General features: G+C 49.6%; 5 protein-coding genes across 20 annotated transcripts; 4 read left to right on the forward strand and 1 right to left on the reverse strand.

The window, feature by feature from the left end:
• Positions 1 to 6,179: 6,179 nt before the first annotated feature.
• On the forward strand, positions 6,180 to 14,704 carry ANGPTL4 (angiopoietin like 4). 2 transcript variants are annotated; one of them, XM_043911733.1, is made up of 8 exons: positions 6,180 to 6,218; positions 7,241 to 8,141; positions 8,777 to 8,887; positions 9,015 to 9,132; positions 12,086 to 12,199; positions 12,512 to 12,607; positions 12,699 to 12,980; positions 14,035 to 14,704. In XM_043911733.1, the coding sequence occupies exons 2-8, from the start codon at positions 7,803 to 7,805 to the stop codon at positions 14,214 to 14,216; spliced, it is 1,242 nt and encodes a 413-aa protein (XP_043767668.1). In that variant the 5' UTR covers positions 6,180 to 6,218; positions 7,241 to 7,802; the 3' UTR covers positions 14,217 to 14,704. The 2 variants fall into 2 exon arrangements, with proteins under 2 accessions (XP_043767668.1, XP_043767669.1); XM_043911734.1 differs by lacking the exon at positions 6,180 to 6,218 and having other exon boundaries at positions 7,261 to 7,438; positions 7,571 to 8,141.
• A 5,963-nt stretch (positions 14,705 to 20,667) lies between these two features.
• On the forward strand, positions 20,668 to 30,451 carry RAB11B (RAB11B, member RAS oncogene family). The gene is made up of 5 exons (XM_043911735.1): positions 20,668 to 20,849; positions 27,252 to 27,447; positions 28,248 to 28,441; positions 28,807 to 28,887; positions 29,464 to 30,451. Exons 1-5 carry the CDS (start codon positions 20,810 to 20,812, stop codon positions 29,607 to 29,609), a joined length of 657 nt encoding a protein of 218 aa, XP_043767670.1. The 5' UTR covers positions 20,668 to 20,809; the 3' UTR covers positions 29,610 to 30,451.
• A 9,238-nt stretch (positions 30,452 to 39,689) lies between these two features.
• MARCHF2 (membrane associated ring-CH-type finger 2) lies at positions 39,690 to 54,330 on the forward strand. Of its 2 annotated transcripts, none has more exons than XM_043911737.1 (5): positions 39,690 to 39,845; positions 44,656 to 44,883; positions 49,233 to 49,428; positions 51,125 to 51,378; positions 53,493 to 54,330. In XM_043911737.1, the coding sequence occupies exons 2-5, from the start codon at positions 44,708 to 44,710 to the stop codon at positions 53,557 to 53,559; spliced, it is 693 nt and encodes a 230-aa protein (XP_043767672.1). In that variant the 5' UTR covers positions 39,690 to 39,845; positions 44,656 to 44,707; the 3' UTR covers positions 53,560 to 54,330. The 2 variants fall into 2 exon arrangements, with proteins under 2 accessions (XP_043767672.1, XP_043767671.1); XM_043911736.1 differs by having other exon boundaries at positions 51,125 to 51,334.
• A 5,378-nt stretch (positions 54,331 to 59,708) lies between these two features.
• Positions 59,709 to 105,195, forward strand: HNRNPM (heterogeneous nuclear ribonucleoprotein M). Of its 13 annotated transcripts, XM_043911746.1 has the most exons (18): positions 59,709 to 59,898; positions 68,670 to 68,839; positions 75,968 to 76,020; positions 76,914 to 76,921; positions 77,007 to 77,100; positions 78,176 to 78,214; positions 78,332 to 78,367; positions 78,966 to 79,119; positions 80,281 to 80,330; positions 81,819 to 81,879; positions 84,075 to 84,176; positions 85,610 to 85,654; positions 86,115 to 86,192; positions 89,504 to 89,602; positions 92,849 to 92,902; positions 94,867 to 95,669; positions 96,336 to 96,387; positions 97,933 to 98,355. In XM_043911746.1, exons 1-18 carry the CDS (start codon positions 59,786 to 59,788, stop codon positions 98,094 to 98,096), a joined length of 2,175 nt encoding a protein of 724 aa, XP_043767681.1. In that variant the 5' UTR covers positions 59,709 to 59,785; the 3' UTR covers positions 98,097 to 98,355. The 13 variants fall into 13 exon arrangements, with proteins under 13 accessions (XP_043767681.1, XP_043767686.1, XP_043767687.1 ...); XM_043911751.1 differs by lacking the exon at positions 89,504 to 89,602; XM_043911745.1 differs by lacking the exon at positions 97,933 to 98,355 and adding an exon at positions 105,109 to 105,195 and having other exon boundaries at positions 59,729 to 59,898; positions 78,176 to 78,367.
• On the reverse strand, positions 99,550 to 107,959 carry PRAM1 (PML-RARA regulated adaptor molecule 1). Of its 2 annotated transcripts, XM_043911755.1 has the most exons (10): positions 107,015 to 107,959; positions 103,632 to 104,946; positions 103,492 to 103,537; positions 103,344 to 103,411; positions 100,605 to 100,662; positions 100,380 to 100,491; positions 100,106 to 100,268; positions 99,980 to 100,013; positions 99,854 to 99,888; positions 99,550 to 99,735 (listed from the first exon to the last, which is right to left on the reverse strand). In XM_043911755.1, the coding sequence occupies exons 1-10, from the start codon at positions 107,015 to 107,017 to the stop codon at positions 99,707 to 99,709; spliced, it is 1,863 nt and encodes a 620-aa protein (XP_043767690.1). In that variant the 5' UTR covers positions 107,018 to 107,959; the 3' UTR covers positions 99,550 to 99,706. The 2 variants fall into 2 exon arrangements, 1 of the variants encoding a protein (XP_043767690.1); XR_006342642.1 differs by lacking the exons at positions 99,550 to 99,735; positions 99,854 to 99,888; positions 99,980 to 100,013 and having other exon boundaries at positions 100,129 to 100,268; positions 100,380 to 100,469.
• Between the last annotated feature and the right edge of the window lie 2,858 nt (positions 107,960 to 110,817).

Here is a 110,817-nt window from a genome sequence, read left to right on the forward strand (position 1 = left end):
ATAATGGAAAAGACTATAAAGAAGAATGCATATATATATATATATATATATATATATATCTGAATCACTTTGCTGCTCAGCAGAAATTAACACATTGTAAATAAAATATACTTCAATTAAAAAAAACTTCTTGAAAGTTGTATGTGAATTGTCCATAGGAGCTGTATTTTTAAAAAAATTTTTGTTGTTGTGGACAATTTTTAAAGTCTCTACTGGATTTGTTACAATATTTTACAATACAAGTTGTTACAATTTCTATTTTATGTTTTGGTTTTTGGCCATGAAGCATGTGGGATCTTAGCTCCCCAACCAGGGATTGAACTCACACCGTCTGCATTGGAAGGTGAAGCCACTGAACCACTGAAGCACCAGGGGAGTCCCAGAAGCCTTTATTTTTAATAAGCAAAGACCGGAAACAACTCAAATGTCCTTCAACAGAAGAATGGATTTCATTTGTTGGTTTAATCCATATCGACATTAAAAATAAATAAACTATTGATACACACTGCAACAGGGATGACTTTCAAAATAATCGTGCTAGGTGAAGAAAAAAAGTGGACAAAAAAAAAAAGAGTTCATTCTATGTGATTCCGTTTATATAAAATTCTAGGAAATGCAAACTTATCTGCAGTGATGGAAAGCAAGATGTGGTTATCTGGGGAAGATGGGAGGAGCCAGTGGGAGCTTCCTAAGAGGGATAAGGAAGCTTTGGGGTGTGATAGAGATTTCTATTACCTTCATCAGGCTGATAGAGTCACAGGTGTTTACAGAGGTCAAAGTTGATTAGATCATGCACCTGAAGTATGTACAGATTGCTGTGCTATGCTAAGTCATATCTGACTCTTTGTGACTCCATGGACTGTAGCCCGCTGTCCATGGAATTCTCCAGGCAAGAATACTGGAGTGAGTGGCCATGCCCTCCTCCAGGGGATCTTCCCCACCCAGGGATCGAACCCGTGTCTGCCTGTGTCTCTTGCACTGCAGGCAGATTCTTTTACCCACTGAGCCACCTGGGAAGTCCCGTCATGACCTAACCACCTCCCAAAGGCCCCACCTCCAATTACCATTAGATTGGGGTTTTAGGGCTTCAATATATGAATTAAATTTTTTTAATATTTATATTTTATTGAAGTATAGTTGACTTACAATGTTTCAGGTACACAGCAAGGTGATTCAGTTATACATATACACATATTATTTTTGAAATTATCTTTCATTATAGTTTGTTACAAGATAACTATTGACTATAGTTCCTTGTGCTATACAGTAAACCTTTGTTGCTCATTGCATTCAACATATGAATTTTAAGAGAATCCAAACATTCAGTCCATAACAATTTTGAAGTTTTGAAAAGGAATATGTTTAGACCCACAAAGAATTTAAAAAATGATTATGAATAAACCTGAATAAACACTCTTGAACAAAGTTTCAGGTGAATACATGATTAGGGAAAGGGAGGTTTTCCAGCTATGGGTTTTTATTTTTTATTTTTAACAATATTTATTTGGCTGCACTGGGTCTCAGTTGCGGCACGTGACACTCAGGATCTTTTTATTATGGTTGTGGCAGGTGGGGTCTTTTAGCTGAGGCATGATGCGGGCTCTTAGCTGCAGCATGTGGGGTCTAATTCTCTGACCAGGGCTGGAACCCCGGCCCCCTGTATTGGGAGCACCGAGTCTTAGCCACGGGGCCACCAGAGAAGTCCTTCTGGCTACGGTTTTTAGACTTTGGGGGCTTGGCACGATGCTGACGCCTCACCCATTCAAAACTGTAACTTACAAAGTGAAAGTGAAAGTCATGTCCAACTCTTTGCGACCCCATGGACTATACAGTCCATGGAATTCTCCAGGCCAGAATACTGGAGTGAGTAGCCTTTCCCTTCTCCAGGGGATTTCCCAACCCAGGGATCCCGTACTGCAGGTGGATTCTTGACCAGTTGAGCCACCAGGGAACCCCAAGTATACTGGAGGGGGTAGCCTATCCCTTCTCCCGTGGATCTTCCCGACCCAGGAATCGAACCGGAGCCTCCAGCATTGGAGGCGGGTTCTTTACCAGCTGAGCTACCAGGGAAACCCGTTAACTTACAAAAACAGGCAAGATTTTTTTTTTTAAATAAAGATTCATTAGTTAGGAACTTGAGAGAACAAGTTTCAAACCTTGGCCTTTCCAAGCTGACTGTCTTCAGTCAAGTATGTGAACATTTCAGAACCTCACAACTTTCCGGTCAGTCCAAAAGGGAAAGGAACACTTTCATTTTCAGGGCTGAGTTGAGACTGACAAAAGACTGGACTATGCATGTGCCTAATGGGATCAAGATGAATGCTAAGTTAATGTACCCTGTTGCACTTATTATTCTTTCCTGAGGGAGGTCAGGGCTGTTTGCCCTGGGGTCCAAAGGTTGCAGGTTTACACGCACGCAAGCACCCCGGCTAGCAGGACTGGGTGGGAGGCAAGAGGAGGTGGGAAGAACGACTTGGGCAGAGTCCACCCCACTTCTTTCTGGAGGCTCAGCCCAGAATCTGAGTCATCCTTTCTGGTCTGAGCCTCCTGCCCTAAAGCTGACCTTCCTGGTGACCTGGATGTGACTAGAGTCTCACAGGAAAAGTGGTGAGGGGGCCATTCCTGGACAGAGACTCTGCAACTTCTCTTAGGATATCTACACACAAAGCCCCAGTGCCCCTCTGGCCTGGTCCGGGAAAAAACAGACACATATCCCAGGCTACAGTGCGTTATTCACTGTCTTCCCCAATCTGGGTCACTCACTCCAGACACTTTTCGTCTGGATAATCTTATGACTCTTCAGTCTCAGGCGCACCCCCCACCCCCCACCAAAAGCCTTTCCTGCTGGGGGTGGCCTCTTCTCTGCCATCTTCTGTGCTTCCCATTACAGCACCAATCACCCAACACTAAATTCAAGTGGTTAGGGGCTGCCTGGCAGGCCAGTGGTTAAGACTCCAAGCTTCCATTCAGGTGGCCTGGGTTTGATCCCTGGTCAGGAAACTAAGATCTCACATGCTGCATGACAAAAAAAAAAAAAAAGTTAAGTGGTTAAACATAGAGCAAAGATAACAGACTTGTGGTTGTCAAGGGGGAGTGGTGTGGGAGAGGGGTGAATTGGGCAGATGCAAACCGGTATATATAGGATGGATAAACAAGATCCTACTTTGGGGTCCCTTGGTGGCTCAGATGATAAAGAATCCATCTGTAGTGCAAGAGACCTGGGTTCAATCCCTGGGTTGCAAAGATCCTTTGGAGAAGGAAATGGCTACTTACTCCAGTACTCTTGGGGCTTCCTTGATGGCTCAGATGGTAAAGATTTCATCTTCAATGCAGGAGACTCGGGTTCAATCCCTGGAGATCCCCTGGAGAAGGGAATGGCTACCCACTCCAGTATTCTTGCCTGCAGAATCCCATGGACAGAGGAGCCTAGTGGGCTACAGTCCATGGGGTCGCACAAAATCAGACACGACAGAGGTGACTAATACTTAAGGAAACAAGGAAATTCACCATGTGATACTGGATGGAACTCCAGAGAGAAAGCATTTCTGTAAAGGACATGATGGGCACAGTTGATGAAACTGGAATCTGGACCATAGATTAGATAACAGCATTAGGTCAGGGTCAAACTTCCTCCAGTTGCTATCTGTGCTGCAGTTACATAAGCAAATGTCCTTGTTCTTAGTAAAAGCACTAATCAAGCCTGCAATAGAATCAAGTCTGCAACATATCCTGAAGTGGTTCCGAAAAAAAAAATTGCATGATTATCTTTTTTTTCCTCTGTGTGTATTTTATACACTGTGTGGATCACAACAAACTGAAAAATTCTTCAAGAGATGGGAATACCAGACCAACTTACCTGCCTCCTGAGAAATCTGTATGCAGGTCAAGAAGCAACTGTTAGAACTGGACATGGAACAACAGACTGGTTCCAAATTGGGGAAGGAGTATGTCAAGGATGTATATTGTCACCCTGCTTATTTGACTTATATGCAGAGACATCATGCGAAATGCTGGGAGTGATGAAGCACAAGCTGGAATCAAGATTGCCAGGAGAAATATCAATAAGCTCAGATATGCAGATGACACCACCTTTACAGCAGAAAGCAAAGAAGAACTAAAGAGCCTCTTGATAAAAGTGAAAGAGGAGAGTGAAAAAGCTGGTTTAAAACTCAACATTCAAAAAACAATGATCATGGCATCTGGTCACATCACTTCATGGCAAATAGATGGGGAAACAATGGAAACAGTGACTGACTTTATTTTTCTGGGCTCCAAAATCACTGCAGATGGTGACTACAGGAATGAAATTAAAAGATGCTTCCTCCTTGGAAAAAAAGCTATGACCAACCTAGACAGCATATTAAAAAGCAGAGACATTACTTTGCTGACAAAGGATTGTTTAGTCAAAGCTATGGTTTTTCCAGCAGTCATGTATGGATGTAAGAGTTGGACCATAAAGAAAGCTGAGCACCGAAGAATTGCTGCTTTTGATCTGTGGTGTTGGAGAAGACTCTTGAGAGTCCCTTGGATTGCAAGGAGGTCAAACCAGTCAATCCAAAAGGAAATCAGTCCTGAATAGCTATTGGAAGGACTGATGCTGAAGCTGAAACTCCAATACTTTGGCCACCTGATGCAAAGAACTGGCTCATTTGAAAAGACCCTGATGCTGGGAAAGATTAAAGGCAGAAAGGGACGACAGAGGGTGAGATGGTTGGATGGCATCACCAACTCGATGGACGTGAGTTTGAGCAAACTCTGGGAGATGGTGAAGGACAGGGAAGCCTGGCATGCTGCAGTCCCTGGGGTCTCAAAGAGTCGGACACAACTGAGCGACTGAACTGAACTAATTTGCTGCTGCTGCTAGTTGCTTCAGTTTATTTATTTCTTTATTTTTGGCTGTGCTGGTTCTTTGTTGCTCCATGTGGGTTTTTTCTAGCTATGGCGAGTGAGAGCTTCTCATCGTCTCCAGGGTGCACAGGCTTAGTGGTTGTGGCACAAGGGTCAGTTGCCCCACGGTATGTGGGATCTTCCCAGACCAGGGATCAGACCACTGTCTCTTGCATTGCAAGGCGGAATCTTAACCACTGGGCCACCAAGGAAGCCTTGAAATTACCTTTTTAAAAAGATCCTCATAGTGTATGCTCAGTGGTGTCCGACTCTTTGTGATCGCATGGACTATAACCCGCCAGGCTCCTCTGTCTGTGGGATTCTCCAAGCAAGAACACTGGAGTAGATAGCCATTCCCTTCTCTAGGGGATCTTTCAGACCCAGGGATAGAACCTGGTCTCTTGCATTGCAGGTAGATTCTTTACCATTTGAATGAGGGAAGCCCCAGCCAGAACAAAACAGGTGCCAAAGAAACAGTTCATCATGGTGATAAATTGTTGCTGGAACAAAGGCATATTCCACAGAGCAGTTTTTAGGATACAGTCCAGAGTCAGTTCCAGGCCCCTGGAGAAACTCTTTTGTAGCTTGTTCACTACAGGTGTCTCTAAGAGCCTTGGGTGTATTCTGTGCCCTCTGAAAGACAGCACAGAGATAGAAGCCCCTGAGAAGTGGATCAGGAAACGGCCATCAGGTTGAGAAAGTAACTGATCATATTTCTCAGCGCAAGAAGCCAGGGAGGTGGGCTTCCCTTGTGGCGCAGTGGTAAGGAATCCACCTGAGGTAAGGGTTCCATCCCTGGTCCGGGAAGATCCCACATGCCAAGGAGCAACTAAGCCCATGTGCCACAACTACTGCAACCCATGCTCCCCAAAAAGAGAAACCACTGAAGTGAGAAGCCTGTGCACCGCAACTGGAAAAGGCCCACAAAGACCCAGCACAGCCAAAAATTAAGTAAATAAATATATCTTTGACAAAAGAAGAAGAAGCCAGAGAGAAGAGCCCATTCTGGGAGACCAGTGACCCTCACTCAGAAAGAGGCCGAGACCTGGCAGCTGAACCAGCTGGCTGCCTGGGCAGAGATGGTGGCTGTCTAGATCTACTCCTTGCCAAGGTTTTGCTCCCCGCCCTTCCCATCTGCCTGTCACAGCTGCTGGGATCTGCCATCCTGAAGTCTGGCTCAGCCAAGTGTATGAGTGGTGTCCTGCACGTCAGCCCCGGGGCGGGGAGTTTCGGATTCCAGAGGCCCAGCTGGCTCCGAGCCCCGCTGAGTCAACTCTGTTCTTCTTGCGTGTGCTCTGTCTGTGCCAGTGTCCCTGGGTTTTTCCTGGCAGGTAGGTTTTCTATGCCAGCCTCAATTTTTGTACAGGGTATAGGGAAGTTGGTGGGGCTGGAGGAGGAGGGCTTCAGTAAAAGTTTGTTAAATAAGTGTTAAGCCTAGAGAAGGAAATGGTAACCCACTCCAGTATGTTTGCCGAGAAATCCCATGGACAGAGGAGCCTGGAGAGCTACAGTCCATAGGGTCGCAGAGTCAGACATAACTGAAGCAACTTAGCTTGCACGCAAGATGAGATTATAGAGGACTTCCCTACGGTCCATGGTGTCCCAAAGAGACGGACAAGACTGAGCAACTTAACAGTAGCAGACCAAATCGAACGTGGCCCAAATCATGGCCTCAATTCAACTCTTCCTCTGTCCCAGCTCTGCCCCTACCCCAGGCTCAGATGTTAGGGTTCTTCCACCAGCCTGGGGGCTCCATGTAGGAGAGCAGAGGGCCCTTTTTTTGAATTAGTGAATGTGGGAGGAGAGGGAGACTGAAGATGGAAGAACATTCTTCCAGGCAGTCCCTCTTCCCTCCTGAGTTTTCTGCTTCGGTGCAGGCAAACAGTCAAGACTCTGAAGACCCTGAGGGTGAGTGGGCAGTGGGGAGATGGGCCCCAGCTGGAGACTGAACAAGACAGACCTGGGCCCTGCCACCAGGGCACTAAGTTGTGAGGAGTGGGATGAGGGATGTTTAAGAATCAGGCAAACGGACTTCCTTGGTGGTCCAGTGGCTGGGACTCCAGCTCGCAATGCAGGGGACCCAGGTTTGATCCCTGGTCCGGGAACTAAAGACCCTGCCTGCCTCAACTAAGACCCAGCACACCCAAATACAAAAAGAAAAAGAAAGGAATCCCACAAACACATCTGCGATGACGAAGTCTTGAGCAGGAAGGACAGCGGAAGCCTGGGAGGTGCCTCCCCAGGGGGTCCAGCCTGGTCTTGATATGCTCTCCCGGAGGAGGGGATGTTTGCGTGCCTCCGGGCTTCCTGCCTGGTCCTGCTGGACTCAACATACCAGAACCCTCTTCTCTAGCTCATGACTTGGAGAGTGGGCGTCAGGAATGCTGACGGGCATGCCGTTCCTGCCGGCGCCGTTTCCCCACTGAACGTGGCTGGTGTGGAGTTGGGGGGCCTCGGAATTCCGTTGCCTGGAAGGGGACCGCGGGGAGAGGAAGTCACGTCTCCCATGGTCAGCAGAGAAGGCACGACGGAAAACGCACATCAGGGCCTGGTGAGAGAAGCCTGACTTGCGCACCTCCCACGGCGCCCCAGACCCCGCATAACTACCCTGCTTCCAGCGTACTGAACCCCAACCCCGGCCCCCACGCCCCACCCCCGGAACTTCACGCACCCCGCCTTCCAGGCTCCGCCTTCCTCGCGCAGCGCTTATAACAAGGGCGTCGCGCGCGGAGACACCAAGCCGAGGGCCAGTGGCTGTGATTCGAGTCTTTCGTCTGGCTTCTGCACCGAAGCGAGCCCTCCTCCAGGGCCCTCGGGTCTCCAGCCCTCGCATCTCGACCCCAGAGTCTCTCTGGCGCCCCCTCACTCCTGCCTCCCGGAATCTCCGCGTTCCGAAGCCTGGACCACCAGGAAGGATGCGCTGTGCGCCGACAGCCGGAGCAGCCCTGATGCTGTGCGCCGCCACCGCCGGGCTGCTGAGCGCGCAGGGCCGCCCGGAGCCTCCCGAGACGCCGCGCTTTGCCTCCTGGGACGAGGTGAACGTGCTGGCGCACGGGCTCCTGCAGCTCGGCCACGGGCTGCGCGAACACGTGGAGCGCACCCGTGGGCAGCTGGGCGAGCTGGAACGGCGTCTGGGCGCGTGCGGGGCCGCCTGCAAGGATCCTGAGGGGTCCGCCGCGCCTCCGCGCGCCCAGACCAATCTGGTCACTCCCGGCGGCGGCGATGCCTCCCCGGAAACCCTCCGCAGCTTGCAGGTACATACTCTACTGCCCTGGAAGGGAGTGAACAGGAAAGGGCGCATCCCGAATACCCTGGTCTCTCCGTTTTGCCTGCGTGCTCAGTCGTTCCGTGATATCCGGCTCTTTTGCGACCCCGTGGACTGTAACGAGCTTCCCTGGTGGTTCAGACGGTAAAGAATCCGCCTCAATGCAGGAGACCCTGGGTTCGATCCCTGGGTTGGAAGATACCTTGGAGGAGGGCATGACAACCCGCTCCATTATTCTTGCCTGGAGAATCCCCATGGTCAGAGAAGCCTGGCAGGCTACAGTCCATGGGGTCGTGAAGAGTGGGACACGAGTGAGCGACTATGCACAGCAAGGACTGTAGCCCTCCAGGCTCCCCTGTCCATAGGATTCTCCAAGCAAGAACACTGGAGTGGGTTGCCATTTCCTCCTCCAAGATAGCTTCCCAATCTCCAGGGATTGAACCCGCATCTCCTGCATCTCCTGCACGAACAGGCGAATTCTTTACCACTGAGCCACCAGGAAAGCCTGGGCTCTTCTGCCCCGGCCTCAAAGGATGGAGAGTTGGAAACAGGACCAGCAGATGAATGGAGAAAGTGGTGGCAGAAGACCAGATCCTCACCAGACTTTTTTTACACTCTCCTCAGACTCAGCTGGAGGCTCAGAACAGCAGGATCCAGCAACTCTTCCAGAAGGTGGCCCAGCAGCAGCGGCACTTGGAGAAGCAGCACCTGCGAATCCAGAATCTACAGAGCCAGGTGCCACTGCTTGCTCCAGATGGGGAGGGAGGTTCAAGGTGGACCCTGTGGGTCTGGTTGTGGAGCCAGGCAGGTTGAGCAGCCTGAGCCAGCCAGACCTGACATTCTCCTCCTGGTCCTGTTCCAGATGGATCACCTGGCCCCCAGGCACCTGGGCCACGAGATGGCCAAGACCACCAGGAGGAAGAGGCTGCCCAAGATGGCCCAGCTTGCCGGCCCAGCTCACAATATCAGCCGCCTGCACAGTGAGTGTCCAACCCTTTGCTGGTCTCTAGCACACTCCCCCCCCCCCCCACCCCCACTTACCATTCTTTCCCCTCTCCTTGTCGGGTCCACCTTACTGAGAAAGAGAGGCCCTGGCTGTGTGTCCTCCTGGGAGGACAGGTCTCTGGTGAAGGGGTGACCAGGACATCCCCCTCTTCAGCCCTACCCCTTCCTCTCTGGGCTCCCTACCCCAACCCTTCTTTCCAGAAAGTCAGTGGGATTTTCCCAAAGCCTCAAGAACCACTAACTGGGGCAGGGGTTGGGAACGCGGGTCCAAGAGGGGGTTGAGCTGCAAGAGTGTGGGGAAAGGGGTGGTATGGCTCAGGGCCACCTTCCTGGGGGTTGGACCCTTCCAGGAGGGCAGGATGGTGGACAAAAGGGTGCCAGTTGGGAGACTGGACCCCCCTTGGGTTAAAAGAGATCGGCTGCCTGGGAGGGGGTGTACTGATCTTTGGGGCCGCCAGGTGTTTATTGTTGGGTTTTTTTTTTTTTCCTGATTCACTTGGCATGTGGGATCCTAGTTCCCTGACCAGGGATTGAACTCACGCCCCATGCATTGGAAGCACAGAGTCTTAACCATGGGATGGCCAGGGAAGTCTGGCCCCTCATTTTAGAGTGTGGATCTGGGAAGGGAGACTAAGGCAGGGAACCCCCATCTCCCTGGCCAGTCACACCACTCACTTTTGCATCTCTTAACAAGTCTGGGGCCCTTGATCCACATGCTTTGCCTGGCTCTCACCCTTCTGTTGACCTGGAAGTTGCTGATCGCCCCTTCTCACCCTGCCCCGACTCCTACAAGTTCTAGATCCTTTATTGTGTGTGCCCCAGAGCACCCCAGATCTCCAAACCAGCATGTCTGTAGGTGTCTGACCCTGGCTCCCAGCTCCCCAGTGTCTCTGTCCCACCCTAAGTTCACAGCTCCAGACCTGGCTGGCTTCGGCGTGGTCCTCCTACCCCATCCCCCGCGCTGGCATCTGCGGCAGTCTGCAGCCAACTGGGTGAAAGTTCGAATCCCCCACTTCACACCCGCCCTCAGGCTGGTTGCTGGCTTCCAGCCCTCTGGTCTTGAGGACTCTCCCACCTCTCGGTCCCACCACCTCCCCCACTGGGAAGGGGAAGGGTCCGCTACACCCTCCCAAATGGTAGCCCTGCTATGAGGGGCTTCTGGGAGGGGCCGGCAGGCAAAGGTCCCACCTCAGGAATGTGATGGGGGAGGGGGGTCATGTGTAGGTTGGGGGACTCCAGGCTCAGCCCTGCCAAGCCGGAGAAAGGTCAGAGCTGGGGAGACAAACAGCTGGTGCTAATAGAAGCCACATTGGTGGTTTGGCCGGCTGCCTGTTGTGATTGGAAGAGAGGAAAGTAGGCGAAAGGGGAGCTGCCTGAGGGGCCGGAAAATGTCACCAGTCACTCTGGGCCCGCCCCAATCCCCACAGTCCCAACATGTTCACCCCACAACCTGAGCCTTCCCTTCCCCCTTCAACCTTTCCTCTACTTTTCCTGCTGGGGTGGGGGCCAGGGACTTCCCCAGTCTGCAGACATGCCTGAGCCATCCCTCAGTCCCTCCCTCCTTCACTCTTCAATCCTTCCTTCTCCCTCTCAGATGCCCGGGACCTGGGGTGGGGCCTCTGTGGTGCCCCCCAAACCCTATCCAGGCCTGATGCTCACCCGCGGCTGGAGGAAGCAGAGCCCCTTCCTGTTTCTCTGTTCTGGCCTCACCCCCACTCTGGTCCCCCTCCTTCAATCATTCCTTCATGGCATCTTTATTAAACATCTGCTGTGGGCTGGCATCAGCCTGTACCAGATGGTGGGCAGAGAGCCATTCCTCGTCCCTGACTTCAGGGACCTCATACAGTATGGGAAGTTGGGGAGAGATGACAGATGGCCCCAGTGTTGGGGAATAGGAAGTCCTCAGGGGCCCTTAGCCTGGTCTCCGGCTGTTGATGGTCAAAATCTTGGCCTTCTCTGCCCACTGAAGCCGAAGAAAAAAATACAGAGACAGAGTTTGGAGGAAATAGAAAGGTGGCTTTAATTCTCAGCCAAAGAAGAGGGAAACACAGTAAGCTCATGCCTCAAGAACTGTGCCCCCCTCCACCCCCATGAGGAGTCTCGGGCCTTATATAAGGCAAAGGCTCATAGTCAGGAGTCGGTGCTGAGGAACAAAGGTGATAGGATCTTGATTTCTTCCTCTTGCATTGTTTCTAAGACAGTCATAGACTGGTGTTAGTAACTCAGTAATTGAGTCTGGCCGTTCGGTGGCTCTGAGACTGGTGTTAGTAACTCAGTAATTGAGTCTGGCCGTTTGGTGGCTCTGTGGTCTTCTTTCCAATGTGTAACTACAAGGGGAAGGGTGTTGTAAGGGTAAACCCCAGGAAGGCAGAAGAGCAAGCTTCGTTACAGACATGCAGAGTTAGGAGCAGTTAAAGTGAGAAAAAGGAAACAACTAGGAATGTTCAGGCCTGACGACTGTTCTCTTTATCTTCTTTGTTCTCAGGAAAGGGAAAGAAAAAAAACTCATTCCGCTTTTTTCCCTTTTTATTGCAACGGGATGTGGGGGGAGAGGGGAGGTATGGGTGTCAGAGATATCATCCCTTACAGAAGCTGGGACCTTTAATATGAGGCAGAGAACTGCCTGAGGGAAGAGGCCCCAGGCAGAACACGAGCGTGTTCAAAGGCCCTGTGGTCAGAGCGCGTGTGCTACCAGGAAGGCTGTGTGGCCAGAGGATGGGTGTTCAGGGTGGGAGGAGGGGGGAGTGGGTCTGGCTGGTCCTGGGGAGTCATGGACAACTTTAGGCAAGTGGAAGGGGGCACGATGAGCTGAGGAGTGCCCCTCCTGCCCCTGTCACCCACTGCCTAGCCCCCAGACATGCCTGTTTCCTGAGACGCCCCTAGGATGGCTCTCCGTTTCAATCCCCCCTATCTTTGTCTGTCCTTCAGGACTGCCCAGGGACTGCCAGGAGCTGTTTGAAGATGGAGAGAGGGAAAGTGGATTGTTCCAGATCCAGCCCCAGGGATCCCCGCCTTTCCTGGTTAACTGCAAGATGACCTCAGGTAGGGCTAGGCTGGCCCCCAGGTACCCCGAATATCATGGGCCTGGTTGTCTTTCCATGAAGTGCAGCCACTTCTTATTCCCCACTTCCTCCTTCTCTGCTGGGTCCTGGGACAAAGATCTAGGCAGAACCCCTAGCTTACTGGCCAGCTCACTTTCTTTCTTTGCTGGTCTTCCTCCCATCCTGCTGGGGTGGGTGAGAGGAACCGCTCTCCCTGGGTTTAGAGGTGCTTTGGGGTTTAGGGAGCCAAATAGGGGAGGCAGGATCCCTCGTAAGAAGAATCCTCCTGATGACCTCACACTTTTCTGGGCAGACGGAGGCTGGACTGTAATTCAGAGGCGTCAGGATGGTTCCGTGGACTTTAACCAGCCCTGGGAAGCCTACAAAGATGGCTTTGGAGACCCCCACGGTAGGTGTTTCCTGCAGGCTGGAGGCACAGTGGGGAGGAGGGGGCTACAGATCTGGGGGTCCTCTTCATGGATTGGCCTCTCCCTTGGCAGGTGAGTTCTGGCTGGGCCTGGAGAAGGTACATCGCATCCTCGGGGACCGTGGCAGCCGCCTGGCTGTGCAGCTGCAGGACTGGGAGGGCAACGCCAAGTCCTTGCAGTTCCCCGTCCACCTTGGGGGTGAAGACACCGCCTACAGCCTGAAGCTCACGCCACCGGTGGCCAGCAAACTGGGCGCCACCACCTTCTCGCCCAGTGGCCTCTCCCTGCCCTTCTCCACTTGGGACCAGGACCATGACCTCCGCAGAGACAGGAACTGCGCCAGGAGCCTCTCTGGTAAGCAAGCCCTGTCCCTCCCCATCTTGCCCTTCGCCACACAGCTTTTCTGCATCCCTGCCCCGCCTTCAACCTCATCTGTTTCCACGCCACTGTTTTTTTGGCTGCACTGGGTCTTAGTTGAGGCATGTGGGATCCAGTTCCCTGACCAGAAATCAAACCCGTGCCCCCTGCATTGGGAGTGTAGAGTCTTAACCACTGGACCACCAGGGAAGTCCTTATTTCCATGCCCCCCTTCTCCTTACTTGCTGTGGACTCTTAGGCAACTGACAATGCCCCCCACCTACATTTTCCCCAGCTTTAAAATGGGTAGAGACTTCCCTGGTGGTCCAGTGGTTGGGGAATCTGAGCTTCCACTGTAGGTTCAATCCTTGGTCAGGGAACTAGGATCCTTCATGGTGAGGCCAGAAAAAAAGAAGGGGTATAACCATCCTGCCCACACCATAGGACTGCTACAGGATTAACACAGTGAGATGACTGCCACAGGCTAGCCACCAAGACAAATTGAAAGCAGAGCCCATGCCCTGTGAAGTGAAACAGATGAAACTGCCTTGTGGTGGGTCGAAGGATGGTTGTTTGTTGTTTAGTCACCGAGTCATGTCCGACTCTTTGTGACCCCGAGGACTGGAGCCCGCCAGGCTCCTCTGTCCATGGGATTTCCCAGGCAGGGACACTGGAGTGGGTTGCCATTTCCTTCTTGGGAAGAAGGATGGAAGAGTGATTAATTTCACATGGTTCAATGTGGTACAAACTAGTGAAACACAGGACAGTCATAGAAAGGCTTTAATAAATGTTCACCATGTGGCAAGTGTGGAGAAGTAACTCACCAGGGTCAGGGATGTAAAAGCCGCATTTACCAGAATGGGGTGGGAGGTGCCCTGAGCCCCCGAGGTGCCTTTGTCACAAGCTGGGGTTCCTCAGAACGCAGTCTGACAACCACTGCCAAAGTTCTCTCATCTAAAGCGGGTGATGGCCAACACGCAGCCCCCTCCCCGCCTTGGCCCCACTGGAGACCCACAGGCTTGACCGTGTTCCCTTTCTCTGACCCCGGCAGGTGGCTGGTGGTTCGGCACCTGCAGTCACTCCAACCTGAATGGCCAGTATTTCCACTCCATTCCGCGGCAGCGGCAGCAGCGCAAGAAGGGCATCTTCTGGAAGACCTGGCGGGGCCGCTACTACCCACTGCAGGCCACCACCATCCTGGTACAGCCCACAGCGGCCCAAGTGGCCTCCTAGCCTCCTCTCTGGGGCCAGGTCTCAGGTCCCCGGAGGACAGTGACTCTGGTCCACATGTGCCCACTCCCTGCCTGGGCAGGGGCTCTGGGCAAGGGCTGTCTGGAGCCTCGAGGACAGAGAAGATGCCCATGACTGAAGAGATCCCCTTGATGAGTAGGGGAGGCTGCAGGAAATGCCCTCTGAGGAGAACAGGGCTGTAGGGCTGCCGGGCACAGACCCCGAAAGCGTGGGACGGAGGAGCATTAAAGCCTGCTCTTCACTCGCCCAAGGAGCGGGGGATGCAGAGGGGACCACTCGGGGGTGGGGCAGCCAGGCCAGCCCTCAATGGCGGGCAAATTCAGTCACATTGACTGGCTGGAGGACCAGGGCTTCCCGTAGGCCTGGGCGCCCTCACCATCTTGTGGTGCCTGGGTGCTGTGAGTCAGCTGGCGCCAACAGCGTCCGGGTGGAGCCCACAGACTTCTCGGAATAAAAGCAACTTCAAGACATTTCGTTCTTTTATGTCCTTTGGTTTGTTTTTCAAAGTGGACAGTTTTCAGAGTCCACATAAACAGGCTCACAGGGTGGAGGGTGAACACTCCAGGGCTCTTGAGGACAATGCTAGTTATCCCCACCATCTCCAACATCTGCTTTCAACTTCCTTCACTCATGGTTTCATGATGGACATCTCATGTTCATTTGCAGAGGTACAAGGCAAAACCCTCATTTGGTCCTTCTGGAAGCAGGTAATAGAGAAAGTTAGATGCTCTTCATGACCATACTTAGGCACATGAATCTTGATAACCTTTTAATGTCTGGCCACATGAGAGAAATAGGGATGTGAGCTGCATATTTAATGTTATTATTATTATTATTTTTAGTGGTCACATTTTTAAAAAAGCAAAACAAAGAAAGGAAATAAAAACAGCTAAAGTTTAAAAAGAAACAAAAGTAGGGACTCCCCTGGTGGTCCAGTGGTTAAGACTCTGAGCTTCCACCACAGGGGGTTTGATCCATGGTCTGGAAATAAGAGACTACATGCCTTGTGGCATGGGCAAAAAATATATATATACATATATAAGAAAGAAAGTAAAAAAGTTTATTTAGGAATGTACTTGATTGAACCCGATATATCCAAAATACTGCAGTTTAAACATGTGGTCAATATAAAAGTTACTGAGATACTTGGCATGGCTTCTTGTACTGAGTCTTCTGAATCCAGTATAGATTTCACATTTATGGCACATTTCCATTTGGACCGACCATATCTAAGGGTTCAGCAGCCACAGTGGCCAATGGCCACCATCTTGCACAACCCAGTTCTACTGTGTTACTTTTTTTTTTTTTTGCCTTGCCTTGCAACTTGCAGGATCTTAGTTCTCCTACCAGGGATTGAACCCCACAACCTCGGCAGTGAGAGCTCAGAGTTCTAACCACTGAACTGCCAGGGAATTCCCTCTATTCTGTTACATTAACGCAGAGTTTTGCGTAAACTCTTCCCACTTTCGGCTATGTCTGCAAAAGTTTTCCTTTAAATTAGCTTTAAAATATATACATATAGGGGGGTGAGGAGGGGTGAATTAAAAGAAAATACATATGTGTGTGTGTATATAGTATATGTGTGTGTGTGTGTGTGTGTGTGTGTATATATATATATATGCTTCACAGGTGGCACTAGGGGTAAAGAACACGCCTGCCAGTGCAGGAGACATAAGAGACACAGGTTCTTCGATCCCTGGGTCGGGAAGATCCCCTGGAAGAGAGCATGGCAACCCACTTCAGTATTCTTGCCTGGAGAATCCCCCGGGAGAGAGGAGCCTGGCGGGCTACAGTCCATGCAGTTACAAAAGAGGCAGACATGACTAAAGTGATAGCGCGTGCGCGCACACCCACTCATATAAATTCAACTAATATTTCTTAAGCACCTACTAAAGGCCAAGCCCTGTCCCAAGTGCTTGGGACACTCTAGTCAATAGAAAGATTCCCATCTGGGGACTTCCCTGGCGGTCCGGTGGCTAAGACTCCACGCTCCCAATGCAGGGGACACAGGTTCCACCCTGGTCAGGGAGCCAGAAGTCACATGCCACAACAAAAGACCCTATATGCCACAGCAAAAGATCAGAGATCCCCCATTGCCACAACTAAGACCTGGCTTGGCCAAATGAATAAAAATAAATTAATTTTTAAAATAAATAAATACATTTTAAAAAGATTTGTCTCAGCACCATGCGTGTATTCCCATTACAGATAAGGGTCTAAATGGAAACACTGTTACAATTGATGGTCCAAGAGACACTGTTGAGAGTGAAAGGGGGGTGTGTTGTTAATAATTAAGCCAGACGACACTCCCAGGCATACAGGGACTTATTGACCCAGTTTTTTTAAAAAGTAGAGGCATATCTCCAGCATGTGGAAAACCCATATCACTTGCATAAATAGGTTAGGAAACACATAAATAGGTTAGGAAAACTAAAGTCAGTGAAAAAACAATGCCAATTCCAGTTAGAGGGACTTCCCTGACGGTCCAGCAGTTAGGACTCTGCTTTCACTCCCGAGGGTGCGGATTAAATTTCTGGTTTCAGGGAACTAAGATCCTGCAAGCTTCATGGATCGGCCAAAATTAAATAAATAGACTCTGAGCTCTCAGTGTTCTGGGCTCAGGTTCAATCCCTGGTCAGGGAACTAGATCGCACAGGCCACAACTAAAGATGCCGCAAAGAAGACTGAAGATCACTCCTGCCGCAACTAAGACCTGGCAAGACCTGGCACAACCAAATAAATAAAAATAGATATTTTCAAATTTCTGAAAAATGTCTCTCTATATAATTGAATATATTATATATACATATATGACTCACTCTACTATACATCTGAAATTAACACAACACTGTAAATCAACTATACTTCAATAAAGAATTAAAAAAAGAACTGAAAAAAAAGGTACAACTTTCTCAGTATGTGTGTGCATGTGTTAAGCTGCTTCAGTTCGTGTCTGACTCTCTGTGATCCCATGGACTGTAGCCCACTAGGCTCTTCTGTCCATGGGATTCATTCACCAGGCAAGAGAATGGAGTGGGTTGCCATTTCATCCTCCAGGGTATCTTCCCGACCCACGAACAAAACCCAGGGATCAAGCCTATGTCTCTTGCATCTCCTGCGTGGGCATGCGGGTTCTTTACCACTAGTGCCACCTGGGAAGCCCCATATACACACTGCTGCTGCTAAGTCACTTCAGTCGTGTCCGACTCTGCGCGACCCCATAGACGGCAGCCTACCAGGCTCCTCCGTCCCTGGGATTTGCCAGGCAAGAACACTGGAGTGGGTTGCCATTTCCTTCTCCAGTGCATGAAAGTAAAAAGTGAAAGTGAAGTTGCTCAGTTGTGTCCGACTCTTCTGGACCCCATGGACTGTTGACTACCAGGCTCCTCCGTCCATGGGATTCTCCAGGCAAGAGCACTGGAGTGGGTTGCCATTTCCTGCTCCAATATACACACTACTAAACATAAAATAGGTAACCAACAAGGGCCTATTGTACACTACAGGGAACTATATTCAATATTTTGCAATAGCCTATAATGGAAAATAATCTGAGATATATATATTTATGTGAATCACTTTGCTATATACCTGAAAGTAACAGAACACTGTAAATCAAATGAAAGTGAAAGTGCTAGTTCAATCGTGTCTGACTCTGCAACACCATGGACTGTAGCCCATCAGTCTCCTCCGCCCACGGGGATTTCCCAGGCAAGAATACTGGAGTGGATTGCCATTTTCTTCTCCAGGGGATCTTCTCGACCCAGGGATCAAACCCGGGTCTCCGGCATTGCAGGCGGATTCTTTACCATCTGAGCCACCAGGGAATCCCATTGTAAATCAACTATAATTCAATTTGAAAAGAAAGAAAGAAAGAAAGACTCTGTCTGACTCCTATGCAAAGGACAGACTGTGTGAGGTGAGCACAGAGCAGGGAGTTTGGGGAGCAGGAAACAACACAGGCCCAGGGAGTGATGACAGGGCCCGGATAAGGGCAGCAGCAGAGGAGAGGGTGATAAGTGGTCAGACATTTAGGAGGCAGGAGGGACAGAGGAAGGCAACTGAGGGAGGGGATGGGAGAGAGGGGCAGGGGAATAAAGGATGAGAAAAAGAGAGGAGTCCACAACCTCTGGCTTTGACGATGGGAGTGGGGGGATGGAGTCACAGGAGGAGGAGAGAATATGAGAAAAGAGGTCAAATTTGTGTTTGGGATGCCTGGTGAACATCCCAAGGATGAGGTCCAGGAGGCAATTATAATAATTACTATAATTAGCACATGAGCTCTATGTTTACACTGGTGCCTGCATGCTCAGTTGTGTCTGACTCATTGCAACACCATGGACTGCAGCCTGCCCACCAGGCTCCTCTGTCTATAAAATTTTCCAGGCAAGAATACTGGATTGGGTTGCCATTTCCTCCTCCAGGGATCTTCCTGACCCAGGGATCAAACCCGAGTCTCCTGCGTCTCCTGCATTGTAGGCAAATTCTTTACCACTGTGCCACCTGGAAGCTCCTATACTTACACTATCATTAATCAATCATTTATTGTGTACGAGCTGTGACAAAGCAGTGATGGCCACAGACACAGTCTCTGCCCTCACAGGGTAGATGCTCTGTTGGTGGGAGGCAGAAACTAAATATGTTCATAGATCTGTGAAAATTAAAAACAGGAAACCTCAACTAAAATTGGCATCAGAGGGACTTCCCTGGTGGTCCAGTGGTTAAGACCCCACACTCCCAATGCAGGGGGCCCAGGTTCTATCCCTGGTCAGGAAACTAGATTCCACATGATGCAACTAAGAGCCTCCATGACTCAACTAAAAGATCCTGCATGCGGCAACTGAGACCCAGTGCAGACAAATTAAATAAAAAAATGGAGTTAAAAAGGCTTGCAGAGAGAACTCTTATGACCTGTCACTCTTCAATTACCCCAAACAGGAAGACATCAGTTACAGACAGGAACCAGAAGAGACTCACCTTATGCTCCCAAACAGAAACTGCTACTACTTTACTAAAGTGGGAGAAAAGACTTTCTTCCTGCCCAGCCAATGGAAACACAACTCAACCAATCAAAAGCTGGCCTCACCTGACGGCTTTCATTTTTCTGTTGTGCGTGACTTCTTTGTTCCACCCTCTTTTCTATAAAAGTCTTCCATTTTATACAATCCTAAAGGAAATCAACCCTCAATATTCATTGGAAGGACTGATGCTGAAGCTGAATCTCCAATACTTTGGCCACCTGATTCAAAGAGTCAGCTCATTGAAAAAGACACTGATGTGGGGAAAGATTGAAGGCAAGAAGAGGGAAACAGAGGATGCAATGGTTGGATGGCATCACTGACTCAATGGACATGATTTTGAGCAAACTCTGGGAGATGGTGAAGGACAGGGAAGCCTGGGGTGCTGCAGCCCATGGGGTCACAAAAAGTCGGACACAACTGAATTACTGAACAACAACCTGGAATTATCTCTGCTTGACAGATGAGATGCTGCTTGATTCATAAATCTCTTAATAAGAGCAATAAGATCTCCACATTTACTCAGTTGAATTTTGTTTATTAACAGGATTGAGATGGAAATACATACTTTAATGTCAAGGGAAGATAAATAAATCCTCCTTATGGGGGAGAAGATGTGGAATAAAGCAGGATAAAGAGACAGAGAGGGGGAAAATGTCTGACATCCCAGATGTTGTTGTTTAGTCGCTCAGACCCCATGAACTGTAGCCTACCAGGTTTCTCTGTTCATGGGATTCTTCAGGCAAGAATACTAGAGTGGGTTGCCATTTCCTTCTCCAGATTCAAACCTGCGTCTCCTGCTTGGCAGAGGGATTCTGACATCCAGTAAGGATTTATAAATATTTGTTAAACAAAGACCCAAAGACTGACGGTGGGTGGTAGATTAAGCATCTGTTTAGGTCAATGATCTAGTTATACTCCAAGATTCCCTAAGGTTTCTTCCCTGTTAAACAGAGTGAGGAAACTAAGGCCAATGTAGGGATGGAAACTGCAACTCAGAAAGAAGGTGACCTTTAAGCAGAAAAGGTCCACACGCAGATGCCCGCCAGGAGCTGTCATTTACTGGGGCATCTAGGGTGGGAGTGGGCGTACCGCAGAGCAGCGCGCATTGACCTATGACGTCATCGGGACGTTAACTAGCGTAACACTACCTGGACGTAGCCCCATTTCCCTTCCCGGACAGGTCCTCTGGTGGCCCGGTACTATCAGAATCAAACCTCTCATTGGCTACTCGTCCCGTCAATCCGTTCCATTCTTCCAGTCTTCCGCCCCGCCTTCCAGAACTCGCTTCTGATAGGCTGTTGAGGCTGTCATTTTGGAAAGGTCCGCATTCCTTCCGCCTTTCTCCAGGAGACCGAGGGCGAAGAAGGTGGATCTCTGGAGGCGCCCACCCCGGAGGCTCTGCTTCCGTCTCTTATTGGCTGTCCTGGGTGCCGGTCTCTATACCACCCACCGCTGATTGGCCATTCGGCCGCCGCTCTGCGCGGCGCCGGCTCCGCCCCCGTCGGGTGTTTGTGGTGGGGCTGCGGAGTCGCCGATCCCGCCGGAAGCGCCAGGACAATGGGGACCCGGGACGACGAGTACGACTACCTATTCAAAGGTGCGGTCGGTGGGGCACAGACGGGCAAGCGGGCGGCGGCAGGCAGGAGCCGAGGCTGCGCTTCAGGCCTCTGGGCCTAGGCCGGAGCCCGAAGCTTGGGGCCTGGCAGGCTAGGCAGCCGGGAAGGCCAGTGCAGGCCGGTCTTGGTCAAGTTCGGGCCAGGGTGCGCGGCCATGCGAGGCCGGCTGCTCAGAGAGGCTTGGGGGCCCGGGATGCGCCGAGGCGGGGCCAGGGCCCAGAGGGGGTGGGGCCCCGGGCAGTGGGAGAGGCCGTTAGGGGCGGGCCTTCAGAGGGGCGGGGCCGCCCCAGCATTTGGCGGGCAGGGCTGGGTGGAAAGCTCCTTTCGTGTGGGGGCGGGGCCGTTAGAGGCGGTGCTAGGATATGGTGGGCGTGTCTAAGGAATGGGCTGGGCGAATGGGGGCGGTGCTCTCACCTAGTGGGAGGGGCCTGTTTTGATTGGCGGCAGTGCCTCTGTAGGGTGTCTGGGATGGTAGGGGCGAACAATGGAGGTCAAGGTGTGTGTTGGGGGCCAGTGGACCCTGGATTGGGAAGTGGAGTCGGAAACGCGTTGAGGGGCACCTGGAGTGGGGGTGTCAGTGTGTGTGCTAAACCCAGACCTGATGGTTAACTCTTAGAACTCTTAAGAGTTCTATCCAAGTACCTGCACTTTTCTAAGCACTTTATACACGTGAATTCATTGAAACCCTCGCCACAACCCTGTGAAGTCGGTATTGTATTATCCAGCCTTTTTCTTTACGACCCTGGAAACAGGCACAATTTACGTGCTGGAGCAGGGTTTGAACCTAGACCACTTAAGCAGTGTATCTGGGGTTGTCAGATCTGAGTGGGGTTGTCAGACCTCCTCCTCCAACCTACCGAAGGATCTTCCTTGGCCAGGGAACAGAGGGCTCTAAGAGCCTCAAGTAAGACGTGGGCAGGTCAGGCAGCCATTGCTGGGCTGGCTTAGGGGTCACTGACTTTCCAGGGCCTTCTGTGCCAACCTAGGCTTTGGCCAGGTCCTGTGCCGCTGAGCTGTGCTCCCCGGCTGACACTGGCCATCCTTGAGAGCTAACTCCAGGCCCACTCGGGACTCCCTTGCCATGCGACTTCCCATGCCAGCCTTTGGCATCTTTGCCTCGTTGGGGGAGCTTGACCATGGCTGGGAGTGTAGTGTGTCCATCACTATGTGTCTGTGGTATCATCCCTGGTTGAGTCTGGGGTTCTGGGGACCTTGGGGATATAGAAAGTGGGATCTCCACATGGTGAATGGTTTCTGGGCAGAGGGTGTGCCTGTGCCACTCTCACACAGCATTGTGGGCTCCAGGAGCTGCTTGCAAGCTCATAGGTTGCCAGCAGGTGAGGCTCTGTGGTCAGCAGGCATCTGGCTCAGGTGCTGACTGAGCCCTGGGGGGGTCTCACTTTAGAGGTGGAGAATGGACACTCTGTCAGGGCATTGAGGGTGGGTGACGGGTGGCCTGGATGCCAGTCCTGCAGCAGATGGTGCCTATCTCTACCCAGCCTACCCCAGGGGGCTGCTCCCCAGGTGCTAACTGGCCCCCACCTGCATGTGTTACTGCTGGGGCAGGCCAGGGCAGGGGGCATTCCTCCCAGAGTCTCTTCTTTTTTAAATGTTTATTTATTTGGCTGCATCGGGACTTAGTTGCGGCACGTGGGATCTAGTTCCCTGACCAAGGAACTAACCTTGGCCCCCTTGCATTGGGAGCATGGAGTCTTAGCCACTAGACCACCAGGGAAATTCCCTCTCCCAGTGTTTCTGTGGTCCTTCCTCACTTGTTATTTGCAGGGCTGGTTTAGGGGTCACTGACTTTCCAGGGCCTTCTGTGCCAACCTAGGCTTTGACCAGGTCCTGTGCCGCTGAGCTGGTCTCCCCGGCTGACATTGGCCACCCTTGAGAGCTAACTCCAGGCCCACTCGGAACACAACCGTTTGCTGTTGTAAATAATCTAGCTCCAAGTGTTTGCAGGAGTCATCTTTTGTCCTTTGGTTTATTTCCTTGAAGTCTGTTCCCAGAAGTACAGTTACTGGGTCAGGGGCACTGGAACTGGGCTGTGTGCTTCCCAGGACCCATCTCCTGAGTCCTCTTTCTGGAGATACTTCAGGGACAACTGGCCCCAGGGGGCGGTGCCCGCCCGCCCCACTGCCCTCTCCCCCTGCGCTCCAGCAGGTGCCCTGCTGACCTCGAGCAGGGTCAGAAGTGACAGTCTAACCCACAAGGTCAGCGGTTCCCAGCCTGGTCATCTGAATCCTCACCTTCACACTTAATGCCTTGTCAGAGGGACCCCTCTATTGTTTTTTTACTATTATTTATTTTTGGCTGTGCTAGGTCTTCGTTGCTGTGCGGGCTTTTCTCTTGTTGCGGCAAGCGGGGGCTACTTTCTTTGCAGTGGTGTGGGCTTCTCATTGCTATGGCTTCTCTCGTTGCAGACCACAGACTCTAGGGTATGCGTGCTTCAGTAGTTTCGGCTCCCAGGCTCAATAATTGTGGCACACAGGCTTAGCTGCCCTGTGGCATGAGGGATCATCCTGGACCAGGGATCGAACCTGTGTCTCCTGCACTGGCAGGTGATTCTTTACCACTGAAACACCAGGGAAGAGCCCCCCCCTCCCCATTAACTTTTAATATTTGCCTTTAAATCCACTCAGTTAAATAGGAAAAGGAAATTCTGACTCTGGGAAATAAGGAAGGAAGACAGCAGGCAGGTGAGCTGCCACCATCGCATCACTGGCCATAAATATGGCAAGTGGACAGAAATGTGAACACGCTGCGCCCCACAGGCCCTCCTGAGACCCCATGGCCTGCAGAGGGTCGGGCCTGGGCAGTAAAGAGCTGTCCAGGACACAGCTGTGCCGGAGGGGTTGACAAGGATCCACTTTCTCACCACACAGCTCCCTAGCCCTGCCGCCTGGTAGGGGGAGCCCTTCCCAAGTGGAGGGGTTTGTGATCCTCCTATCCCCCATCCTGTGCCCAGCCTCCCCCAGGCTTCAGTCACCTTTTCCTGGCCCTGCCCTGGGCACGGAGGGGCCACACCGCTCACTCGGGACACTGGCTGCCCTCTGCCCAGCCCTCCCAGCACCAATGTGGTTTTCTGGCAGCCACATCACAGGTTGGCTCCCCTGACCTCCTGGTCAAGGCCAACAGATCCCCCCGCGGATTTTCCCATGTGCTTCTCCTTTTCCTCTGGGCTCATCCCTCCCACCCACAGAAGTGAGTTTGTTTACTTGTATCTAATTATAGATCCTCACTTTTATCCTGCTAACATTTTATCCTTTTCAACCAAGGGCCATTTCCCCAGCCTGCCCGTCAGTCCCCCACGGGTGCCCCTGACCTCTCCTCCGATGGACCAGGTGGTGAGGTCCACAGTGAGGTCCATCTGTGACCCCAGGAGGAGCATCTGTGACCCCTGATCAGCCTGGAGCGGACGGGGGGTGGGGGCAGCGCCCCTGATAGCCATTCAATGGCCTGAGTGTCAGAAGCTGGACTCTAGATGTGCTGCACTGTCCTGGGCCAGGGCAGGGGACCAAGGGTTTCCAAGAGGTGCCAGCTCTTTGTTTTTGCCAGTGGTGCTTGCCTGCTTGGCCAGCCAAGTGGTGTGCCCCAGGGGCCCATGTCCCGGCCAGTGATGCCACCAACTTCTGGGGAAATGCTGGGGGCCATGTCCTCAAGGGCTCTTTCTTCCCCTGAGACAACAGATGACTTGTATTTTGGACAATGCCATCCTCATTCCACAGCCTGCACACAGGACTGGCCTGGCCACTGCCCCACCAGCCAGTTCTGCACTGGGCACTGTGTGCCAGGGACCTAGGGGGCAGCCTTGCCTTCCCGCCATTTGTCTGGGCTGTGGCTGGTGGCCCTTGTGTGGCTCTGGCCTCCACTGTTCTCACTGCATGACCTTGGGCCAGGGGACTTGGTCACTCTGGGTTAAGCGTCCCCAGCTGTACATGACCATGTGAGCATCTGTCCCTGGGGTGGCCCTGCAAACTCCATAACAAGGCCCTTAGGGCTGGGCCTGGCCTGGGGGCTCAAGAGATTGTTGGCTGGGCCAGAGCAGACCCCATGTGGCAAATGGGGCCCCCAGGCTGGACAGATGGACAGGGCTGGGAAGACAGAGAGAGGGTAGGGGGAATACAGGGCCGGACCCAAAGGGACCTTCTTCCTCCTCACTTCCTGTTCTGTTCCTGAGGACATGAGAACTGTGTGCAAACCTTCCTGGCTTTGGGAAGGAGGTCAGGGGTTGGGGGTGTGGACAGTGGCCCCCCTGGCCTGGCTAGGAGCCCTTGGCCCTCAGGCCCATGGTCACTGACCTCCATCCACCATTCTCTGAAGTCAGTTTGGCATTCTTGTGTCCAGTGCCCACGGTATGAGGAGAGGACACTGGCATTGTCATCGGTGGCTTGGCCACGTGGTAGTTTGAGAGGAGAGGAGGTGCCTGAACCCAGGGGTTTTGAAGGATGAATAGGAGTTCGCCAGCTATGCTAGGAGGTCAGGATACCCCAGATGGTGGGAGAGGAGAAGGCTAAACCCAGACCCCTGAGCTCAGCCCCTTGGGAAGCCTGGGTTCACATCCTGCTGAACCACTCTTCAACTGGATGGCCCCATGTAAGTAGCGGCCTCTGTCTGCACCTCAGTTTCTCATCTGTAAAATGGGTCATGTGATGTATCTATGAGGTGATGGCACATCAAGAGCTTTCTTAGCACAGAACATTCTTATTGTTCTTGTTATTCTTGGCTCTGATGTGGCCAGTTCAGAGAGGGTACTGAGACCTGGGAGCTGCCTGGCCTAACCTTCCTTCCTTATAGCCCAAGGATGGTGACCTGGGCATCTCCCAGTGGGGGAGAGGTGGGCCTGGGAAGCTCTGCCAGCCCCTTTGGCATTTGTTCATCCAATAGGTATTAATCAGGTGTGTCCTGTACCCCGGCACCACACCCGGTCCTGGGGATACAACAGGAAACCAGATTGTCCAAGGTGGCTATCCTCAAGGCAGTGACAAAAAAATCATTAAATGAAAGCTGGCGAGTGTGGTGGGGTGGAAGCTATGGAGGAAAGGCAGGGAAGGGGACTGGGGAGTGACGTTTTAAGAGAATGGCAGGGGTTGGCCTCCTTGATCAAGTGCCACCTGAGGGGCCACACAGAGGAAATGAGAGCAGGAACCAGGTGGGTACCTGGGGAAGAACCTTCCAGGTAAAGGGTAGTATCATGAGGAGGCCCACGTGTCTGGAACAGAGTGAATGAGGGGGAAAAAGAGGGGAGGTGAGGGCAGGGAGGGGACGGAGCAGGTCATGCAGGGCCCTGTGGGCTCCGGACTTTGGAGGTGGGAGCCCTATGAGCGGGTGGAAGCTGGGGGGAACCCACTCCGGGTGCTCACAGGCGCCCTCTGGCGGCTTAGAGGAAAACAGCCAGTTCGTCGAAGCTGAGACTAAACATAGGAGCGCCTGTCTGGGGTCGTGGAGCCGCGAAGCGGTAAGAAGCAGCAGGAATCATGGCACACACACATAAAATTTCTCATCAAGGAAAAACTTTTCGCTGGGGTCTTGAGCGACCATGTCCGCAGCCCCTGGGGTGCCAGAGCCTAAGACCAACGCTTGGGCGTCCCTGTGGTTTCCAACTGGAGCATCTAGAAAGAGACGCTGCGTCTTCTGCACTGCACGCACACTGAACTCACTGACACGACTCCCCGGGACTGTATTCTGGGTCTGAGCGCAGCCCCTCCTGGCCTTTCCACCCCAGAGCCTGGAGCGGCTGGGCCCCCAGAGGCAGTGCTTCCACAGGTGGGGACAGGAAGCACGATAAAGGGAAGAGTGGGGAGAGACTCCGCGATTTCTGCCTTGCTCTGCCCTCAGGCTCAGGCAGGCTCTTGTTCCGGCGTGCCTGCAGGGTGCTCTGGCCCCCTCCCCCGCCAGCCTGTCCCAGGGTACGAGATGTTGGCTGAGTTCTGATCCCAGGCATTCCCGTGACCCTCTCCCTGAGGTGCTCCTGTTACTGTCTTCCTGTGGAAAAGGCAGCCCAGAGAGGTTACGTGACCTGCCGAGGTCACCAGTCCTGAGGCTTTCTCAGGTATGCCCTGACTTCCCAGGTCACCAGGGAAGCTTGGGGTTTGGGACCATCGAGGTTTGCGACTCCCCAGGCTGCCTTCTGCATAGTGCCTGGGTCCCCTGGGCAGCCCTGCTCTGAAGGACCCTGTTCATGCCGTACCTTGGGCGAGGGGCCCAGGACAGCATTGACTCTCCTCCGTCTGACTCTGCCATGGGTCTGCAGCACCCTGGGGGCCGCTGTGCAGGCCCTGTGGGTGGATGTGGGCAGCATGTGGGGTCTTGGCTCTGGGGCACTGCCCACTTCTGGCCCAGGGAGCCTCACTCAGGCCCCTCCCCACCCCTCCCCCCAGTGGTGCTCATCGGGGACTCGGGCGTGGGGAAGAGCAACCTGCTGTCCCGCTTCACCCGCAACGAGTTCAACCTGGAGAGCAAGAGCACCATCGGCGTGGAATTCGCCACCCGCAGCATCCAGGTGGACGGCAAGACCATCAAGGCGCAGATCTGGGACACTGCTGGCCAGGAGCGCTACCGCGCCATCACCTCGGCGTGAGCAGTGGGGCCAGGGGAGAGGGGGATCGTGAACACAACCCTGAGAGCAGGAGGCGCAGGGTGGAGGGGCAAGATCCCTGGGAGCTGTGGGACCTGCTAGAAGGCTGGTGCCCAGTCTTGGCCATGCTGTGACCCCCAGGTGGGCACGCCCCACAGCCCCTCTGACCCCAGGTCTTGTTGAGGTATTGCCGTGTCGCTGGGCACTGGCTGCACGGTGGAGGCTGTCATCGTCAGTCTTGGCCTGAGCCACTCTCCTCTGCCTGCTCCCCAGCCTGTCTGCTCAGCCCGCCAGCCCGCCATCGGTGCTCACACCAGGCCCCACTCCATCCTGGCCTCCCGGTGGCCACCCAGCCATCATGACCCCCTCGGGCTGCCTCTTCCCTGACCCTTCCAACTCCCATCAGCCACTTGCTGCCTCCTGGATTCCTTTCACTGAGGCCGGGTCCCCCTCTTCTTGATCTCTCAGACTGAATGCCTGTCCATCCGTCTCCTTGGTGCCCTGGACAGGACCGGCCACAGTGGGCACTAGAGCATCTTCCCTTTCCATGTGGTGGTCTTCTCCTTTTAGTGGCTGACCCCAGGAGTGTCTTCTGACCCCAGACCCCCAGCTCCCTCCTCAGGCCTCCCCATTCCTAAGTTGAATCTGGGGGGTGGAGCTGGGGCGTCAGGACATGCACCCCTCTCTCGAGGCCACGTAGGTCACCCCTCAGGCTAAGGAGCCGCTGCCCATGGAGCCTGGGAAGCCCCCTCGGGCACTGGCTCAGCTCGCGCCTGGCCGCGCCCCTTCATCCTCACAGGTACTACCGTGGCGCAGTGGGCGCCCTGCTGGTGTATGACATCGCCAAGCACCTGACGTACGAGAACGTGGAGCGCTGGCTGAAGGAGCTGCGGGACCACGCGGACAGCAACATCGTCATCATGCTGGTGGGCAACAAGAGCGACCTGCGCCACCTGCGGGCTGTGCCCACCGACGAGGCCCGCGCCTTCGCAGGCAAGTGCCCGCCAGACCTGAGGGGTGGCCAGATGGCGGCTGGGGGGGTCACTCTGGGTCATCCACTCTGGCCAGGGCCTCAAGGGGCCATGCTCCTGAAAGCCGGACTCTGACTGAGGCGTCAGAGAAGCATCTGGAAGGCAGGCAAGGCAGTTGGCCCACACTGGGTGTGTCTTCTGTGCCTGTGGCCACAGAGCCAGCCTCCCCTCCCTGAGAGTAAGTATCCTGTCCTACCCCTTTGGCCCCCGACCTTCATCTCCTGGGCCAGGTGAGTGGGCAGGTAGGCAGGGTCCCTAGAAGAGGGTAGGGTGCCCCCTACCCCACCCCCACCAGCTGACTCACCTGGGCCATATCCTCTCTTCCAGAAAAGAACAACTTGTCCTTCATTGAGACCTCAGCCCTGGATTCCACCAACGTGGAGGAAGCGTTCAAGAACATCCTCACAGGTGGTCACAGGCCCAGCTGGGGTCCCAGAGGGTGGGCCTAGGCAGGGCCCCAGCCACCCTGGTCACATGCTCCAGAGCACAGCCCCCAAACCTTCTTTCGTGAAAACCACTGTTCAGTCTGGACATGGGGACATACAGGGCCTGCTCCACAGCATGAGGCCAGGTCCCACCCATGTGTCACTCAGAACGCAGGGACCCTCCTGCAAGTGGGCCCTGGGTAGCTTCACTAGATAACAGCCTGCAGGGGCAGTTGGGGAGGCATGTGGCCTCAGGGACTTGGAGCCCCCAGGCTTCTCGAAATTTCTCCTTTGGAAAAGAAGGCCTCTGATCTTACAGAACCGAGTGGCCCTGGCTGGGAGGTACATCTGCAGACAAGTGTGGGTCCTTCTGTTCCCGGGTACACAGCTAGCCTTGGGGATTGGGGGAACCTCCGGGAGCCCATTAGGGGGCGCCCAGGGCACAGTGGAAGCCTTTGGGAGGGATTTCAACTCAGCATCTGGGAGGGCTGCCTGGAGGAAGGGACATCCAGAAGAGTACTGCGGCCTCACCCGGTGCTTCCCTCCCCCCACCCCGTAGAGATCTATCGCATCGTGTCACAGAAGCAGATTGCGGACCGCGCAGCACACGACGAGTCCCCCGGAAACAACGTTGTGGACATCAGCGTGCCGCCCACCACCGACGGACAGAAACCCAACAAGCTGCAGTGCTGCCAGAACCTGTGACCGCCCCGCGCCTGTTCCGAGCGTGCGTGCACGTCCCGGCCCTCCGCCCCCCTCACTGCCCCGTCCCCACCCTCCCGCCCCTCTGTGACTGGCTCCCGCCCTCCCCTCGAGCTCCGCACGAAGAACCAAACCAAGGAAAGCTGGGAGCCCCTGGCTGCTGCACCTGCTCTCCTTGGGTTCCAGTGGGCCTCTCATCTCTGCGGGGCGGGGAGGGTGGTAGGGGGAAGGGCGCGGGCCAGAGGCCAGGAGGATGAGCAGCAGGCTCCTCCAGTTTTCCACCGCTGCCTGGGGGAGCGATCGCCGCCCTCCCTCTCTGGTGGGTTCCCACCCAGAACCCCACTCCCGGCTGATTCAGCCGGACGAGCAAGGCGCCGGGGGCCGGGCAGGCGGACACTCTTGGCTCTCAACCTCCTGCTCGCCCACGCACAGCCGGCACCACGCACGCCTTCAAGCTCTCCCGCGCGTGCGCGACTCAAGCTCCTGCCTGTAGATTTATGCTGGGAGAAGCCCCTCTCCCCACCTCCCCCTCCTTTTTGCACGCAGCGCGCTCTCCAGCCTTCACCCCATCCCGTGCCCCCCTCTCTGTCTTGTCTCCCCGTCTGGTCAGGAACCTGTTTGCAAGTGAAGCAATATCTCCGTGTTTTGTATATACAACCGCTCTTGTAGCCTTTGGTTTTTTGTTATTGTAGAGAAACACAGATTCTTTATACACTTTGTAAGATTTACGCCAAACCCTAGCTCTCGATCTCTTATTCTCCCTGTGGCCCCTGCACTGTTGCCCGGATGCCTCGTTTCTCTCGCCCGGTTACTAAAATGTATAATTCGAACTTCCTGTACAGAAACCTGCCGCTGCGCCTTTGTCTTCTTTTTCTCCGCCAGGCGGCGCTCCTGAGCTGGAATCGCACTGCAGGCGCCCACCGCCCCGTGGCTCAGCCCCTGCCCACGACAGAGCAGAGCCCACGGTGGTCCTGGGGTGGGTGAGGGTGTGGTTTGGGTGGACCCTCTCCCTGCCGCCCCGAGGCAGGGAGGGAGGGAGGAAAGGCTGGGGGTTGGGCAGTTAGACTCCCCGGCACTAGGACTGCCAGCCCTAAGACCTGAGGGTGTGAAGGGGTGGGCTGTGTCCACTGCTCCCCGTTCTCAGCCCCCAGGTTGGGGTTCACTGCTGACATTCTACCGCCCGCCTGGCCTCCTCCTCAGCTGTCACCTTGCTCGATGTCAGCTCCACCCCAGCTCACCCCATCCTAGACCAACCTCTGAGGAGTGACCACTGGGGGGACACCCGTGACAGAGGAGGGACGGGGGGCGCTAACAGCTCCTCTGGGTCTCCTCAGGACGCAGCTTCTGCCCTTGGCCCGTGTGGGCAGGACTGGCCTGAGGGGCACTTCTCACTGTGGAGGGAACAGAGCAGTGGCCTGTCCCGCCCTGATCACGAGACCGTGTGTGTGTGTGTGTGTGTCTGTGTCTGTGTCCGTGTCCCCCACCCCATCACCTGAGTGCCTCAGCTCTTCTAGAAGCTCCAGCCTCTGGCAGAAGCCAGATGTGCCCTTGGGCCCTAGGAGAGCCACCAGAGTGGGGGTGGGGGTGGCACGCCCTCCAGGCTCTGGCTGCCCTGCCAGGAGGGATGGACAGACCCTGACACATCTCTCCTGGAAGAGCTCAGAGCCCAGAGCCGCAGGGGTGTTCTGACAGGACAGGTGGAGTCAGGGTGTGTGGTCCAGGGGGCCAAGGCCAGTGAGAGAACTGGGGGTCCTGTGGGACTGTACACTCCAGGGCCGAACACACAGCCCCTGGGGGTGCTGACTCCCCTGGGTTTGGACAGGGCAGGGCGTGGAGAGGATGGATGGTGTAAGGAGGGCTCAGGAGGGCCAGGTAGTGATGAGGCACCAGAAGGGTGTCCGGCGGTCAGAAGGTGAAACCTGGGAATTCCCCGGCAGTACAGTGGTTAGGATTCCTTGCTTCCACTGCAGGGGGGCACAGATTCGATTCCTAGTCAGGGAACTAAGATACTGCCTTGCAAGCAGCGTCCCTAACCGCCCCCCCCCCCCCCCAAAATCAAGTCTTTCTGGAGCCTCTGTGATTACCCAGGCCTGGGGCACATACCTGAGAACAAGAATATGTGTCCCTGTGGCCTTGGGGGGGTCACAGTCCTGCAATGCTGTTTTGGTTACTCTTCAGTGATTTAATAAGCACAGTGTTTTCTCTCTGTGCCAGGCACTGTTCTTAAGTCTTTTTTTTTTAATGGTAAAATACACATAATTACCATAAAATACACATATCATAAAGCATGCCATCTTAAAAAAAAAAAAAAAAAACCGTCTTAACTATTTAAGTATATGGTTCAGTGACATTAAGTATCATATTGTCCAACCATCACCACCATCCATCTCCAGGACTCTTCACCCTACAAAACTCAGACTCTGTCTCCACTAAACACTAACTCCTCATTCTCCCTCCTCCAGCCCCTGTCAGCCACCATTCAACTTTCTGTCTCTGTGAAATTAACTCCTCTAGGGACCTCCTATAAGTGGAATCCATATTTGTGATGGGCTCTTTTAAGTGAGCATCACATCCTCAAGGCTCCTCCACGTTGTAGAGGCGTCACACTGTCCTTCCTGTTTAAGGCTGAATAATATTCCATTGTATAGATATTCCATTTCTTGTGCATCCATTCATCTGTGGATGGGCACTTGGGTTGCTTCCATCTTCTGGCACTTGTGGATCATGCTGCTATGAACACGATGGTACAAATATCTGAGTTCCGGCTTTCATTTCTTTTGAATACATATCCAGAGAAGTTCCCTGGTGGTTCAGATGTTAAAGAATCTGTCTGCAGTGTGGGAGACCTGGGTTGGATTTCTGGGTTGGGAGGATCCACTGAAGAAGGAAATGGCTACCCACTCCAGTATTCTTGCCTGGAAAATCTCAGGGACAGAGAAGCCTGGCAGGTACAGTCCATGGGGTTGCAAAGAGTCAAGCATGACTGAGTGACTCACACACACAGACACACACACACACAGACACACCCACACACATATACCCGGAAGTGAAATTGCTGAATCACATGGTAATTCTGTTTAATTTTTTGTGGCATTGTGTTAACCTAAATAAACTGATACATAAAAGAACATGATGCCACACAAAAAAATAAGTCTTTTACATGTCATTTATATACTATTTACAGCAGTCCTAGGAGGTAGGCATAACTTAATAGCCCCAATTTAGAGATGGGGAACAGAAGTGAGTGACACCCCAAGGGTCCCACGATTAGTAAGAAGTGAGCAGATTTCAACTTTGGAGCTGGGTTTGTAGCCACCAAGCTGTGGGGCTTTACCCAGTTTAGTGAGTGTCTACCACAAGCCAGAAAGCCCTAATAAATGGAGAAGATGCCCAGATTAAAGGCTGGGAAGAAGCATACCAAAATTAAAAAAATTATGGAAAAATTTAACACATATAAAAGTGGACAGACTAGTTTAATGAATCCCCATCAGCCCATCACCCAATTTCAACCCACCTAATTTCACCCTAATCTCCTGTTTGCAAATCCCCAACATGCTCTAGCTATCAATATTTCTGTATGTTTATCTAAAATACAGGCTTTTGAACATATCACCTCAATACCATCATCCCACCTAAAGAAATGAGCAGTCCCTAATATCATCAAAGAGCTAGTGTTTACTTTTCCTGATCTTATAATTTGTTGATGATTTATTTGACTCACAGTCCACTGGCTCCAACTAGTTGACTCGTCTCTTTGATCTCTTTTAACGTACACATTCTCCCCCTCTGATCCCTCTGTTTTCTTGCCTTTTTTTTCTTTTTTGCCTTTACAATGTTTATTTTCTATTTTTTTTTAATTTTTAAATTTCATATATTTGCTTTGGTCTGCACTGGGTCTTGTTGCTGTGCACAGATTTTTCTCTAGTTGTAGTGATCAGGGGTTTCTCTTGTGGAGCCCAGGTTCTAAGTGCATGGGCTTCAGTAGTTGCAGCAGGCAGGCCCAGCAGTTGTGGCGCATAGGCTTCGTTGCTCCAGGGCACCTGGGATCTTCCCGGACCAGGGATCAAACCTGTATCCTCTGCACTGGTCCACCAGGGAAGTCCCTATTTTTAAAATTTTTATTGGAGTACAGTTGGTTTACAATATTGTGTTAGTTTTTGCTGTGCAGTAAGGTGAGCCAGTTATGATACACATACAACATATATCCACCCTGTTTTACATTCTTCTCTCATATAGGTCATTACAGAGTATTGAGTAGAGTTTCCTGCGCTATACAGTAGGTTCTTATTACCTATTTTATGTATAGTACTGTATGTCAATCCAAATCTCCCAATTTATCCCCCCTTTTTTTCTGTTAAATAAACAGGTCATTTGTATTATAGTTTCTTAGTCTGAATTTTGTTTATGGCATCCCTAGAATGTCTTTCTTTTTGCTTTTTAAAAATTCTAGGCAAAATTCTCATGACATAAAATTCACCACTTAAGAACTGTTCTCCATCCCTCAGCCCCGGGCAATCATTAATCTGCTTTCTGTCTCTATGGACACAGGGTGGCATTTGATGTGTCCCATTGTCCCCCAAATTTCCTGTAGATGAATGTTCAGTGGCAAGTGGTGTCTGGCTCTTTGTAACTCCGTGGACTGCTTGCCAGATTTCTCTGTCCACCATCTCCTGGAGTTTGCTCACATTCATGTCCATTGGGTCAATTGTGCTATCTAACCAACTCACCCTCTGTCGCCCCCTTCTCCTCCTGCCTTCAGTCTTTCCCAATGTCAGGGTCTTTTCCAATGAGTCGACCCTTCCCATCAGATAGCCAAAGTATTGGAACTTCAGCTTCAGCATCAATCCTTCCAACGAGTAGATGAATAGTTAGATCTAGAGGTTGATCGGATTTAAGAGTGGACACTTCATAGGTAATATTGTGTACATAACCTGAGGAGGCAGGTGATGTCAGTGCGTTTCTCATTCATGGAGGTAGCAGCTGCTGAGAGGCATCACCTAGATTCATAATCTGTTAAGAGTTACAAACTGATACTATTGTATATTTTCAAATCCTACCCTTCTGCATTTACTCTTTTTTCTAAAAGTATTTCCTTTTTCATTTTTATTTTATTTATTTTTCTTATTGGAGAAAAATTATTCTTATTCTTAATGCTTGCAATGCTGTTTGTAAAGTTTCTTCTGTTCAACAATGTGAATAAGCTATAAGGGGATACATACATCCCCTTCCTATTCTTCATTTACTTTTGAAATACATATGGAAAGAGAAATTTCCCTTCATCTATGTGGTTACCTGGAGGTACAGATGGTATGTGTGTGTTTGTGCTAAGATGCTTCAGCCGTGTCTGACTCTTTGTGACCTTATGGACAGTAGCCCACTAGGCTCCTCTGTCCATGGAATTCTTCAGCAAGGATACTGGAGTGGGTTACCATTTCCTCCTCCAGGGCATCTTCCCGACCCAGGCATCAAAGGCAGGCAGGTTCTTAGTGCCATTTGGGAAACCCTACAGATGGTATAAGCCAGTGTAAATAATCAATTCTCTATTTGCTTGTCAATTTTCAAGTTTCATAATTTTTAAGATTTTGAGTTGGTTCCCAAGTAGCCTTCAAAAGTGACTGGTGGGTTGAGGGGAGGGATAAATTGAAAGGTTGCAATTAACATATACACACTACTAGGCTTCCCTGGTGGCTCAACTGGTAAAGAATCTGCCTGCAATGCAGGAGACCTGGATTCAATCCCTGGGTTGGGAAGATCCCTGGGGGAAGGGAACAGCTACCCACTCCAGTATTCTGGCCGGGAGAATTCCATGGACAGTATAGTTCATGGGATTGAAAAGAGTCAGACACGACTGAGCGACTTACACTTCACTCACTCCACTTCATATATAAAATAGATAAACAAAGGATAATTTACTGTGTAGTACAGGGAGCTCTACTCAATATTTTGTAATAACCTATAAGGGAAAAGAATATGAAAAAGAATTTATATATGTCTCTGTGTGTATGCAACATTCTCTGCCTCCTGATACATGCACAGGGATCACAGCATCACTTTGGTGGTTTCTGTCCCTAATGTGTGAGTCATGAGGAAATATTAGAGAAACGTAAGTTGAGAGGCTTTCTACAAAATAACTAGCCAGTAATCTTTAACAATATCAAGGTCATTGGATTCTGGACAGATACCACATCCAAGATGTGTGCTTGTATCCTCGGTTAGTTCAGTGCTGCAAGCCATGACCGGATCCCCCCGCCGCCCCCAGAGCTTTAAGGAAAAAGAACACAGTTCATGGAAGGAACAGACTGCCTCTTAAAAAAAAAAAAAAAGCCAAAATCTTCCCCCCGCCTTTTTTTTTTATTCCACTGGCGTATGTCTGTTTCTGTTTCCTCTTTTCCATTCCTGCTACCACAGAAAACAGTTCAAACCATTTGGAATATCAAGTAACATTGATGTTATCATTTTAAGAAAAAAAAATACCTATTAAAAAGTTTGGGAGAAACTCTGTGGCATGTAGCTCTGAAGTGAGGAGTATGTCTCAGCGCTTTATCCACCTTTAGATTACAATCTTTATGTCATATATACCACATATATCACTAAATAATTTTAAATTATGATCTGAGACAGTCCAGTAATTTAATCTGTCTGTCCTTTTAAGTTAACCGGAATTCTTTTAATTTATATCACTTTATCATATCAATGAGTTCAACACCTTGGGGAAAAATTGACAGTATGCTGTAAAAATCTGCTAGTATTAGAGCATAAATCAGCAGATACGGGAATGATATGACTACAGTCTTTTGCATCAGTTGTGATTCTTTCCTAAATCTCATAGCTGCTTATAACTCTAAAGCATACAAATTGGTGTGGAAGAATTTGTAAAAATGGAATTGCCTTAAGCAGTTCAAAGTGAGCAAGTTTTTTGTTATTTGGCACATCAGTGAACAGCTTGCTTTCTTGCATCAGTTTAAACTAAAGAGGCAGGGTGATCTTCTCTCTTTCCTGGTAGTTCCAGAGTAATTCAGAACAGAGAAGTTCCCAAAGTATTTGCAGCTGGCATCTTAAGGACAACCCTCCGTGGTTGTTGGAGTCAACCCACACACTGTGTCTTTAGATCTAATCTCTCCTACCTTATTAACTCTCAGGCTTATTGAATGGCTTCCTTTCAGGTTTGGTTAATTTCTACCCTCGAATACATGTCAATGTATTCTCAATAAGCTGTATTCCCAGCAATCAATAAATGGACACACATTAAAAAAAAATATCAAGGTCATGAAAGACAAGGAAAGAATGAGGAATTGTTCCAGACTGCAGGAGACTGAATTATACAGCAAAATATAACAGGTGATCCTAGAATGGAGTCTGGAGCTTTAAAGAATGTTATTGAAACTTTGAATGGGATTTGGGAACTACCCAGTGATACTGGATCAATATTAATTTTCTGATTTTGAAGATAATACTATAATTATGTGGAAGAATGTACTTTACTTAAGAAATAAGCCCTGGGACTTCCTTGGTGGTCCAGTGGTGAAGAGTCCACCTGCCAATGCAGGGGACATGAGTTCCATCCCCCGTCTGGGAAGATACCACTCTCGAAGGGACAACTAAACCTTCGACAACCACTTGTCAAAGGGACAACGAAGCCACAACTGCTGTGCCTGTGTGCTGCAACTATCAAAGCCCCTGAGTCCCGAGCCTGTGCTCCACTTCAAAAGAAGCCACTGCCATGAGAAGCTGGTGCACGACAACTAGAGAATAGCTCCTGCTTGCCCCAGCCAGAGAAAGCTTGAGTACAGAGACAGAGCATGCCCCAAAATAATTAATTTTTAAAAAGAAATAAACACTGAAGCATTAAGGGCTAATGAGACACCATACATCTATTTTACACTCAGAGGATTCAGAAACATTAACAATTGGGGAATCTGGGCAAAAGTTTTATGGGAGTTCTGTGCATTATTATTTCTGCAACTTTTTCATCGATTTGACATTCTTTTAAAACAAAAAAAAAATTTAAAAAATTAGAAACCCAAGTGCATGAAGTTGAACATTTGCTTCGTTTTGATCTGTAATCATTATCTTTATTGAGGGTGAAATTGTCTAATTTGTGGCCAGTGGAAACTTCTCATTGGTTCCCATTGACATTATGTCAATGGTAATGTCTTTGATAACTCCCTTTCTGGTATTTAAAGATGTGCCATGTTCACCTGTACATTTCCTGCCCCTGACTCAGTCTGATTGTTCTTCAATATTCCTAGCGTCTTTCAAATGGAAATGGTATTTAGAGACCACTGTCTGGGCTTACGGGCCAAGTGGTTCAGTGGTAAAAAGGAAAAAAAAAAAAATCCACCTGCCAATGCAGGAGACACAGGTTTGATCTCTGGGTCCGGAAGATCCCCTGGAGAAGGAAATGGCAACCCACTCCAGCATTCTTACCTGGAAAATTCCATGGACAGAGGAGTCTGGTGGGCTACAGTCCGTGGAGTTGCAAAAGAGTTGGACACAACTGAGCACTACTGGGACTGTGGGGTGCTTGTTGCAGACTTTTCAGTGGACAGAGGCAGCAAGTGTTTGCTTTTTATAAAGACGAAATGTATCGTGATACTCCCAATACAAATTCAGGACCACAGGGTTTTTCTTTTCTTTAATGTGATCAATCTTACATCTGTGCCTCCTTCACTCCCTATGAAAAATCCAGTTCTTGACACTGACATAATCACTCTTTTGCTTTATCCCAGACTAAGTGTGCAACAAGCTCAGAATAACAATTTTATCACCACCACCACCACCACTATATTGAGTATGGACAATCAAATTCTGGTGTTTTAAAGTCACTAGGAGTTCATCTCTGGGTTATTTTGTCACCAACTGGATATACAGGTTAATTCATTTTATTTCAGTTTTGTTTTTTAGATATCTTACATTTAAAATTTTGTTTTAAAATTATATAAAATATCTACATGGTTGTAAAGTTGAATGTATAAAACAAGGTACAGTTTAATTTTTAAAAAAAATTTTTTAAGGGACAGTTTTAAAAGCCTAGCTTCTGGGACCTCCCTGGTGCTCCAGTGGTTAAGGCGCCACACTCCTAATGCAGGTCACAGGTTCAGATTCCCGGTGTGGAATCAGTCCAGCCAAAAAGTGAAAAAAAAAAATTAAACACTGTAACTTTCTTTTGTCCTTTCTACTTCCCTCTATAGGTAACCTATATGATTTATAAATCCATTTTTAAAAAATATAAGCCAGTACAACACCGAAGAATTTGACTAAAGTAACTAAGCTGGATCTACATACTCAATAAAGGCAGGGGAAGAAAGGAGTATGAATGAAATTCTCCATCCCACCTCAGACACTTTGCACGTGACATTGTCAGTTCAATTGCTTCTTTAGGGAATTACTTTTGAACTTTCCAAATATTCCGTGATATGCCTCCCTCGCTCGCCACAATTTATCACCTTTGCAATTAATAATTACTGGCTGTTTAACGTCCACTTCACTCCCTACACTGAGATCCGTGAGGGCAGCACTATTTCCCATATCTGCCATTGTGTCCACAGCGCCTAGCACAGTGCCTGGCTCATAGTAGACCCTCTTATTGATGTTTACTACATCTAATCAATGAATTTGTTGTATATATGAATGAAAATGAATGATGAATAAATGATGGCTTTAGGCTCTTCCACGGCCCCCTAACCTCTCTAGGTTTCTGTTTCCTCTCTGTGAAATGTGATCAGATGGTTCATCCCGCCGCCAGAATTGACGAGACGCTTAAAGGAGGTGAGGAACACAAACCCTCTGCTGGTGTCACGTTGAATTCTGTAACGGTTTAATTTATTAACTGGTCGTCTGCAGGTGGCGCCACCGGCCCCGCTCGTGCCCAGAGTCGAGATAGGGCGGGGTCGGGGGTGGGGGGCGGGGTCGGGGATGGGGGGCGGGACCGAGGTTGGGGCGGAGCCAGGACGCGGCTGGGGCGGAGTCAGCAGCTGCGGCGCCGCCGGGCCTGTGCGGCCCAGAACGTCCCCGTCGCCTCTGGCCCCGCCTTCCAGGGCGGGAAATCCACGACGATTGGCCAGTGTAGGCGAGAGGTGGTCGCTATTGGCTCACGACACCGTCCGCTCGGCGGGCGGTGTCCGGACGCAGGTACCGGCCAGAGCGGAGCTAGCGGCGCTGACGGGACCGGCCGGGCCGGGACCAGGGCCCGGGCGAGCGGAGGGGCCTGCGCGGCCGCCCGGCCCGGCCGCGGATCAGGTGGGCACAGGCGGGAGGATGGGGGGGAGGGGTGCCGTTCTGCGGGATGGCCCAGAGTTCGAGGCCCGAGCCCGGCTCCCTGAAGGACGGCCAGGCTCGGACCGTCGGCCTCAGCCTCAGCGACTTGGTGGTCTCAATTTCCGTCTTTGTGGAAGGCAAGAGGTCTCCGGGGAGCTGGCGCACAGTAGGTGCCTCTCTGAGCCTCAGTTTCCCCATCTGTGAAACTAGGTCATCCCAGGACCAACCTAACGGGGCTGTTGTGAAGATTAAGGAGGTGCAAATGAAGAAAGCGCCCTGCGTATAGTAGGCGGTCAATAAGTGACCAGTCACCTTCCCCGGCCTCCTCAGAGGGGCTCTGCCAGGAAAATAGTCAAGATGATGACCCAGGCATTTGGTTAGCAGAGAGTGTGGGTGCTTAAAACAGGACAGCCAGAATTTATAGGTTTAGTCCATTTAGTCCTCTAGTGACAATATCAAGTGGAAGTACTAGAAATGTTCCCTGCTGTGTTGTTGTTGTTTAGTGGCCAAGTCGTGTCTGACTCTTTTGCGACCCCATGGAGTGTAGCCCACCAGGATCCTCTGTCCATGGGATTTCCCAGGCAAGAATACTGGAGTGGGTTGCCATTTCCTTCTCCAGGGGGTCTTCCTGACCTAGGAATCGAGCCCACATCTCCTGCATTGGCAGGTGGATTCTTTACTACTGAGCCACCAGGGAAGCCCCTTCTCTGCTATACAGCTGAGGAAGTCAAGGACCAGAGACGGCCAGCCTTTCAACCAGGGCTACATAGGGAGTAAAGATCAGAGCTGGGATTAGAGTCTGGCCTCCAGTGCAGGGCTATGCAAATGCTGAAGGGCACACAGGAGCTTCTCTTTGCTGAGCGAAGAGGAATGAATGCATTTCACAGGCTACACGTTTATCCTAAAAAAATAAGAACTGTGAGCATTTGTTGAGTGCTTACTGTGTGCCAGGCACTGACTGTGCCTTGTGTCATCAGACCCTCCCAACAGCTGTATGTAAGCTGAGGATGATAATTATCATAAGAGCTAAAATTTATCAACTTATTCATGCTTATGCATATGTGAGCTGGGTCTCATTGCAACCCCCGTTATACCAAAGAGAAAACTGAGGCCCAGGGAGTGAAGCAACTGAACTGAGATGACACTGTGGGGGAGTTAGGGCCATCTGACTCTTCTTCCCTTAGTTTCCTGCCCTCAGAAAAAAGAAGCTCTTCAAAAGGTGGTGGTGCCCCCATGCAACCCCAGACAAGCCTAGCCAAGGATGAGCTTCGCTGGAGGAATTGAGCCTGGGGGCTTCTTCTTATGAAGCCCTTCAGCAGACACGGTCCACTAGCTTCATCAACTTATTTGCCAAAAGAGGAGAATGAGGCCTAGAGAAGCCAAGTGACTTGTCTCAGGATATACAGCATGAGCACCAGAGTCAGGACTTAGCAGAACCCAGATTTCTTGGGTCCCAGCTGCACTCACTGGACTAAATTCAAATCCTGCACTGTCTCAACTTAGCTGTGTGATCTTGGGCAAGTAACTGCCCCTCTCTGAGCCTCCTCACCTGTCAAATGGGGGTAGTTATTGGACTTCCATCATAGGTTTGTTGTGAAGATTCAGTGAAATCCATCTCCCAGGCACTGGGCCAAGTTTGCGGAAGGCGTTGGCTTAGTCACCCCTCCCAGCAGCCCCAGAGCTGAGTCCAGCTTGCAGCCACCCTACCCTTGCATCCAGGCTCGAGACTGGCCTCTCCTGAGCCCAAGCCTCTGTGCTTTGCACAGATCTCCAGCCTCTGAAGATTTCTGGTTCCCATCTTGGGTGCTGGCAGACCAGGGTCTAGGGGGTCAAGGGACTTGGCTCTCCCACCCTGCTCTTACACAGAAGAGGGGCTGAGGAATTAATGCAGGAACTGTGTACCGGCCCTTGGATCAGGTGCTGGAGATGACCGATGGTGGAAGACGGATGTCGTTTAACCAGCAGATGAAGAAATAAGAACATTAATGGGACCTCCCTGGTGGTCCAATGGTCGGGACTCTGTGTTCTCATTGCTGAGGGCCTCGGTTCAATCCCTCTACAAGGAACTAAGATCCTACAAGCCTCACTATGTGGCAAAAAAAAAAAAAAAGAAATAAGAGCATTTCAGAGAGGGACACATCTGTGAGGACAATAATGTGGACCTGAGTAGCACTTTGACCAGAGTGATCAGGGAAGGCCTCTCTGGGGAGGTGACCTTTGAAGGAAACATTTATAACTATTGGAGTTCAATAAACTTAGCACAGTGCCTGGCTTGCAATAGGTATCTTTTCTTTTTTTAAATATTTATTGTTTCTTAACACCATTTTGTATTGGGGTATAGCCAATTAATAACATTGTGATAGTTTCAGGTAAACAGCAAAGGGACTTAGTGGTACATACACATGTATCCATTCTCCCCTCAAACCCCCCTCCCATCCAAGCTGGCACTTAACAGGGAGCAGAGTTCTATGTGCTGTATAATAGGCCTTTGTTGGTTACCCATTTTAAATATAGCACTAAGGTTAGGTACCTTTTAAAAATATATATATATGTTTTTATTTATATAATAGGCTTTCCCAGTGGCTCAGATGGTAAAGAATCTGCCTGCAATGCAGGAGACCTGGGTTCCATCTCTGGATAGGGAGGATCCTCTGGAAAGGGAATGGCAACCCACTCTAGTTTTCTTGCCTGGAGAATTCTATGGACAGAGGAGCCTGGCAGGCTACAGTCCATGCGGTCACTGAGCTGGGTCTTCGTTGCAGCATGTAGGATCTCTAGTCAAGGCTTGTGGGATCTAGTTCCCTGACCAGGGATCCAGCCTGGTCCCCCAGCATTGGGAGTACAGAGTCTCAGCCACTAGACCACCAGGGAAGTCCTAGCAGTTACTTAATTTACAGTAGCCACTATTATTTTTTTTTCAAATTTTTTATTTTGTACTAAGGTAGAACCGATTAACAATGTTGTGGTAGTTTCAGGTGAACAGGCAAGGGACTCAGCCACACATATACATGTATCCATTCCAACACCCACCCCCTCCCATCCCAGAACCTGCCAATAAGGCTTGTGTGTTTCCCTCTGAGAATTACATGAAAGTAACAGAGTTTCTCTCATCGGAGCAGGCACATAATATGGAGCAGAGTTCCCTGTGCTCTACAAAATGTCCCTGTGGGCTATCCATTTTAAATATAGCAGTGTGTACATGACCTTCCCAATATCCCTAACTATCCCTTCCCCCGGCAACCACGAGTTTATATTGCAGTAGTTGCTAGCATCATTTGGTTGATTTGCAGGAGCAGATTTTACCAGTGTTGTTTTGGTTCTGTTATTGCTTTTCCCCTGACAATAAAAGAAATGGTAGAACTTAATGCATAGGAGCTGTGATGTGTCTTGGGACGCCCAATTACCTCCAGAAATGTGAAGGCCAATCCTTGGAGGGGCAAGAGGCGTGGAGTCCCCCCTGCAGCCTTTCTCTTGGGCAGCCCAGCAACTTCCCTGCTGGCCTCACTTGGGAGGGACAGCAGTGTGCATGACGTGGCAGCCTGGCCACTACCCTGTGGGTGTTATCTCGGTCATTCAGCCTTCCTCCCAGGCTCCTCCTGCCTCTGGGCTGACACTTGCTTATCTGGCTGACTGTGTGGCCCCGCTTAGGAGGCTCAGAAGGGCCTATTGGGCCCAGAGCACTTCTGGCTGAGCTGTTCAGAGATTGTTGATCTGGCAGGAGACTGTCCTGGTGCAAAAAGCTAGCCAGTGATTTGCACTGCTTCCCTCCGCCCCTCTTTGGATCTCAGAGTTTGACTAGCAAGAGTGGGTAAAAACCACGTGTGTGTGTGTGGGGGGGTTACCTCAGTGAGTGTTTCTGGGGTCTCTGGACCACAGTTCCTGGGGACAGATGGTGGAGGGTGAGATAAGTTTGGGACAGAGATCCTAAGCTCTGGGACACCTGTATTGGCTTCCTGAGGCCTCAGTCCCTTTCATGATATTCTCATAGGGAAACACACAAGCCTTGCTGGTTGATTCTGGGATGGAAAAGGAGCTTGCCAAGGGTTCCTGCTGACAGGTCAGACCCTGGGGTGGGGACGTATGAGGATGGAATCCTGCTGAAGTCAGTCCCCACCCGCGCCACCAGAGCAGACTTCAGATTGCTGCCTGAGGCTCTGGTTGTCTCCCATGGTCTTTCCTTGGGGACAGAGGCACCGCTCCGAGTGGTTGCTCTTCTGGGTGGGGACAGACACTACCCCATTCTGGACTACCACTTCCTAGATAGCCTGAATTATCAAGAAACTCAGAGCCGACAAGAAGCCATGAACCAGCACAGTCAAAATGACTCACCATCCTGGTCATTTGGGCCAAGTTTGTAGCTCAGTTCCAGCCCACTCCATGGTGGGCTTATCCTCTCTGAGTCCAACCCTGGGAATCCAGTCCACAGGGAACAGTCTCTCCATGGTTTTGGCAGGGATGGTTCTTGCCCTAGAGAGCACCAACCACTGGGCCTACCACGCAGAAGGTATTCAGTCACTGTTAGCTGCTGCTTTCCAGGCTGGAAAGGTGATGTCCTGCATGCTTTGTGGGCCGGACCAGCCTGACCTTTCTTAGGAGAGTCAGAGTGAATATAGCCAGGCCCCTGAGATGCGCCAGGCCTGGCCTGAGTTGCATGTGTGACCTGACTGAATCCTCATAGCCCACCTCCAAAGCCCCATCTTACAGACTGGACACCTGCAGCTCAGAGAGCTGACTCTGGGCTGTGTGTGGCTTGCTAACCTTGCTCTTGATCCTCCTGCTGGCCTCTCCCCAGGCTCCTGGGACCATGGGCCTTGGGCCCTGAGGACACGGGGCTCCCTGTGGCCATGACGACGGGTGACTGTTGTCACCTCCCCGGCTCCCTGTGTGACTGCTCCGACAGCCCTGCCTTCTCCAAGGTCGTGGAGGCCACGGGCCTCGGGCCACCCCAGTATGTGGCCCAGGTGACTTCAAGGGATGGCCGGCTCCTCTCGACCGTCATCCGGGCCTTGGACACACCAAGGTGAGTGGTGACCGAGCAGGGATTGATGCTTTCACTTGCTTCACTCTCCAGCCCCAACAGTTTACTCCCAGCCCCGCCCACAGTCAGAAATCCAACCACCTGGGACATCCCTGGCAGTCCAATGGTTAAGACTCCCATGCTTTCACCACAGGGGTCGTGGGTTCCATCCCTGGTTGGGGAACTAAAATCCCACATGCTGAGTGGTGCAGCCAAACAACAGAAAAGAAAAATTCACCACCTAAAGGGGCCAGGTGGAGAAGGCAATGGCACCCCACTCCAGTACTCTTGCCTGGAGAATCCCGTGGACGGAGGAGGCTGGTAGGCTGCAGTCCATGGGGTCTTGAAGAGTTGGACACGACTGAGTGACTTCACTTTCACTTTTCACTGTCATACATTGGAGAAGGAAATGGCAACCCACTCCTCTGTTCTTGCCTGGCGAATCCCAGGGATGGAGGAGCCTGGTGGGCTGCCGTCTATGGGGTCGCACAGAGTCGGACACGACTGAAGTGGCTTAGCAGCAGCAGCAGCAGCAGAGGGGCCAGATAGGCAAATAAATCAGTGAAAAGGGCCCAGTGAGTAATCACCACATGAAAACTGGGTAGACAGGTCAGATTCTTCAGGAAAAGCTGAAACTCCAGATTACTGGGTGAAGTTCAGAGATCTGATGTTGGGGAGTAGCTCACATCTTGGGGAGGCTGCACAAGGAGGTAGCTGGTAGTGCTGGTTGTAGCCTCAGGGTACCTGGGCTCGGGGCCCAAGTGGGAGCCTCCCTTGGTATAGGACTGGGAAAAGTTGCTGCTCCCTTGTATCTCTAAGCTGGGGCACCTTCTTGCTGGGTGGTTCTGAAAGTGCAGGGCCATGATCCCCATATATTGCTCACAAGAGGCTTTGCCACCTCATAATGCTTCCCTGATGGCTCAGTGGTAAAGAATCAGGAGCCACAGGTTCGATCCCTGGGTTGGGAAGTTCCCCTGGAAGAGAAAATGGCACCCCACTCCAGTATTCTTGCCTAAAAAATCCCATGGACAGAGGAACCTGGCGGGCTACAGTCCATGGGGTCGCAAAAGAGTCGGACACAACTGAAGTGACTGAGCATGCCAAGTTTTCGATTAATGTATTTAAACCTCGGTGCCAATCCTCCAGACACATGTGTGAGCCGACTCTGCTTGGTTCACCGACTTGTCATCAAGGGAAAGAGATTTAAGGAAACCCCATGTGTGCATGCTAAGTAGCTTTAGTCATGTCTGACTCTTTGCAACTCCACGAACTGTAGCCTGCCAGGCTCCTCTGTCCACGGGATTCTCTAGGCAAGAATACTGAAGTGGGTTGGTGTGCCCTCCTCCAAGGATTCTTCCCAACCCAGGGATGGAACCCTGGTCTCTTATGTGTCCTGGGTCGGCAGGCGGGTTCTTTATCACTAGCACCACCTGGGAAGCCCAAGTAAACCCCACACCAACTTAAATCTGCCTTAACTCATTAAGATTTAAACTAGCCAACAGTTTTTCAAGTTCAACATAGTACCGTGATGTTTCCTTGAGATCATCAAATTCATAAACCTTTCCTTCCAATTTTTTTATGGTTAAGATATAACGTACAATTTACCTTTTTGGCCACTTGAAAGTGCACTGTTCAGTGGCTTTAAGTACACTCATGGTGTTGTGTAACCATCACCATCATTCAGCCCCATGACTGGTTTTTTTTTTTTTTTTTTAATATTTATTTATTTGGCTGTCTCAGGTCTTCGTTGCAGCACTTGGGATCTTCACTGTGGGTCACAGACTCTCTAGTTGTAGTGTGCGGGCTCCGGAGCACACAGGCTCAGTAGTTGCAGCACACTGACTTAATTGCCCTGAAGCATGTGAAATTTTAGTTTCCTGACCGAGAATCGAACCCATGTCCTCTGCATTGCAAGGCCGTTTCTTAACCACTGGACCACCAGGGAAGTCTCCCCGATAGCTCTTTTGATCTTGCACTCTGTCTTCACTAAACACTCACTCCCCCTCCCCCTTCCTCAGCCCCAGGGCCCCACACCATTCCTACTTTCTGTCTCTGGATCTGAGTCCCCTAGAAAACTCATAGAAGTGGAATTCACCAGTCTTTGTCCTTTTGTGACCGGCTTATTTCACTGAGTGTCATGCCCTCAAGGTTCATCCACATGAGTAGCAGGTGTCAGAATTAATTCATAAACTTTTCATTCAAACATACAAAGAAGCAGATGGAAGCCTTGCCGTGTTGTGGAGGGAGCCCAGTGCTGGCGACCCTACGGGTCTTTACCTTGCCTGAGCCCAGATGAGGCTGGAGGGCTCCTTCTGGGCTTCCTCCAGGGTCTTGGTTTTTCTGTCTGCATCTCCATCAGACCCCTTGAGTCAGGAAGGTGTCTGTGCTGCGTGACCCAGCCTGGGAGTGAGAGGACCCATGGCAGGCCTAGGGGGTTCCCAGCCAGAGCTGCCAGCATGGGGGGTGGGGAGGACTTCTCCCTCCACGGGGTTCCCGTGGGGCACCTCGCCCCACCCTCCCTTTTGACACCTGCGGAAACCGAGGCCTGGAAGGAACTGGATACTTGCCAGTGTCACTGAGCATGGCTTCGACTTCCTTTTTGTTCACATCTCTCTTCTGTGGAGCCTGCACTCGGCAGCCCGACTGGGGCCTGTGGATGTCTCACCCACTCCCCCATCCCGTTTTCTCCTCTCCTGTTTCCTCTGCATGATTTTCCTGCCAGAATTTCAAACAGTAGAGCCCACTTCTCTTGCCCTACTTCTAGGGGCAGGCAACATAGTAGCTCTGGGTTCACAGGCCTTGGAGCGACTTTCTGGGTTCAAATCCAGTGTGACTTGGCACAATGAAGTCAACCTCTCAATGCCTCAGTTTCCACATCTGTGGAATGGGGGCAATAACAGCACCTTCCTCCCAGGCTCCCTGTGAGAACGAGACAGATTAACCCCGATGTTGCCCTTTGAATGGTGCGTGGGACCTGATCAGCACTCCATCATAGTCAGTGTGGGCTTTGTTTACCCATATTTCATTTTCTCTGAACTTGAACCTCCTAAGTAGGGTTTCCCGGGACATAACCCCCAAACCAACGTGACTCTCCCTCCTGGTCCTCGTTACTTCCACTTCCTGGCTTGTCTCCTGGAGCAGGGATGTCTTTGCTGTTCACTCATTATGTATCGGGAACATGGGATCAGGGTGTGGGAGCACAGGGGAGCTGGGCAGGCCCCTTTGATGTCGGAGGAGAAAGCATCACCCCACACATAGCACCAAGGGCCAGAAAGCAGACCTGAGGTGTCAGCTCTCAGCTCCTGGGTTTTGAAGCAGCTGCCCCCCACCCCCACCGCCCCCCACAGCAAGAGACATGGAGAAAAGGAGAGAAAGTTTCCTAGGGGAAACTGGCGGTGTTATCTGGAAAACAACTCTCCTGCTCCATCTCCTTCATGTGTTCCTACAATCCACTTTCTGGGCAGAAATGTCTGGAAAACAATGACTCATGTGCTGGACAGCCTCAGGGCCCACCAAGGCCACACCCCTGGTCTCTTGAACTGCCCCAGGAAGGACCCAGAATCCTCTGAGACCAGGCTGGGGCAGAGACTTCCCTGAAATGGGAAATGGCTTCCTGTAGATGCCTTTTTATGTCTGTTTTCCCAGCCTCACTAGAGTGGAGGAGCCCAGGAGCTCTTCTCCTGGGACACACAGGTTTCTCAGGTGGCATGGCCTTCAGCTGTGGCTGGATCTGGTGCTTCTGATGATGTTCTTGAGAATCTGCCTCTCCCTGTCTTTTGGCTCCATGATCCTCCGTTTTAGCATCATTTGCAGGCTCCAGGTGGAGACCGAGCTGCTGCCAGCAGCTCCAGACTTACATCAGCCATGCTGCCTGTAGTTCTGGAGTTTAGAAGAAAAAAAGACGAATTTCAGGAGTCAATTCCAGTGGCTCTGCATCACATGTGCCCTTCCCTGAGTCAGCCTCTGTGACCAGAGATGTGTGGTGTTTTGATTGGTCAGGCCTGGGGTCATCAGGGTTGTCCTCTTGAGATTGGGGCAGTTGCCCAGCACAGTCAGGGTGGTGGTATAGAAGGAGGGGCAGACACTGGGCCGGCAGCTACAAGTGATGCCCACCCTGGGCCTAAAACAATGCTGCAGGAACCCTGGGGAGGGAGCACATCACTCCACCTGTGGGAGTCTGGGAAGGCTTTCCAAGAGAAAAGGACATTTGGAGCTGGGCATTGAGGGATGAATAGGAGTTTGCCAAATAGTAGTATATATGGGGCAGCACTGCGCTTGTGATCCAGGGCAGAGTGAAGCCGGAGCAGGCAGGAGGCGCGACCGTTACTCATGTGTCCCATCTCTGTGTCTAGTGATGGCCCCTTCTGCCGGATCTGCCATGAGGGGGCAAATGGGGAGAGCCTGCTGTCTCCGTGTGGGTGCACTGGCACGCTGGGTGCGGTGCACAAGAGCTGTCTGGAGAGGTGGCTTTCCTCGTCCAACACCAGCTACTGCGAGCTGTGCCATACGGAGTTTGCAGTGGAGAAGCGGTCCCGATCTCTCACAGAGGTACGCTTGGGAGCCGGAGGCCGGAGTTGGGCGAAGGGAGGAAGGCAGACATGGGGCCGAAGGAGGAAATGGCCTTGGAGGATCCTAGTGGGCTGGGGAAGCAGCTTCTCTAAGGGGAGGACCCTCTCTCCCCTCCCCGGGGCCACTTCTGCTGACGGGGGTGGGACCGGGCCTGAGGTTCCAGATCTGACAGCTCCTGTGCATCTTCCCTGCTTGGTCACTTCAGGTGACCTTAGAGCTGAGACCTGAGGAACGAGGAGCCCCAACCTGGGGAAGGACAGTCCTGGCAGGGGGCACAGCAGGTGCAAAGGCCCTGAGGCCTCCTTCAAGGAGGAGCTTGGTGTCCTTGGCCAAGCCCACATGGGTGGAGAGAAGGGAGTTAAAGAAGGAGGACAGTGGCCCTGAAGGAGGGGTGGTGACCTGGCCGGGGGACTTTGTGGGCCAATCCCTAGAGCTCAGCTTGAGTACAGTGGGTTGGGGTCGAGACAGGGTATTTCCAAGTGTAGTGGGAGCCACACGGCTTCCCAGAGCAGTTGCTGCTCCCCAGGGTGCCCTCCAGACTCCTCCCTGCCCAGCCTGGCTTGGCATGGGGCATCTGAGAACTACAAGGGGTGATGTCGCTGGGCTGAGGTGGGGGCGCCTGGAAGAGCCCCTGGCCCGCGTGGGGCCTACTCTTAAGGGAACAGTGGGGGGGCAAGCCGGCCTGTCCACACACCTCACCCTCTCCCCACTGCTCGTTGTGTGGACCACGTGCTCCCCCCCGTGCCTTTGCACGTGCTGTTTCTGCAGCCTGGAGCTCGTCTCCCCCATGCCTCATGAGGTTCCTTCTGCTCAACTGGGTCTCTGCAGCATTACCTCTTCAGCATAGCAGTCCTCACCCTGATCGTTCAGTCATTTCATCTCTCCCCCAACCAGCAGGGGAGCTGCAGGCGGGGATTCCTACCACCCATCTTCTGTAGCAGGCAGTGTAGCATAGCAGCCAAGGACGCACAGACCCTGGGGCAGGACTTGCTGAGCTCCAGTTCTGGCTTTGTAGACCACTAGCCATGTGAGTTTGCACAAAGGGGTCAGCCCCTCTATGCCCTCCGTTTCCCCCATCTGTAAAATAGGAATGGGGCTTCCCTGGGGGTCCAGTGGTTAAACTCCACACTTCAACTAGGGCCTTCCAGGTGGCTCAGTGGTTAAAAAAAAAAAAAAAAAATCTGCCTGCCAATGCAGGAGATGCAAGAGATGCAGGTTCAATCCCTGGGTTGGGAAAATCCCCTGGAGGAGGAAACAGCAATCTGCTCCAGTATTCTTGCCTGGTGAATCCCATGGACAGAGGAGCCTGGCAGGCTGCAGTCCATGGGATCACAGAGAGTCAGACACAACTGAGCTTCCACTGCAGGAGGTGCAGGTTCTATCCCTGGCCGGGGAACTGAGATCCTGCAAGCCTCATGATGTGGCAAAAAAAAAAAACAAAACCAGGGGCAGAAATGCCCTGCACCTACCCAGGCCTGTCCTTCATCATCTCAGTAAGTATCTGAAAGAAAGAAAGGATTGCAGGAGGCAAGGCAGGAATAGGGTCCTGCAGGAGCAGCGATGAAGATGGGTGTGTGCAGAGGGGGCCCTGATGCCCCATCCCCTGGCATGGGCTCATAGCAGGGCGGTGTGTGACGGTCCCTCTCACCGGCTCCCCCTCCCTCCTTCCCCACAGTGGCTGAAGGACCCGGGGCCTCGGACAGAGAAGCGGACGCTGTGCTGTGACGTGGTGTGCTTCCTGTTCATCACTCCACTGGCCGCTATCTCAGGCTGGCTGTGCCTGCGGGGAGCCCAGGACCACCTCCGGCTCCACAGTCATCTGGAGGCCTTGGGGCTGATCGCCCTCACCATCGCCCTCTTCACCATCTATGTCCTCTGGACGCTGGTGAGTGGCTGCCAGCCAGACAGCAGACATCTGGGAGCAGACAGGTCAGGGGCTTGGGCAGTGGCTTGGATGGAGCTGGGGTGGGGGGTGGGGCGGCACTCTGCCTGCCTGGGCTTGTGGCTGGCCCCTGGGGTAGAAGCGACTCCCAGCATCTCATGGAGCTCCAGATTCCAGGCCGGTGCGAGGTCCAGGGAGCCAAGCGTGAGGCTTCTGCCCCAGGAATGCAAGGTCATGGGATCATTTCAGCTGAGTGCAGGCCCCGCCAGCCATGAGCCCCATTAAGACTGGACTGTCTGGGTTTTAGGGGCAAGGGGAAGGGAGAGAGGCAGAGAGCCACTGGAAAGACTGTGGGAGAAAAGGCAGGAGAATGAGAGAGACAGAGAGGATGCTCAAGAGACTGAGAGAGACTTCCCTGGTGGTCCAGTGGTTAAGGCTGCCAGTGCAGGGGACTTGGGTTGATCCCTGCTCAGGGAACTGAGGACCCACAGGCCATGTGGTGCAGCCAAAAAATAAAAAATAAAAGAGACTGAGAGGAAAGGTGACTGGGGTTGGGAGAGAGTGAGTGTGGTGGGGGTGTTGTACCCAGGTTCTGGCAGGCATGAGAACCCTCAGTCAGAGAGAGAAGGTCCCCAACATCTGGTCCCACAGATAGAACCACAGTCATCCAGCTATGGGGGTGCCCCCTCCTCAAGAGTTATTTGCCAGTGTACCCACCAAGAAGATTTCTTCTTTTTTTTTTTTTTTAGCAGATTTCTTAATACAAGTAGGATGCATCATAGGTCCTGCTTTGCAGTCTGCTTGTTTTCACTTTGCTAATGTCCTTTAAAAAAAAAGGCAGTCACCCAACAGTCCTTCATTGTGTGGGTGTGCTATATTTATTTAGCTAATCTCTTTTGATGGACGCAGGGATTATTCCAATTTTTTTTTTCCTTCTCCTTTATTTGCTGTTATAAACAGTGCTTTGGGTGCCACCTGTGCAAATGTTTCTTGGAACTTCCTTGGTCAAAGAGTAGGAACCACTGACATTTACTGGGGAAAAAAAAATTTTTTTTTAACAGTTTTGATTCATTAGAGCAGCTCAAGGTTTAAGAGCAAAATGGAGCAGAAAGTACAGAGTTCTCCAAAATCCTCCCCAACACCTACCCAGCCTCCCCCACTGTCAACATGGCACCAGAGCCGCACGTCCATTACAGTCGATGAACCTACACTGACGCATCATCACCCAAGGCCACAGTTTACGTTAGGGGTTCAGTCTTGGTGTGGAACAATTTGTGGACTCAGACCACCGTATAAAGACATGTATCTCCCACTATGGTATCATACAGAGTATTTTCACTGCCCTAAAAATGCTGTGCTCTGTTTATTCATCCCTCCTCCCCCTCTGATCCCTAGAAAACCGCTGATCTTGTTACTGTCTCCATAGTTTTGCCTTTCCTCAAAAATGTCATAGAGATAGAGTCTCGCAGTAAGTGGTCTTTTTAAACGTGCAAGTGTCGAGTCCTAACTAACCGCTGGACCACCAGGGAATTCCCTGCAGCCTCTCCAGATTGGCTTCTTTCATCCAGTTGTGTGCATTTAAGATTCCTCCATGTCTTTTCACAGCTTGATAGCTCATTTCTTTTTAGAGCTGACTAATATTCTAATGGGTGTCCCAGGTGGTGCTTAGTGGTAAAGAATCCACCTGCAAATGCAGGAGACTCAAGAGACACAGGTTCGATTCCTGAGTCGGAAAGATCCCCTGGAGGAGGGTATGACAACCCACTCCAGTATTATTGTCTGGAGAATCCCATGGACAGAGGAGCCTGGCAGGCTACCATCCATAGGGTCGCAGAGTCAGACATGGCTGAAGTGACTTAGCACGCACGCATGCAAGAAGCTGTATCACTTCACTGCCACCTTCTGAGAGACAGAAAGGGACCACTCCCCTCTACACACACACACACACAAACACACACCCTTGGCAGGGCCCCTCAGTGCGTGGGGAGGGTCCCTGGGCGAGTGAGTGGGTGAGTGTGCTCTGTCCATGTGCGAACCGCTTTGATGCTGCCGCTGCCTCTGGCATCAGGGGCCTGGTGCTGATCTGGGTCAGGGCAGAGGCCCCAGGGGCACTAGTTTTCCAGCCACTGGCCCTCCCGCTGATGTCCACCCTGCCCTGCAGGTCTCATTCCGCTACCATTGCCAGCTGTACTCCGAGTGGAGAAGGACCAACCAGAAAGTGCGCCTGAAGATGCAGGCTGATGGCTCCGAGGGCAGCCAGCACTGCCCGCTGGCGGCCGGCCTCCTGAAGAAGGTGGCTGAGGAGACGCCCGTGTGAAGGCCGGGCCAGCCTTGCTGGCTGGGCCAGAGGCAGCTGGCAATGCCCTGGTGTTCAGAAGGACAGAAACTGCCTGACCCTTCCCGCATGGCCGGAATGCTTCTCAGTCCAAGAGGCACTGAGCGGAGGAGCCGATTCTGTGATTCCTGAGTAAAGCTGTTTTCAGATTGATTTTGCACACTCTCGTACAGAAGGATGATGAACGGACAGACGTGGTCCCAAGCTTCAGATGGAGCGGGCACCCTGATCTCATTCCGAAGTCTCCCTGGCCCCTCCTGGGCCACCAGTTGCGACCAGAGGCAAGTCTTGGATGCCCATCGGGCCGGGAGGCTCTGCAGGCTTCTTGCACTTTCCTGTACCTGGCAGGCTCGCTTTCCAGGCACCCTTGACTTTATAACGTTGCACAGCATTTCAGAACACCCCCCCCAGCCAAATGAATAAAAGGAGCCCCTTACTGGACAAAACGGACTTGTCACATTTCTGAGGCCTCAAAGAGAGGGGCCTGGGACCGAGGTGGGTCAGGGACTACCCAGAGGTAACAGTGGCAACAGCAGATGCTCCCGACTGATTTGAGACATCCATTGTGAAATGCAGGGCTAGAAGCAGTGTCTGAGTTTTCCAGGGACAAGCAGGTGGGAGGGCTACGTATTAAATGATTTAAAATAAATATACATGAGAAGAATAGGTTTCACTTCCTGTGTATTTCCTGTGGGTTAGATACCGTGCTGGGCCCTTCGCACTCACTAATGTAACATCCACACTTATGGAGGGTCACCCTGAATGGAGCCCAGTTCTAAACCTCAACAGACATCTGCCCTTTAACCCCCTCTACCATTCTCAGCAGGAGGAATGGCTATTAACCCCATTTTACAGACAAGAAGACTGAGGCCCAGAGCAAGGCAGCCTTTGTCTAAGGAAGTGGAATTCCTTAGAATTCCACTGTAACAACTCCAGGAAGTGGAATTGGGGGTTGACCCTGGGGTTTGCATGGCCCCAGTGCTGGCCTCCGTGCTGCTTCTTCAGGAGGACCCAGGTAGAGAAGCTGAACATGGTCATGCTAACTACAGCACCTGCTTCCTGAGCAAACTTCTGAGCTTTTTACACTTGAAAGTTCTTTGCTTCAGGCCACACTGGATACTCAGAGCACCCCCCTGAAAGTGGGTTCTGGGGGTCCCTTATGAGTCCCCTTTTGCAGATGGGCAGACTGAGGCTCAGAACCACCATAGGGTCCTTCACCTGAGGTTGCACATCCCCAGTGGGCCTAGCACAGCATCTGGCTGTTCTGTTGTTTTGGGCACGAATGTTGGAAAAGCCCCTGATGCTGGGAAAGATTGAGGGCAGGAGAAGAGGGTAACAGAGGATGAGGTGGTTGGCATCACCGACTTGATGGACATGAGTTTGAGCAAACTCTGGGAGATAATGAAGGACAGGGAAGCCTGGCATGGTACTGTTCATGGGGTCCCAGAGTCGAACATGACTGTGAGTGAGCACGCATGCCCTGTCTGGTATGTGGGTCACCCATACAAAAAGTAAAGTTCTCTCTGCCCCAGGGGAGGCCAGCTGGGATGCAGGGGTGGAGGCTTGGAAGCTGGCACCTGAGAGGAGCAGCAGCATGTAGCAGTAGGAGGAGCAGCATGGCAGATGGGTTATGCTTGGAGCCCTATGACTGAGGGGCAGAGGGGTAGGAGAGAGGCAGTTAGAAAGACAAGCATCACTTGGAGGCATATGCAGAAACAGATGCCTAAGGGTCACCCTTAGGCATTAACTGTCATCATTTGGGGCCTTTCTTGCTTCTGTAGCATCTCCCTCTATACAAGACTGGCACCCACCCCCTCAGGCCAGCTTTAGAGTGTGGTGCCCCTTTGGATGATGTAAAGAGGCCCCGGGGTATGCTATTGTGAAGAGAGAAAGCTGTTTGCCTTGCAAACCTCTTCCAATACTTTTCATGACATCGAGGAGAAAATTGTAGTTTGGTGCTAGGCTGTCTTTCATGACTCTTAACCCTAGCAAAGAGAGAGCAAGTCTTAAAGCCTTTGGCAGAGCCTACGACTGCATGTGTACTTTAATAGCATCATCTCTTATTCTTTACAATAAACTATTTATAGCAAGCTTTCAGTAGGGGCTGTGTGCTGTGCTGTGCTTAGTCACTCAGTCGTGCCCGATTCTTTGTGACCCCATGGACTGTAACCCACCAGGCGCCTCTGTCCATGGGGATTCTCCAGGCAAGAATACTGGAGTGGGTTGCTATGCCCTCCTCCAGGGGATCTTTCCAACCCAGAGATTGAATCCAGGTCTCCCACATATGGGCTGTGAGGTAAAGCAACATCTTTTTTTTTTAAGCAACATTTTAAAACATCCTTTTTTTCATCCTTTTTGTTTTTTTGGCCAAGCTGTGAGGCTTGCAGGATCTTAGTCCCTTGACCAGGGATTGAACCCAGGCCATGGCAGTGAAAGCGCCAAGTCCTAACCACCAGACTGCCAGGGAATTCCTCAAATATCCTTCTTTTAAAGATAGTAAAGCGTCAGTTACAGCAAAGAGTGAAAGAATTAATAGCCCAGGAGATGACAAAACCCAGGAACTTGGTCAGGGTGGGGTTACATCCACCAGCCTATAGGAGCACAGCCTAGTGGAGAGTTTGCCTTCTCCCTGGGTCTGGCTTGTGGCTGATCTCCAGTCACACCCACTTTGGGAGAAGGGATCAGAGAAGTGCCTTCTTGTCCCCAGTGCTTTGTGTTCGAACTCTTCTCCATGATTCTGACAGATTGCTGTCACCTCCTCTGCCATCTCTGAGCCCTGCTGGACAAGGGAATTCAGAGATTTGTGAGGCTTCCTCTGATCCAAGGGCCCCTCTGGTCTAGAGAGGTCTTAGGGAAAAGATGTTAAACTGAGATAGATTCCAGTGGGCCAGCAGAGAAGGGTTGGTATGCAGGGTGGATTTTAGTAGATCAGAGATTTCTGAGTGGGAGGAGCAAGGGTAAGGGTGAGGGGCCAAGATGAGAGGAGGAGGGGCTTGCAGATGGGGGAGAGAAAGGAGTTCTGAGACAAGAAGTTTGAGAAGTGCTTGGGATTGGGACAATTGCACTCATCTCACACACACTAGCAAAGTAATGCCCAAAATTCTCCAAGCTAGGCTTCAACAGTACGTGAACTGAGAACTTCCAGATGTTCAAGCTGGATTTAGAAAAGGCAGAGGAACCAGAGATCAAGTTGCCAACCTCTGCTGGATCATAGAAAAAGCAAGAGAATTCCAGAAAAACATCTACTTCTGCTTTATTGACTATGCCAAAGCCTTTGACAGTGTGGATCACAACAAACTGGAAAATTCTTAAAGAAATGGGAATACCAGACCACCTTACCTGCCTCCTGAGAAATCTGTATGCAGGTCAAGAAGCAACAGTTAGAACTGGACATGGAAAAAAAAAGAACTGAACATGGAACGACAGACTGGTTCCAAATCAGGAAAGTAGTACGTCAAGGCTGTATATTGTCACCCTGCTTATTTAACTTCTATGCAAAGTACATCATGTGAAAAGCCAGGCTGGATGAAGCAGAAGCTAGCATCAAGATTGCCAGGAGAAATATCAATAACCTCAGATACACAGATGACACCACCCTTATGGCAGAAAGCAAAGGGGAACTAAAGAGCCTCTTGATGAAAGTGAAAGAGGAGAGTGAAAAAGTTGGCTTAAAACTGAGCTTAAAAAACTAAAACCACAGCATCTGGGCCCATCACTTCATGGCAAATAGATGGGGAAACAATGGAATCAGTAACATACTTTATTTTCTTGGGCTCCAAAATCACTGCAGATGGTGATTGCAGCCATGAAATTAAAAGACACTTGCTCCTTGAGAGAAAAGTTATGGCCAACCTAGATAGCATATTAAAAAGCAGAGACATTACTTTGCCAACAAAGGTCCATCTAGTCAAAGCTATGGTTTTTCCAGTAGTCATGTATGGATGTGAGAGTTGGACTATAAAGAAAGCTGAGCACTGTAGAATTGATGCTTTTGAACTGTGGTGTTGGAGAAGACTCTTGAGAATCCCTTGGACTGCAAGGAGATCAAACCAGTCAATCCAAAAGGAAATCAGTCCTGAATATTCACTGGAATGACTAACGCTGAAGCTGAAACTCCAATACTTTGGCCACCCGCTGTAAAGAAATGACTCCTTAGAAAAGACCCTGATGTTGGGAAAGACTGAAGGCAGGAAGAGAAGGGGACAGAAGATGAGATGGTTGGATGGTATCACCGACTCAACTGACGTGAGTTTGAGCAAGCTCTGGGCGTTGGTGATGGACAGGGAAGCCTGCTGTGCTGCAGCCCATGGGATCACAAAGAGTCGGACACGACTGAGCGACTGAACTGAACTGGGATTGGGAGCAGGAAAGAGAGAGTGGGGCCTAGCCTTCACCTTGACGGTGCGTGCTAAGTCGCTTCAGTCGTGTCCAACTGTTTTCAAGGGCATGGACTGTAGCCTGCCTCTGTCCAAGGGATTCTCCAGGCAAGAATACTGGAGTGGGTTCCCCTTTCCTTCTCCAGGGGATCTTCCCAATGTAGGAATCGAACCTGGGTCTCTTAGGTCGACCTGCATTGGCAGGTGGATTCTTTACCACTAGCTTTGAGACCCCATGGACTATACAGTTCATGGAATTCTCCAGGCCAGAATACTGGAGTGGGTAGCCTATCCCTTCTCCAGCGGATCTTCCCAACCCAGGAATCGAACAGGGGTCTCCCGCGTTGCAGGCAGATTCTTTACCAATTGAGCTATCTGGGAAGCCCTAGCTCCACCTGGAAGCCCCCAAACCCCCATAGCAGAAACAGAGAGTGGGGCTTAGCCTCTGCCTCATGCTGGGTTTACTGAATTTATTCTCTGGGCCTGCAGTTCTCAGCCAGGGTCAGAATCACCAGCCTGGATTAAGTATTTAATTTGGTGGAAGGTGTAGCAAGTGAGGGAGTTTCCCAGAGGCTGATGAAATGTAGTTACTCAGTGAGAGAGGGTAAAATGACAACAACAAGAACAAGAACAAACCAACAGAACTCTGTCCCTTTGTGAGTTTAGAGAGAGTTTGGGGGTTAGATGGGAATGTCTGCAAGTTCCAGTGAAATATTTCAATGTACCAGAGACACCAGAGAGAGAGGTGGCTGCTGGGAAGGGGAGCCCGAGGCCTCAATGTTGGGGTCTCTGGACTCTTCCCAGGCCACTGTGGCTGCCCCAGGACACAGCCCTGTATCAGCCCTGAAACCCATCTGAGGACAGGGCCAAGCTCTCAGAGCAAAAGGACCCAGGGTCAGGCAGGAAGGAGTCCAAGCATTCCTTTCATCATGTGATTTCTATCAACAGGTTTGGCTTCTGGCTTGTGCACTCGCTTAACAACATTCATAAGCACAAAGGAAGTCCCCAGCTAGACATCATGTTTATTAGTTGATGGCTGTTTAGTGAGAGAGATTTGGGCCATGGGCTCTGCACTCAGAGGAGCTCTCAGGCCGAATTGAGCCCAGGTATTCCTGATGTAGGGTGATATACTTTCTTAACCAGACATTGTTAACATTTTGCACATTTGTCCTACTGCTTGGCCCTTCGGTGTCCTACCCTTGCCTGGCTAACTCCTTTAGAGCCTAGGAAATAGACTTTAGCTGTCATTCTACCCCAGCTCTGATTACAGAAAGCTGGGAGTTACGAGGTCCGGGTGTGGCGGGTGGAGAGATGCCTCCCTCATTAGATCTGGCAGAGGATGAGATGGTTGGATGGCATCACCCGCTCAATGGACGTGAGTTTAAGCAAACTCCGGGATATAACGAAGGACTGGGAAGTCTGGCATCCTGCAGTTCATGGAGTCGCAAAGAATCGGACACGAGTGAGCCACAATAACAACAATTACACCTGGAAAGCGGATACTGTATCCAGTAGGCGCCAAACGCAAGTTTGTTGCAAGAATGAATCAATAACAGCTGACGGTGCGCGCGTGCGCGCGGCGGGGGCGTGGCCCGGAGCAGGGGCGTGGCCCGGGTCGGGAGGGAAGGAGACTGGAGGCCGCCGCGGCGCGCGCAGGCGTTACTGGTTGCGCCGAGTCACGTGAGCACGCAGGCGCAGCGCCGCGCAGCCCTCTCGCTCACACAAAGCCCAGACGCGGAGAAAATGGCGGCAGGGGTCGAAGCGGCGGCCGAGGTGGCGGCGACGGAGCCCAAAATGGAGGAGGAGAGCGGCGCGCCTGGCGTGCCAAGCGGCAACGGAGCTCCGGGCCCGAAAGGGTGAGTATTTCACGGCTCCTTGTCTCAGGCTGGGCGCTTTCGCTGTGGCTGGCGGCGGCTCCGTTAGATCTGTTGGGGCCTCCTCCCGGCGCGGCCTCGGCTGGGCTTTCTTTCCCCTCAGGGTCTGCCGAGAGGGGAAGCGGCCCAGGCCGTGAGGGGTGAAGCCGGGCGGCCCCGTGAACGCCTGTAGGACCGCTCTCTCCCAGGCATCGGGCCTTAGCTCCTTTGGTCTCTCCAGACCGGGTCCGACGCTGAGGCCTCAGGCCCGGCCTCTGCGCGCAGGGATAATGGCGCGCGGGCCCCAGAGCCGACGAGACCCGGAGTTTGCGACCTGCTGGCCTGTCGGGTGACCTTGGTTGGGCGCGTGGCTTCACGGCTCTTCGCCGTCGTCCGGGGCCTCAGTTTCCCGATCCGTAAAGTGGGGGATAGGGGAAGAGAGTGTGCACGCAGGACCTCGCGCGCGGTCGGTCCCGGTAAACGGTAGCTGAGACGGGTAGGTATCGGGAAGGACCGCGAGGACGGCTCCGGATTCCCCCTCCCCCCGTCCCCGGCGCGCGCGGTTCCCCTCCCCCCCTCCCGGCCCCGCGGGAAGTGCCCGGGTCGGAACCTCCCCTTGCCCCAAGCTCCGACGGAGAGTTAGTCCCTCAGCTCCTCCCCAGGTGCGCAGTAGGTATTTGTGGAGCGATCGGACCTGCTGTTCAGTGTTCAGCCGGAGAAACAGGAAAGAAAGAAAAAGAGAAACATATTCTGTGTTCTAGAGGAAGATTTTGCATCATTAGGCGGGTTCACTCATTTCCAAACTCGGCCACCCTTTCGAGTCCTATTGGGGGCTCTGTCTCATGTCTTCGGTTTTGAAAGTTTTCTTAAAGCTTTAAAGCATCGTCTTGTGTCCCCGGTGAACCGCACTCATTCTGATTACAGTCGCCTGAGAGGTGCGGAAAGACATTTTGCCTTCGCCCGCCAACTGTAGGGGGAGGTGAGGGGAAGGCTTGGGCACACGTTTGATTTCCCACATACATTAAAACAAAAAAATCTGGTGAAATTTACAGTTTCAGCCATTTTTAGGTGGACGATTCCGTGGTATCGAGTGCATTCGCGGTTTTGTGCATCACCACCAGTATGTCCACGCTGAAAACTTTTTCCTCACCCTAAATAGAAACTGTAACCATTAAACAGTTACTTAATGTATTCACTTCTTCTGGATACCTGTGCTATGCGCTCTGTCTCCTATGGATTTGCCTTCCCACGAATTTTTAATGTGTATAATTAGAGTTCATGGGGATTAAAAGTGAATGTATTTAGCTAATGAACACTCACTAAATACTAGCTATATATACTCTCCTGAGGTGGGGAATACCGTGGTTACTGGTCCTTGGAAATCGAGAGAAAGGCATCCTAGAAGTATTCCCAACTCTTGTTATTGAAAACTCTGGAAAGGGACATGTTCATATTTAGACTTTTTTAAAATAACTTGTTTAAGGGACCCTGGTAGGATTTTTGAGGACCGTGTTTGGAGGCCTTTAAGATATACATTTATGTCCTTTATTTCTTTTTTCTTTCAAAGCAGTTATCACAGGATGGAGTGCTGCTAGAATCGTGCTAGGTGAGAAGTTCTTAGTTACAGATTATAGCATCTGGGGTACATTTTCCAAATTTCCCATTTTCCACAGTCCATTTCCAAATAGTCATTTTGTGACTGATTCATTTGACAAACGAACATAAAACATGGCCTTCAGAAAGAATCTGAAGGTTTCAGAGATTAAAAAAAAGTCTTTGTTGGAAGAACCTCAGTCTGAGACTGTTTAAATAGACAATATTTTAGGCAGTTAGGAACACTTAGATTTACTCTGTAGGGCCATTGGAAAAGTTTGTATTTTGGGTGTTTTTGTGTGTGTGTGTTTTGCATCGGGAAGATTTTAAAGCAGAGCTTTTTAGAAAACAGTCCCCCTGCTCATAGGGAAGGGCCAATGGATATTTTTGTGTTAAAGTGAGTAAAAGGAGTTACCAGGCTTGGGGAGCTTGGAGGGACTCCCCTCCCCCAACCCTAAGCGGCTGGGGGCGACCAGGTGTTCCCCTAGGAGAATGAGGATGAAAGGTGATCATTGGAGAGAAGCAGGTGATCTTTGGAGAGGAGTGTTCAAAGACTAGGATTTTGACATATTTGATATATATTTGTAAAGAACTTCATGTTCCTTTCACTTTATAAAGAACTGAAACTGCTGGAGCACTGGGGGCCAGCTGGTGGGCAGTGAATTCCAGACTAGGGAGTTCAGATTTTTATCGAGAGGTTTTTTTGTGATTTTGTGAAAGTGCTCAGTCGTGTCCGACTCTGTGACCGCATACAGCCTGTGGAATTCTCTAGGCCAGAATACTGGAGTGGGGAGCCTTACCCTTCTCCAGGGGATCTTCCCAACCCAGGAATCGAACCCAGGTTTCCTGCATTGCAAGTGGATTCTTTACCAGCTGAGCCACTTTTGCGGGCTGGGAAATGAGTGAGACTGGATTCTTCTCACCTTGTCTCCACCAGGAGTGGAGTGTGTGTGCTGTAAGTTGAAAAGGCAGAGACTGCAAGCTTCATGAGGACCATGGAAAGCACAACCTGTTTTGCAATTCCTTTTCTCTCCCAGCTGTAAGCCGGCTGTTTCTTTTTATATTGATGAGAAATATATTCCATCTAAGTACAGTCAAGATTCAGAGAGTGTATTGGGGGTAAAAATGTTCATTTTAGAGGGACACATAGACTTAGTTTTTTTTTTTTTTTAATTTTATTGTTTAAAAATAGAGGTTACACCATACATTTAAAATCAGTGACTTAACCTACTCCACTTCCAGATTAACCTGTGGCCGAATCGGAAAGGTGAGAGATGGGCTATTTTAAAAATAAAAATTTGCATTTAGTATAAATTTCTGGGGATGCAGGGTTAGTGTTAACACTATTTTACAGTCAAGAAAAGGTTTGGTTTTTTTTTTTTAATCGAGAAAATTCAGATTAAAGAAATTGACCCTAAGAATCTGGGGGAGGCCATCTTGACTCCAAGGCTTTTGCTGTTTCCACAGCACCACCCTGGTAACCTCTCAGTAAACAGACATTTGAAGTGGGGTTTTTTTTTGGTTTTGTTTTGTTTTTTAATTTTAAACCAGATTCTTTGTGCTTTGTGGTGACTTGAGTGCTGTACTTTAAGAAGTGCTTGTATGCTTGGTAATAATCTTGAGACACATTTGATGGTGAGCTCAGGATTAGAATGGGGCTCTGTATTGTTGGAATGCATGCTGCTAGCTCTTTGCTTTTTTCATTTTATTCAAGGCCAGGCTGGGGGACTACTAGTCTGCAAAGATTAGGTTGCTTGTTTCATTTAGGATTTCTCAGATAGACTCTCCCATTACCTTGTTTTGCAGTCAGTGAGGTGAAATTTGAATTACTGTTTTGATAGTCTGTGATGAGTACAGTGGGGGCTTCCCTGGTGGCTCAGTGGTAAAGAATCTGCCTGCAATACAGGAGACAGGGAGGAGTTCGATCTCTGGGTCAAGAAGATCCCCTAGAGAAGGAAACAGCAACCCACTCCAGTATTGCCTGGGAAATCCCTTGGACAGAGGAGACTGGTGGGTTACAGTCCTTGGGGTCACAAAGAGTCAGACGCTACACCTAGTCAAACACTTGCGCTAAACAGCAAGTACAGTGTTTAGGTTTCCTTAGCCACGGCCCTAGTGGGCTTAAAGTCTAATCAGTATGTGCAGTGGTAGAATGCAAGGAGTGAATCATTCTACAGAAAGTTTTTGGTACAAAAATACATCACTGTCACAGTGTGCCAGCCTCTCCTTTAAACTTGTGATTGTGGATAGTAACTCCTTTCGCAGATGAAGGAACTGAGGCCTGGCAAAGAGCCGGTGACATTGGGGTTCAGACTAAGATGACCGTACCTCTTAGTCACCTGTGGTACTACCCTCTTAGATAATTGCACTGAACATTTACCAAGCTGCTTTTTGTTAGGCTGATTGTTGATTCTCACAGCACCCCTGTGAGCTGCATGAATACAGGTTATGCTGGTTTTGCTGGTAAAGAACCATAGAGGTAAAGAACTGAAGTCACGTGGGTAGTTCCGTGGTAGACCTGGAGCTAGAATAGTGCTCTCTACAAGTTAAATACATTAGTGGAGTTCAGGATTGAAAGGATTTTTGTGAAGAATCATTTTACATAAGGGATAGTTCTCAAGGGAATATGGAGGTTGAGGGGGGTCTTTTCCCTCAGGAGATGTGGTCAGGATTTCAAGATATTGGAGTTGCTGTTTCAGACTACACTCCTGATTGAAAAACTCCAGGAGTTAGGAGAGCGTTATACATGGGAATGCTGTGGAGGCATAAGAGAGAATAGGGATTTACTGTTTTACATAGTGAATGTAGCAGCTCTTTGTGGATTAGGCACTCAGTATTTTGTTTTTTTAGTTGTGATCTTTATGTAAAGTATAATTCCAGTACAATGGAGCAGTGACATGGTAAGTTATCAATCTTCAAAAAGTAGTCAATAAAACAGTTCCAAAGCTATTAATCATAATTAATCTTCCTTGACTGACTCAGAAGCTTCTTAAGGTATTTTGGGCTTATCTTTATCGATGTATTAGGAATTAGGTTAATAGAATGTCAGGAAAAGTTTTTAACATACTGGGTCTATTTTAAACTTCAGATAGATAATTGGGTGCCAGAATCAACTGGGGTGTTTATTGACAATTGGAAGCAAGATAGCAAGGAGACTATTGGTAAGGCATTTAGTAAGCTGTCTTAGGTAACTTCAGTTTCTTTGAAAGATTGCAAATTTGTTAACTTTATGTAGAAGTTACAAGTCAGGTTACCTTGGAGTAAGATTTGGAATTTGAGAAACCAGCAGAAACTTGAAAAAATGTGTAATTGGCACAACAAGCTGCACAGGTTAGAAGTGTGCAATTTGATACCATCACTGAATGAAAATAATAGTTATAACCTGTAAAAGTTTTTGCTGCCCCTTGGTAATCCTCTGAGTCCTCCTTTCCCCCACATCCAGGCAGCTGTTAGTTTGCTCTCCACATCAATATGTATCAGTGGTTCTCATTGGGAGATTTCTTTCCCTTCAGGGGACATTTGAAAGTGTCGTGGGGATTTTTTTTTTTTTCCTTCATCTTCAGATCTGAGGAATGGGGCTGCTTCTGGCCTCCCTTGGGGGAGAGATCAGGGATCCTGCAGCACATAGGGCAGGCTCGAACAACAAAAGAATTTTCTGGCCTAAAATGTTCATACTGTTGAGGCTGAGAGAATCTGCTGTAAATTAGTTTGCCGGATTACATTTTCTCACACAGTTTTACATGATGAAGTCATACTATATGTACGCTTCTTCTGTCTGGCTTCTTTGAGTGTAATTATTTTGAGGTTCATCCATGTTGTGTGTAATTCATTACTTATTGTTGTATAGTATTTCAGTATATGAATATCCTAGTTTGCTGATTCTTTCACCTGTTAGTGGGTAGTGGTTTAGTTGCTAAGTTGTGTCCAACTCTTGTGACCCCATAGACTGTACAACCTGCCAGGCTCGTCTGTCCATGGGATTTCCCAGACAAGAATACTGGAGTGGGTAGCAATTCCCTTTAGGGGATCTTGCCAACCCAGGGTTTGACCCGGGTCTCCTACTTTGCAGGCAGATTTTTTTTGTCTAGTGAGCCACCAGGGAAGCTTGATGTCTGCCTGTTAGTAGGTAGACATTTAGATTTCCAGTTTTGGGGAAACTGGAATAAATAATGTTGCTATGAGCATTCAGGTATAAGTTTTTGCATGGATATATTAATTTTCTTTTGGCTAAGTATCTAGTTGTGGATAACATATGGTAGGTGTGTTTTAACATTTTGAATTTATAATATCCTAAATTTGGGGTATTTAGGATAAAAGTTTTTCATTAGTGTAGCTAAATGATAACCTACCTGTAAAAATGTACTTCTAAAAGGTTTTTACAGTTGTGTTACATATATTTTAGGGCTAGAAGAATATTCCCCTAATTCTGTCTAGAAGATAAATGAAAAAATTGAACATTTTTTAAAAGTGGGATTTTGTTCAGTTATCATACCATCTGTACTAGAATATGTGTCATGTGGGGTTTTTTTGAGGATGGTTCTCTACTATTCTGTAAAGAATAGAGTTGATAGTGATTATTATATTTCTGAAAAGGTCAATTTTTTAAGAAACTGCAAGTGATGAGATAGTTCTTACCTGTTTCACTTAGGAGGAAACTTCTGAGAGAGAGGAAATGATTAGCTGGAGAAGCGTTTGGGTATAGTGGTGCTGTGGGCATACCTTGGGCGTAACCCACATGACCTGCCTTCTGGATGGCGAGCCCTGTGGTGTGGATTAACCCCAAACCAAATCCCCATCTTCTGTGGTTAGATTGGGCAGTTTATTCTTAGCAGTAATGCTGCAGGGCTGAATTTGGCCTAGACACTTTGTTACCTTTGTCTTGTAATGAGTTATTTATACGATTTGTAACTTATAACAGTCTGTTAAAACACAGGCTGAAACTGTAACTGTGTCATGGACCCTGTGTCAGAATAATGTTTTTTAATGTTGCTGAAAGAATATTTGGGCTTCAAAAGAAACCAATTCTGTTACGATGTATTCCTACCCATAGACCCTCTGTAGTTAGGCCCATGAAATGAAAATTGATCTCCGTTTTATTAATTGTAACACTTATCCTCATCTGCTGAGGGTAAGGTGCATGGACGCATGCTGTTTGACAGCCCTGGTGCTGGGCTTTCCTATGGAGTAGACAGGTGGACTGTGTGTGTGGTGTGCAGTCAGCCTAAGGAGAGTCTGTCATAAGCCTGGGTAGACAGAGTAAAGAATTCTTAGGAATCCAGGGATTGTGTGACCCTATCCCTTTCTGCCATCTGCCAGCCCCCATGAAGGAGGTCTGTTGATGGCATGTTGATACTGGTATTGATTAGATAGATCATGGAGGAAGTTGCTTTCCTTAACACTTGGCACACTTGTATTTGGCTATGAGGGACCAGTTTTTTAAAAAAAATAACTTGGGGACTAAAATAAGTTGCTAACTTTAATTTTTCCTGGTACACTGAAAGAAAGTCCTCCAGCTGCCATTCCCCACTGCAGGGAAGACATATCCTGGAATAAAGATCAACCCTTATTTTTAAAAAGGTGGTTTTGTAAATCATCAATACCATAGTCTTGATTTTTTGTTTTCTTTGCTTTTTTTGTCATGGATCACAAAGTCTTTGCTGGAATCTCTAGTTGTGGGAGTCCTCAATTCTCACTGGTAGAAAAGCAGAGGGCTTGGGAAGCAGACAGTGCTGGACTTGATGCACAAGAGGACCTCTGTGGCTGCTGGCTCCCCGGTAGTTCCTGGTCAGCTCTCACTGATGTCCACCTGTGGTCACGGGGGCTCAGGGAACAGTCTTGCTCAGCCGGCCCAGCCTTGCCCTGGCTGTGCACACACTCTGGCCAGTTCCTGGGCTTTGGCCCGGGCTTCCAGCCTGTCTGGTTCTGTCCTTTGGGAGCCTGCATTTCTTGTGAACCTTTTTTCCTGCTCACACTAAGCCACACCTGTAGGGTTTAGAAATGCTAATCCGTGGGAGCACCTCACACACAAAGGCAGAGAGTATTGCAGGAAAGTCTCCGCCAAAAAAATATCCACCCTTCTCTGCCAAAGACGGGATTGTTTGTCTGCTTTTTGCCTACCAGAGTTGCTTGACTTGAGTTTCCCTAGCCTCAAAGTAATGGAGTTGAGTAGAGAAAGGTTTCTTTCCCTTAAAAAAAAACTTGAAAAAAAACAAAACATGGTAAGATGTATGTAAATTCCGCCATCTTAAAATGATTACATGTACAATTTAATGGCATTAGGTACAGTGTTGTACCTACTCACTCACCATTTCCAGAACTTTTTTTTTTTTTTTTATCATCCCAAACAAACTCTGTAGCCACTAAACAGTAACTCACCATTCCCACCTATCCCCAGTCCTGGGTAACCTCTTCTTTTTTTCTCTATGCCTGACTTATTTCACTTAGCATAATGTTTTCAAAGTTCATCTCTTTTGCAACATGTATCAGCACTTCATTCCTTTTTATTTTTTAATGACTGAGTAATCTTCCATCCATTGCCTGGATCTGCCACATTTTGTTTTATTCCGTTCATCTTTTGGTGTATGCTTGGGTTGTTTTCACCTTTTGCTACTGTGAATAATACTGCCTAGGAGTGGAATTGCTCGGTCCTCTGGTAATTATGTTTTAACTTTTTGAGTAATTGCCAAACTGTTTTGTAGTAACTGCACCATTTTACATCCCCACTGAAAAAAATCACCACCCCCCCCCCAACAATGAAAGTTACTTTGTAGGGCTGAAGTTTGTTGGGCCTATGTGTACCACCTCTTTTGGGTTCCGTGAAATCTTATAAACCTTCCCTTCTGTTTTCCTGTTTCTGTCTTGGAATTAAAGCACCTCAGGTAGGGAGATGGCCTCTCCCCGCCCCCTATGTTAGAGCCCCACAGGAATGTGTGAAGGCCTAGGAAAGCACATTTGTCTTGGAAATGGTTTTTTTGATGGATGGATTTTCAGGAGTGTACTACTGCAGTTTTTAGCTCTATGGACCGCTTTAGTTTGAGTGACTCCAATCAATATTCTTGTGTTATATGTAACTTTGCCTGGGATAATCAGGCAAATTTGCCAGGATAATTTGCCTGGAAAATCAAATATTGTCTTTTGGGTTGTGCTAACTTGTGAATGTTTTTTTTCTCTTTTGAATTCAGTGAAGGAGAACGACCTGCTCAGAATGAGAAGAGGAAGGAGAAAAACATAAAAAGAGGAGGCAATCGCTTTGAGCCATATGCCAATCCAACTAAAAGATACAGAGCCTTCATTACAAACATACCTTTTGATGTGAAATGGCAGTCACTTAAAGACCTGGTTAAAGAAAAAGGTAATGGTACTGGTGGTTGAGTAGGGTCAGAAGGTTGGTGTGTCATCTTCTCTGTGGCTAATTCCTTGGTTATTTTTTGTCAGTGGAAGCTGTTCTGAATAGAGCATGTGTTCTCTCCAGGCTTGAGAGTTAAGCCCCCTCCCATCCACCCTACCTTTTTTCTTTTTTCTTTTCTTTTTTTTTTGTGGTCATGCACTTGTGTGTCAAATGGGGGCATTTGTATGATCCCTTGGCCTACGAATGATTTCACTGGCTTAGTATGGTTAACAGGGCTTCAATTAAGCTTGAGGGGAGCCTCTTTGTTAAGGAATTAAGGAAATTTTTTGAATTCTTCCTATTTGGGAGAAATTTTTTTCTTTTCCATTTTTCTTTTAAAATTCTGGCGGGAAGGTAGTAGTTTGTCTAAATTTTGCGGCTGTCTTCCTGGGGTCAAAATTTGGTGGCTGGAATGTGTGCTGCTCAGATTCTAAATTATAAAACCACAACCAGGGGAGGAAAACACAGACTCGATTGGCAGTTGGGTAGCTCAGAATAAAGCATTCGCTGTGTAATTTGGTGCCTTCAGGCACCCACCAGTCCCAACCCTGGTGTCCAGAGTCTGGTTGAGGGCAGAGGAAGCAACTGAAGCTCTGCTGCCACCAGGAGATCCTCAGCGGTTGGTTGCCCCCATGGTCCTCTGCTTCTACCTCCTGCACACCATGTGTGTCCTCCTCCTCGTTACACTCTTGTTCGGCTGCTTTTGTCGTCTTTTCCTGATTCTGGGCCCTGCTGGTGGCACACAGGGCTAAAGAGATTGCTCAGCCCTGGTTTAGATGAACTTGATAGAGAACCATTTGTCTAAAGGCCTGGAGGTCTCCCCTCACCCTTACCCACATGGGAAACCTAGAATCAAATAATTCTTAAACTGGAGTCTTTTTGAAGGGCTGAAAGGTACTGGTTTTTCTGGAGCATTCATAATGTAAAGAGATTTGGGCTTGATTTGTCAAATGATTAACATTTCAGTGACAGACAGATGCCACTTGGATAGGCCATTTTGGTATGTGTACTGGTGCTCCCAGCATTGGGTTTTGAAATTATGAATGGCCCACTGCCATCATGGTCCCATCATTTAATTCAACCACGACATGCCAGAAGCATTAGGCACCGTGAACCTCTCTGTACAGTCATGTAGGCTGCTCCCATGTAGTATTTCTCCAGGTAACATGGATGGAAAAACGTTCTGGTGTGAGGTTTGTTTTCCTGCCTTGATCAGCCAAATCATTCCTGCCAGTGCTCCTAGGGCACGAGTGAAGTTTCTTCTTTTTGTCTGAGGAGCGTGTCACGAGGCATCCCAGATGCAGTGTTCTTGGTTTTTGGGACTGCTGCTTCAATAAAGCTTAGAATTTCTGTACAGCACAGTTGGGTCTCATTCGAATTAGTTTTTGGAATAACCTCCAAATTTGTGTTCTCGCGATTTGGTTGAACCGCTGAATGGATACTTCCATTGATAATAAGGTATAGTAGTTCCAAGAACCAGGAATGTGGCTTTGAAAATGCAATTGTTAGAACTTTGTAAGAGATTGCAGGCCAAATTATTTTTCATTTTTAGGAGTGTGTGAACCAGTTTTGGGACATGATGGATAAAGTAGGTGACATTTTTACTGCTTTACCATTCAGTAATTCAGTTTTGGGAGCCTTAAAGCTGGTAGCAGCAGCAGCAGCAGCAGCCATGACGTTTCTGGATGTAGAAGCAGTTCACCTCAACTTCCTATTTTGCACTGTATTAAGTGTGGAGCCAGCCTGGTGATTTATTCGGATACTTCCAAACTGGTTCTCATATTCCCCTGGCATACTGCTATGAATGCCCTGGCTCAGCCCTTTCAGTGTATTTTTGGTGGTGTAATTTAGAATTACAGGTGTGCAGTAAATCAGTTATTTTTAATAAACATTAAAATGTTCTTGTTTCGCGCTCCCCTGTACAGGTTAAATTAATTACCTTTCTGTTTAATTAAGTTTTAGCAGTATTGGATTGTGGATAAAGGGATTCATATGAGAAAGGTAATCTTTTTATGGTAAATCTTATATTCAGTATGTGAAGTCAAAAGAAACTTACTGTTTATGTAAGTACAAATGTTCTTATTTTTGTTTTGAGGTTTTTAAAACTATTTTAATTCATGTCTTGGTATACCAAAAATATGTTTCAATGATTATTTGAAATCTGAAATATTTTCTTAAAATCTGTCACAATGTTTTAAGGTTTTAGAAGACTTGTGATTGCACAGGGGAGAAAAAGGTTGGGGATAGAGGCTCTTACAGTCTAAAGGTATTATTCTCAGGACAGTCTCTGAAGTGGGCAAACCACAATAGTGGGCTGTTATGATCCAACCACTCTATCAGTCTGTAGTTTAAGGTCTGTTCCTGATGAAATCAGGAAACTAGTGGGATGGCTAGAATTAGTTGTTCTCGGCTTAGAAATGTGAAAAATGCTCTGTCATTGCAGCACTACTTATAATAGCTGCATCTCAGAACTCAGGTAGTAGCTTTGAGATGGCAAGACAGGAGCTTTTTTCTAAGGATGATCACGCATCATGTACCCCTCCCTAATTCCTGCTCCTCGGACACCTGGTATATCTTCTCTGTTAGCTTTAAACAGCGCCTGTTAATAATGCATGTCTTATGTGAACAGGCCACTGGTGCCTTTTCCCCTGGATGGGATCACAAAGCTTGTTTGGTGGCAGTTTCGTGCAGTCAGCATTGCTGGTTTTAAAGAGAAGAGGTATTGAGAGCTTTGTTTTGTTCTGTGCCAGGCTGCTTCCGCTGCCCCCTCTCCCATCATATACCATTCAGGGAGGTGGATTAAACAGCCCACAGAACTGAACTCACCCTTTCTTGAGCTTCCCTGTTCCTGCTCTGCATGTCCCGAAGGCGCAGAGGTTTTTTGGTTGGCTCAAGAAGATCTACATTGTGTCTAAGGAGCAGAACTTTATGTTCAATTTAAGTAAAAGTCCCTACCCAGCCTGTTTAGCTCCTTCATGTTTTCCTTTGTCCCTGTGATCATGCTTATTTTTAATGGAGATATTATGTGGAACAGATGACTTCGTGAACACTGAAGAGTGGATTGAAACAAAAACTGAGAGCCAGTGTAAGAGGAAATTTGAATTGGAGACTGCCAGACGAGGTTTGAGAGTGACTGAACAGTCTCACAACTGCCTGGTTTTCATCACTTGACAAATGTTGGTAGACATGAACATCTCAAGAGTGTTTGACCGTAAGGTCTGGGTGAAAAATTAAGACTTCTGTGAGCAAAGGGTGATTGATTGATCTTGGGAATTGTAAGCTTGAAGAGTGTTATGCACCGTTTTAGAGAAGTCCTGTGTGCCTGAGGAAAGCTCATGGTTGAGCCTGGAGGTGGGGCGGCTGCACCCTGGCGGGACTGAGCCGGAGCGCAGTGTGAGGACGACAGAAGGCCAGCGGTGCAGCTTACTCCCAGTCAATCTCCAGGGTAGCAGCAGTCAGTTTAACTTGTGTAAGCAAGGATTTCTTAAGCACTTAATCCTTCTGTTTTTATTGAATGCGTCACTTTAAGTAAATTTCAAATTCCAGCTGACAGAAAACTTAGGCCCAGAGGGCAAGTATAGTCCAATAGTAAGTCTCTGTTGGCTCTCAGTGATAATCTACATTGTGAGTCTACAGAGCAGAACTTTATTTTCAATTTAAGTAAAAATCCCTACCAAGTCTCTCTGGCTCCTTTATGATTTCCTCTGTTGGATATTCCGCCTGCGTTTTGGAAAGGTCTGTTGCTGCTGCAGCATTCATATCTGTGGGTACTTGGATCGAACCTTAACAGTGCCGCCTGCCTGTCTTATTTGTTGGGTTTTGGTCAAGTTAGAGAGGCAGTGTTCTGCTGTGTGGAATTAGCGGCAAGAATGTGCTTAATCATTTTTTCTAACTTGTCCATGAATTGAGTATTCATTGTATCGAATAATTTTTTTTTGCCATGATTCAAGTTAGCTGTATATCAAAGAAACACGCTTTCCAAGTTAAAATATGCATTTTTTCCATGCACCCCTCCATTAGAATTGCTCCCTGAGCATTGGCTGAGTGAATGTTTGATAACATGCTTTTGAGCTCCTCCCCCAGTCGCTTTAGGCCTTTTCACATATGAGTTCTCTTCAGTGAAGCTTTAGCCCCTGTACTTTGATACAAAGATATCTGTTGCAGGAGTGTTAGAGCAAAGTTGCTCCAAGGGACTACCTGAGTTCTTTGGGAGTTGCTCATTTTCTTATCCTCATCATGTGTTTTATTCTTGAGGTAGTATTTTTAATAATCCACCTAAATGTTGGTTAACAATGAATTCTTGGAGCATTTTAAAATAAAGGTAGGTAATAACATTTGGCATTCAATTTTTCAAAGACTTCGTTTTTTTCATTCAGAAACTTTGATGTTTAAAGCTGCAGTAGAATTTGTTTTAGCAGCCTGCTCTTGGGATTCCATGGGTTGTTCCATCCATGATCAGGAGCAAGAGGAGCAGCAGTCTTTTCTGTTAATACCTGCAGGTTCTCTGTCTACGAGACTTGAAACTGCTGGTTTGTTAACTCTGCCTCACGGCCTTAACTTCTCTGCTTGGGTGATTGGTTGTTTTACACTTCGTCTCACTGAGTGTGGCCAGACTGTGAAGAGTTGACACGTTTTGCCGGCAGAGTGTTGATAGTTGCACTGACTACTTAGCAGGCCTTTGCTTTAATCATGTCAAACTAAAGGAGAGGGGACCTTCTTTAAGGTTTTGTTACCATCTTCCTGTAGAGAAGTATGAATTGGCAACTGTTGCGGATTCTGTAACAGTAGTTTGCTTATGCCTTGGAATTGATGTGGTCTCTCAGGGTAGAGATCAGAAAATTACAATTTATGAGGAGCATGGTTGTTATTGATGATACTCGGGAACAGCACTACTCATGGTAGAACTGCAAAACTTGCCTAACCTATAGCTAAACTGAGGATGGGGAGGTCTTTTAAATATAATTTTTAATAAACAACTGTACCTTTTGGGGAAGAGAGAACCCTTTAAGCAGAGTTATTGGTAGAGAGGATTGAAGTTGGATTTGTGCTGTCTCTAGAATGTTAAGTAGACAAAGTCCTAATTTCTAAACCTGGCTTTTGGTTAAAATGGTTATGATCATGGAAAAAGGTTTGGTTTAGACTTGTTTGGTTTCTGGGTTGCAGTGACAACTTTTTGATAAATCAGTGTCTTTATAGGCACAAACTAGAAACTTCTAAAAATGCAACAGTATTTGAATTCTGACAACATGGTTACAGCTGTCAGAGTTAGATACTGTGATTTTTAAATTTATTTTTAAGGTTATTAGGTAGTAGTCTCAGCTCTAGGAGGTTAACTTGAGATTGGAGGTCTCTTCACTGTCTTGATACAACTTGGCATTTTCATCAATGTGGAGTCAAGGGCTGTTGGTCCTCAAATGGCTGCTGCTGTTGAAATAAATGGCTTTTAACATGGCCTCAAGAATGACCACAGCATTTTTGGACTTGCTTTACTTTTGTAAGGATGACAGAAAGCCAGTTTGTATGACTATTCCTTGGCTGTGATCATTTTTCAGTTGTGCATACTACAAAAGTTAAACTAGTTCCTCCTAATTTTTTCTGTAGAAATAATCCTAATTTCTTTTCTTTGCACCGATTTTCCTTCCTGTTTTGTGCAAAGTGCTGGTGTAGTCTGTAATATTTCAGGAAAGGACAAGGGAGGTGAGGCTATAGATTTAAACTTTGAATACTTGACCTTCTTCCTGTCCACTGCCATGCAAATATATTACTAATAAGTATGCTCTTCAAATTTAAAAAAAATTAATCTTACTTTGCACTTCAGTCTTTTTGTGGTATATTAATTTTAAAATCCTTATAATTTTAATATCCTTTGAATAAAGGAATAGGCTAGGCAAGACTTGGGGCCATTAAGAGGTTTATTTTTGTACTGGTAAACCAAATTGTACTGCTAAACCAAATTGAAAATTGAATGAGAGGAGGCTTTATCATTATAAAGAATAATCCTGAAAATGAAAAAAACATTTCTTAGAACAAAAACCCTTTTCTTGACTTCGGAGAGTCTGCTTAGCTGTTGTTTCCTCCAAGTTAACACTAAAATTTCTGGGCTTTTTTGGTGTGTTTGTGCCATCTTCAAGTTCAGCAGCCATTTTGGTGGTTGTCTTGGTGGGTTCTAACATCTGGTTGTGGTGGTCATGAATTGGCAATCCAAACCTGGAGGAAGATCTGTGGGTTCTTTGGAAATGTTTGTTTTTTTCCCCTTTGTGTGAAGTAGCCTCCTAAGTGAGTCTATGTAGCTCTTGAGGTACCAACTGAGCGCTAAGTTTGCATTTATCTGTATGCTGTAGTGAGAAGGTTGAGAGAGCAGTAAGAATAAAGCCTGGCTTAATTCATTGAAAAGAATCCAGATACTGCTCTGATTTTGTGATGGATAGTTATACATCCTGCTTGTGATAGTTGTGAAGCCTAGTGCTGTGTGCAGAAATCAGCCACAGAATTTGTGGGGTCCAGTGCAACATGAAAGCACCGGGCCCCTTATTTAAAAATGACTGAGCATTTCAAGATAGCAGCAGAGCGTTAACTAAGTACATGGCCCTCAGCAGAGCCCGATGCGATTGGACAGGTTGCACACCCATGTAGCCAGCCACGCCGTGTGTGCGCCTTTTGAGCATATTCATGTACACATCTTTGTAGTGAACAGTTGAGCTCAGTTCAGTGGCATTGCATTTAGTGTGCTGTTTACCTGCTTTCAGCAGTCAGTGTATGTGTAAAACTGTTCCTCCCTTCCCCCCAAAAGTGAATCTTGCAGACTTCTTTCCTGTAGATTTGGATTGCCTCTAGTCATGAACGAGCATTTCAGACAGGGAAATAGCTTGTTTGAGGTGGGAGGAAAATCAAGGACATATTGTTAACAAGTTTCACCTACTTTTACTGCACACCTGTAATGCCTAGTGTGGCGGTTTAGAGAACATGGAGTGTTTCTGGGCTTTCTTATAAGGCAGAGGCTCCATACAAGGTTGCTGATGATTGTTCTAAATTCCCATTGTTTTCTTGGCTTTTCTCCCTTGGTTTATGTGTCGTCTGGAAACTGATTTGTAGTTGGTGAGGTAACATACGTGGAGCTCTTAATGGACGCTGAAGGAAAGTCAAGGGTAAGTGTCTGAGAGAATTTCTTCTGTGGATTTACTACATGAAAAATGTAACTGTATGGTGGCGTGGAATCGAATGAAATCAGGAAGGCAGTGAGTGCTCATGTTACAGTAGCTATGTTTGGTTTGCCAAACATCCGAGTGGGGTGGGAGGGGGTTTGCCAACTGGAGTCCCGCTTTTCCAAATGGCTGGCCAACGAGCTTCTTGGTATTCTGTTTGGATGCCCAATTTGGATAACTGGGGACCAAGAGCAGCATTGTCTCTTTGTTAACAGAGGAATTGGCTGTGTGTGAATTATGCATGGAATTTTAGCGGTGGTATATTAATGTAAAACGTGTGTTCTTGTCTAGAAAATGTTACTTTTGGTTGTTTGCTGAATTTGAAAGTTGTGTGAACCAAAGATTCTGAAAAGTTGCCTTTGTGCCAGTAAATTGTAAAACAAATACTAAAACGTGAACGTTTAAAATTGGCCTTGTTTAAAGAGAAAATTAACTATTTTCTGTCGTGCAATAGAATGGCTTAGAATAATCAAAAGGATGAGCTTAATTTATGGAAGGGATGGATTTAAGGAGGAGTATGACAAGGAATTGATTGAGTACCGAGGGAAGCAGATCTAAAGTTTGTGTGATTTCTTGGAGAACCTGAATTTAGGTCTGCTCATTATAACTTCAGCAGCACTAGTGCAAAAGCTGGTAATGTGAAGAGGAGACGCTAGGAGTGGAGCTCTTAATAAGGAAGGCCAGGCAAGACACTCTGTCAGCTTCCCCTTAGAAGGGTTAATTTAAAAACTGTTACAGAAATCATATTTTTAATTTATAACTGTCACTGAAATTTACTTTTTTTTTTTCTTTTTTCCCCCCTTGCTCTTCTGACTGGTCTGTGGCTTCTTCCAAAGGGATGTGCGTAAGTATTGTCTCATTACTTATTGGCAATTGAACCTTCTCAGTTGTAGGACTGGTTTCACTCATTTCCTTTTGACTCTTCATAGTGTTGTTGAATTCAAGATGGAAGAGAGCATGAAAAAAGCTGCTGAAGTTCTAAACAAGCATAGTCTGAGTGGAAGACCACTGAAAGTCAAAGAAGTAAGCTCATGAAACACTGGATACCGTCTGTAGTTGTCGAGTTGTCCCTGTTTGGAGATAGGAAAAGACAAACATAGTCCTTGGTGACATTTTACGGAGCAGACGTCCTGTTGTTGTTAAAGAGGAGGGTCGGTTGCAGGCTTCAGCAGTCTTTCACATAAGAACTTTGGGATAGTGGCTGAACACATCTTGAGCCCCACTGCCTGCTGCCTTCCTGACACCTGTGGTTTTTCTTAGGCCAGACTGCCTTGGTTTGGCCACTCAGACTGAGCCCATGGTTTTCTACTGTGTGTGTGTTTGTTTTTAGGGTATTCTACATGTACAGTTTTACTCAGTCTGAATCCTCATCTTTTTTTTGTTAAATGAGTTTGAGTCCTTTTTCGTAGCTAATCCAAATCAGGCGTCTTCTGTCCCTGAACGGAAGTGGGAGGTTTTCTGTTAGTTCAATCCTTCCTTGACTTACTTTTACCTCCTACTCTTGAAGGAAGGTCAGTAAGTGCACAGAGCCCAGAGAGGAAGCGTGGTAGGACTTAAGTGCTCTCTCAGTGAAGGTGGCACACAAAGGGGCAGAATTCAAGGATAAACACCAGAAAGTCGTGAACCTTTCCACACATGACACCTGAGTCAAATGCCTGAACTCTTGAAGGATGAAGTAACCTTGGTGATTCAGAGCTGTGTTTTCAAACTTTTGGGAAATCACCGATGGGGTTTGCACAAATTATGAAACCCCATTGGATTAGTGAGAATTCAACTATACCAAGCCCATGAAGATCTTATTTCAGCCTGGAAGTTCTAACTAATCATTTCATCCAGTACTTTACCTTTTGTTTTTTTCTTAGTTCAAATTGAGAGCTAAATTTTATACCCTTCCTTTCTTCCTCATTCTTTTGGCTGGAATTGTTCCTGGCCTGGCAGTTTGATTTTAGTTCATTTGAATTTCTTGTTACAGATTTTGAGAAATGGTTTCTAAACAGCCTCTCAATCTCTGAAATTTTAGGAACATCACTTAACTGTGGGAGCATGGTTTTCATTGTCACTGGGTCAGTTAAATGTAACCCTTTTGTACTTGTTTTAGGATCCTGATGGTGAACATGCCAGGAGAGCAATGCAAAAGGTGATGGCTACGACTGGTGGGATGGGTATGGGACCAGGTGGCCCAGGAATGATTAATATCCCACCCAGTATCCTAAATAATCCTAACATCCCAAATGAGATTATCCATGCATTACAGGCTGGAAGACTTGGAAGCACAGTATTTGTAGCAAATGTAAGTAAATGGACGCATTATTTCAAAAAGTTTTACACTGCCTTAGATGGTCTTGTCAATGAGTTAAAATGGTAGCTCTGACATTTGAGGGGGGAGAAAAAGCTAAAGGAGGGTTATGGGCTTTGTCCCCTAATGACCACAGTAGTCGCAAAGTCACACAGGCTTGACCCATGGTCCTGTTGGGTCATGTTTACTGAGTTTTGCTCTTATTTGTAAGAGTATGTGTGGGGTGAAGTATATGAACAGAGGTTGTATATTGATGTTCCTTTCTTGTTATGTCTGGGTGTATGGTAATAAACCTTTGTCATTTGCAAAGGGAATTTTTTTTTTTTTTAAGAATAAAAGTGAATTGGGGAGGATGATGGTAACCTTAAATGGGGAGCAAAAGTTTTTTAGTAGTCACAAAATAAGCATTAAATTTGAAAGGAATGAGGTGACTTAAATTGTTACTTCAGAGAAAAGAGACAGTAAATAGTAGTTAAGGCTTATGGCATTATTTTTGTAACATTTTCTAATGCTTGTTTTCTACCCAAAGCATGTCACATTCATGTAGTAAAAATGTTTACAGTGAGATTTTCCTCTCTCTTCTCTTGATTAGCTGGATTATAAAGTTGGCTGGAAGAAACTGAAGGAAGTTTTTAGTATGGCTGGTGTGGTGGTCCGAGCAGACATTCTTGAGGATAAAGACGGAAAAAGTCGTGGAATAGGCACTGTTACTTTTGAACAGTCCATTGAAGCCGTGCAAGCTATATGTATCCTTTTTTTTGGAATTCAACTTAGTGAATTTAGTTTGGCTTAAATGTTGTATTAGTAATGCAGGTTTGTGTGGAGAAGTGGTAATTTTGTGTATTAGCATTTTCTATGTTACTGGAGTATCCTCAGGTGGCGCTAGGGGTAAAGAATCACCTGCCAATGCAGGAGATGCAAGAGATATGGGTATGATTCTTGGGTCAGGAAGACCCCCTGGAGGAGGCAATAGCAAGCCACTCCAGTATTCTTGCCTGGAAAATCCCATGGACAGGGGAGCCTAAAGGGCTACAGTCCTTGGTGTCGCAAAGAGTCAGACATAAGTGAACGTGTATGCACACGTGACTAGAGAGAATACATTACTGTGGACATTACTACGGGAGTCCAATACTGTGTAGAGAGAAGAGATGGTTCGAAAATGGGCACATGTCAATGGGTGGTCTCCAGGGTTTATTTTTTTTAGAGGGTCTAATTTGAAGGGAGAGGTAAATCCTTACAGGGCCTGTCTTCTCCAGTGGATTGACATTCTGGAAGAAGCATCTCTCTGACCCTAGGCCGCTCACTCTAGAGTGACCTCAGAGAGAATACCACACATGAACACTGATCTTAAACTCCGGTAAGATTGTCACTGAGTATATTACCCAGAAAACACGGTACTTCAAAACATGCTAGAACACCAGGCCTGTTGGACACACTGGGAAAACTGATGTCAGTGCTTTTCTCCTTTTTTTTTTGCGGGGCGGCAGTGGTGGAAGGGGGAGTTCATGTAGCACATGGAATCTTAGTTTGCTAAGCAGGGATCGAATCTGCTTCCTTTGCATTGGAAGCATGAAGTTGAACCGTTGGACGGTGAAGGGAGTCCCTGATGTGAGTGCTTTTTAAGAGGAGGATGGTTTAGTGAGAAGTGTAAGGCTTTATGAATGAAGATCACACACCTAAGGAGTAAGCAGAGGTTTCCTTTTATCCCCCTTGAGCCTTGTTTATTGCTGCTTTTATGCTTACTGTAGGAACAAATACTCAAAAGTATAAGCAGGAATCAAAATTACTCATAAATTTACTACCTAGAGGGACTGGTGGCAGCAGTTGGAGTGTTTTTCTCTTGGGTGTTTCTCTCTTGCTATGCATGTTTTTAGAATTGCAAGAAATAGCCTTAATTGTAATATCAGCTATGTTTAATGGCCAGCTGCTGTTTGACAGACCAATGCACGTGAAAATGGTAAGTTAATAGGATCTTTTATTTATTTATTGGTTGTGCTGGATCTTTGTTGCTGCACTCTGACTTTCTCTAGTTGCTGGGAGTGAGGGCTACGCTCTAGTTGTGGTGCACAGGCCTTCTCATTGCAGTGGCTTCTCTTACTGTGTAGCACAGGCTCTAGGGCACATGGACTTCACTAGTTGTGGTTCATGGGCTGAGTTGCTCTGTGGCATGTGGAATCTTCCTGGATGAGGGATTGAATCCGTGTTCCCTGTGTTGGCAGGTGGATTCTTAACTACTGGACCACCAGGGAATTCCGAGGATCTTTTTCTCTTTAGTATACTCAAATAAGGTTAGCAGAAACATGGGATTGTTGAGTGTACATGCACATAGCCATTGTGCTCTATTTATGGATCAGTCTGAGTCAAAGTGTGCAGTATGTTGAGCAAATTTATGACAGAAATAACAACTTTTTGCTCATGCAGTTCTTCAGATATTTTTTCCTTTGCATGATCAGGAGTCGCTGGAGTATCCTGCTTGAGCAAGTAGTTGTTGGTTTCAGAGAATGGTTATATACATAGATTTCCAATTTTCAGAGTATTGAAGTATATTTGGTTAGCATCCTATCTGTTGTAAACATAATGAAGTCTGATTCAGAAGGCCTTTAAAGTTCTTTTGGAGCATTTTAGTATAAACATTAGCCCAGCTGTGGCTGTGCCAAAGATGCCAAAGATAACAGTATTAATGATTAACGCAGGCATGACTGGAGCGTGCTGAGGGTCATCTAGTTAGGACTGAAGATCAGGAAGAAAATAGAAGAACCTACTAAGGATTTATTTCGTTCCTTTAAGCGTTCACTTTAGCTTTTTGAATAGATAATTGCTTCACGTGATCTGCCTGATAGCTCAGTTGGTAAAGAATCCACCTGCAATGCAGGAGACCCTGGTTCGATTCCTGGGTTGGGAAGATCTGCTGGAGAGGGGATAGGCTACCCGCTCCAGTATTCTTAGGCTTCCCTTGTGGCTCAGTTGGTAAAGAATCTGCCTGCAATGCGGGAGACCTCGGTTTGATCCCTGGCTTGGGAAGATCCCCTGGAGAAGGGAAAGGCTACCCACTCCAGTGTTCTGGCCTAGAGAATTCCATGGACAGTTCATGGGGTCACCAAGAGTCAAACATGACTGAGCGACTTTCATATGATTCAAAAGTCAGAACACATGAAAAGTTGAGCATGAGAGTCTTTCTCTTACTTTGTGTCCAGGTCCCATTCTTCCCCCATAGTGATGTGAACGTTTATTTTTTATCTTTCCCCCTTTACACGAAGGTCGCAACTCTCCCATATTCTTTTTTTTTTCCCCCGTATTTTTTTATTTAAACTTGACATGTTCTTCCATGGCATGGGTGTATCTTCATGTCTCTGATCCGTCCTTTGTTGATAGGAATTGTTTTCAGCTTTTGCTGTTGCTGGCAGTGCTGCAGGGAATACTGAGATTTATTCACTCTCTCTTTCAGGATGAGAGGGCCTTACCAAAGGGAGATTTTTTCCCTCCTGAGCGTCCACAACAACTTCCCCGTAAGTGTCTCAATTATTATGGCTACGATTTTGAATTTGATATATTCTAACCAGAAAATTACAATTACCTTTGAACTTGGGCTGTCAGTCTGCAGTTATCTAGACTGTTCTTGAGCAAAACATTCAAAAAGATTGTTTTCCTTATAAATTTTTTCGGGGTGAAAAAATGAGCAGAGAGACAATGTAGAAAGGGTTGTTAGGATTACATTGCGGTGAGGCAGGCTGCCCAGGACACAGACGGTGTAGCTGGGAAGAAACAAACTGCAAAAAAAAAATGAAAGCCAGCTTGCGCTTGGGTTCAGAAGAGATTGGTTATTACCATATGGCCCAGTAGTCCCACTCTTAGGTGTTCACTACAAGAGAGCTGAAACCTTATACCTAACACAGAAACCTGTACACAGATGTTCATGACTGCATGGTTTCAGCTGATGAATGGGTAAATAAAACATGGTAAATCTATACAGTGGACTATTAGTCAGCCATAAAAAAAGAAATGAAGTACTGGTAATGTGCTACAGTATGGATGAACTTTGATTCTGTCTATTGGAAATGTCTCAAATAGGCGAGTTCATAGGTGGATTGTGATTGCCAGGTCCTGGAGAAAGGGTGAAGATTATGGTGTGTGAAGTATAACAGTCAGAATTTTTATATAGGGTTATTTGTGACATCCAGGTGAAAGTCCATCCTGGAGCAGGGAAGGCATAGGTGGGAAGAGCGGGTAATGGTGAAGTCGTCCCGGGCAGGCCCACAGAAGGGCAGGGAGCCTGAGCATAGCCGGCAGTGGAGGGGAGGGGCTGTGGTAGCATGGGGGGCTGTGTATCAGCAGTACAGGCAGGACGACCTGTGGGAGGCACACTGGGGGTTGGGAGAGGGCAAGACCAGCAGGTGTCTGTGAGAGAGGACTTTTCCTCACGTGAGGCTGTGGGGTGGAGGTGTTCGGAGGGCCAGCCAGGGCCGCTTCCTGTCTGGAGCAGTGGCTCATGCCTAATGCTTAGCCTTCAGAGGTTGAATTGAATGGGAGCCTAGACTAGCATACTAATTCTTGTTTGCAATTTAGGATTATAGAAGCATAGTAGAGACAGATTTTTGAGGGGAAGTCCATGGTTCCACGAATATAAGATGGGTTATCTGTTGAAAGTTAGCATTATTTCGAGATGGACCCGTGTCCTTGTCATCATCTGTGGTCTCCTGCGGTGATTACCAGGAACAGGGTGCTGGCTCTTGTTGACTTTGTGCCTGGAGGAGGGGGTAAGGGCTGCTTGGCAGCCAGACTGGCACCCTGGGCTCCAGGGAGCCCATTATCTGTGGCTTTTGGTTTCCCCAGAAAATCTTTGGGTTGACTTCAGTGCTTTGGGGAGTAAGTAACCTTGGTGAGCTGTTGCTGCTGTTTATGTGCAGTTTCAGAACAGGGATGTTAATCAGATTAAAATTGGAGAACTGGTGTCAGGTGTTTTTTTTTTTTAAGTGAACTTTGTTCCCATTAAAAAAAATCTCACCTGGTCTTAGCCTCCAAGCCATGATCACCCAGAGCATTGCAAGTATCTTACACTCTCAGGCCTTGTTGGCTGCTTTGAGGTCAGCCTGTATTCTGTGGGTAGGGTACGATCCTTGGCTTAGGAAGCTTTCTGGGTAGTAGATGGGTTCCTTGGATACACTAGCTTCATTACTCAAACCACCTGCAGCAGAGTCAGAGAATAGCCTAAGGTCAGTGTGTTAATTGGCTGGTTTTAACATTGTTTTTCCGGAGAAAAGTCCTTTGGGTCACCAGGTTGAGAGATGAGGGTTGGGCATATTTGTGCTGTTTGCTGTCTGAGATCTCCAGTTGCCTTTTCTGATTAAACATTTCTCATCTCACTATTCAGGGAAACAAGTAGGTGCTCACAGCTTGTCACTGTGTGGGTTGTTCACAGTTCTTCGATGTAGTTTTCTCATGAACTGATTTTTAGTTGTGCTCATTTTATATAGATCACACCTTCTAGTCCCTGATGTTTTATGAGAGCTTATGCCTTTAAAGGGAGAGCTCCCAAATACGCCAATGTTGCATCATGGATTAGGCTCTGGATTTGGTGGTACAGGTGGGTGGTGGGGCGAGTGTGACAGCTACTACGCAGTAAACAAAGGCTCTTTTTAACTTTGAGGGTCAGGGCTTCCTAAGGAAGTAGAATCAATACTCTGACTTTCTCATTTCCTTTCAGATGGACTTGGTGGTATTGGCATGGGGTTAGGACCAGGAGGGCAGCCTATTGATGCCAACCATTTGAATAAAGGCATTGGAATGGGCAACCTGGGACCTGCAGGTAAGAAGTACAGTGTGCCTCTTGACTGGGGATTTCTGGGAAAGTTAAAGTTATTAAGTTAATTTTTGGGATAATTGGACATTGATTAAATAGTTCAAGTGGAATGAGGCTCATATTGGGATAAAATTAATTCCTTCCTTATTTGATTCATTTTAACTGGGCTTCCCTGGTGACTCAGACAGTAAAGAATCCACCTGCAATGCAGGAGACATGGATTCAATCCCTGGGTCGGGAAGGTCCCTGGAGAAGGAAATGGCAACCCACTCCAGTATTCTTGCCTAAAGAATTCCATGGACAGAGGAGCCTGGAGGGTCACAAGGAGTCAGACATGACTGAGCGACTAGCATTTTGATTAAGGCAGTATTTTGGATTTTTACCAAGTGAATACTTCTTTCTAAAGCTATTGTGCTTTGCATTTTATCCTCACAAGTCCTTCTGAGCTGAGATATTCAGTTGAGCCTTTAGAAAAGAGGAGGCAAGCCAGAGAGATGGTCTTGCTCAAGGTCACACTATCAGTTAGTGACAGAAATTCCTGATCTTGGGACCACCTCATTGCCACCGTCTATCTCCCAGACGCCTGTGGGCTGTCACCTGGTGTTTACAGGGCTTCTCGAGGCAGGGCCATTGGCAGATGCAGAAAGACATGGAGGGCCTCGTCGCATGATTACATAGCTCTCCTAGGCCTGTCTAAGAAGAAAAGCAGTAGCTAACGAATAAAAGCTTTGACATGTAGAATGAACTTTGAACTTCACTTTTCGGTGTTTTCGTGCAATGAGGCATTCATATATCATTTAAATATACTGCATTTTTATGACCTCAGACTTATGTCTTGCTTGCAGTTGTTTGAATTGCAAGATGGATGCCCTCAACCCTACTACTGTCAGTTCTGCTTTTCCTTTGTCTCCCTCCCAGATTAAGCTCTGGGGCGGACGAAAGTGTTTCAGGTGGCTCTACCGATCTGAACACCACCACATCCCCTGACCTGACACCTCAGAGGAAAGTCTGGGGTTGAGGAGAGGGAAGCCTCAGTGTTTTTAGGAACTGCTCTTTATTTAGAGAATTTTACCTTTAAAGGAGATTTTTAAATCTACTTCTCTTCCCTGAAGTAAGCTTCTAAAAAGTGCCTTAGTCTCTTCCTAATACTTAACATTTCATGTCTAATTTGGTCATTTAATGAAACTGTGTGAACATTATCAAATTTTGAGTCACATGATGATTATTTAGTTAAAGGCATAAGTCGCTTTTTTGGAATGTACTAGTTATAATTAGTTGAAATGGAAGAGCCCCCACCCCATTTTTTTTTCCCCCTTGACAATTAAAATATATTTGGAGTCAGGGATATTTTTTGCTGTTTGGAATTTCTTGTGCTTTTTTAAGTTCAAACATTACGGCTTTGACATAATTTTAGTTTGCATTGACTTTTTCTTTTTAAGGAATGGGAATGGAAGGCATAGGATTTGGAATAAATAAAATGGGAGGTAAGACAACTCAAATGAAGTATGAATGTAACTACTTTTAGGTATGGTTCCCCCTCTTTTCTTCCCTTTTCCTTTTCTCTTAAGCCCTGCATGAAATTTTCACTTCAGTTTCCAAACAGTTTAAGTCTAGAGATTACTTTTACCCATTGATCCTTCTATTGGACGACTTGGCTTTTGGTTCTGGCTTTCTCACTAACTAGCTCTGTGACCTTGGGCAAGTCACTCCATCTCTCTGGGTCTCTCTTTGCTTGTCTGTTCATTGACTGGATTGGATCAGATCAGCCTTTTGAAGATAGTGATTTTTAAGTAAGGGCTCTAGCCTTTTTTCTCCAAAAGCCCTTAGGACTTGGTAAGTTTCTGGCAGCACATGCCCTGGGTGAAATTTGTGAAAACATTTTCGTTTCCTGTTCACTTTGAGCCTTGTTGGGCTGCTGCTAAAATGCAAATATGTCTCTTTCAGGCATGGAAGGACCCTTTGGTGGTGGTATGGAAAACATGGGTCGATTTGGATCTGGGATGAACATGGGCAGAATAAACGGTAAGAGCTGTGTACCTACCTACCCTTTGCTGGCTGTTGGTTCTAGGTGACCTTTAGGCAGCAGACCGATTTTTAATAAGTGATTTCACCCTCCCACTTTTGTACTGAATCTGATAACTTTGAATTGTCTTAAATAGTTTGTTTTCCAGAAGCTAGATTTAATGGTAGGCAAGTGTTCATTCTCTTAGTTACTAAACTCTTGAGGTCTTCTGTTTCAGATCTTCCCAGTAATTGTCCAATAAAACTTTAAAAACTTTAAAGCATTCCTGTGGCCTCCAGCACTTGTCTCCCCTGGAGTGCTGCACTGGGTGAGGCGTGATCATCTGCTCTGATGTCTGCAAATTGGGAGTGGATGCAGCATTTGTTTAAATCATGTGAAATTTGGTGTACTACTGTTTAAATCATATAGGCCTCCCATCTTAATAACTGAGACATAGTTATGTCAAGTATATTGAAAACACTGTTATTTCATTTAGTCCTTGCAAGAACCATATGATGTGTAGGTACTATTATCCCCATTTCATTGGAAATTGAGGCCCAGAGTGACTTGCCTAAGGTCACATGGCTAGTAATGATGGAATGTGGACCCAGGCTGTCTGACTCCAGAGCTTGGCTCTTAATATGAGATCCTGCCTTTTAGAATTGTCTCCAACATAGACACCACTCCCTCCCACCCTCCCCCTCCCCCAAATAGGGCTAATAGAGGGCCATGAAGATCTTGCTGCTTTTGAGAGTCTGTCTTTCTGAACTCCTCTGTGATCCACACCTGTGGGAATGCTGCTCTTTTACAAACTTTTGTGGAATGAGAAGTTATTAAGAATTCGGGGCTGGAGGTTTTTTTGTTGGTGGGGTTTTTTTTTTTTTTTTTAAACTTTTAAAGCTGAACTATAGTTGATTTACAATGTTTTGTTAACTTCTGCTATACAGCAAATTAACTCAGTTAGTATACATGTAAGGATTTGGGTTTAAATGTTTCTTTGCTGGTCTGTGTAACATACCATGTGAAGACTATATAGAGGAAGAGAGAACCTCACTAGGATAGATAGTAACTATCAAACTGGAAAGACAGATTCCTGTTGAATAAGCTGCCCTTCTTCTTCATGGAGTACCTTGTTTTAGATGAAAAGATTTAGGAAGAATAATAAGAAATGAAGGAACAGAGGTTTGTGTTTCCAGTGTACTTTTAGGTTGTCTTTAGCTCATGTGTGCATGGGATTTTTAATAAAAAGTAAGACTTGGAGAAGTCTGGCTTGATAAGTATTTGCTCAGAGTAGATGAACCATTAAAAAGGAGATTTGGGTTGTTGCTCTGAGGAGTGAAGTGATACGATTTAGAAGTTGATGGAAACAAGGGTCGGCCTATGCTGAGCCATGGGGACAAAGTCTTGGGTAACCTGGCCGATGGAATTCAGCAGTTACGCTTGTGAGCCTGGTGATTCAAGGTTCCAAGTGCTGAGTGTCTTGAAGAGCCATAGTGGAGGATGTGTTGTTGCTTTTATGTTCTTGGATGTTCCCAGATCCAGATACTCAGAGTCCTCCTCCTCCATCCTCTGCAGCAGGGAGTTGGAGGCTTTGTGCATTGGAGCTGTTTTGAGATTCAGGTTGAATTGGCTTCAGAGTCCTTGGGCACTGGGTCCAAGGAAGGTTTCAGTCACTGGAGAAGTTGATAAAGATGTGTCAGATTTAATTTAATGTTTAGTTGATGATCATGATGCCGTCCCATTATAGTCATGGGTGCTGACAACATTATACTGTTAGAGATCAGATTTTCAGGGCCAGTCAACAAACCAGTGAAGGTCAAATCTTAGGATACATACAGAAATTTTTAAATGGGAAGGTCATCACACACCAAGCAATGCTTGGTTTGATGCAGTGTTTGACAGTGAAAGTTCTTGCTCTGGCTCTTGCCCCCCTTTCTGTGTTGGGGGGCGTACATGGGAGTGTGTAGTGCTCCCTGTGCTCTGCAGTCTGCTGGCGGTCGGGAGGATAAGTTCTGAGGCCTTTGCCAACACGTTAATGCCTGCATATGACTTCTTTGTTGGGGGATGTTGCCTTCTTCCCCGGCTTATGATAAGGATTAAAGGTGCACGGCAGAGCTCCCATCCGTTACCACTCTGGGATTTCTCTTCTGCCTACCATACACAGGCTTGCCTGAGTTAGATGTATTTCCAGCAGATAGCGAGCCACCAACCTGTAACGCTTAGTGGGGTGGATTCAAATTGTAACTGAAGTCCACTGCTGTTACCTGCTGCATCTTATTAATTAATGATGCTGGCCTGCTTCTATGTTTGTAAATTCATAATGCATTCATTTGCTTCATTGAAAATATAGGGGCTCCAGCTGCATTTTTGGTAATTGTGCAATAAAAAGCATCCATTCTATAGCACCTGTACACCTGACGTTTCTCAGGAGCATATTAATAACCAGATTTTCCAAGGACCTTTCAATATGGAAAGGAGACAGTGTGATGACACTCTGTCTTGCTTTAGAGGAATATACAAGGGAAGAAGTAGCCAGTGACAGGAATCCTGAAAGGGTTTCTCAAACAGGTGACAGCTGTGGCGGGGCTTTTCCCGCACAGGAGCTGAGACCTTTGTTTCTAGAAGACGTTGTGAAAAAATACTAAGTATTCCTGCAGTCAGTGTAGAAGAATGAAGTTCCCAAACCCCATTATATAGATGAAACTGCTCCAGTTACTGGAAGAGCAGTTGTATTGTCTGTCCACAGGCATCTTTCTGTTCTGGTGGTTGTGCTGGTGACTGGACCGTGGACTTCTGTGTTGGATTTAGGTTCCAGCCTTTGCCTCCCTCCTTATGGAGCATGTGACATCAGTCGAGTTTCTCAGTCATTGAGCCTCAGTTTGGGACCAGTAGTGGTGGAGGTTGATGCAAGTGTGCAGGCTGATTGTGAGGAGTCCATGAAATCATAGCACATGTAAAGGCCCTGGGCCAGGCAGGCACGGGGGGGTGCCCCAGAGCTGGTAGCTGCTGCTGCTGCTGTGTGTGACCTGGGCAGGCTCTCCTGCAGCATTCCCACGCCAGCTACTGCAGGAGCCGGTCCTAGGTGCACCCTCTGTGTGACTGTGATGTAAGTGGAAGTAAGTCCTTCTCAGTGGACTAAAGGTAGGGTATTTTCAGGGATTCATTTGTGGTGACTTGCTTTTTTAAGGAATAGAGGATGAATACTGGTTTCCTGTAGAGAGCTAAACGTGCTGACTTGCTGGTAGTTGTTGTGTATCTATAGTTTTTGGGTTTAATGTCTAAAACATAATGGCATTCCTGGAAAGGCCGAGGGTAATGTTTTTTTCCACAGAGATGGAGCGTGGCATGGGTGGAGGATTTGAGAGAGACTTTGCCAGAAAGCAGATGGGAATGTCTCGAAGCTTTGGAGAGCCCCTTGGCAGAGGAATGGGTAAGAAGGCCCCATGGACCCCATGTGGTCAGGGTCAACCCCCCAGGGGTGCAGGCTCACCCTGATGTTGGGAGGTTCTTAGGCAAAGTCAGCTATTTTTCTGAAGGCTTTTAAAAAATTGTATGTTTTATAGACCTGATACAAACTTTTTGGTCTTTGAATTTTTTATTGATAGCAGCAGCACTATTCTTTTAGTCTTTTCAATGGCTACTTTTTTCACATTGGTATAAGGTGTTTTCTTGCTGTGGATTTAAGACTGCTGTGTTTATGTGAGGTTGTGGCTCTCTAGTCATGGGGAAGATTGTCAAGGCTCAGCGCGGGGGGCGGGGGGCAGGTATGAGTATCCTTAGTCCAGTGGCCTATAGGGTTCCAGTTGAATGAGGGTGTGCTTGCTCTTGCATGTGAAACAGCCCTTGGTGAACCAGGGAAGTTTCCTAATGTTGGAAGGCTTTGCGTATTGGGTTCATCTAAATGTAGTTTTGGTTAGTTTGCAGAGCAGTATATTCTTTACTTTTCCATAGTTGGCTTCCCCTGTTTTGAGTTTAGATGTTTCTGAGAATCTGTCAGCCTAATTCTCCTCTGTTAATTAGTGTGGAACAGAGATTGGCTATTCATGGGCTCTAGATTTTGTTTCTCTCAGAGGAGATTTAGAGCGTGGATAACACTCCCCCACACACATGTCCCCTTCCCCCATCTTCACTGGCATCTCATCCTGAGCAGATAGGTGGCTGCTAGGTGCTAGCCTCAAAGAGTGCTCAGCCTCTGTCTCTGTGGGACACCTGGGGTTAGGTGTGAGAATTGTAAGCTCTTTATGTCTAGTTTGTGTGAGCTAAGCTGTATTCTTAGATTTTATGAAGGCCCTAGAAAACTTGTCGTCAGTGAGACAGGGTTCAGCATTCTGAAGCTTATCTCCGGGAACCCAGTCTTCTGTGTTTACTTCATGAAAATCAGAAATTATTAAAAACTGTTTCTTTCAGAGTAGCCAGTTGACCTTTGGTTCATTACCCCCCTATCGGTGGTTAGGAAAGTTGAGTGGCTTTTCTTTTGTCGACACTGACTGGTAGTCAAGACTTTTTCCTGGCTTGCTTGTTATGACCGTTGCTTTATTTTCGATTATCCCAGAGCTTTAGAATTTGGGCATATGTGATTAGGTCAGTTACAAGTTTCTTGTTGCCGTAACTGTCTTTGTTTTTGTGTCTTGGAATGGTGGGATATTAAAAAAATAAGTTACTGTCGTTTGACTGCAAATACTAATTTGTAGATGAGAACAAAATGGCACATGACTTTGCTCCCTCAGGCACTTTCTCCTCCTCTTGAGCCTTGATCCTTTGTTGCTCTGGGTACCTCTCAGCTCTGACGAGGCTGTCGGCTTTGCCCCAGGTCCTGTGGTGGCCCAGGAAGCAGATGACCTGCTGAGGTCGTCTCGTGTGGTGCCAGGAAACTTGTCCTCTCCCGACTGGAACACAGAACGGCCACTGCCGACCTCGTTCTCTCCTGCTCCTCTGGGCCTTCTCTCTGATTGAGACCATGTCCTGTTTGTCCTGAGGCTTCCCACAGTGGCCATGGCAACAGTAAAGCGCTTTTGTTCTCTAGCTTCTTAGGATCAGACCCAAGTTAGAAAAACGGTCTTTGTAACAAATCAAATTTTGAAGTCAGGTTTCAGAGGAGTTGCCTGGGTTGTTTTTCAGATTCAGTTCCTGACCTTTTATTTCTGTGTGGCTTACTCGACAGGTCATTTTGGTGTGCCATTTGGTGTCCCTTCCTTCCTGTCAAGGCAGTAGATCTCTACCTCTCTGTGCAGACAGCTGTACTTGGTACTATAGGGATGTAGATGGATCCTTGACCTTGAAGGGTGTGCTGTCACCTAGGGGTAATGCTGAGAGTGGCTTGGGGCAGCGCCACAGGTCAGCTCGGAGAAGTGACCTAATTGAGGGAGCCGTGGAGATGCTGGCTCCTTGGGCTCTTGGCAACCATGTGAGCACCACACAAAGGCTCTTGTTTTCTCTGTATTAGGATTTGTAAAAGCACCACTCTAGTAGGGGTGCAGGAACTGCAGGGCATGCTGGAGGGCTGGGTTTCAGCATGGTAGAAGGGTCCATGCCCACAGAGAGGGCTGGAGGTGTTGGTCTACCCTGTATGGGAAGAACAGATTAAAATTGAGAGTCAGAGCAGAGAGGCCTGTGAATGCCCTTTGTGAAAATAATTCGGTCTTTCTCTTCTAATCAGTAGTGGGCCGATTGCGAAGTCTTTTGCAGGGAATGGTTTGCTCCATGTACTGTTATAGGAACTATACCACAGGCCTGGGCATGCAGAGCAGGCTCCCAGGCGTCATGCAAGAGTAATCCCTGGTCTTGCTTGCAGGTGGGAGGTCCGTTTCTTGGTGTACCTTCCCACCCCCTTCCTTTAGCAGGTAATTGTAACACTTGCAACAGCTGCAGGGCAAAGGGTTCAGTCTCCTCGTGGTCATGGTCACAGTATGAGATGTGCTCTGTGGCTGTTGTCCATGTTGCTTAGCACTCTTCAAGACCAGCGAGAGGGTGGGGACAGGTCTCTCTTACATAATGAAAGACCCAGAAGAAACTGAAACGCTAACTAGCTTAAAATAGGTTTTTCTGAACTGCCAGCAAGCAAGCAGCAGTATTGCTGTTTTGGACAGCTGAGCGTATTGGGGTTTGTTCGCCTGCGGCGGCGTCTGTCACTTGGTCGCCATCACATGTAGTTCCCTCCACACAGGGCTGGTGGGTTCAGTTGGCTACCGCCTGGCCTGGCCTGACGTGTGGACTGGGACGAACTTCCACCGCTGCACACGGTTACTGCTGGTTTTTATGCTTTGGACTCTCAGTGTAGCTACAGCAGTTTGTTGAAGGATACCTGTGAGGGGTTGACTGGCAATGGGCGGGTGAATGCGCTCTTCAATCTGCAAGTACTGAGGGTCTGGACCGGCTTTAGAAAACTGGGCTGCTGGTACCCCCATTCCTGCTGTGACTTTCCAAGTTCAGTTCATGGGTGCCTTTCCAGAGGCCCTCCCGACCGGGCCTGGGCCTGGAGCTCCATGGGCCCTGCCATCATGACCCATCGTCAGGACTCTTACAGCTTCCCAGTAAAATGACCTTGTCTGTGTGTGTGTTTCTCAATCCCTCCCCCTTTCCTTTTTTAATTAGTAGTAGTCCTGCTCTGGAATCTGTGATAAATTTCTATTTCCATAGAGGAATTTGGCTAATTTTTTTTTCTTCCTGATTTCCTTAGAAATCCTAAGTAATGCCCTGAAGAGAGGAGAGATCATTGCAAAGCAGGGAGGAGGTAGGAAACGCTTAGTTTTGATGTTTTGATGTTTAGAATAGGCTTGTGTTACTGGGGGTAGTAGAGTGTAGTGCTGAAAGCATGGGCTCAAAATAGACTGCCTGGGGTGGGGAACCAGCTCTGCCTTCTCTTAGCTGTGTGACACTTGGCAAGTTACTGAACTTCTCTGTTTTTCATGCTGTAAAATGGGGCTATCATGGTACCTACCTCATAGGGTTGGCGGTCTGTAAAGTAAATGACTTAATGCGTACACTTTAGCCATTGTCAGAATGTCCATGTGATTTGGGGGCTTTCTGTTTCTAGTGGTGTAAAATTGCAAATTGCTAGAAGTAAATATCTTGCCTGATTATCAAAGTGTACACCACCTAATCATAACAAATGGACTGTATACACGTACTCAAATTCAGAAAATTATGAAGAATGTAAATACCTGAAATCTCACTGCCCAGTGATGAATGCTATAATTGAAATACATTCTTCCATTAGTACACCTATTTTGACGGGTACCTAAAACTAAATGCACTTATTTCAGAAAAGAAAAAAAGTGTTTGTTTTTTTTTTTCCCCTTATGGCTCTGAGCATCTTGGCATGTCCTTGCTAACTCCACTTGCTGGAGTTACTCTGTGGTGGGCTGATTCTAGAATTCCACGTGGGTACTGTTTCTTCCTAGTTCTCAGCCGCTCTTGGCATCTGGAGTGTCACACTCATTTTTGATAATCTTTTGGGTGTGCTATCCACCCTCTCTAGACTTGTTACATTTTTATAGTTTCTGAGATATTTTGGCTCTGAAAGTTTAATATACTTAAAATTATGTTTATATTTTGCCACTTGGTGTGTTGTTACTCAGCGAAGGAAAGAGTCACCGAGAAATGGCATGACTTGTGCAAGGTCGTGGCCTTGGTCAGTTAGAGAATCAAAGAATGTTTCCTCTTCTTGATTTGCATCCTGGCCTTGGCTGCTTGATTCAGTAATGGCAGGCTGAGTGCTCACCTGCTCATTTTTCAGAGGCTGGTGGTGGTGGTGGTGAGACTTGGATGAGAGGAACCCTTGGGCTTTGCATGTGGAAAAACTTGGTGGGTGGTGCCTTGGTGATGGAGCAGACCCTCCTCTCTAAAACTGCAGGTATCACAGGGTCCCTGTGCCCTGCTGACCTGCCGTGGTTCAGTGTACAGCTGAACCATGAACCATGGCAGTGAGGGACTGATCCCAGGCCACTTCCAGAATCTTCTCTGCAATGCCATTGGCTTTTTCTTTCAAAGCTGGCAGAGTTACACATGGCACAGTCGGGTGACAGTTTCCCTGACAGAGTGAGGTTCATTGGAAGTGGTTGGCTGTGTTCATTCATACATAAGGGTCTATATTAGTGTTGATTTTGGTTTTCTCTGTCTCTTCCTGATCACATGGCTGTGTAATAACTTCTCTGTGCCGTGGAGGTGCTCAGGACATGCAGCCAAACTGGTTACCAGCAGGGCATTGTAGAGGACAGGTTGGGAGATGATAGAGCTTGTGAGCAGTCCTAATTGGCACTATTTATACTCCATGTAAGCTGGTTGGGTGACCAGCTGAGTGTGGGGCTTCTGTCCCCCACCCCTGTAATGTCTGGTGGTGGGGAGACTGCAGAGTTTTCAGGAATTGATGTCTGTTGCTCACAAAGCTTGTCCCAGGTATCAGCACCCTTAAAGTGATGTGAAGGACATTGTTGATAAAAGTCCTCGGGTGGGTTTTCCCCTCTTCTAAATTTTTCTATGGAAATTAACTGTGGCACTGAAGTAGGAAGAATGATGTACTCACTACTCAGCTTTAGCAGTTGCCAACATTTGAGGGTTATCTGTGATAAATTATTGCTGAACCGTGGTTGAGCTTGTGTAGTGCCCAGGCCTCTGCACCCAGGGAGCCCTCCAGGCACAGTGTGCACACAGGTCCTCAAGCCCCTGATATACACCTATTCTGTGTCTCCGTTTTAGGTGGAGGCGGAGGCAGTGTCCCTGGAATTGAGAGGATGGGCCCCGGCATTGACCGCATCGGGGGGGCCGGCATGGAACGCATGGGCGCAGGCCTGGGCCACGGCATGGATCGTGTGGGCTCCGAGATTGAGCGCATGGGCCTGGTCATGGACCGCATGGGCTCCGTCGAGCGCATGGGCTCTGGCATCGAGCGCATGGGCCCCCTGGGCCTCGACCACATGGCCTCCAGCATCGAGCGCATGGGCCAGACCATGGAGCGCATCGGCTCTGGCGTGGAGCGCATGGGTGCCGGCATGGGCTTTGGCCTCGAGCGAATGGCCGCGCCCATTGACCGTGTGGGCCAGACCATCGAGCGCATGGGCTCTGGTGTGGAGCGCATGGGCCCTGCCATCGAGCGCATGGGCCTGGGCATGGAGCGCATGGTGCCCGCAGGCATGGGGGCAGGCCTGGAGCGCATGGGCCCCGTGATGGATCGCATGGCCACCGGCCTGGAGCGCATGGGCGCCAACAACCTGGAGCGCATGGGCCTGGAGCGTATGGGCGCCAACAGTCTCGAGCGTATGGGCCTGGAGCGCATGGGCGCCAACAGCCTAGAGCGCATGGGTCCTGCCATGGGCCCGGCCCTGGGCGCTGGCATTGAGCGCATGGGCCTGGCCATGGGTGGCGGTGGCGGTGCCAGCTTTGACCGTGCCATCGAGATGGAGCGTGGCAACTTTGGAGGAAGTTTCGCGGGTTCCTTTGGTGGAGCTGGAGGCCATGCCCCTGGGGTGGCCAGGAAGGCCTGCCAGATATTTGTGAGAAATGTAAGTGGCTCTTCAGGAACATCTCGGCCCTGTGCACATGGGGAAGAGGGAGGCAGAGGTCAGCAGGACCAAGGGTGGCAGGTTGCAGTGAGAGGAGATGGCCTCAGAAGGAGAGCTGAGGAGCATGCAAGGCCACCTTGCTTGTCTTTGTCCCCAAGGTTTGGTGTCAGTAGAATGAGGTGGGAACATGGGAGCTTATGACACTTGTGCAGCAGAAATAGTGGGTTTTTTTTGAAATCCTAGGCTTCTCTGACTACTACGTAGAGAAGACCATGATCTGGAGAACTTGAGGGCTTTTTTTTCTTTTAACTCTCAGCTTGATGAGCTGCTAAATACATGGCATGACAGTTCAGAGTGGGGAGAGGGCTGTATCTGAATTATCTTCACCAGATGGACAACTTTTAGCCACTGTGCGGTGGATCTGTGGGCTGTTCACTACGGGCAGCTGTTCCCTGTGTGAAGTTGCCGCAGATAACAGGGAGTGAACTTGCTGTGCTAGTTTAGGACCTCACCCAGACAGACTTGTTCTGTGCTGATCATCGCAGTGTGAAGGTCAGCCAGTATCCGTGTGTAATGAGAGGTTTTAAAGGCATCCCAAGACAGTTTAGGTTTCTGCATTAGAATTTGGTTGCATCACTCACCAGTTCCCCTTTTCTCCCCCCTCAGCTCCCATTTGATTTTACATGGAAGATGCTAAAAGACAAGTTCAACGAATGCGGTAAGTGTTTGAGAGAGGCTTCTTAAATGCTTCCTTGTGTTGTGGCTTGTGTCAAGGCTCCCATCCTTGTCTTGTAGACACCTTCCATGACTCTATAGAGGACGGATGGGACTTGCCATTTTTCTGCCTGTGCGAACACTCAAGCTGATTGTTGAGTTTCCTGTTATGTGTCAGACACTTTTTCACCCCTGTCCTCATTTCATCTTTGCTGTTTGCCTTTTCCGGTTTTGGAAAAGAGGCAGCATTGTCCCCATTTTACAGAGTCAGGCAAAGTCACATTGCCAAGATCACATGGCTTCTAAGTGACAAAGCTCAATAAAGTAAGTATATCTGAGACAAGGGTGCCTTCCACAACCACACCATGGGTTTGTGTCTCAAAGAGCACTCACCCAGCAGGCACGGGTGAGGATTCACAGGCTCAGGGCAGGTGTTTGTGGGCAGCGTGGTTTCCTGGCAAACCGGGCAGCCACTCTGGAAGGCTTGCTTTGTGGCCAAAAGGAAGTTCGGTTGTCTCTGGGTGAGGCCCTGCCCCTCACCCCCACCACTTCTGTTCTTTGAACCATGGCAAGTTGGGAGCCCCAGCTTTAAGCCAGAGGCCTGGCTGACTCTCTGAATCAAGGCTTCCTCAGTGTTTTCTCATTTCCTTTTGCCGCAGTAACTCAGATTTCACCACTGTTGCAGCCTCTCCTAGTTCTTCTCTTGGGTCAGTTATTGAGCCATAGCCTGCCTTCTTGCCCCGTTCTTGCCCTCTCTCCCTACTCCTTAGTTCACAGATTGTAGTGGAAAAGTCAAGTGGATCATGCCACTTCCCCTCCCAGGCCTGGAGGTGTCTGTCCCTCTGTTGGCAAGAGAAATCCAAAACTACAAGCCCTGTACCACTTAGTGTCTGCCCAAGCTGTTTTAGAACTTGCCTGTGAGAAGCCCTCCAGGGCTTGACCTTCTCTCAAGCAGAGTTCATGGCCCTAGTGTTGTGTGGGCCAGCCCCGCTACACTTGTGTTCTTGGACCTGCATTTCTGTAGCCTTGTAGATTGCTTTCCACAGTGCTTGACACATAACCAGGATGCTTAACCAGAGCTTGAAGGAATATGTGTAACCTGCTTGTTAATGATTACAAAGCTTGTATTTGGACAGTACAGAAGTGTCCATGGTATTGGTGATGGCCTTGTAAACACAGAGGAGCAGTGTATTAAAAGTGAAGCCTCTGTAAAATTTGCCTATAAAGTTGGCTTCACACAGTGTATTTTTTTTTTTTTTTTAATAACTCTTGAGCATGAAGGTGTACATTTGAAGCCACCAGGACTGCTTATCATGAGTCAGATTGTTGTCCCATGGGCAGAAGAATGGCAGTGTGGTAGAGGGCCATGGTAGCTGGGTTCCAGCCGCTGGGTTCTGAGCATTCTTGAGTCAGGCGCAAGGGCTGCTCTCCCTTTTGACTCTGTCAACCGAAATCCAACAGGTGATCTGGACTGAGTGGAGCCCAGACTGAGCCTGAGCTCTGGGTTTGCCTGATGAGTTGTGGTCTCTTCTTCCCTCCCTGTGCCCAGGCCACGTGCTGTATGCCGACATCAAGATGGAGAATGGGAAGTCCAAGGGGTGCGGTGTGGTTAAGTTTGAGTCGCCAGAGGTGGCTGAGAGAGCCTGCCGGATGATGAATGGGATGAAGCTGAGTGGCCGAGAGATTGATGTTCGAATCGATAGAAATGCTTAAGCAGTTGCCTTTTTTAAACATCGATACCAGACCTCTGAATTTGTATTTTTTCTTGTTAACCATTTTAATTTGTTGGCTGGATGTATAAAGATGTTTAAAAAATTCAGTTGCTTTTTGGGGTAATTTGAATTACTTTTTTAATGACTGGGGTTCCATTTGACTGTTTGCATTGAGATTGCAATGTGCGCAATTTTTTTTGTAGTTGTGGCATCTTGTTGACATCGAATATGACTTTGATAATAAATACCAGTTCCTGAAAGCTGCTTGCTTTTGCGTGTGTGTTGTGGGGTAACCACCCAAGGATGAGGGACCAAAGCTGCTCAGTCTCCTTTCTGCCCTTGGAGCTGTGTGGACCCTTGAGGTGAGAGGCCACTGGCTGCAGCCTCTTGAGAAAAATCTCTTTATGGAAACCGAGTCCTGAGTGGGCCTGAGTCTCCCAGTGCCTGTGCACACTGATGGTGTGCTTGGCTGTCAGAACCATCCCGTCTCCCCCGGGCAGTGATTCTACGGGGCACAGATACTGCGAGGGGCCCATTTCCAGTTTGACTTCTGTCCCAGTCTTCCCCGGCTGCTGAAAGGAGCATTTGTTTCTCTCAGTCCTGGAGGGTGGGCAGTCCTGTCAAGGTGCTGGCAGATCCAGGGCCTGGTGAGGGCCTGGTCCTAGTTCATGGATGACAGTTTCTAGCTGTAACTTCACGTGGCAGGAGTTGCCTAGGGAACTTTCTCAGACTTATTTAAAACAATATTTTTTAGTTTATTTGGCTGTGCCATATGGCTAGTGGGACTTCAGTTCCCCGAACGGGATGGGGACTGAACCCAGGCCCTTGGCCATGGAAGTGCATTGTCCTAACCACTGGACAACCAGGGAAGTCCCCAAACCTCTTTCATAGGGCACAAATCCCATCCATGAGGGCTCTGCCTCTGGACCTCATGCTTTCTCGTGCTGTCACCTAGAGGGGTAGGTTTTCAGTTTAGGACTTTGTTTTTGACAGCCGGGACACAAACTTCAGTCCATAGCAGCTTTTCTTTGCTAAAACAGACCAAGGAGGGTGTAGGTTTCTGAGCATATTCTGCCCTGTCAGAGGTTTAAGCTGAACTTGATACCTGCACTCGGTCAGAACTGGGTCACATTATCTCCACAATGTGACAGCCATTTGGGCTGTTGCCTGTGAGGAGCTGCAGCAGCTGCTTGTCATGCTGGACGTGGAGGGCCCCCAAGCATATCTCTCTCCTCGCTGACCACAGCTGACCTGGTGCCATCAGAGGGGCCCTCAACTCAGCTTCTAGCAAGGGGCCCCCTCCCTTGCCACCTTCTCCTGCCCTCCTTTTTCTCTTCTGGCCTTTGTCCTTGAGGGGTAAGGAGACCTGGACCTCACAGATTTCCCCCAAGTATTTGATCTTGGCTCCACTGTTGGTGCTCATTAGGAGGGAAAGAAAAGACAAGACACAGTAGTCACTTTAAAAGAGGGACTTTATGTGGTCTGTGGACGTGGTCAGACAGGAGCCCAGGCTGTTCTGTGATGGCCACGCTAGGGTCCAGGACTCATTATTAGCAGGTGACTGGACTGGTGGGCTGTCCTTCATCCCCACACCTGCGGGCCTTACTGTCCCTAGGGCAATGGTTGGCTGTCCAAAGGATCTGCCAAGAAAGGTGACTTTCAGTGACCCTTTCCCCGTGAGTGGGTAGCCAGCAATCCCTGGAGGGGTGGCAGAGGACCTCACCCCACCCTTCCCATCCACCCAGAGCATTTACATACCCCAGGCAGCGACGTCGTCGTACACCTCTGTTTCCCTGGTGGCGAGCACAGTTGGGTCAGCCAGGGTCACCCTGCCCCATTGTCACACACCCCCACCCCCTGCCCCCAGTCAATGCTGGCACTCACAGGGGCAGTAGAGCTGTTCTTGGCACATAGCCATCTGTGAAGAGAGCAGGGGTGGGCGGGTGAGGTCTCCTCCCTCCTTGGGGCTGTCTGCCTTCCCAGGCTGCCCTCCACTGGTGACTCACTCACACTTGCCCTTGGTGTCCCGGCACAGCATCTCCTCCTTGCTGGTGAACTCGATCACCTCCAGGATCTCCCCACGCCGGATCCCCAGGTGCTTGCCGCCCCCACGGCGGGTCTTGGCATTGGGGTCGATCATCATCCTTGTCTGAACCACAATCTCCCCCTCAAACTGGGGAAGGGGACACAAGAGCTGCCGCTTGCCCTGCCGCCCTGAGAACCCCGTGTGGGGCGGTGGCCACCTGGGGCCGAGACCAGCCCTCCCAGGATTCTTCATTCACACCTTGAACTTCTTCCGAAACTCCCGCTCTGCTTTCTCTGCCTTCCGGAGCTGCTTCAGGGACTTCAGGTCCATGGGCGGCATCTGTGGTGGCTGGAGGGGCGCCTTCTCCTTCCTGAGCATGCCCCCCCCACCCCGCCACAAGGAATTAGGTGCTCATGCTTCTCAGGGACCCCCTTTTACTTTTCTCCCCAGCTCAGCCCCGCCCTGCCCACCTCCCTCTGGTACCTGAGCTCTGGGTCTTGCGGTGGCCTCCACGGGTACTGCTGAGCCGACAGCACTTCATCTGGGACAGTCAGAGTGCCGAGTTAGGGCAGGGCCATTGTGTGGGCCTCTGGCTCTGGTGGCCTGAGGTTCCCCTGGTCAGTTTTCAGGACTTGGGTCTCCTCCTCACCCTCTGCTGCCCAGGCCTCTCATGGTAGATTGCCTTCCATTTTCCTAACTCCTGCCACAGGCCAGGCATGGCAGAGACCGTTAACCATTTCTTTCAACTTTCTTTTCTTTAAAAAGATATTTATTTGGCTGCTCTGGGTCTTAGTTGCAGCATGTGGGATCTAATTGCCTGACCAGGGATCAAACCCATGCCCCCTACATTGGGAATGTGAAGTCTTAGCCGCTGAACCAACAGGAAAGCCCCTTCTTGATGGCTGTCATCCCAAGTTGCCTGCTGAGGAGGTAGCAAGGGTCAGAGAAGTAAGGCAGCCTGCCCAAGGCCACCAAGATATTAAATGGTAGAGGCAGGGCTTCTCTGTCAGTTTTTGAGGCGGTTTTACCCCTCCCTCCTACAGCAAGTAGGTTTTGGGAATTCTAATGAGATATGGGTCAAAAAATAAGGCCAAGAAAAGTGTTTCCTCAAAGCAAGCAGTCTGCCTCTGGGATGGGGCCATGTCGGGCTGGGGTTCTTGCCTGGTCTGGCTGATGAGACTGGACTGGAAGGAGTCTCCCAGGTGACAGCCGACTCACTACCTGGCAGATGACCAGCTTTTGAGGTGAGGGCACTGCTGGCCAAGGGTCTGCTTACAGTGAGAGCCTCATGAACACCGGGTGAGTGAAGGATCAGAACCTGCAGCCCCCAGCTTTTTTTGCAGTCCTCTCTGGATGACTTGAAGTGCCACCCTGGGCATTCCAGACCACCAGGCCCCCCTCCCCATCAAGTGCTGGGGTGGGGAGGGGCTGCATATCTGCATGGTGCACTCTTCCCTCCCCAGACACTTTTTTGCCTCCAGCCTCAGCCTGGTGCTGAAGTGACAGTCACACCCAGAGGCCACCCGGGCTGGAGATGGTCACCCAGATGGAAGCAGTCCTGACTTCACCCCAGGGCCCCTATACACCTCCCGCAGCCTAAGCACACAGCCTTGGGTGCAGCCAAGCAGGGCAGACCCTGGCGCCCTGTGGCTCTACCCTGGGCAGAGAGATCCTGAGCAGGCTGCCCTCAGCTGCTGGCCCTTGAGGAGCTCCCTGTCTGTGCAGGGGGCTGCCACTGCTCTGAGTGAGGCAGAGAGTGGGAGGGAGGTGCCAAGAGCCCCTCAGGTCGCCCCCCCCACCCCAGCCTCGAGAGGGAGAGATCTGGGCAAGCGTGTGGTGCTGGGTCAGAGTCTTGGAGAATGACTGGCACAGGATGGGGGACAGTGAGCTACGCTAAGGATGCATCTGGTCTACTTGGGGTTGGGGAAACAGTAAAGGGTGGGCTCGTGCCTGCAGAGTTGCTGGTGGTGGAGTGGCCAGAGGTGCTCTCTCCCCGCGTCCACGTCCCCAGGAACGGCGGCCCCCCCGAGACCTGAGCCACAGCCTCACTGGAGCGGAAGCAAAAGGGGCCCTGTCAGGAAGCTCTGTGCTCACAGGGGTGTTGCAAGCAGCCCCTGGGGAAAGCAGGCCCAGGAGAAGCAGCAGGGCCCAGGAAGGAGCCACAGACATACAGGCAGCAGGCTTTGGGGGCTGGGCTGGTGAGGAGTGGGCAGCAGCTGGGGACCCCTCAGGCACGTCTGACAAGAGGATCCCTGGCAGGAGACCCTCCGGAGATAAGGGCAGGAAGCAGCCTGGGGGCAGAGGCTCCCATGTGGTGGCTGTGAGCTGGGGCAAGTCATGTCTCAAGCTTGCACTTATATAAAATGGTAGGGGGGCACAGTGCACATTCCATAAAGTGCTGGTGGGGAGAGGGGTGAATTTCTCACGTGAGGTCGGTGAATGCCTTTTCCCTGAGCTGGGCCTGCCTGGCCTTCCGCCTGCTCTCCAGGAGCGGAGGCATGGAAAAAGAGACAGAAGGGGCCTTGGACACCCAGAGCACGTGGGCCTGGAGGGGCGGCCACACCCTGGCTCCAGCTCCCTCCCTCTTGAGTTCAGGCCCCTCCAATACTGGAGTTCCCCAATACTGACTTCCCCTCAGGCACCTCCAATACTGTGGTTCTCCTGATAACCTCTTCCTTACTCAGGATGACCTCCACTTGACACCCAGGTGCAGGCTCAACATTTAAGCCTCATCCCTATCCTGAGCTTGCTTGCTGTCGTCCCTGGTGATACACCATTACGTCCTCTCGCCGATTTTGTTTTGTTTTTTGGCCACGCTGCTTGCAGGATCTTATTCCTGGAACAGGGGTGAAACCCGTGCCCCCTGTGTTGGGAGTTCAGGGTCTTAAGCACTAGACCAGGGAAGTGCCCCTCTATCGGATTCTTCCGCTGTTCTGCATGTCTGCGGCCACCACCTTGGGATGCAACCCTTGGCTTGGCCGCACCGTGGTCAGGCTGCTGGCCTCTGGCTGTCCTTCCTGTTCCTCCACCAGGAGCTGCCATGACCTCTCTGACCCCTTTCTCTCTTTTTTTCTCCCCTAGCTCTGCTTTCAATCCCTCAGGCTTATGGGTTCTCATGGGGCCTGGTACTAGCAACACAGACAGAAAAGGCCCCTGTGATGACTGTTCCCCCTCCTCCGATGCCTCAGCACACTGGTCTGACTGAGTGTCCTGCTCTGTCACCTCTGCTCCTGGGGCCAGGTCCAGAGTGGTCTGTGGGCTCGACATCATCGTACACCTCGTCTGGGTCCCTGCAGGGATACCTGACGTGAGTGAGGGCCTGTTTCAGCCCTGTGACCCATGCCTGTGCCCCCTGACTCCCCATGCTCACTGTGGGATGCAGTGGAGGCCAGCAGAAGAGGAGGTCCTGGGCAGAGCTGTGGAGAGATGAGATAGGAGGTGGGGATGCGGGTAGGCCAGGGAGCGTCGACCCACCCACCCCTGCTTTCTACCTGGGCCATCCACACCCACCTGTGTCTGCTGCCGCAGCTCTCCGAAAACTCTGGATATCCCTGGGGCCTGGGGGCAGTGGGGGCTTGGCTGGGGGAGGGCCCAGGCTGCTGGCCGGGGGTAGAGGCCTCCGCCGGGGCAGGTGACCAGGTCTGAGACCTAGTCTGGAGCCAGCACTCCGAGCGAGGGCTCCTGATCTCTGCTGCCGTGCCCCAAACCCTGGGCTGAGAGGGACCCGTGGGCTGGAGCCCACCACGGCAGAGGGCAGTGAGCTCTCTGAAAAGGAGCCAGGGAGCAGGGGCTTTCTCGGGAGGTTCCTGGGCAGAGAACTGGGCTCTGGCTGCGATAACTTGCGGGGGGGCCCCCGACACTCGGGCTGCAGAAACTTGGAGGGGAGCACGCTGAACTCGGGCTCCGAGGACGTCCTCGAGAGGCTGGTGGGCTCGGGCTGCAGGGGCTTCTTGGAGAGCACCTTGAACTCACACTGGCGTGGCTTCTTGGGAACCACACTGACCTCTGGCTCCGAGGACGTCCTGGTGAGGTCACCAAACTCAGGTGGCAGGGGCTTCTTGGGGAGGTCATTCAGCTGAGGCCGGGTGATCTTTCTGGGAAATGTACTGAAGTCGGGCTGTGAAGAGTGGGGGTGGGGCTCACCAGATTCAGGCTTTGAAAGGTGCACTGGAGGGACCTCACTGGACTCAGGCTGTGGCAGGAACTTCTTAGGGAGGCCACCGACCTGAGGCTGCGGGGGCTTTCTGGGGAGCCCACAGAACTCAGGTTGCGGAGGCTTCTTGGGAAGAGTACTGAAGTTAGGCTCTGAGGAGTGGGGGTGGGGCTCACCAAATTCAGGCTTTAAGAGGGGCACTGGAGGGACCTCAGTGGACTCGGGCTGTGGCAGGAACTTCTTAGGGAGGCCACCTACCTGAGGCTGCGGGGGCTTTCTGGGGAGCCCACAAAACTCAGGCTGCGGAGACTTCTGAAGAAGAGTACTGAACTTGGGCTCCACGGGGGGCCTGGGGGTGTTGCTGAGCTCAGGCTGCTGCGGGGGCTTCTGAGGGGGGCCCTCAGGGACCTCAGGCTTCCTGGGGAGTGGTGTGGCCTCGGGCTGCAGGGACTTCTTGGAGAGTTCACTGAACTCAAGTTTGGGGGGCTTTTTGGGCAGGTCAGTGAACTCAGGCTGTGGGGGCTTCTTGGGGTGCTCGCCTAGCTCAGGTTGTGGAAACTTTCTGAGGAGTTTGTGGAACTCAGGCTTCGGGGGCTTTTTGGGGAGGTCGCCAGTCTCCAGCTGAGAGGCCTGGAACTTTGCTTGAAGGCTCCGGAAGTCCTGATGACTCCCCTAGGGGACACAGGCAGGCAAGGGACTCATACACATGGGGGCCATGGAGAGATGGATGTGGGGACAAGCGGACCGATCACAGACACACACCCTTGTCGACCTCTTCCCCGCCTTCTGCCATTGACTCTTCTTTTGACCAGATTCCCATGTTTTTGTCTCCAGCCTCCCCGCGAGAGTGCCAGGCTTTCTTCCTGAACTATGACACACCCTCTGACCTCGTCACTTAAGCCTGGAATATGCACCCAACCTTACCCCACTCTGGACCTGAGCTCCTGGGGCCCCCTGTGGCTTTCTGCTCCCATATCCACCCCCCCCACCCCCCCGCCCCGTGCAGCCAAAAGCAATAAATGTATGGTAGTATATCTGGAACTGAACAACTTTGGACCACCCACATCCCTGTCCTGGCCGTGAAGAATCTGCCCAGGGGAGGCGGCCTACCCCACATTATTGTAAGAGGCTCCTCCTCGTTTCTCCTGCCCCCAACGCCCCACGCCCCCATTCCTGGTCGCTTGTGCCCACAGCAGCCAGAGGAGGCCTATTTGTGCTGCTCTGCTCGAATCTGGGGGTGCTCTGTCATTTCCCCACAGTAACAGCTCCAGAGCTCACGAACCCCCTGAACGGTACATCTGACCTCCCCCCAACACCTCCTTGGCCTCCCTCTCCTGCTTGGCTCCTGCACCTCCTCTTCCAGGTTTCTACTCCTTTATTTCATATGATAAAGGCTTCTTTTCCTGGACCACCCTGATTTAAAAAAAAAAAAAAAGGATCCCCCTAGGACTCTTTGATCTCCCCAACCTGCCTGATTTTTCTCTTAGTGTCTACTATTTTATATCATCCTATTTATTTGTACTTTTTTTTTTTTTTTTTTTTTTACTATTTATTGGCATGCCACGTAGCACATGGTATCCTAGTTCCCCAACTAGGAATTGAACCAGTGCCCCTTGCATTGGAAGCAAGGAGTCTTATTAACCTGCCACCCAATGCTGTTTTTTAAACATGTCTTGACTATTTAGGGTTTGTGTGTGTGTGTGTATGTGTCGACTCCGTCTCCCCCAGCCCCTGTGAGGCGTGCCATGAGGGCCGCAGCACTGCTGTCCTCCTAGTGCCTGGCCCTCAGTAAGACGCTCAGTAACTGTTCATTGAAATAAAGAATCTTCTAGGGACTTCCCTAGTGGCTCAGTGGTTGAGACTTCGTGCTTCTAATGCAGGAGGTGCGGGCGTTGATCCCTGGTTGGGGAACTAAGATCCCACAGGCCATGCGGCATGGCAAAATATATATATATATACGGGACACCGAGACATGCAGCATATACTCTCCCACATCCAGTCTGATGTGCACCAGCCCTGGCACGTGGAGTCCATCCCGGATCCCGTCTCGACAGGACCCACACCCTCGGTCACAGACACAGGAGACACACAAGTAGGCCAGGCCTGCTCTGACCGACAAATGACCCCAGAAGTGGCCCTGCCACAGCCCCTGGGCCTGGCTTCACCTGGGGTCTAGGATATTGGGGAGGGGAAGGGCAGGGCCTCACTCATCTGCCCTGAGCTTCACTCTCCCCTGACCCAGAGAACAAGGAAGGGTGGCAGTTCCTGCCTGGGGCCTGAGATACCTCTGTGAAAGCACCCCCCACCAGCTGGGCTGGGACAAGGCTCCCAGGTGACCCCGGGGGCCGGAGAAGTCAGGTCGGCAGGTCAGGCCCTGGAAGACTGCTGGGGTGGGCAGCAGGTACCTGACCTACTTTGTCACCCACAGGAAGCCCCTGCCACTCACCCTGGCTGCCTGTTACCCGGTGGCTGTTCATGCTGACCTGGGGGGAGGGGAGTCACCCTGGCAGGCCCACCCATTCCCCTTCTAGTCATAGCCCGGGCCCTCAGAGCCTGAGCTGTCCCAGAAGTGGATCCCGGCTACTTCTTACCTCTGGACATTTGTGGCATCTCATGTCCCCAACAGCTTTCCTGCCCCTCTGCTGCTCTACTTTCGGAATATGCCCCTCTGGTTTCCACCCGTGACATCCCTCACCTCCAGCCAGTGTGGGGCTCTCCCAGGCCCTGGAGACTCACTCACCATGGCTGCAGGAGGGCGACGGGCCACAAGGCGAGTGGGACCCAGGCCAGGACCGCTGCCTTCAGGAAGTGACTGTGGCTTCTGCTCCACGGGGTGGGGTCTGCTGGCCAGGCGGGGAGGGGAGGGGAGGAAGGGGCAGAGGCGGGGACAGCCCCAGCCTGGTCTCAGATCCTGTCAGTGCTTCTTGAATTCCTGTCCTGCCCTGCAAGCTTTGGGCATCCTGTCAACAGAACCCCTCCCAACAGTCACTCACTTCTAGATTCTGCTGCCCCCTCACCACCACCCCAGTCCTGCCATGTTCTGGCCTCCGGACTCCAGGGAGGACTTGTGCCAGGCCAGGAGGACCTCCTGGCAACAGAGGCGGGGCAAGGCCACCTCCAGCCAGGGCCTCCGTGGGAGGGGAGGGGTAGTTCTCAGTAGGGAAGGGGCATGGTAAGCTCCACGCTTACTCAGGAGTGAGCTGGGTGGTTGAGGCCCTCCTGCTGGCCCTTGTTGCCTCAACACGCCTTCCTCATTTCAACACTTCCCTGCAGTCCTGATTTCCAGCTCTGAGCAGGACTCAGGACTTCCTGTTGCGGGGGACAGCTGTCACACAGGCTGACGGCCCAGGTGGGGTGGCAGGTTTGGTGATGGGCGGGTGGGTGGGCAGTGTCCAGGTTCCCAGAGGACTAGGGAAGGAGGAAAATGGGGGTGGCCGGGAGGCCAGCAAAGGGGGGTGGTGAAGGTGGGGCACAAGACCAGCGCTGTCCGGAGGGAAACCCTGATGGCTTGGCTTCGTCCCCAGGTGGTCAGTGACCTTGGGGCTCATAGAGAAAGGAGAAAACACCCAGTGGGAGAGAGCAGAGCCCTGATTCTCAGCTTGGCCACGCCATCGGGGTCCCTTCAAGAGTTCACAGAGGTGAACAGAAGCTCCTGGAGATCCTTTTTTTAATTTAAAACTTTTCGGCTACACTGGGTCTTTGCTGCTGCGAGCAGGCTTTCTCAAGTTGCAGAGAGCAGGGATACTCTAGTTGCAGCGTGCAGGCTTCTCACTGTGGTGACTTCTCTTGTTACAGGGCACAGGCTCTAGGGAGCCGGGGCGGGGCTTCAGTAGTTGCATGTCCCAGGCTCTAGAGCACAGGCTCAACAGTCGTGGTGCAGGGTCTTAGCTGCTCCTCAACGTGAGGGATCCTCCTGGACCAGGGATCGAACCCGTGTCTCCTACACTGGCAGGTGGATTCTTTACCACTGAGCCATCAGGGAAGTCTGCTCCTGGAGATTCTGACTTAATTGGTCCGGGTTGTGGCCTGAGCCTGGGGATTTCTTCCACACCCTCAGGGTGATCCTGATGTGAAGCTGGGAAAGAACTGGTGTCCTGATAAAGTGTGGGCTGTGCCCCAGGTCAGAGTCTGAAGCATCTCAGGTGATGCCCATACTGTAGTCCAAGGATCACACCTAGACTAGCAGGGATGTTTGAAGTTTCCAGAAGGCTACAGACAGCAGTTGGCAGTGATTCTGCCTGTGTGTCTGCTCTAAGAGCAGAGCTTGGGGATTCTGGACCCCTGTGTGTCCCTGCACAAACCGACATGCACTCTGGGTCACATTCCCGGGTGTGGGTCTCCCTCCAAGTAGGAGGCTGAGGGTGAGGATGAAGAGGTCTGTGTCCTGGAGCCACTCAGCCTGGGAACCTGCAGTCTTTGGCCAACCTGTGCCCTCTGGGGTAGCTGCACAAGGTGGATGCCTGCCTGGACATGCGGGCCCCTCATTCATCCTCCCTCCAGACAGACACTGCTGAGCACCCTCTGCTGGGCGGAGCCGGAGCCCTCAGAGGGACTCTGCTTTTGGGCATCTTGGAGTTGAAGTGGTAGGGGCGGGGAGGAACCCTCTTTGAGGTCACAGCTTGGTTGGCCAGAAAGAGGCCAGGGGCTGCAGAGGCCCATAAAGGACGTGGGGAGAAGTAAGACTTCCCAAGCGAGCAGACAAAGATTGGACGTGAGTTGGGAGGGGATGAGGGTAGGAGGCGGGGCTCCCAGGTGGCGCAGTAATAAAGAATCTGCCTGCCAATGTGGGAGACACAGGAGACGTGGGTTCGATCCCTGGGTTGGGATGATCCCCTGGAGGAGGAAATGGTAACCCACGCCAGTATTCTTGCCTGGAGAATTCCATGGACAGAGGAGAATGGCAAGATACTGGTTACAAAGAGTCGGACACCATTGAGCAACTGAACACACATGCACAAGGGTAGGAGGCAGTTTTCAGTGACCCAGTTCCCCAGGCCTCAGAGCACTTTCAGCTTGCTCCAGAGGCCAGCGAGGGGCCCAGGGAGCATGGGAACCGTGGACCCACTGTACCCATGGGAGGGGCTGTTGCATCTACACGGGTGATGGGGTTGGAAGGCAGGTACCTGGGTCAGGATGTTGGCTCTGAGTCTCTCTGGAAAGGTCCTGACACACTGGGAAGTAGCACTGCCTGGATTCAGGGGTGGCTGAATGAGGGCCTTATGAGGAAAACTCCTAGGGGCTGGGGGACTCTGGGCCCCTGGTGATGTGACAATAAGCTCTGAAGATGCAGGAAAGGGTGAGCCTAGGGCCTTGGAGGTGCAGGAAAAAGTGAGTGCCTAGGTTTTCTCATCAGTTTAACTGTCCCACTTCTGGGGTCATGTAGAGATCAGTGTGACTTTGGAAGTGGGCCTGGCTAGCGTTGGGCTCCGTCAGCTTACCAACCTAGCCTCACCTTCTCTAGCTGTACAGTGGGCCCTTGACCCACCTCCTCCCCAGGTTCTTGAGAGGGCCCCAGGCAGCCGGCCACAGGCTTGGTGGCTGGAGGGATGTGAACTGCTGGCCAACGTTTCTCAAGCCCCCTCCCCCTCTCCCCATCCCTCTGTGAATTCTCACAAGAACTCCAAAGGCTAACTGTCATGACACCCATTTTAAGGACTAGAAAAGTGAGATACTGAGAGGTTCAATCTTGGGGCTTCCTTGGCAGTCCGGTGGTTAGGACTGTGCTCCCAGTGCAGGGGGCATGGGTTTGATCCCTGGTAAGGGAACTAAGGTCCCATATGTTGTATGTGATACCCAAAAGACTCCCCCAAAACAGAGAGGTTGAATCTTCCCCAGGGTCACCCAGCTGTGGGTGGTTGAGGCTTCTGGTTGAGAAGTGTGTGTGGGGGGAGCTTGTGGGGGTCTGGAGCCCCCCAGGGTTCCCTAATGGTCTCACAGCTCATGTTGAGTGTCAGCTGCCTCAGTGGGGTCTGGGGGCCTGGAGATGGTGGCAGCGTGGTCACCTGGCCTGAGTTACCTGGGCCTCAGCTGCAACCCCATCAAGAACACTGGAGGCCCGAAGCCCCTTGTAAGGCCAAGGATGGAGGGGAAGGCCGTCTGGCTCCTGAGTGTCCAGGTGGGATAGGTCCTAAGGGCACCAGATCTCCCTACTGCCCTTCCCAGGAGAGGCAGCAGGGCCTTCAGAACCTGGAAGTGTTCAATTTCAAGAAGACACAGCAGCCACACTTAACGGGAGCAGGTGTTTGAGCCGATACCCCAGCTAGGCTTTACCTGGATGGCTTCCATGCTGGGGACCTTGCTTGGCTCTGAGACAGAGATGAAGATTCTGAGGAGGACCAGGGGAGGATGGGAAAGGGGACAAGGGTCTTGTTGGTGGCAGAGAGAGGACTACCCTGATGACTTGGAAGATGGGAGGAGGTAAGGAATGAAACAGGGTGGGGGTGGGGCTAGGAGTCGCTGGGTTCTTGCTCACAGGATGTCTAGGTTCCCCAGGAGGAAGAGGAGGGTGATGGTGAGTGTGGCCCTGATAGGAGGAGTGGAAGA

The sequence above is a fragment of the Cervus elaphus genome, chromosome 9, assembly GCF_910594005.1.
Source record: "Cervus elaphus chromosome 9, mCerEla1.1, whole genome shotgun sequence".
Classification (NCBI taxonomy): Eukaryota; Metazoa; Chordata; class Mammalia; order Artiodactyla; family Cervidae; genus Cervus; species Cervus elaphus.

Coding starts and splice junctions, on each gene's coding strand:
- PRAM1 (XM_043911755.1), bottom strand. Junction 103,538..103,631: donor AGCTGCGGCAGCAGACACAG/GTGGGTGTGGAT, acceptor ATCTCTCCACAG/CTCTGCCCAGGACCTCCTCT. Junction 100,492..100,604: donor CCGCAAGACCCAGAGCTCAG/GTACCAGAGGGA, acceptor GGGCATGCTCAG/GAAGGAGAAGGCGCCCCTCC.
- ANGPTL4 (XM_043911733.1), top strand. CDS start 7,803: ATGCGCTGTGCGCCGACAGCCGGAGCAGCCCTGATGCTGTGCGCCGCC. Junction 8,142..8,776: donor AAACCCTCCGCAGCTTGCAG/GTACATACTCTA, acceptor CACTCTCCTCAG/ACTCAGCTGGAGGCTCAGAA. Junction 8,888..9,014: donor TCCAGAATCTACAGAGCCAG/GTGCCACTGCTT, acceptor GTCCTGTTCCAG/ATGGATCACCTGGCCCCCAG.
- RAB11B (XM_043911735.1), top strand. CDS start 20,810: ATGGGGACCCGGGACGACGAGTACGACTACCTATTCAAAG. Junction 20,850..27,251: donor GTACGACTACCTATTCAAAG/GTGCGGTCGGTG, acceptor CCCTCCCCCCAG/TGGTGCTCATCGGGGACTCG. Junction 28,888..29,463: donor GTTCAAGAACATCCTCACAG/GTGGTCACAGGC, acceptor CCCACCCCGTAG/AGATCTATCGCATCGTGTCA.
- HNRNPM (XM_043911754.1), top strand. CDS start 59,786: ATGGCGGCAGGGGTCGAAGCGGCGGCCGAGGTGGCGGCGACGGAGCCC. Junction 84,177..85,609: donor GGGCAACCTGGGACCTGCAG/GTAAGAAGTACA, acceptor TTTCTTTTTAAG/GAATGGGAATGGAAGGCATA. Junction 96,388..97,932: donor AGACAAGTTCAACGAATGCG/GTAAGTGTTTGA, acceptor CCCTGTGCCCAG/GCCACGTGCTGTATGCCGAC.
- MARCHF2 (XM_043911736.1), top strand. CDS start 44,708: ATGACGACGGGTGACTGTTGTCACCTCCCCGGCTCCCTGTGTGACTGC. Junction 44,884..49,232: donor CGGGCCTTGGACACACCAAG/GTGAGTGGTGAC, acceptor CTCTGTGTCTAG/TGATGGCCCCTTCTGCCGGA. Junction 49,429..51,124: donor GGTCCCGATCTCTCACAGAG/GTACGCTTGGGA, acceptor CCTTCCCCACAG/TGGCTGAAGGACCCGGGGCC.